At 42.5% G+C, this 119,168-nt stretch overlaps 3 protein-coding genes and 1 long non-coding RNA gene across 24 annotated transcripts in view; 3 read left to right on the top strand and 1 right to left on the bottom strand.

Annotated features, from left to right (window-relative positions):
- Positions 1-26,768: 26,768 nt before the first annotated feature.
- On the bottom strand, positions 26,769-56,243 carry ube3d (ubiquitin protein ligase E3D). Its single transcript, XM_031322791.1, has 11 exons — positions 56,177-56,243; positions 55,901-56,001; positions 52,356-52,567; positions 51,423-51,513; positions 49,786-50,008; positions 48,630-48,702; positions 48,472-48,550; positions 47,326-47,434; positions 44,496-44,638; positions 39,287-39,425; positions 26,769-27,616 (listed from the first exon to the last, which is right to left on the bottom strand). The coding sequence occupies exons 2-11, from the start codon at positions 55,990-55,992 to the stop codon at positions 27,596-27,598; spliced, it is 1,182 nt and encodes a 393-aa protein (XP_031178651.1). The 5' UTR covers positions 55,993-56,001; positions 56,177-56,243; the 3' UTR covers positions 26,769-27,595.
- On the top strand, positions 44,863-55,850 carry LOC118495996. The gene is made up of 3 exons (XR_004898455.1): positions 44,863-45,213; positions 54,920-54,922; positions 55,839-55,850. It is a non-coding gene; the product is annotated as an uncharacterized LOC118495996 (long non-coding RNA).
- A 1,218-nt stretch (positions 56,244-57,461) lies between the features above and the next one.
- dop1a (DOP1 leucine zipper like protein A) lies at positions 57,462-99,847 on the top strand. Of its 7 annotated transcripts, none has more exons than XM_036005874.1 (38): positions 57,462-57,681; positions 61,603-61,798; positions 62,670-62,851; positions 63,770-63,940; positions 68,701-68,890; positions 69,229-69,327; positions 70,250-70,349; positions 72,766-72,875; positions 73,749-73,863; positions 74,016-74,136; positions 74,433-74,552; positions 74,917-75,034; positions 76,258-76,287; positions 78,214-78,468; positions 81,168-81,693; positions 82,414-82,697; positions 83,145-83,297; positions 83,426-83,526; positions 83,639-83,904; positions 84,042-86,172; positions 86,454-86,565; positions 86,806-86,988; positions 88,443-88,568; positions 89,623-89,757; positions 90,428-90,483; positions 90,823-90,927; positions 91,619-91,685; positions 91,915-92,059; positions 92,941-93,020; positions 93,645-93,754; positions 94,567-94,716; positions 95,060-95,121; positions 96,069-96,221; positions 97,773-97,909; positions 98,079-98,134; positions 98,243-98,407; positions 98,936-99,065; positions 99,250-99,558. In XM_036005874.1, the coding sequence occupies exons 2-38, from the start codon at positions 61,661-61,663 to the stop codon at positions 99,556-99,558; spliced, it is 7,491 nt and encodes a 2,496-aa protein (XP_035861767.1). In that variant the 5' UTR covers positions 57,462-57,681; positions 61,603-61,660. The 7 variants fall into 7 exon arrangements, 6 of the variants coding, with proteins under 6 accessions (XP_035861767.1, XP_031178611.1, XP_031178613.1 ...); XM_031322751.2 differs by having other exon boundaries at positions 57,491-57,872; positions 99,250-99,847; XM_031322753.2 differs by having other exon boundaries at positions 57,491-57,872; positions 72,793-72,875.
- A 2,057-nt stretch (positions 99,848-101,904) lies between these two features.
- Positions 101,905-119,168, top strand: part of snap91a (synaptosome associated protein 91a) — a 67,911-nt gene continuing 50,647 nt past the window's right edge. For 14 of the 15 annotated variants that reach the window (XM_031322762.2, XM_036005876.1, XM_031322771.2 and 11 more), the window contains exon 1: positions 101,906-102,756. In XM_031322762.2, the coding sequence (XP_031178622.1) occupies positions 102,627-102,756 (130 nt within the window). In that variant the 5' untranslated portion in view covers positions 101,906-102,626. Of the gene's footprint in view, positions 102,757-119,168 lie in introns of all 15 variants that reach the window. The other variant, XM_036005879.1, reaches the window with a different exon arrangement.

The following is a 119,168-nucleotide window of genomic DNA, read 5'->3' as shown; positions in this document are numbered from 1 at the left end:
TTGACCCAGTGGTTTATGTCAAAATATTCAGTAACAATAAAATAGAAGATCAGAAGAACTCTCAGTATGGGTGTCCGCCCGGTGTTTATCATCCTTATCCTATAGAGCAGGGTTTTTCAACGTTTTGTAAGCCAAGGACCCCTTAAAGGACAATTCTGGCGTAAAATGAACCTAGGGGTTAATAACATATGTGTAGCAACTATTAACAATAATTTGGATGCCCCCCTTGCAGTGACTCTGAGGACCCCCTAAAAGGTCCCGGACCCCCTGTTGGAGCTCTCTGCTATAGACTGATGCCTAATGAAGAATGTTAAAGATCAAACTACCACTTGCTCCTCGGAATTATACCAATTAACAACAATAGTGCACTGTTTGTGCAGAGACAACAATGCGGTACAAGAGAAAGGAAGCTACATTTAAATTATTAGATAATCTACTATTGTCTGGATTCGGGAGTTTGGAAACCAGATCTGGACCAGATAAACCTTCAACCCTGAGTTCATGGGAACATGTCACTGCTCAGTTATACCATCTTTGTGTTTACACTCGGTCATGATCCAATCCACACAAGACTGAGTGAGCTGCTATTTCCAATGTCTGATCATAGATTACTTACCTTTAAAGGTCCTATGACATGCTGCTTTTTGGATGCTTTATATAGGCCTTAGTGGTCCCCTAATACTGTATCTGAAGTCTCTTTTATAATAGACCTTAGTGGTCCCCTAATACTGTATCTGAAGTCTCTTTTATATAGGCCTTAGTGGTCCCCTAATACTGTATCTGAAGTCTCTTTTATATAGACCTTAGTGGTCCCCTAATACTGGATCTGAAGTCTCTTTTATATAGACCTTAGTGGTCCCCTAATACTGTATCTGAAGTCTCTTTTATATAGACCTTAGTGGTCCCCTAATACTGTATCTGAAGTCTCTTTCCCCAAATTCAGCCTTGGTGCAGAATTACAGCCACTAGAGCCAGTCCCACAATGAGCTTTCCTTAGGATGTACCATTTCTGTGTCTGTAGCTTTAAATGCTATTGAGAAGGAGAGAGGGGGGGCAAGGTGGAGGGTGGGGGTGTGGCCTTGACCAACTGCCATGCTTCGCTGGTTTGAAAGCCACGATGTCGCTCTCTTTCTCATGGGCGGTACAAATTCTCTGGGCGGGCAAAGCAGAGAAAGGGGAGGTAACCTTCCTCCTTATGACATCATAAAGAGAAGATTCCAGATCGGCCCATCTGAGCTTTCATTTTCTCAAAGGCAGAGCAGGATACCCAGGGCTCAGTTTACACCTATCACCATTTCTAGCCACTGGGGGACCATAGGCAGGCTGGGGGAACTCATATTAATGTTAAAAAACCTCATAAAGTGAAATGTTCATGCCATGGGACCTTTAATCACTTTTATACTCCAGGATGCCTACAGCCCTTCAATCGCTGCATACTTACTATCTTAGCTAAGTAATGGGCGTTTTATCAATGCAACAGATCTATAAAGGAATGTACAACTATGCATGTCTGCCTGCGTTTAATTTTTTTATGCTTGACATAGTGTACTGTATTTACAAATGTTATTAAATATACTGGCAGCTATTTCTTTCCTCTATTGTCTTCACTGATAAATGTAAAACTGTTTATTTCAAATGCGACTGAAGTGATACATGTCACTAGTGTGAAGAATAAAATAGTTTTGGCATTGGATTTTCTGGTTTGATATTGGTTTATTTACCTTGTGAGTCATTTTATTACTTAACTTTTTTCCGTCGTTGTAAAATATTCCTAATATATTGTTATGATATACATATACAGTGCATGATGTTTTCTTCTTAGCTGTAGAGAACATAGTCCTAAATGAGGTGATGTACTGTAAGAACAACCTTAGTCTAGGTGGTGGTATTGCCACACGCCATAAAACGAAGAAAAAAAAGCAAGAACGACATCAGTGCACTTGTCAACCGGTCAGACAGCACAGATGGCAGAGAGTGATTGGTGGATTGCAAGGTGGGGGAGAAATATAGGCCAGAAACTGACAGGACTGTAATAACAAAATGTAAATTGCTCTGATATTCTGAAAATGTTTCGCTTCTACAAAATGACACTATAACTTTGATTAGCGTTTTAGTGTTCAGAGCAGAGGGCTTTCTCCCCTTGTTATATGTTTATATTAGGGCTGTCAAACGATTAATTTCTTTTAATCGCGATTAATCGCTGAATTTCTATAGTTAATCGCAATTAATCGCATATTTTATCACATGATTAAAATTCTATTATTTTGCATTTCAGAACAGTTTTTAAGTACATATTAACAATCGAAAGCCATTTTTACCAGTGGATCTTGATTGGGAATCAAATGAATGCAAAGAAAGTTACTTTATGAACTTGATTTTAAGATTTGTAATTTAATTTTAATTTTAATTTTAACAATTTATTTACTGTAAACAAAAGAAAAATGTGTGAATCTGTCATTATCGCACAATTCCTCCAAGTATTTAACTAAAAAACTAAAAATCCCTATCCTTACTAGAGTCAGTGTTTAGTAACTCCTAAATAATGTTGATTACTCACTGACGTCCAGTGATCACCGGTTAATGAGACAGACTTTGCATCACTTTGCAGCTGTTCCAGTGTGGCTGCTTTCTCCGTGTCTTACAGGCTGTGTATCCGTGAAAACTACTGTCCACCTCGACGGCAACGAGACAGGTCAGAACATGCCAACCGTAGTACGTCTTTAAGACCCGAGTCCTCTACGATGCTGACAGGTCTGCAGTTAGTTGTCACCTGTTTCACAAGAGCTGTAGTAATTTTTTGGGATTTGGTTTCATCCACGTCGGCAAGTAGCACACTCCAAAATAGTGCTTTGCCTGAGTGGGTAGCATGCAAGCGGGTAGCATCACGTTAACTGAACTACTATGCTTAGCTCCGTAGGTGGTAGCTCAAACTTGACGTGCTTCTGTGATATTTTAATTCGGCTTTACACAATGTGCATATGGCTTTCGACTTGTCTACGAGCCGTCCGGGAGTTTTGGAAAATAAAAAGCGCCATTCAGGATTTCATTACTGCTGTCTTTCTCCATCATGCCTGCAGCCTGCAGCAGCAGGATGTGTTACAAGGAAGTGGCAGCTTGATGATACGTAACGGTGCTGCAAAGGGTCAAAATAGTAGCCTTTTAGGCATGACGCAAAGCCAAGTGAAGTGTAAAATAAATTAATAAATGCCGGCATGCGATTAATGCGATTAAAAAAAATGTATCGCATCGCGTCAACCTTTAATCGCATCGCGATTAACGCGTTAACGCTGACAGCCCTAGTTTATATTCACAGTATTTTTCGAATCATTTCAATCAGATTGAGTAGTCTAAGCCAACATGGAGGAAAGGTCCTTGCTCCGAAATGTTAACATCTACAATCTCTTCAAAACTAGGCAAACTCCATCTGTAATCAAGATCATGCCACATGATCAAAACCTCCAAAATGGCTACTAAATGGATCTGATGAGGCATTTATTGCAGGTTTTTATCTGAACTTCTGGTGGGGACTAATAGGAAACTGTCATTCTTTCATAGGGGATTTACGGAAGCCCTGACAGGCAAATAAAAAAAAAAGTAATTTGGTCATCCATTTTCTTAGTCTGATCTAAATAGTTTTCTCTTACTTCAGACTTAAGAATAGGTGAGAAAAAAAGGTTTTGCCAGGAGAATCGTTCTAAGTTCCTCAAACAAATGTCCTAGTTTTGCCAAAAAGTTTTGACAAGTGAAAAAAAAAGTTTTGCAAGGATAATTTACTTTACTTTTTTTTTATCTTTCATCTGTGAAAAAAAAAGTTCTATTATTTTTATTTACATTTCACAGATGGAAAATGTGTAAGGAACTTTATCAAACCTTTTTTTTCACCTGTTAAGTCATAAACACAGGAGAGAAAACAACTTAGACCAGACTAAGAAAATAGACCAGAATAATTTTCTCACTGGCCTCTCAGGGCTTCCATAGGAATAGATGACAAATGGCTATATAGGAGAGACAATGAAGGTTAACCATTGTCACTGACATACATTTTTGTCCCTCATAATAACATTAGCAAACAGACTATAAATCCCTTCATCTCATCCAATTATTATTGTTTGTTATATATATGATACATATTTGGATGTGTCGCCTGCCTTCCTACTTGGCATGGCATTGGTAAATCCTCTCTGCAACAAACACTTCCAATTAAACATGTTAAGATTTCCAGGTGGACACGCTCCAACCTGAACACCACATGAGGTGTGTGTGTCTGTGTAGTCTCGCTTTGTCGGACCTGCCTCCACAGCGCTGCGGAGGAAGGTCTGGCGAGTCCACACAGCATTCCGGGATGGGAGAAAAACCTGCTCTGGTTTATTGGCATTTCTTTAAACCAATCACAATCGTCATGGGCGGCACTAAGCGCCGGACAGAGACACCATGCCTCTGGAAGGAACTTGTTTTGGTGGAACATGTGTAGGTTCAAAAGTAGTTTTAGTCGTGCAACAGAAAACTCAGATTGGAGTTTAGCTAGCTATCTCGTTTTACCCTGCAGAAGTGGAACGTAGTAGATATAAACTAGTGTCTGTACATTTTTTCTCGGATTTCTAAACATTTAAGAGGTAGCCATTACCAATAGCTAATACGTGTTGATGTATATACATGTATATTAAAGCAACACTAGAGAACTTTTTCCACTTCGGTCCCCCTACAGGTTGTCTCATTGGAACTACAGCTCGTGCTACCCGATCTGGCAAACTTGCATAATGTAATGTAATGGACAATTCCGCTTCCAGGAGACCGAAGACCGAAGCGGGAAAAGTTCTCTAGTGTTGCTTTAAAGGCATACTATGCAAGATTTGTACCTTAATATAACAGCTTCGAAGTCATTTCGATGGTGAACAAACTCGTCGTAGGGTGAATCATCCCGATAGCAAAGCAGGGGAGGGACGCCTCTGAGAAAACCAGCAATGCAAGTTTGGCAGGTGGCGCCCCGCTAAATCTCGTGAAAATCACGAATTGCTTTACGACTGTCGGTTCTGCAAACATCTGCTACAGCCGCCAGAGCCTTTTGGACATTGGTGACCAGCACCAGATATCTATTTCGAGTGTCTTTCATTATACGCACAACATCCCAGACGACATGGCGAGACCGCCGGGCTCTTCGTGGATTGTTGTCGGGTCTAGGAGGCGGCGCAGACGGAGGAGGGAGAGTAATAGCGGGGCCGCAGGTCCGGTGTTCCGAGTCTGTATCTCTCCAATGCCAGATCCCTGGTGCATAAAACGGATGACTTGGAATTACAACTCACTGGAAATCGCTATGTTCGTGACTAGCATGCAGCTAGCAGGTCGCACTCTGCTCCGCTGGGACAGGACTGAGGAAGAGAAGAGGAGGGGGGCTCTGTATGTACGTGCATGAGAACTGGTGTAATAATGGGACAATTATACATAAACACTATTCCCCTGACCTTGATTACATGTCTGTAAGATGCCAGCCTTTTTTTCTACCGAGAAAGCTAACAGTAATGATTGCAGCGGGCCCACCCCAACGGTGTTCACATAATCGCAGGAGACTTTAATAAGGCCAACTTGAAGACTGTACTCCCGACATTTTATCAACATGTCAAGTAAACTTGCTTGCGTTCTATGTTGTACGTTGTTGCGCTTGCTTGTTGTATGTCAGTTTTTACCACCACCTTTGTATCACATTGCACTTTTCTGCTTTTTTTGCACTTCTGGTTAGACGCAAACTGCATTTCGTTGTCTTTGTACTTGTACTCTGCACAATGACAATAAAGTTGAATCTAATCTGATCTAATTTACGAAGTTGTTGATTCATCCATTGTTGATAATAAGACCAGTCCTACAGGGGGGAGGGGATCAGGCCGTGAGTGCAGAGACAGCTCTGCGTGAGTGGTATTTACAACAGTAACGTTAAATACAAGTACTCCACCGCGACTCTAGGGGTAGCTGTTTGACAAAAAAACGGAAACTGCATAGTATGCCTTTAAGGTTATAAACCGTGAACCGTTTTTTTTGCCATCTGAGCTAGAATGGTTCTTATATAATCTGAGGTGTGTAGAACTGTACCTCAGAGAGAGAGATGACACTGAATCAAAAAGTATAACTGTAGGAGAATACAGTAGCCTCAGGCCTGTACAGAAAATCCTCTTGGTTTCTTTCTGTTCTTTAGTGAGCACTTTCTTTCCAATTCTGTAGTGTGAAGTGTACAGAATAATTGAAGACTATACTGCCACCCAGTATTGTTTGTCACAATGAGTTCAGAGCACTTCACACCTCAGGAGGGGAAAATATAAATAGTTTGTTCGCATAGCGTGTGCTTTTTTTTCTCTCAAAGTACTTCAGCGGACATGATCAATAACTAATCAACCAGCATGTCAAACAAAGTTGCAAAGCAAAAACAAAACAAAAAAGTTTTCCCAAAGATGTACAGCAGTGTGAGGGATTTGCTGAGGGAAGCACTTTAACACTCATGATGATGCATTTAATTCAGTCTGTTAGCAGTGTTGTAATGTAACAAAGTACAAATACTTCACTACCGTACTTAAGTAGAATTTTCACGTATCTGTACTTTACTTCGTTATTTATATTTCCGGATACTTTTACTTTTACTCCACTACATTTCCTAAATAAACTGTATACTTTTACTCCACTACACTTCCCCTCTATATGCATCTTAGTTACTCGTTACTACAAAATAAAATCAAAGAAATTTGTTACAATGGAAAAAAGCAGGTTTGGCGAATCATTGCTCCTAAATTGCCAAGATACTGCACACTCCATTCGCCAAGCGGCAAAAACAACCCCACCATAGGCCAAAAGTAAAGAAGAAGAGGAGGAAGCGTAATGACTGATATTGTCATGGAAGCACCTGGTGCAGGCTCTGGCGCCATGGTAACAGACGATGACCACCCCGAACACAACGGTGATGAAGATAACGTTACATACCTTTGGTCATGAAGTTCATAATCAAAGTTTTTTTTACTTTTACTTTTACTTGTAATACTTAAGTACATTTAATATCAGAATATTACTTTTGATACTTCAGTATAGTAAATATCAGATACTTTAAGACTTTTACTCAAGTAATATTCTAAAAGGAGACTTTAACTTCTACCAAAGTCATTTTCTGGTAAGATACTTGTACTTTTACTCAAGTATGGCTTTCAAGTACTTTATACAAGACAGCCTGTTAGTCCTGTTGGTGGTTGTTTTGCAAGGCCATACGGTCAGCAGGGAACAACATTAAACGCTCGGTGATAGGATGTACATCAGCGGAGGGTGTCACAGTGAGTAATGGCCTCAGCAACACAGCAGCAAGGCACCGGGAGCCGAGACAGCCAGGAGCTCCATCACGCCATCCTGCAATGCATTTACAAGGTCATGTGGTGCAAAAATCCTTTTTAAAACATTTCGTTTTCTCCCCCACCAAATTAGAATGCTCAGCAGGCCTTAAAGAAATTGTGTAACATGGTCAACACATATTATAGAAGCTGTGTTCCTGCCATTAATCTGTTGGTGCAAGAGATGTTAAAATGGACACTGATTCAAATAATCTGGCTACAACACTTAACAGAGGAAATATGAATTTGTTATGTTGCCTTCTTTCACAAGGCAGTCAGATAAGAAAACATGCACCTCTCTGGTCTTGTTCATTTATGTTGAAATTCCTCATCTCTTCATTATTATGTTAGGGTTAGGGATTATTCCATCCAAGGAAAAGCTTCAGAAGGAACGCTATTGAAACAACATACCCCCACCCTGTTATGGGGCCCCCAACTGACAACATGTTAGTCTGTCTTACCGGATATACAGTGCGGGTATAAAGCCTGACATCCGGCGCCGGATATCAGCCATTCTCTTCCCCTTCTGCGATCTTTGCTGTGTATTTTGCTATCTATTTTGCTGTGTATTTTGCAGGGGCACCTCTGCTGCTTCCGGGGCTTACAGTGCAGATCCATTTGGCCGTGTGACGCTTCTGTCGTGCCGTGCTCCACTTTATTCCTATGGGTGACGTCAAGCAACTTTAAGGCGCCCGCAAAGCATCCCGGGAAGGCAGCACTGCATTTAAAAAAAATGCTGCGCGTCAAAAAAGCTGGCCGATGCCCATCTTTATGCAAATTAATCTGTTGAACGCGACGTGACTATCCAGTAGAAGTAGACGAAAATCTTCCAAACTGACCTTTGTCAATCTGAAATGAAGACAGATTCAGTAACTGCATGGCCTATTTCTCGCTTAAAATGTTTCCCAAAACACATTTCGGTGAACTATCTTCGTAAAATACGAGATCGTACTCTCATGAGCCGCCATTGAAAACCTTCGAGCAGCCAGACCCACGTCAAGCGTTCATCCAATCAGCTGCCGGTCAAGAGCGTGGAGTATCAACCATGGATGTATGACGTTGTGACACCACGCTTCAGTCGTGTCGCAAAAATGGATCTGTACCGTTAGTGTCACCTAAGACAATTGTGATTGGTTTAAAAATAAATTACAAACAACCCCCTATTTTCGTCTATACCAGAATGTTAACTCATGCAGCCAGACCCATACTCCAGCGCTGACACAGCACTGTGGAGGACCTGTCTGTCAGGTTGGCAATGAGAGACTAAGAAAATGTAGTATGTAGTGCATAGTCTCGCATTGCCAAGACCTTCCTCCACTGCGCTGCGGAGGAGGGTCTGGCTAGTCCACACAGCATTCCGGGATGGGAGAAAAACCTGCTCTGGTTTATTGGCATTTCTTCAAAATAGCCTCAGGAAGGAACAAGTTTTGGTGGAACATGTGTACGTTCAAAAGTAGTTTTAGTCGTGCGACAGAAAACTCAGATTGGACAGATAGTCTAGCTAGCTGTCTGGATTTACCCTGCAGAGATCTGAGGAGCAGTTAACCATAGTCCTCACAAATCCACCAGAGTTTAGAACGCCAACACAAAGGAAGAGGAAGGTGTGGGACACCCGGCCTAAATGAGGGACATCCGGCAGAATTTCCGACAGCACCTGAACAATCCCAAATGACAAATGGCTTAAAACAATTACACTGTCTATTTACACAAAACCATACCCACACTGCTGCGGGAGGCCACCTTTTGTCCCTTATTTCATAATGACAAAGTTGGCAACCCTAGGTGTCGGTAAACCAAAGGATTGTTAGCTAGCTAGCTTTGCTTGTGTTAGCTTGCAGGCTAATACTGTATACTGTGTGTTAGCTACTGTTATAAGAGTTTATACAGTGATGCTACAGCAGAATGCCATGCAGTGTATAAATAACATTATGTGTTGTCTTCCCGTCGACCAACAAGCAACTTTTTCTGGGTCAAAATGTACTTTTTTTTTTTTGTTAACGGTAGTCGTCTTTTTCGACACTTCTTTCGCTTTTCCCCAAAGTTTTTTCTACGTTTTTTTGTCACTTCTTACCGATGTTTTTGTCACATTTTTTCCTGAGCTTTTTTTGACATTTTTTTGTTGTTTCTTTCCCCCCGCGTTTTTGAAGCTATTTCCAACATTTTTGTCACTCTTTTCAACGTTCTTTTGTCATTTTTTTTTCTCCAAATGCTATAAAATTTAATAAAACACCCACATTCAATGAAAGTACTGAGCTGATCTTTTACTTTACTTGTGAAGAGTAATGGTTGTACGGAACCGTCCACGTTATTTTTTGACAATTTGGTTAAAAGAAACCCAAATTTCTGATATAGAAATGTTTTGAATATGGGTCAAATTTGACCCGAGGACAACAGGAGGGTTAACTGTGAAGGGTGACTGGAAGGCCAACCGATCATTGCCCTGGATATGCTTGGACATGGACACGGAAAAGAAAAACTGAGAAATGTGGTGAGGAAAATGAAAATGTTCCTATGTATTTAAAGGAAGTAAATGATAAATGTAAAAAATAAATAGGCTATTCATTTCTTCACCTGGATGTCAGAGAAAAAGTTTAACGCTTTACATTTATTTTTACACAGCATTTTAATTATGTATCTAACAATATTATTTATTGATGTATGCAGTTACACTTGGACTTGTCTGATAACCTTTTACAACATGTTGTCACTTTCAGGGCTCTATATCTGGTCAGCTTCCCATATGTGTGTGTGAATTACCCAAGACATCGACTAGAGCCCTCTCTCCTGGGAGCTTCAGTGAATGTGAAAATACATACATTCTCATTTCTCCAGTTACAATCTCGGCCCCCAGTTGTCAAGTATGTCGTTCCGCCCTTTTGCTCTCCATCTTGTCAACTTCTATTCTCTGTATGAAAGGAGACGAGCCTGGATGCCAGTAAAGCTGCCTGGCAGCAGCTCTGGAGAATAATGAAATGGGCTTCAGATACTGTACAGGCTCAGACAGCCTCCCGACAGATGAAATGCAATATTCTGAAAGTGCTGTGTAACGTGAGCTTCATATGTAGATATCAGATTGTACTTGACGATACCTCTATTACCATCCACAAGCCGGCGCTTTGGGCAATTAGGATCTCTCCAGTTACCCCTCTGTACATAAGCCAATCCGAGATGAGAGGGATTAAAACTCAATTAGCTTTTGTAAGGTGATGTCCACTCTACATACTGGCTCACATGTTCCATATTTTTCTTCGTAGCATCAAACACCATGGCTTAAGACCTTTCTTTTTGGTTCGCCATAACTTGGTATTTTGAGTTAAAAATCCACTTTCTCCTGATGAAAACCAAATTCTTGCAATTCACTGGAGTATACAAAAAAGTGCAGCTCAGGAGGGATTAATCTCTCACGCTCTTTCACAAATCCCTTAAACAGAGGGAGGATAAACATGGGCAGAAGGCTTGATCTGACAACTGGCCCTGTGGTTTCAGGGGTCCATGTGTGGGCAGCACAAAATGGGTGTCAATTCAGTAACCACAAAGGTTTGTGGTGAAGTCACTGCATTTTGAGACAAAATGTGCCATATCTCTTGATACTTTCTCCCTCCTTTAAACTTTTTCTCAACTTTTTTTTTTTTTTCTTCTATCTTGCCTCAGAGACACCATTTGTCAAATATTCATTTATTTCAAAATGAATCCTATAAAACGATGTCTGTGGGGCATTGATACTCTACATATATCTCCTTGATTTGATGAAGAATATGTAGATAGAAAGCAATGAGGTGAGCTCTGTGTTAATGTTCCTTTCTACTTAATCCCAGCCAGGTTTTTTTCTTTTCTTCAGTTTGACCCAGCGGTGTGACCCGCTAGAATCCGCAGTCATCTGATAAAGATCTCATGGCTGTCTCAAAAATCCATTTTTTGGGGCCTTTGTATTTGCGTGCTATGAAGCTATGAGCGCGCTCGGTCACTAATGTGTGTTTAACCCCAGAACTTTTCTCCCAGTCTTGTCTTCACATAATCGTCAATCAATTTAAATGTTTCATTGTCACATAATGAAGCAATTCAGACTTCTAGAGTTCACGATGTATTCGGACAGACTCGGGTATCTGACTGCCGAAAGTTCTGCCTGTGCTGTATTTTCTTTGGATTTGAGTAAAGTACGATTTAAATGTAGAGATCACTGATTTATCCCACAGACTTTGAATTTCACTTTGGTCTTTCTACACATTATAGATGCACTATTGGTAGCATTGGTGGAAAGTAAATGAGTACATTTGCTTATGAATACACTTAGTACAGTTTTGAGGTACTTGTACTTTACTTGAGTATTTCCATTTTTCATTTATAGTTTCATTTATAACTCTACTACACTTAAAAAGTATGATTTTTACATCCAAAACATTACAGCGGCTTTTAAAATATGACCCACTGCTATGTCAGATAATACCCAATACTTAAAGATGCAGTAGGTTAAAAATAACTTTCTGTCATATTTGCTGAAACTGACCCTATGTTTGAGTAGAACTACATGAAGCAGGCTCCTCTGGCACCACCTACAGCCTGTAGTAAGATATGCAAAAATCCACCGCTCCCTGTTCAGATGCACCAATCAGGGCCAGGGGGAGGTTTCTAACTCAATTCATTCTCCATTGTGGGGGGAGGGGCTTATGAGACCGTTTTGGGCTTTAGCAGAAAGTTGTTGATGTTCAAATTTTTTGGCTAAGTCCTGGATCTTCGCAATCCTACCTACGGCACCTTTAAAGCAGGTAGAGAAGGAAACATGGGGAGAGAGAAAGGGGACATACACAGTATACAAAATACATACAGTATACCTCCCTTGATGCCTTAATACATAACCTGACTAAATATATCAAGTGGTGCGTGTTGTGTGTAGGCTACAGTATGTATTATAATAATATGACGGTGTTTCAATCTTAGGGCAACAGTTGGTTGTTATGAAATATGCTTTATAAAGAAACTTTTTGAAAATCAAGAACTGCAGATTGCAAGCTAATTTAGCTTCAAGGACATCAGGGAAACGGCAACTTTAATTAGTCGGGAGGAGACTATAAAGATGTGTGTGTGTGTGTGTGTGTGTGTGTGTGTGTGTGAGGGTGTACAAAGTCAAGCAGACAGCTGCTGTGGAAAAATGAAACGCTTCCTCCTTGCTGTGCCCATTACCAGAGTTTTCTAACATCCTCCGTTCATCAGCAGTGATCCTGAACAAGACTGGCAGGGTTGCAGGCAGGCCAAGGCCCCGGGCAATAATACTGCGGCCCACTGATGTTACAAAGAGGAGTGTAAAATGTTAATGACAACAGATCGGCTGTGCATGCACACACACTGTAATCACATCACCGTCCCTACTGGCCAGTTAGTCGCTCTCTCTCAGACGGAGCTGTGTTTTCCCCCATCAGCGTTGATGAGGTGTATATATACATATATATGCATCCTATAAGCAACACGACACACAATCACATTGGGGACATTAGCCCAGCCTTCACGGCCTGCTGCTCTCTTCTCTTCAGCAGTGATGATGGAGCTGTTTGAGTAATAAAGGAGCTATTGGATAACAAGAAGAGACGGAGGAAGATCACAGGAAGGAGGCTGCTGTAATAACATCGTCTGCTGAGACGCTGACAGCCCTGAGAGGCATCATTTAGTGGTATGAAACAACAACAGAGGGCTGTCAGCTCACAGACTATATGGCTACACATTACACTGGAGTTCCGCTTGCTCTTCTGAAATGTTTGGTGACTCGAAACTCCAAAACAGCTGATTACATGTTGAAGAAAGAAATCATGTAAAACATACTTTTATTCACTAAAAAAATGTTTTTCAAATGTGCGCAGATCAGTTTATTAGGTCTTTTTTTATACTGTCTATGATGAGGTCATGGGAGCCTCTGTGGCCATAAGTGGCAATTATGGGAGGACTGTTCATCTTAAAAATGTACTGTAACAATATATTTGTGAGCTGCTTTTAGAGAGGTGTGTCTTTGGTAGGAACCAATGTGCTTGGAGCTGAGAGCCACATACAGTAGGGAAGTCAGAAAGTATTGAAAGACTGAATTTGAAAAAACATATATGAAGAAGAACGTTTCCAATCATAAATGACTATTTACTTTGTTTCATGTCGAACCTTTTGATTTATGGAAATTCCTATTTTCCCTCTTATTAGTGCTAAATTACATAGTTCTTTCCAGGAGACTTTCTAGGAAATGATCATATTCATATCTGCCCCTGAGATTTATCTTGTGACCACTTGGGAGGGCTTCCAACCCGCAGGTTGGGAACTACCAGATGTTTCCCACCCCCAAAAAAATCTTAAAATGTACTGTAATGTAAATGTTAAATGCCCTAATACCTGTTGATACTACAACAATGCAAAGTATAGGCTCTTAACCTTGCAGTTCAGCACATATCATGTAAGACTCGATTTCTCCATTTCTTTGCAGAAAACTCTCCAGAAAGTGCCATTTAATGATTTATTTTTCAAAAAACATTCCCGGGGGGGCATACCCCCGGATTCCCCTAGGGAGAGCCCCCCCACATAACAAATCCCAATTTAACCCCTGCCTATGAGTAATGTAGCTACTTCAGACCAACCCATTTTAGATTTGCGTCGAGCGCAAGAGGCATTTATCCCGCCGGTATAATTGCAACAGCGGCCGAGATCTGCCCACAAAGCTACTTGCGTTTGGCGTTTGATACTTTGCGTTTCAGATCGTTAAAATAGGAACCCTTAGTGACCTAGCAACGTCTGAAACACAAACAGTACATATTCTTCACTGTCTGTTGCAATTCGCCTACACATGCTAACTCATAAGACAAATTGTTGTGTTTGTATGTGGCGCTAAAGTCAAGTGACGACGCTATAAAGACCGTTGCCGTGCTTGCGTCACTCCCTTACCCCTCCTACCAGGCCACTTGGCCAGTGTGAATGCAAATGGAAAACCGGTTTTGGGGGAGAGTAGTTAGTAGAACTGTTTAGAAGTGGACTGTTCCTATAACTACGTTCCTGTCACTACTTGGTCGGAAAGAGACTATAGTGGATGTTTGTATAAATGAATCCTGGTCATCAGAGTCAAAGGAAAATATAACATTTACTTCACTATTTCCATATGAAATGTTTGCCTATATTCTATTTCAAGTAAGTGTTTGTAGGTGGGGAAACACATTTCTCCCACTTCCTGTCTATGGCACTTTTAGTCAATGTGTTCTAATGATCATTTTACATGTACGGAAGCCACAGTATGGTACTGCAAAGAGTGACATTTAAAACTTGTGTATTGCAATTACAAAGACATCAGTGGTGGAAACGTCCCCACTAACTCCTGCACATAATAACGTGCACTGCAATTAAAGCGAAGAGAGAAAAAAAAAAAAAAACTGCCTGTCTCCGTCTACCTCTTTCCCCTGCAAAAATCACATTAAAGCTTCATATCATGGCCATGATTTATTCTCCACGTACAGTACAGCACAGTTCAACACATGAAGCTCTCAGAAAATTACAGTGAATCATTTCTTAACTTTGTTACAGAAGCTATTAAAGTCAACGCAACGCGTTGCCAGATACGCAGCCGGAGGCATCGTGAGGATTGACGCTGTCATAGACGAGAGGCAGTAGAGACAGGCAGGTCCAATATTTAGGCTTTAACTCCTGAATATCCCAGCCTTGTTTCCAGACTTTTGGTAAAATAACACAGAGATAATGCAAAGACATGCACCGTGCACAAAATGTGGGATTAGTTAAAGGAACACGCCGACTTATTGGGACTTTGTCTTATTCACCGTAACCCCCAGAGTTAGATAAGTCCATACATACCCTTCTCATCTCCGTGCGTGTCCTAACTCTGTCTGACGCACCCAGAGCTAGCTTAGCCTAGCAGAGATCCTGGAGGTAACCGGTTCCAACTAGCCTACTGCTCCGAATAAGTACAGGGAAAAAAATATAGTCGTTTTTTCTCTCTGAGCTGTAGAAGACATTGTAGCAGAAAAGAGAAGGGGCACTTCGACAAGAAAGTAGATGAGATGATGCTCTAAACTTGTCAAAACGTCCTCCCCTCCACCTGTCGCCTCTGTGGGACAGCGGCAGGCTTTGTTCTGTCTCGGCGACAGACCCTCCCCTGAATAAAAGCTTCTGTCTAATACAACGAGCTGCCATAGGAGACCTGTGTGCCAAGGGAACTATAATTTAGGAGCTGCTCCAGGAAAATTGGGACTCTCGCACTTCAGAACATTAATGCCTCAGAGACTCACAATGTGCACAGTGCTGGAACCATTCAGAAATCTGGACTCATCACATTGAATCCCATCTAAATATAGATTCATGGAAATGTGATGGAACAGAAAAAGGCCTCTCTTTGGCAAGAGGCAATGGGTAACACACAAACTGGCACTCATGCACACACAGAGACAGTGGAAACCATTCCTGGCTGGCCAGTGGGAATATGTCTCTGCCCATTATTTGCTTTGGTTCCAGGTTTTCACTTCTCTTGGGTTTATCAGGAGTAGGATGTGTTGCTTTAGGGTTCTAGGGGTCAGTTCTGCTACACAAACAGAAGGACTCTTTAACCCTGGGGGCTGCAATCAGCTGAAAGTCCTGGAGAAGCGAAGGGGAGGACAGGAGAGAAATGTGCTGAGTTATTTTGTGCCCTAGTTGCTTTTCTCTCCCTGGCTACAGTTTTTTCTTGTAATCTAAAAATGCTGAAAAGATGGAGCCTCTAATTTATATATATTTTTTTTTACATTTGGGGAAACAAATTGGCTATGTATTGTCACAGATAGCGGCGTGGCTCTGGGGATGGTAGTGTTGGCATGTTGAACCAGACTAAAATATCTCAGAAACTATAGAATGGTTTATTGTTGTTAATTGGAAAATGTCAGCATGCTAAATTATAAACAATAAACATTAGAAAATGTTTCAACTTGTGCAAAAGATTTTAGTCTTATTCTGGGGCTTTATGGATCTGCCTCATATGTACAGAGGACAGAGACTGGAGTAAGATTACAGAAAAAGCAGGAGTTTTGGTCAGGTCTGAGGCTGAGCTGAACACATGCATAAGAACAAGCACACTCCCATACACATGGTCGGTGCATCTGTTTCTAGCTAGCTTACAGCTAACGTCTGTTTCGGGCGAATTAATACAGACACTAAAAATTCACTTCAGTTTCTGCCTGAAAGCACTTTTAGTCTTGTTCTGATCTCGGCATTTCAAACCCAATACTCAGGTCATTGTAGTTGTAGCCTAATTCTGAACAACTGCCAGAGATTTCTGACAATGTACCTTTGTCAAGATCTACGTAACCTCTACTGCTACAATGGCAGTAGCCTACAGCTTATCTGTTGCCTGATATTACCACAAGATCAATTCCCGTTTATGTACTTTGCTCTTCATTCAAAGGTCCAAAGCGGCAATAGCCACACCACAGCTGCAGTGGGTGCCCCCATGAGGCATGCAGAGGAGACATGAGTCTGTGGAGATTGGATCATTCGTCTTAGCCGTGAGTGCTGACAGATTGTCCTGCTGTTAACATCCGTCCCTCTCTCCGTGCCTTCCTGTTCCCAGTTCTATCCATCCCTCATTTAGATCCTCCCCGAAGCAGCAGCAGTACAGCAGTCCATATAGCTGTCATCTCATTCATGGGACACAGCTGAATGATCTATCTTTGCTTGTTAGAAGATCTCAATTTTGGAACGAAAGTCTGCAATGCACCAGATGTGGTCTATTGCATTGTGTCAAAAGCCACCTCTTAAAAAGCCATATTTAATTTTTTTCATTCGTTTTTGGTTCTATCGTTCAAAGTTTTAGTTGTCATTTGCACAACAATAAAGAAGTAGGCGAGGCAATGGAAATCTTAGGCCTCCAACAATGCTCATTAAATAACTAAAAAAAACACAAAACACACAAGTAAAAGCAAAATCTGAATCTGAATGCCCAGATCCTACCTGTAAAAATAATTTTGTTCATTTTGAATCAACGTGTTCTTGACTCCAAACCACACACTATGCATCTCCCCCAGGAGTGCGGATTAGCAGCAACAGGAAACGTAACTGCTTATTTTTCTATAATACATGGCAAACATAACCGCTGATAAGCATTTTGCCCCCCGACAGTGATGCAAAAGCTCCCGCGTGCATCTCCAGACTCAGAAGCAGCAGCCGATTCATCTTCCCTGGGGCTGGAGGAGATATAAAGCTGCAGCAGCGGCAGAAACAGCTTTCTCACACCCCACTTCCAGCAGGGCTTCCATCTCCTCTGTCAGCTGTCAGCTCAAAATGTCTCCTGCCTGTCAGACCAGAGCTTTCAACTCAGTCCGTGTCTGTTTGCCCAACTACCACCACGCTTTCTTTCCAATTTTAGGAATGAGCTTTTGCATCACGTTTGAAAATCAAAAGCTGATGTGTATTCTGCAACCTAACCAACAGAAATATTGCCGATCCATTTGACAAGTTTCATTCTCACGGACTGTATTCTCACATTGCATCAGCCACTCATAAGCAGTTTTCTCTCTGTCATTGAGTTGTCACAAACATTCTAAGTTCCACATGTGCTTTATGGATATCTGTTTTGAGTTGTTGTTTTTTTTTGGCCTTGTGCTTGCTGAGGCAGCTGTCATTCTTCCCCAGGAGCAGGTTGACTCTGTGGTCTGCGCCTGCTGGAAGGCTCGGCATGGGTTTCCTCCGAGGTTGCTGCTGAGGCTGGTTGGGACCAATGGACAAACTAATGAGCCCCTGAAGGCCAAACTGATATGCCCAATGGCAAGATGGGGGAGTTGCAGAGGGAGAGACAGGATGATATATGGGTGTAGGAGGTGGGGTGGTTGTTAAAGTCATGGGGCAATTGGGCGAAGCTATAAAGAAGGGAAGACAGTACGACTTAAGGCCCGGACACACAGAGCCGACGGCCAAACATCGGCAGAAAAGGCAGTTGGACTGATCAGTTTACCCAAGTTGGTCAAAAAAGTGCCTCGGAACACACCAAAGAGACGAGACGTAATACGTCTCCATAACAGCAGACGGCGCTAATCTGTATTGTCGCCCAAAAATGAAAGCCGGCAGCTGATTGGATGAACGCATCACATGGGTCTTGTTTCTCCGGAAATTCAAAGACATCTGTCATGGCGGCTTGTTCAGAATACGATCTCATATTGGACTAAAATAGTTCACCGAAACGTGTTTCTGAAAACATTTTAAGCGAGAAATAGGCCGTGCAGTTGCTGAATCTGTCTTCATTTCAGATCAACAAAGGTCAGTTTAAAAGATTTTCGTCAGATTTTGAGATACTCTAGTCACGCTTATCCCGATCCCTGTTTCCGGGTTAGCTCTCCACCAATCAGATGGGTCATTTGAGACTGCCAGCAGTGCCCGCCCCGCCGATTATACATGTCAAACCGGCCAAAATGAAGGACGACGGCCCCTCGGATGGACGACGGCACGGAACACACCGAACAGACTTGAGTCACTGACCTCACCAGACTGTCCAACGGCCGATTATCGGCTCTGGGTGTCCGGGCCTTTAAGATAACTTAAAGTCAACAACCATGCATCTTTGAGGCAGTCCTTTCTGTACCTGCACGCAAAACGTTACCCACTAAGTTCGATCCCAAGGGACTTAACAGCTAATTACCGCCACCTACCAACATAACGAGGTCGTAACATGACATGAGACAGACGGTTTTGGTTTGTCCTTGAAAGTAAAAATCCTATTTATCTACACTGATTTCATAAACAGCCTCTCCAATTGACTGAAATCAGTCGTAGCGATGGATAACTTTAATCTCTGCAGTGGGATACATCAGAAAAATAAATGTCGGTACAAACTTTTGTGTCAATCCATCCAGACATTTTAAGAAATTTTACTAAAAACTAAGAATGTCAACCTCATGATGGAAGCAGAAGAAAATTGGATGAGATCACCAAAGTCATTAGAATTCATCCTCTAGAGATCTTGAATGTCTGTACAAAATTTCACGTCCATCCATCCAATATTTGTTGAGAAAATTTAGCGTGGAACAAAGGGTCCAACAAAGACGCTTTTAACTAAAGGATGCATTTTCTTTGCATGGCACTTCATATCTGACAACAATGATATGTACATACAGTTTTATAATGGAAAGTAGCACAGGGACAACTTAGAAGGTAATATTCTTTCATTCCGTAGTCCCATTAAACCCTTTTTTTGGAGGTATTTGGCAAAAGCAATAAATTAAATGGGTACATTAAACGGACAAATTGGATGATCCAGAGAGCATGGTGGGGCCATAGTGCAGTATTCTCAAATCCAGAAACAGACCATAATACCTGTGCAACCCTAAGAAAACTATGGATATAACAAAGTTGACTTTAATAGATATATCATGTATCTTTACTTTTCACCTTAGTGACTCGGGAAAAAGAAGAAAAGAGCAAAGATTCTGTGATCCCTGTTTCGCAGAACGACTCCAAGATTCTCAGGATAGATGACCCATTAGGATTGGGTGACTAAAACAGGAACTCAATCTAATGCCTCATTTCCTCTCTGAGATGAGACAAGCTTTATGGCTTGACCTCTCCCTAAAGGATCTCTTTCTTTCTACAGTGGCCACGTTGTAATCTCACACATCGCTGTCTCGCTTAATCTGAAAATATCAAACACATTAGCAAAGGCAAAGGCCTGGAAAATCCAATTTGAAATTCATACTGTGGCGCCCGTAGACTTGATCACTCCATATGCGTGATGTCACATGTGGTTTTAATGGACATTAATCTCCAATGGGAGAGAAGTTATAGAGGAAGCGGGGAGTTCTGGGTAAGGAGTTGCACTGTTTAGTACCAGTCTACGTACTGGAGAATACAAACGTTTCTCAGATTTTACTTCTGCCTTGCCAAGTAAAATATACTACATATATTTGCTGTCAGGTGAAAACCTCAACTTTTTAGGAACCTAAATATCATTGTTCTTGATAGCTGTACATGTTTCATCTTTTAATTGTGAGGTTTTTAACCCTGCTAGCTGAACAGCTCCAGGGATGGCAATGTTAGTGGGTCTACCATTTAGTTCCTGATTGAAATATCTCAACTGTCGAATGGCTTGCCATGAAATTTGGTGACGTTGGACCCAAAGATGAAGCCTACGGACTTTGGTGGGTCCTAGACTTTTCCTGTAGCACCACCAACAGGTTGACATTTTTGTTTATTGGTGAAACAACTATTTCAACTATGGGATGGATCGCCATGAAATTTGGTACAGGCATTCTCAGTTCCCATTTTTGGTAGACTTTGGTTACCGCTAGACTTTTTCATCTAGTGGCACCAGCAGGTCAAAGTTTTCACTTATCCAGTGAATTATCTGAACATTGAGCATTACCAAAAATATGGTACAGACATTGTTTCCCAGATGAGGAATCTGAGGCTATGTTAGACGGAAACGATCTGAAGAGAAAACGCAAAAGTGGCATTGCATTCTCACTTTTTATTTCGCGTTTAGACGAGCGTTATGGGGGGGGGGGGGGAATCTGCGTGCATATGGTGACGCAAAAGTGTGTGAAATGCGATCCACCAAGTCTGCGTGCCTGCGTAGAACCTTCCTTCTACTTCTCTTCCTCTCCTCTCTCCTCCCTAGTAGCACGAAGCGAACAACAAAAGCTGACAATTTTGTCTGGACAGACGAGGAGGTGGAGTTATTGCTCCAAACAATGCACACACAGAGACACACGTGGCGTGCGCACACGCATGCACACACACACACACACACAGTGCGTTTTTACCCTTTGGACGGGAACGCGACGGTGGAGCGTTTTTAAGATTTCCACTCAGGAGGGTGGTTTCACTTTTTGCCGTTTTTAAGCCCCAAATAAAAACGGCAAAAAGTGACACATCTGATAAAATATTTTTGTTGTTTTCACCTGCTAGCGTATTCGTGTAAACAGGGCCTTAATGGTTTTGGTGATCCCCTGATTTTTCCTCAAACGCCACCATGAGGTAGACATTTGTGGTTTTGAGTAAACACTACTGTAGGAATTGCCATGAAGCTTATAGACATTTATGTGCCCCTCAGAATGAATTGGGTCAGCTTTGGTGAAACCTTTTCTTCTAGGAACATCAACAGGTTAACATTTGTATTTTATTTTATGACCAAATACCTGCAAAACCGATGCACTACTTATCAGCCTCAGCTATACACGCAAACACGCTAAACTGAGATGTTGAACATGGTAAACATTACCAGCATGTTAGCATTGTCATTGTGAGCATAGTTACCATACTCTACAGTTTAGCTCAAAGCACCTCTGTGCCTAAGTACGGCAGTTGGATATCATTTCCCTTTTTTCCTTACATCTACTGCACACGTGTATAAGAAGAGAGCAAGCAAAAACTGTCCTCCAACCAAGGACAAGTAATTACTGAGGCTGAATATGGAGTAGACCTTTGTTCAGATTTTTCATGAGACAACTGTCTGAAAAGGCTAATGAGCTGCACGGTGTCAACAGAAAGCGGTGTACTGGCCAAAAAACTTTTAATTTGACACTTCCATTGTCCATCAAGGGTAGAAAGACAAAGAGTGCCTGCAACTCCTCAAGGCTCCTGGGTGACTGTGTCTGTCGGTGTGTTTAAAACAGGAGCTCCTTCTGCTCAGCGGGCTTGAAATAAATGGGTTATTTAGAGCCTACTTCATTTGCACTTGTGGAGACAGGGCAGAAAGGAAATGAGAACCCCAGGACGGTTCAGCGTTGGATGTATTTAATTAGCCAATTCACTCTCTGCTTTTCCGCCTCAGTGGGCACAATACTTCTTTGTATTTTTAAAAGTAATTGTCACTTGCCGCATCAGCATTCAGCAGATCCAGGCATGCAGTCAGGAGCAGGAAAAAAAATAGTCCCCCCGTTTCTACTAAGAGCTTGTAAAAATAGACATTCAGGTACATATTATGCTGCATTGTCAGAGATAACCTACGGAGACTGGATGTCGTGTTCACAAACCATGAAGCAGAGCTGTGGGAATGGTAAGCTCCAGCAGTAATGGTCCATTTTGCTTTACTCAACTGACTGAGCTCTGCAGGCAGTTTAGCTGGTTAACACAGTCAAAATGGTCCAATCTTGAGCTTTCAAATGACACTGATCCACACATCATCAACTAAATTCAGAAATGTATATCAAAAAAATATTACATGATTAAAACATCTATCTTACAAAGAAACAAAACTAAGAGTCTACACCCATGCTAGCGGCTCCCAGGCTGTACTGTACAGCGGGGCTTTAAGCTAACTGACAATGTCAGCATGCTAACATGCTCACAATAACAATGCTAACATGCTAATGTGCCGATGTTTAGAAGGTTTAATGTCCATCATGTTCACCATCTTAGTTTAGCATGTTGGTATGCTAACATTTGCTAATCGACACTGAGCACAAAGTACAGCTGATGCTGATGGGAATGGCATTCGTTTTGCAGGTATTTGGTAATAAACTAAAGAAAAAGAAGTTATTAAAATCCATCTTTAGAGGAACATGAATGTGTGTACAAAATATCATGCCAATTCATTCAATAGTTGTCGAGACATGGTGGCTCTAGAGGAACAATTCAGTAGGATAAATCATCTGGGAACCATGAATGTTTGTACAAAATGTTGTGCCAATGCACCTGGTTGATATTAAGAAATGTCCCTGGATAAGTGAAAACTTTGACCTAATGGTGACACTAGATAAAAAGGCAGGGGATCATCTAAATTAATAGAATTCAACCTTTGAGGACCATGAGTGTGTTGCAAATTTCATGGCAAATCCATCTGATAGTTATGGAGCCATTTCAATCTGAACTAAACATTTTCACTTCATGGTGGCGCTACAGAAAAAGTCTGTGGATCACAAGTCTTGCATTGCCAGACCTTCCTCCACAGCGCTGCGGAGGAGGGTCTGGCTAGTCCACACAGCCTTCCGGAATAGGAGAAAAACGTGCTCTGGTTTATTGGCATTTCTTTAAACCAATCACAATCACCACCTGCTACCTGTCACAAGATACAAGATGGCGCCAGTGTGTGTGGCAAGCTGTCTGGTGCAGGGCAAATTGTTTGTGATTTTACTGTTTGTGTCACTGTTTATACAATGTATTGACTCGGCTGGTTTATGATCGCCAAACGCTGCTTGATTACCGTCTCGCATTGGAAAAGTCGCCCAAGTCTGATTGGGGTGGTCAACAAACTTTTCTCCCTCCCTTCCTGCTGAACATACCTGCTCACTTTGTATGCAATCCGGCTTCCCTTGTCCGGAGAAGACGCACTAGACGCCGTGGGAAACGCCAGCTGGTGAAGCTGAAAGCTCACTTAGCGGATTATTCTGCATTTGGAACCCGCCATCACCTCTGTTCGCTTCAAGATCGCTGTTTCCTGGCGAGCCTTGGATCCGGCCGGCACCTGGCTGGTACCGATTCTCGGGTCGGATATGGAGTATCCTTGCCAACGTTCACCCCGCCCTCGTAGAGGTGGCGTTAACCATGGACATCTTTGGTCGTTGAGTCATGTAACCCGTACGGCCAGTTCCCCTGCTCCTGTCAGAGCTGCCCTGGTCAATGCTAGATCGCTGGCAAATAAGACCTTTATTTTGAAGGATCTCTTTTCCCGGAACAATTTGGATTCCTATTTGTGACTGAAACTTGGTTGAATGTTGGTGAGTCCATCTCTTTTTCTGAACTTTTACCGCTTGACTGCACATATTTTAACTGCCCGAGGACTACTGGTCGAGGAGGAGGACTTGCCGTTATTTTTAAGGATAAGTACAACTGCAGGCAGCTGCCAATGACTACATTCTCTAGTTTTGAATTAACAATGTTCGAATTGGGCAAATTTCACTTCCAGCCTTTGACCCTTCCATTTCCAAAGTGTGTGCAGCAGTTCTCATTAAGTTTGAGCCTTTATCCCTCTCAGCCCTTACTGATATTGTTACACATTTAAAACCTTCAATTTGTCCTATTGATATTGTACCACCTACTTGTTTTAAAGAGGTGTGGCTCACTATTGGACCAAACATCCAAGCAATTATTAACAGTAGTCTTACTTCTGGTCATGTGCCACTTTGTTTTAAAGAGGCAGTGGTGCAGCCTCTTATCAAAAAGCCAAATCTGGACACCTTAGTTCTTGCAAACTATCGTCCGATCTCTAAACTTCCTTTTATGTCCAACATTTTAGAAAAGGCAGTTCTCGTGCAGCTACAATCTTTTTTAGATCTGCATGGTATCCTTGAGGTGTTCCTGTCTGGCTTTAAAGCATTTCATAGCACAGAGTCCGCACTTACAAAAGTTTTTAATGATCTTTTAATCTCAACAGACTCTGGAGATTCTGCAATCCTTATGCTTTTAGACCTCACAGCAGCATTCGACACTGTTGACCACAGCGTTCTTATCTCTCGTCTCGAGCACAGTGTGGGGATTAAAGGCACGGCACTCGAATGGTTTAGATCATTTTTATCAGAGAGTGTTCAAAGTTAGCTTTGGTGGCTCTACTTCACCCGCAGCACCGCTGACATGTGGAGTTCCTCAGGGTTCTATTGTGGCACAGATTCTCTTCTCCCTGTATTTGCTTCCCCTTGGTTCCATATTAAAGACGCATAACATCAGCTTCCATTTCTATGCAGATGACTCACAGATCTACTTGCCTATAAAAAGTAAGGGTGATAATTCCCTAAAAAGACTGCTCGATTGTTTTTCTGACATAAAAGCCTGGATGGCTTTAAACATTTTACATTTTAATGAAAGTAAAACCGAAGTCATGATATTTAGACCCAGTAGTGCTCTTGGTGCCTCCCAACTGGACCTGGGTCCTCTGACACCCTATGTCAAGTCCATGGTAACTAACCTTGGTGTTAAAATGGACAGTGAGTTTCAACTAGAGAAACACATCAATTCTGTTGTAAAAGCTAGTTTCTTTCAACTCAGGCTGCTTACCAAACTGAAGCCATTTTTATCTTTCACTGATTTTGAGAGGGTTATACATGCTTTTATCACAACTCGCCTAGATTACTGTAATGCTTTATATGTAGGTGTTAGCCAGGCCTCCCTCTCAAGATTACAAATGGTTCAAAATGCTGCCGCTCGGCTCCTTACCGGAACTCGTAAACGAGATCCCATTACACCTGTTCTTGTATCGGTTTGCTTTAGAATACATTTTAAGATTCTGTGGTTTGTTTTTAAATCTCTTTATGGTCAAGCCCCAGCGTATATCGTTGAACTATTAAAGCCGAACGCTCCTCTGAGGTCGTTAAGGTCTGCTGACCAGCTACTCCTTGTTGTCCCTAGAACGCGGCTCAAAAATAGGGGAGATCGAGCGTTCTCAGTCGTGGCCCCAAGGCTTTGGAATGAATTGCCTCTGAATGTCAGATTGGCCCCCAGCCTTTACATTTTTAAATCACGACTTAAAACTCACTGGTATTCATTGGCCATTGACCTGCTTGAGAGTTGTATTCTGTATTCTGCATTTTATTTTTCTAGTCTGTAATTTGTTTTAAATGTTTGTTTTCTTACTCACGTGTTTATAATCATGTCAATGTTCAGCACTTTGGTCAACCTGGTTGTCTTAAATGTGCTTTACAAATAAAGTTGGATTGGATTGGATCATGGGCAGAGCTAAGAGCCGGACAGAGCAACGACGCCTCTGCAAAATAGCCTCAGGAAGGAACTTGTTTTGGTGGAACATGTGTACGTTCAAAAGTAGTTTTAGTCGTGCAACAGAAAACTCAGATTGGACAGATAGTCTAGCTAGCTGTCTGGATTTACCCTGCAGAGATCTGAGGAGCAGTTAACCATAGTCCTCAGAAATCCACCAGAGTTTAGAACGCCAAAACAAAGGAGGCCCAAGGCAACGGACATCTGGCCTAAATCAGGGACATCCGGTGGAATTTCCGGCAGCACTGGAGCAATCCCGGAAGTGGAACGTTGTGTATATAACCTAGTGGATCACCAACGTCAATAGGAGTCATCTTCCGGGAACCATGAATGTCTGTATAAAAGTTTAATAGCAGCACATCCAAAAGTTGAGATATTTTAGTCTAAACCAAAGTGTTGGACCGACCAAATGACAGACCCACATTGCCATCCCTAGATTCAGACCACTGTGTAAAAAGTACTTTGACATACAGTAAGAGCTACTTGACCAACCCATATCGTGATGAACGTTAAAAGGTGAAGTGTTTGCATTCCCGTAATAATTCTCGCTACCGCTCATGTTACATAAATACCATCAATCTTTAGAGAGACGCACACACACAAAAATCACCTGGCTCCACAAGCTGTAATTACGCTCAAGTGGAGGATGTACTGCTGTATCCTGGGGTTGAAGTGCCTCTATAATAAGTTTTCATCAAAAGCCGACTGAAGAACAATGTCCCACATATCAACCAGCAGTGCTCTCCAGTAGGTAGAAAAAAAAAAAGGAAGCGGTGATACTTTCAAAAACACAACAGTTTCATCTGTTTTTGTTGAGAATGGTAATACAAATACAAAATAAAGATTAGGAATGGGCAGACAAACAATGTTCACATACAGGCTTTTCAACCACTCTGATACTTTTTGATATAATTATACATTAGGATCATAGAAATAAAATCCATTTTATTTCTATGATTAGGATTAAAAGTTTAAAGAACTACAACAAGATGTAACTATCTATTCTATAAAAAAAATAAAATAAAGTTGATGTCATTCTCTTCCACTTTTGCATTTACTGGATATGCGTTAACATTTAGAAGCCTGGCTACAACCTGTTTCAACATGAAATCTGTTTCAAGAGGTGATGACACACTACCAAACATGTCGACAGAAGCAACCAGAAACCACAACTTGACTTGACTTGACTAAACAAGCCATTCCATGCCCGCTGCATTTCCTTCTGCAGTGTTCTCTATTCTCATACATACTGGAAAGCTGGGCAGGATGTCACCGTGACATGTACAAACATACAGTACATGTTAACAAAAGGTTCCTCTCGGGGCGCCCTGGTAGCTCACCTGGTAGAGCGTGCTCCCCATGTACCACGGCTCAGTCCTTAACGCAGCGGCCCAAGGTTCGATTCCGACCTGCGGCCCTTTGCTGCATGTCTTCCCTCTCTCTCTCGGCCTCTCACCTCCCTTCCTGTCTACAACTGTCCTATCAATTAAAGGCCAAAATGCCCCAAAAATTATCTTAAAAACAAAACCGGTTCCTCTCAGCTGTCCCAGGTCCTTATCCAAGACTGACGAGTGGAGCAATGACCTCCTGGCACCGGACCTTCGGCCTCACAGTCTCAGGTACGCCACCTTAGAAGAGAGAAAGAAGAAACTTGTATTATTCGTCACATACAATCATACAGCACATTGTAGCGAAATTCAATCTGTGAATTGAACCCATCGTTAAGTACTAGGAGCAGTGGACAGCCATGTGCAGCGTCCGGGGAAGAAAAAAAGAAGAAGGAAAAAGTCAAGAAAAAGGTTCAATTCTATGTGGATGCTTAAGGTAAAAATAGACTGACTTTAGTGTTTTGGAAAACTACAGTTTGTACTGTACAAAAAAAAGAGGATTTTTGTTCCCCAAAGCACGGATATACTGGATCTCCACGGTCTGCTGATCGGCACTGAAACACATTATCTGCAATTACTGTCTTCAAACAAGAAAAACACCACAGGTGGTAGGGGTTTAATCATCTTCAAAAACACACATACACACGCAGACAAACAAAGCACAGAAAACAAATCAGCTCAGCTCAGCCCTCTCCTCCCTCTCTCTCTCTCTCTCTCTCTCTCTCCATCCATCTGCTATTCCTGGGTGTCTGCCTGCTGCAGACAATGGCTGCGCTCCACTGAGGGCTCTATATTGGGATGATGGATGAGGGCATTTGCCTCACTCAAGGCCCTGTCTTCTCCGTCCCCGTGCCAATGTCTGCTCACCACTCGAGCGTGTCAACGGTAATTCATACAAATGATAACAAACGGCAACTAGAGGTGAACTCCTGTGAGTCCTAGAGCAAGAAAACAAAGTGTGATAAGGAACCAGAGCAACGGGAGTCTAGATGGAGGAGAGCAGCTGGCTTGTGATTGGAGGGTTGCTAGGTTGGAGTTTTTTTCTGAGTTGCCGCTGTGCAAGGCACAAAACCCACAACTCCTCCTGTGGAGCTGTATACGGCTAACACTAGAGCTGTGGCTGCACTGGGCAGCCCCAAAGTGTGAATATGTAACTTGAGTAGATAGATGCTGGAATATTATGGAGCCAGGACAGTTTAATTGGCATTAAAAACAAAATGTGGCATTGAAAACAAAACAAGAACTGAAAAGGGAAACATTGGCATTGAAACACTTGTATTGGAAAGTTACATTGGCACTGAAAAAAGTTCCACAGAAAAATAAAACACAGGCAGTAAAAAAATATTTTTTTCTATTTTTATAGTGTTTGCATTTTGATGTGTTTTTCAATGACAATGTTCAGATTTTTTTCTTTGTCTTCTGTCTTTTTCATGAGTGTTTTTTTTACGCTGATAGTGTTTTTCAGTTTCAACTTCCTGTCTGTCTTTCTGTTTTTTTGTTTTTCCCCTCCGCCACTAGCCTTCTAAACAAGGCTCGGAATCCATCCTGACTCTCTCCACACCCCACCTCTGGCTCCTCATGCCACTGTACCTACTCTGCTGTAGCGTCCCTTTTCACTACTGTTTAACTTATTTTACTATTTAAATTTATTTTATCGTTATTAATACGTACTGTGTGTATATGTTTATACTTATATTGTTTATATCTTTTTATCCTTCTTATATTTGTATGTGTGACATGCTCCAACAACACCATGACAAATTCCTCGTATGTGCAACGTACTTGGCAATAAAGCCCTTTCTGATTCTGATTGGAGTTGAGGGGGGGCAAGGAGAGCGTGCTTTCCATATAATCTGAACGCTAAGGAGACCGCCTCTCTTTTAGACCCACAGTCCGCTCCGAAACGTCCTGTATGACCACGCACCCACGGCAACGGCTTTCCCCGCGTTCACCTCAAACTCCCACATCCTGGGCTTAAGTTAACCTTTAACTGGTGCTGAGCTGGTTTGGCAGAGGTCCGGGACAGCTAGCCAACGTTTGGCTCTATGTGTAAAAACATCAGCAGGGAGAAACAGACTTACTTGCGATTTGGGAGATGGAAGTTATTAATTGAGAATTGAAAAACTAGTTTTCAGGGCCTTTAAAAGGTCCTATGACATGCTGCTTTTTGGATGCTTTATATAGACCTTAGTGGTCCCATAATACTGTATCTGAAGTCTCTTTTATATAGACCTTAGTGGTCCCCTAATACTGTATCTGAAGTCTCTTTTATATAGGCCTTAGTGGTCCCCTAATACTGTATCTGAAGTCTCTTTTATATAGGCCTTAGTGGTCCCCTAATACTGTATCTGAAGTCTCTTTTATATAGGCCTTAGTGGTCCCCTAATACTGTATCTGAAGTCTCTTTCCCCAAATTCAGCCTTGGTGCAGAATTACAGCCACTAGAGCCAGTCCCACAATGAGCTTTCCTTAGTATGTGCCATTTCTGTGTCTGTAGCTTTAAATGCTATTGAGAAGGAGAGAAGGGGGGCAAGGTGGAGGGTGGGGGTGTGGCCTTGACCAACTGCCATGCTACGTTTGTTTGAAAGCCATGATGTCTCTCTCTTTCTCATGGGTGGGCCAAATTCTCTGGGCGGGCAAAGCAGAGAAAGGGGAGGTAACCTTTCCCCTTATGACATCATAAAGGGAAGATTCCAGATTGGCCCATCTGAGCTTTCATTTTCTCAAAGGCAGAGCAGGATACCCAGGGCTCGGTTTACACCTATCACCATTTCTAGCCACTGGGGGACCATAGGCAGGCTGGGGGAACTCATATTAATGTTAAAAAAAAACTCAAAGTGAAATGTTCATGCCATGGGACCTTTAAAGCTGTCTACAACTTGAAAATGTAAAGTCCAAGAAGCATACCAGCGGGTCTGAGAGCCTGACAGACAAGACGAATCACAAGCACAGCTATCAGAAGACTGATCTAACTTTTTAGGACTCCACTGTTTAGGTTATGAGAAGCCACACAAAAAAAAGGTTCCCAGGTAACCTCACTACTTTAAACTGGTAGTGATGCTGACAGTGGGTCTTCCCTTGATGATAATATGCTTAAGGGTGTTACACTTCTTTGATCTCACTGAAAAGCGCAGCGGAATATGAAACCTCACTGCAAAGCCTTAAGAGTAATACATCTAGCTGTAACCAGAGATAACCTTTGCTTTTATTTTCCATCTCTATGCAACAGCTCTTCAGTTGAAGATGGGACTTGACAGAACAGGGGTTAATGTCTGGGTATTAAAAAGGTTCTGAGACAACGACAAGAGGAGAGAATGCATGAGGAAGTCTTTCGAGCAGAAGCATGCTCTTTGATGCTCTATGCCAGGAACTGTTAATAACACTAAGCACTTGGCAAGCAGCACAGACCATGTTTCTTCATATGAAGTGAAGAGACTGACAGAAAGAGGGGTGCAAAAGTAGAATGCGACAAAAGAAACAAGTTGCTGCGAGTACTACACTCAAAAGTCCTACAGTTAAAGCAGATGACAGACATGGGCAAGGATACAGTCCTGTCAAAATGAACAAAGCCACTGACCCATATAATGATGCATTTCTATTATCATCCTTGGGTGTGTCAAGGACATGATCCAAATTTAAAACAAAAGAACCGAACAACTGCTTCCAAATCAGGGATGCTTGAAAAAACTATTTAGCAAGCTAGCATAGCAGTTGAAAGTTAGTTAAAAGTAATGCATAAATAGTTGAAGTAATTAGCTGTAGAGAAACAGTTGAAATAGTTAGCTAAAAGTAATAGATAAACGTATTCAGGTTCTGCCACTCCAAGTGGTAGTAGCAGGAATGCAAACTTGACTAAACATTCTTAAAAACAGTGACAATTAAATTGTAACATAACATCGATAAAATTGAACACATTTGGAATATAACGGGTGGTGTCGGTAACGGGTAACTTGAGCTCATCACATACAGTAGGGATGTGAGGGTATGCAAGACAAAACAGGCTGGTTACCACAGCTTTAGAGACGAATACACGTCTTTTACAAATGTCGCAGCAACCGTAGGCTCGGGGCATCCCATACACAACCGATGCAGTATTAATCCATCATACACTAAAGATCATATGCAACTAACTAAGTCATTTCCGTGGCCGGGTTAGCTCAGTTGGTAGAGCAGGTGCACATATATAGAGGTTTATGCCTCGACGCAGAAGGTCCAGGGTTCGAGTCCGACCTAGATGATTATCCTGTGTGTCTTCCCCCCCCTCTCTCCCCTTTCGTATCTGGCTGTCCTTTCCATTAAAGGCTGAAATGCCCCCAAAAAGTCATTTCCATTCCATTACACTAGAGGTAAACAACACTGACTTACCATTACATTGTTATTTTTTTAATTAAAGAGCAATAGTAGCCTCATTTATATTGTTAAGCGGACATATCCCGATGTACACACTGATGAAGAACAGCGTCACACAGAGCCCCTGCTCTGTTGATTAATTCCTCTTCTCATCCATTGGTCTACGTGCAATGAATCGAGACGTGAGCCCCTTGGGGGGGAGGGGGGGGGTCGGGAGTAATTTATCTGGACAAAGTGCAGAAAGACTGATGTGATGTATGATCGATTCATGTCCTCAGTTCTTCATTGTAAAACACATTGAAGCCGGGGTTTTTTTTTTTGGATCAGTTTCTGTCTAACCTACATGCTGTCTCTGTGGGAGTGAGTAGGAGTTTAATGAGCTGGGGGGGGAGGTGTTGTCTGATCCCAGGCTAGAAAAGAGTGACAGAGCTTGAGCAACTTTACAGCCCATTACACTGGCAGGCCCAGGGACGGAGGGCGGGGAACACAGCGGCCCAGACAACAGTAGACATTCCATGTGCAGAATAATAACAGGCTGGCTCATGATGCAGCCTTTGATCTACTCGCACGGCTGAAATTACACAAAAAACACACACATACACACCCAATTCAAAACCGTTAACTGCAAACTTTGGGTTAGTGCCGTTATAGCTGGGGTGGGCTGTTGGGATTGATACTATACTATATGAATGATATCTTTATTTTGAACAATCGAAAGATACCACACACACACACTTATTAAAAATTAACAAAAAAACAAATAATTCAACATAACACTAGACCACTCCGTTCGAAAAGGGATAGGTGGCAACCCTAGGCTTTTCGAGTCCTACCCCCCAGTCTTTACCATAAACAAATCACAATCAAAAAGATAAACCAAACAGACCACTCCAAACAATACAAAAATATCACTATAAATCACATCCTACTCCATCAAGACCCAACATTAACGATGGCTCTGTTCTATTCAAGTGTCCCAATAAGCCATGACAGTGTGAGCCAGCATGCATAATAACAGGAGCCTGAAACTGGAGCAGCTAAATGGAATTCTGCCATCATTAATCTTTGCACACCTGTGCTTTCCCTACTATGACAAGTCAAAATGTAGGAGCAGTTAAACCCAATTATCTCCAGTTACCAGTAGCTTTGTGAAATACAACTTTACATTTTACATCTAGCAGAGTTGAGTGATCACTTGAAGTCCGTAAACAGCCATAGTACAGAGATGTCTGCCTTCTCTAGAAGGCAATAGAACTAGATGGCACATGGCTTGTGGTGCTCAAAGTGCCAAGAAATACATTTAAAAAACTCAACAGCAATGTCTCTTTCCAGAAACCTTGACCCGTATACTCAATAGAGTGCGGATCGGGCCGCATTTTTCTGTCCGAGCCCGGCCCGCGTCCTACAGAGGAGTAACCGAGCAGGTTGCGGGGCAACAAGCACACGTTACCACAGGTGCGCACCTACATAATAAGCTTTTTTAAATTTAAAATGTTCAATGCCTTATCGCGCTGATGTGATCGAGCCCGACCCGAACCCGAACATCATTTCTAAATATCTGTCCGAACCCGGCCCGGCGGGTACCGGCGGGTCCCGACGGGCTTGGTTCGTGTATCCATCCTCTAATACTCAAGACAATAACTACACCCGCCAACCGTATCACTGGGCAGAAGGAAGTGTACTCATGGAAGAGAGGCTCATGCTGCATGCTGCGGCGCCTTCCTTGGCTGAGCTGTAGCATTAGCTAGCTCAGATGATTATCGGTTAGCTACAGTTACAGTTGCCATCTAGTTCCATTATATTGGAGAGAAGGCAGACATTTCTGTGGCCGATCATCTCCAACACTGGACAACTCACACCAACACAACCTTGACTGATACATGGCACTACAGGTAAGAGGAAAAATATGTATTTTGGATTTTTTGGGTGAGCTGTCTCCATGACGGTGAGCCAGCATGTACAATACCAGGAACTAGCTCACCTAAATGTAATCCAGTTGTTATTAATGTTATCACACTTGTGCTTATACTGCTATGACATTTTAGAATGTGTGCAATGAAAAAAGGTCCATTAGTGCATGTAGTTTGGTGATCTCTCAGAGCTCTCAGCATAGCTCCACTTCAACCTGAGCAGAGGTTTAATCAGCCAGAATAAGTATAAACACCAGTGTGGGTGTGCTGGGCCTTTAATATCCCTTCATTCTCTCTTCCAAATAAGTGATTTAGAATTGTGTTGGGTTAAGTTAGTTAAATCCCGTCTCACGCCAGACTGATCTCAATAAGTGGCGTATGTATGACACGCCAATTCGTATGCCATTTTGGTGTGTTATGAAGACGCATAATCGCTGTTTAGCGCGTTTATCAACGCCGTTTGGCCTCCATTGACTTACATTACCTTGCGATTGCGTGTCAATTTATGCCGTAGCGATAGGGCTGGGCGATATGAAGAAAATCAAATATCACGATATTTTTGACCAAATACCTCGATATTGATACCGCAACGATATTGTAGTGTTGACTATTGGTGCTTTCACAAAATATTTACACAATGAGATTTTTGATAAATAATCATCAGTAATGTGGATATAATGACTAAGTGGGTAAAGGCAAATAATAGAACAGTTACAACAGTCTGGTAAGTTCAGAAAATGACATCACTTTACTGTAATGCAGCCTTTAAAACCAGGAAAAGACAACACTTATGCCATATTACGATATCCAAAATCTAAGACGATATCTAGTCTCATATCACGATAACGATATAATATCCATATATTGCCCAGCTCTACGTAGCGAGTAGTATGAAAGCCTGAAAATCTGCATAGGGAGGTTGGCTGGGGTGGTGGATGGGTCAAACAACACAGAACTTTCACCCAGGAGACCGGGGATCGTGCCACGTTTCCTAAACCCAACCCTGTAATTGTTTTCCTAAACCCAACCCCGTTCTTCTTTTCCTAAACCCAACCCTGTTATTGTTTTCATAAACCCAACCCCGTTCTTCTTTTCCTAAACCCAACCCTGTTATTGTTTTCCTAAACCCAACCCCGTTATTGTTTTCCTAAACCCAACCCTGTTATTGTTTTCCTAAACCCAACTGTCTGAAGCGATTATGCGTCTTGATAACACACCAAAATGGCATACAAATTGGCGTGTCATAGATACGCCACTTATTGAGATCAGTCTGCAACCCGTCCGCTGGATACGGTGTAGACATAACACGCCTTAGAAAGTGGCGTGTATGTTTACGCAAAGTCATGTCACGTTGCTCACGCCCACTCATGTTGCTTTCCCTGATGGACTTTAAGACCCTAAGAGATATTGTTGCGTCCTTACAACACTGAAGTTGGGGGTTAAAATGTTATCATAGCCATTGAAAATATTGACCAAAAGCATAAACACAATACCGTTTTTATTTTTCCAAAGCCAACAGTAGGAAAACCATAGCATACAACACCCACCCACCCACACTGTTCCCCTTTCTCTCTCAAATGTTGATCTCGTCTGTAGCAGATGCAACTCTTCAGATCATCATAAGCTTCCATAATGCCATCCCACTACATGCTGGTCCTCTTCTGACACTCTGGGTGCCTGAGTTTTTTTTTTTTTAAACTGTCTTTAAAACAGATACTCTCAGACGCTCTCAGACCATCTCCGGTAACTCTAGATGGCCCGATGATCACATTACCTTCCTGTCCTCTGCCGCCTATAGCACACGCTTCTACTCTCAGGAAGTGTTCAAGTGTGTCCATTTATCACACTCCTTTTACTGCTGTAACCGCTTCCACCACCAGACAGATACTATGTCATTTGTCTGGGTCGCTCTATCTGTAGCCTTCTCTATTTCAGCAAAGCCTAATTTCACCCCCCCCCACCTCTCTCATGTTGTTACCTCAAAAAACAACAATACAGTTTATCATTGTAGCACAGTGTGTAAGACACAGAAGACAAACAGCTCTGAATTCTAATCAGTTTGTCATCCTCAGGGCTCGTGGTGTGAGAGCGAAAATACAGTATTTAAAGGTGTGAGGCACATAACTTTATAACAAGACAGGGACGTACTGTAGGTGTAATAATTAAAATGGCAATCTGCCGTAAGTGAGCCCTCTATTTCAAATTCCATGTCTTCTAAGGTGACCAGAAAGTTCTTTTCATTCATTGTTGTTAGAATACACCGAAATCCTTTCCTTAGCCGTACGGCTAGAATAATTGCAAACACATTGCCCCCTTTCTCAGGCCTGGTATAGCATGCTTTAGCGGCATGGTGGCATGCTAAACCGTGATCCCGCTGCAGTATGTACAGGTGCTGTGTTCAGCCATTTGAAAGATCAACACATCATTATCAAACCAACTGCAGAACCTTGGTACTATTAAGGGCCCTGTCACACCAACCAGACGGCCGACCGTCGGCAGAAAAGCCAGTTGGACTGATCAGTCGGGTCCCGAGGTCCAAAAAATGCCTCAGAACACACTGAGGCGACGCCGACTTGAGCGTACGCTCTGCGCGTGCGCGAAACGTAATACGTCTCCATAGCAGCAGGCGGCGCTGCTCTGTATTGTTTCCATTAACAGTCTGATTATTTCCCAGAAAATGAAAACCGGCAGCAGATAGGACGAACGCGCCACGTGGTTCTTTTTTCTCCGGAAATTCACAGCCAGACTGTCATGGCGGCTTGTTCAGAATACGATCTCATGTTGTACTAAAATAGTTCACCGAAACATGTTTCTGAAAACATTTTAAGCGAGAAATAGGCCATGCAGTTGCTGAATCTGTCTTCATTTCAGATTGACAAAGGTCAGTTTAAAAGATTTTCGTCAGATTTTGAGCGGCTCATCCGGGTGAGTCCCGACTGCCCTGTCCCCGACTGAACATGTCGGGTCGGCCCAAATGAATGCCGACGGCTCCTCGGACGGCCGACGGCACGGGACACACTGAACAGACTCGAGTCACGGACCTCGCCAGACGGCCTGACGCCCGATTATCTATATATTATATACAGCACTAATGCAATTTACAAGGATAAGGATGGCAGATTTAACACTCAAAATTTGAAGCACTTTTTGAAATTGGTTCTTCCTTTCAGACAGGGAGACAAAAGAAGCTTTTCATTTCTAGCTTACGACTGGTGATTTTGCTGCCTGAAATAGCAACTGCTGGCAGATTGTATTAGCTGTAGCTAGCTAACCAAGCTAACATTAGTTGCCTTTGCTGTTTGAAAACACAGGCTTGTGGCTGATTTTTTTTAACTTATCCAGTTGACTTGTATTGAAACGAGAACCTTGTAAAATGTGTCCTGAATATGTACTTGATGGCTGCATACATAACATCATGCTAAAAGTAGTGTTGTTTTCGTCAACGAAAATTATGACTAAATATCGTCGCCAACGAACCTTTATCACATGACGAAAACGAGACGAGACGCAATGTAAATGCTGGTCATGACTATAATTAAATGTATAATGCAATATTGTTGACAAATAAAAACGAGACTAAATGTGGTTTGCAAAATAAAAACTATGCTAAAATGTCTCTTCATTTTCGCTGACCAAAACGAGACAAAATGTTATAACGTTATTTCGTCTTGTTTAGTCGCGTTATTATTATTATTTTGCAGTATTTCTGTCCCGTGTCTTCAGGGGCTGCATCGGGTCACACTGCGCAGACGCAGGCAACGTTACTTCCTCAAGCCCTGACGTGGCATTATTTAATTTAGAAGATGCAGCGGTGTGTTAGAGAGTGAGACGAGTGTAAACGACAACAAACTAAATGAAGTCTGACACAGAGAAAGCTGGGACCGTGGCCGGCCAGCTGGAGTTCGTTCTATTACATAGAAGTGGAAAAGAAAACGGAATGTGTTGTGGAAAAAGATGGGGAGACATGCGGCCACAAAAATCACAGGAAAAAAACACCACCAACTTTAAGAGACATCTCAAGCCATTCCATAATGAAATTGAGGTAAGTCAAGAAATTAACGTAACGTTACTTTCCATTTTAGAAAGCTAATGCCAACTCATGAGGCTGTGGTTAATGTGTCTCATTCTAACGTTAGCTTTAGACATTAGCCACTGGAGCTGAAAACGACTGAGACAAACGTACGTTTGTTTGTGTGTGTGTGTGTGTGTGTGTGTGTGTGTGTGTGTGTGTGTGTGTGTGTGTGTGAGAGAGTGTGTGGGTTCTTGGCCAACATTTTGGTTTCGTCTATACTACTAGATACTTTTTAGCATTACTAAAAAGAGACTAAAATACAATTCTCACTGACTAAAACTAGACTAAATGTCATCAGTTTTCGTCGACTAAAACTAGACTAAAATAGTCATGGATAATTCTGACTAAAATAAGACTAAAATGCTCAGACTTTTAGTGGACTGAAACTTGACTAGACTAAAAAGAGTATGAACGTGACTAAAACTAATAAAAACTAAAATGACAGCTTGACACAAAGACTACACTAAAACTAAAATTAAAACAGGCCGCCAAAAACAACACTAGCTAAAGGACTGAGGCTAAGGCAAAGAAAATCCACACCCATACAACGTGATGATCCATGTATGAGACATGACAATAAAAGAGGAGCATTATTCTTAGAGTGCAGATCCAGTTGTCCTTATAGTAGCATTTGAAGTATGATAAGGAAAAATGTACGATCCGTAGTGAAGATGTCCCATCAAAATTAAGACCACATTTCCTTTAATGTTTTGCTCCCTCTTGCGCACAGAGGGGTCGTATCTTTTTTTGAGCTATTAATGTGAAGTCTTTACACAAAAGATATACTTGAATTGGTTATTTTTTCATTGCAAGGAAGTATTCCTTCTTCAATGCATTACTCCCGTTTAGATTAAGAAAGACTCCGAGTCTTGAAGTGAAGCCTCCCCCCCCACCCCCCCCGCGCCTAGGCTAACATCAAAACAGGCTTCACATGATCAACAGCAGCAGACGTCCTTCTCAAAGGTTTGCTCACCGCATATTATTCCAGCTCCCGTTTGTTTTTAGCAGATGGGAAACTTGTTTAAGTGGTTGGAGTCACCTCCGAAACTTTCTGAGCAGAAAGTGGAGGATAATGGTGCTAATTACCCCTGTCACTATGTTTAAAAGGGCTAGGAGAATAGAGTTGTCAGCAGAGTTAACACCTCCTATTTTCTAGTCAAAGGGTTTTCCTCGGCAACTTCGAGCTAAATATACACATTTTGCACAACTGCAGGTGTATAGAAGCTGGAATAAGGCTGACGTAAGTAAAACCTTACATTTTGATCAACATAATCCCTAAAGCGAAGCAGTTAACTGAAAGCTCTGAATCATGAAATTAATTAGGGCGGGATAAAAGCACAAGTCAAGCAATACTGAATAATGGATAAACAAGGTGCTGTAAGTAAGAACTAAGTGAAATAAGTGACCGCTGTCAGCTAAAAGAGCCCCTGCCGTTTTTACAAAAGATGGGGATAAATTAGAAGACGTTCAGCGTCTCTCTGCTTAGATTACACAGTATCATGGGAAGCATTTCACAAATGTTAAAAGATATGTGGCTATGCCGAGGATCATGCCTTAATCATCATCATAGTAACTTACCTCATAGGACCTCATGCTACGCATAGAGGCAGGAAGTGCAGAGTTGCTGTCATGTATCACTTGCAGCAGCTCCTCGCACACCTCCAGCGGCAGCACCACGGGATGTCCGATGGCATTGGCCTCCCAACTAGATACAATGCTGAACACACACACACACACACACACACACACACACACACACACACACACACACACACACAGTAGAGCAGGAGTGATTTATAGTGACTGCCGTGGCATTACACAACCACGATGATGCCCAGAATAGCTGTTGTAAATCCCATGATGAAGCATTTGTCCCAATGTTTTAATGAAGTGCTTTTTAACTGTAAACTGAACTAGATTACTAGGGATAAATAAAAGTGGATTGATGGTGAGTGTGAGTGTGTGTGTGTGTGTGTGTGTGACGAATAGAAGAGGGGACTGAAAGGAGAGGAGGAAGAGTGATTGAGAGAGGAAAGATTGATGCTCTGTCAGTGTATGGCGCCGATCCAGTTTGTTTGGGTGACATTTGGCCATCTGTGCAGTTCCTGAGAGGGAAAAGTCTTCTCAAAGTTTTTGCGGTACAACTTAAGACATCCCACTGAAGAAACACTGCTACTATTACATTGACATGCATGTAGAGCTGCACAGATTAATCGAGTAATGCATTAGTTGTTAACTGCCAGCTATTTTGATAATCGATTAATCGGTTTGAGTCCTTTTTTATTAGAGAAAATAAAAAAGGTAAAAATTCTCTGATTCCAACTTGTTAAATGTGAATATTGTTCTAGTGTCTTCTCTCCTCTGTGACAGTAAACTGAATATCTTTGAGTTGGGGACAAAACAAGACATTTGAGGACGTCATCTTGGGCTTTGGGAAACGGCACTTCAACATTTTATGGATCAAACAACTAATCGATGAAATAATCAACAGATTAATCGACAATGAAAATAGTCGTTAGTTGCAACCCCACATGCATGGAAAATCTGCTATTAGCCACTCCAAAACTAGTGTCTTCATTAGGTTTATTAGGTCTATCTGCTAATCTGCTGTATACATATTGACCCAAACCAGTCTACATCATAATTCTTTGTGCATGGAAATGTAGTTAATGTTATCCACAGTTAGATTAGACATATCAGAATGGATTTTTATAGGAAAGGAGTAACCCTTACAATTTCTACTGGACTCAATTTCCATATCCATGAGGCCTCATTCACATTGTACTGGACTGCGATGGTGCCTGCGACTTTCAACTCATAATCAAGTCACTGCCATTAGTGACAAGAGTAATCCACTTAGGCATTGGCTCACCGGTTCTCCAACCAATTATTGGCAGTTTTAACAACACCTACTGCAACCTCCAGCTGCAGTCAACTGTAACCGACTGTATCCTGAATAAGAGGGCCACCATCCAGGGAATTCAGCTCCCAGGGCATAACATTTAATTTAAAAAATGTCAGAGATGAGTGATGAAGGATGAATGGTAAATTATGTAGGGGGAAATGGAAGTGTGAGTAACACCAGCATTTAGCTTTGCAAGACTTCAGAGAAATGTCAAAAATAGGTGAAAAAACAAAACAAAACCGCAGTTCAAATGTGAAAAGATTTTCAAGGAAAATAATGAATAGAGGGAGTATGAGAAATTGGTCAGGCAGATGAATCGGACGATATTAGCGTATCGCAGATATATTAAAATCAGCATTGATGTCGCCTGATTAAAAAAAACAAGAAATTGCAGTACAGAAATGTGATGTGTTTGGGATCATTTAGAAACAGTGTCACCAGTACGTAGCTTGTCCACCAGAGAACACTGACGAGTTATTTAGCATGTAAAATGCTCAGCACATTATCTTCGTAACGATTCTTAAAAAATAATGCTCAAAAATGTTGTTGGATTTTTCTAACACTCAAATATCAATTCTGTATTGCTTAAACATGTTGGGCTGTAACAATAAACAGCTCTTAGGTCTAAAATAAATGTGTTTGTTTTTCCATTTCTGGCAGGGGCAGTATAAAATAATTCATAAAATAAATGAAAAGCGGAAATTCAGAGGCGTTAATTCTTATTCTGGCTTGACAAAAACAGCAGTAGTAGCAGTCTTGTTTTAATCGGGATAATGTCTCTTGGTACCCAGCATGCACCTTTGGTGCTACTAGGTATGCTAATTTAGGTTGTTTTCTTACTGACCGATAGCCGAACCTTGTTAACTGATCATTAAGCCCTAACCGACAAGCAGGCATCGGAGTCCCAGTTCACCGGTCCAGGACACTCGGACACACTTTTCGTGCTCGGCGTCCGTGGACAGCTGCCAACTTGTACCGGCCGTGCAGCCACGATGTTCTGTGCATTGTCGTGGACACATGCCGCCACTTTCCTGGAACAGCTTACGTGTCCAGTGTTGCCAACTTGGCGACTTCCTTGCAATATTTAGTAGGGGTGTGAATCTTTACTGGTCTCACGATTCGATTACGATTATCCTGTCAACGATTTGAATCAATTCGATATCCCGATTAGGGCTGAAACGATTCCTCGAGTAACTCGAATAATTCGATTACTACAAATCCTCGATGCAAAATGATTTGCCTCGAAGCTTCGTTTAATTAATGTTACCAACGTTGTATCGCTCACGGTGTTTCCGCACAGATGATTATTACTAGCTAAGTTTCCATCCATGTGTCAATCGAATTATCTGAAGTTCGGTAAAAAAAACTCATGCGAATAAAGCTGGTGAAAGTGTGTTTCCATCCAACGGCTTTAAAGTGAATAAAAACCTGTGCATAATGACGTCACATGCTGTTTTGCGGTCAAATTGGTATATCAAATTGATTTGAGACATTTTAAGGTTTCCATTCATTTACGCACTGAATCGCACAACGTTCAAGCTACCTTTTGCGAACAAAGTTGTGCTAGACAAAATGGATCGTGCCATCTAACAACAAATGATCAATATTGCACCAGTTGTAATAGTGCTTATGTGCCAGCTGATAGCGACATATCAAGCTATAATAAGAAAACAACGACGCTATCAACACATTGCTATGATGATGCAGATGTAAATGCCCGACGACAACGGAGGCGGCCTGTGGTGTGGGAACGACAAAAAAAAGTTGTATGGACGATAAAAGTACACCAAACACAACTACCAAAGACAAGAAAATACGTACTGGTGACCACAATTTCATCTAAAGAGCCGACTTGTTGACTATCCCTTCGGAAAAACAGCTGATTGTTGCGCACCATTTTCTCTCTCTCTCTCTCTCTCTTCACGGAGAAACAGCTGATCAACGATCTACCTGCATAAGCGTAACAGAGCTGTGTGACACTGTAACTAAATATATAAATGAAAATAGGTTGAGTATAACTAATATTTACATATAGGCCTATATATAGATCAGTCTCAGGTTGAAACGTGTAGTTCTGAAAGTTGCACAACTTAAGGTCATGTTTATGTATGTTTAATGTATGCCTTAGTTTGAGGTTGTTATTGCATTTCAGAAAATGTTTTCTTTAAAAACAATGTAATATGGCACTTCAATGCACTTAATATGTTTAATTTTTTGAGAGATGATATTGTAAGCAATGCGGGCAATAAAAATTTAGCTTTTTCCGAAAATTAAACCTAAAAATTAAACCATCATTGCTCTTCGTCCAGGTCCGCATCGCGATGCATCGACGCAATGATTAATTTCAACACCCCTGATATTTAGCTACCTTTCAGACCCTCTTAGTGACTTTATTTCTAAAAGGTGACTAGCGACAAATTTAGCGACTTAAGATCATCGGGAAAAGCGAGATATATATTATATTATAATTCATTCCCATGCATGCTGCTCAGAGTAATCACAGTCCACCACTCTTCTGCCAACAGCACGGGTTCTCTCTCTCGCTCTTCTTCCGCGGCTTTATGCAAATGATACATAATGACATCACCAATATGCAAATGAGTTTTAGTGACTTTTGGAGCTAGTGCTAGCTACTTTCATTGATTCTACTTCCATTGATTCTTCTTTGATTTTACATTGATTCTACTTTCATTGATTCTTCTTTGATTCTACTTTCATTGATTCTTCTTTGATTCTACATTGATTCTACTTTCATTGATTCTACTTCCATTGATTCTTCTTTGATTCTACTTTCATTGATTCTTCTTTGATTCTACATTGATTCTACTTTCACTGATTCATTCATGCCTGCAACCGACACAGGTCGGGCAGCTCTCCGAGCCCGTCTCCAACGCATCCACCCGTGAGGCTGTCAGCTGTGTGTCTGCCTGGCATACTCAGTGTGTGGAGGATGGTCGATTTAACCCGCCAGTCCTCATCGATATGATGGCATGTGTTGCGTACCGTCAGCAGAGAGCCAGGAGCTTAAAATGCGTCACGCTCGTGCAAAGTGTGCACAATAACCAGCAGTTAAAAAAATGGATTGAATAGTCCTTTTTTGTATTTAGAAGTCCAACTTTTTTTTTCTAATATTGGTTTTAATAATATTGTTTTTAACCGTTAACTGATAGTATTAATCACTTAATAACATCCCGTCCATCCAGCTCGTACAGATCATCATTTCATTGAAATGCACTCTTACTGCTTTGACTGTGAACATAAAGCTTTCTCCTTTCATACAAGTTTTACCTCTAATTACCCTTTCTCAGTCAGTCACCCCGTGGGCTTGTCAAAATGGTAGAAACAACAAAACTTCTCTGTTCTGCCTTCACTCTATGTGGCCTGCCAGGGAGATGGAGGGGAGGGGGAGGCTGAGTGCTGATTCAGTTGAAAATAATGAGGGTGGAAGGCTTATCCAGTGGTGTCCTGCTGTACTGAACATGGAGAACCACATGCAGCACATCCACCTACACCTCTCTAATGCATCACAGCAAGGTACACAGAGCCTCGCTCCAGTCAAAACAACGTGCTGTATGTGCAACAAACACAAGCGTGGCTTATGCAACTGACAACATGGCGATGATAAACACCTTTGATGGCAATCTCGCTCACAATAATAGACAATTACCGCATGTCTGAGCAGCGACCCTTAGCGCAAAAGTGTTCTAAAACGGAAAATCTGTTCACCAACAAAGTCGTCTTTCATCCCTCGCAGCGAGCCGAGGCAGGTGGTGATTGAGAGGGTGCGTTGGAAAGATGAAAGGATGAGATTAAGAAGAGGAAAACAAAGATTGGTGGGGGTGGGGGGGGGGTTGGAGGATGTTGTAAATAGTCCTGGCTTACTCTGTGTGTTGGATGCCTGTGTCAGAGCGGGCGGTGTAGAGGAGTTTCAGGACTCTGGCTGATGGACTGTGAAGAGAGCTGTCCCCCCCGACACGCGTCTGTGGGACCGACGCTGTGATGGAGTCGCTGTTCAGCAGCCAGAGCTGCAGGGGGAGCACACAGGTCACTAACCACATGCCGGACGTCACATTTAGAGCGTCTTATATATTAGAGTGTTCCCCATGTGCAAACATGGTAAATGTTGCTGACTCTCCCTTAGCTGTTACTCTGAGCTTTAAACTAATGTTTACTGTGAAGGAGAACCAGTACACACACTGTTGTTTCTTGCGTGTTCATGCATAATTCACAGTACATTTGGTGCAATAACAATGCTTAATGCTCATTTCTGTATTTTGTTACCTTCTTCAACTGTGCAAGTGCAGTTTGTGGCTGTGGGGTTACCAATTCAATACGTTTCTACGTATTGGGCTTTAATAACGTCAACAGAAAAGAAAAAAATATTTGAAGAAAAAAAAAAAAGATGCTTGATTTTGCAATTATTACTATTATTGTTTTCTCATACAACAATAAGGAAGTAAGGCTGTCCAGTGTTTCCCACAGAATTAGATTCTATTTGTGGTGGTAGCTGACCCATGGAAAGAGGTGCAGACTTCTTATATTAATTGTACTGCAAATATTTTTATACTAAATTCTGTAGGTAACAATTCAAAATTTTAAAGTGCTCATATTATGCTTTTTGTTTTTTTTCCCTTTCCTTTATTGTGTTATATATATTTTCTGCACGTTATAGGTTTCCAAAGTGAAAAAGCCCAAAGTCCACCCCAAAGGGACTTACCATCTCCAACAGAAAACACTGTTCACAAACTGCTCCAAACAGCTCTATTGTAGTCCAGCCTTTACTTCAGAGACAAACGTGGTCACTTTGGAACATACGTTATAATGCTCGCCTAGCTGCTAGCGTGGCACGCCTTCATACTCATACTGCTTCTGACTGGCTAGTAGTCCTTACCTAGCTACTGAGCATGTGCGACTCCCAACAAAGATGGAACAGAAGTGAGATGTCTCACTCTGTAGCTAAAACAGAAAGCTCAACACACAGGGTGAAAAGAGGAGCTGCAGCAATGTGCAAACAAAATATGGTGTTTTTTTGTATTAAACCATGTAAACATATTCTGATATAACCTCTAAATACAATTATGAACCTGAAAATGAGCATAATATGAGCACTTTAAATATGCAGTAGGGGACTTTCACATCTGACTACACTTAACAAAGTCAGGTTCATTTGATTAGTATGAACAGGGAACAACCGTATCTTTTTCCCAAGGAGCATGTTTTGTGTCTTATACAAGGTAACTGCTATTACTGTTGTAGCTAATTTGTATAATAATACAATACTGTTATGAATACAAACCATTATGAAGTGTAATGTTTTCTATTTTGAAATATTGAAAAATAAATTGTCCGTGATGTAGAGTAACAGTGAACCGCAGATTGTTGCAAATGGAACCATCATAGTGTGAAATACAGTTTAACTGCTGCAGTTACGTGAACGGGCCTCAGCAGAGAGGCGGAGTGAGACGACGTCTCTGCATATTCAGGGAGTCAGGTCAATGCCGCTAAAGCACTCAAAACTTTGACTTTCATCCGTAGGCTACTCCCATATGGCTCGCATCAGGTGTTAAAATGAACTGTACCAAAACACGGGGGGAAAGTATTTAACGCGACATACGAGAAGTTTTTATTTTTAAGGTTATGAAACTGTCTCAATTTAATACTGATAGACGGCACAGACAGACAGCAGTCGGAGCTCCGGCAGGTGGAGGGCTCTGCGTCCGTCAGCAGCGGCTTCTCGCTGCGCTGCCGGTCCCCAGAGCAGCATGGTCACCTGGAGAGTCCGGTACTCTGCAAACGCTGGCAGCTGAAAATCAGACGTTTTGGCGCTCGCGATATTCCTCTGGCGCTGGCTAAAACCTCTTTAGGGGGCGCCAAACTTTCTCTTTGCAGTATAAACCCAGAATAAATACCGGTAATAACTTCATAATACTAACCACTAAACTCCGGATCGACTCTAGCCGTCTTCTCTGCATTAATCTGCATGGAGGAGTAGGGTCTGTTGTGTTTGTGTGTGTGTGTGTGTGTGTGAGAGAGTGAGTGAGTGAGTGAGTGAGTGAGTCAGTGAGAGAGTGAGTGAGTGAGTGACAGAGAGAGAGACACAGAGAGAGACAGAGAGAGAGACACAGAGAGAGAGACAGAGAGAGAGAGACAGAGAGAGAGAGAGAGAGACAGAGAGAGAGACAGAGACAGAGAGAGAGAATGTGGCGGTCAATATTGATTGTGTGTCGGGCCGCCACAAATATAATCAATGTATGGGAAACACTGCTGTCAACTAAACACAAGGGTTAAACAGCATGGCATGCACCTCTGATATGATGCAGGTTACTTTTTTTTGTTTTGTATTCTTTAAATTATTAAGAAGTCAGTCAATTGCACACAGGAAAATAACACTTTGTAAAAAATAAAATGTGTCAAATATCACCTGGCTTCAGTCCAAATAAAAACAATATTGGAATATAAATGCTAGAGCACACACTTTTACACTCAAAAGTACTGTCGCTGTTGTTCTACAAAAAGCCACTTGTATTAATCCACTTGTCGCTGATTTTAAATGAGCTAAGAGCCTGGCAGTATGAGCAACAAATCACAATCAATCAGTGATTCACATCACTCCTGAGAACCTGCCATATCATCATTTTTCCATTTATCAAATAAATGAGTATTTTTTACTCAATTTCCATGTGCTTCTCTGATTGTGCCAGCTTGTTCTTACCAATAAGAAGGGCTTTCCATCAGGAGTCTGGACAGAGAAGTGGAAGGTACTCATTGAGGTGGACAGCCCCAACAGCCTGGCTGCTAACGTCTGCTCCAGATAGAGGGATCTGTCCACAAGAGACAATGGTTCATTATTTACATATTTTGTCTTTATAGAGCATATTAACTAAACCTTCTTGGTCATGCACTCACAGTAAAACAGAATGGAGGTATTTTTTATATTTATATATATATATATATATATATATATATATATATATATATATATATATAGTGTTCATGTTTTTCTTACTCATTAAACGCCTTGAAGATTACATTATGGAAAATGTTAAATTTTATAGTCATGTGTAGTTCTATCTAAAATGGTAGTAAAATAATGCAGCCAATCATTGAGTTTATGTACAGTAGCTTTAAATGGTTGCAGGATTATTAAAATGTTTAATTCATACTTACAATCATAATTTTTTTTTTAAAGCCTGAACACAGTGCTGATATGGGTTATTTCCCTAAATTTCAGCAAAATCCAGTCAGTAGTGTGTGTCAGATATTGGATGAGATGAAGTGATTTATAGTCTATTTGCTAATGTTATTATGAGGGACAAAAATGTATGTCAGTGACAATGGTTAACCTTCATTGTCTCTCCTATATAGCCATTTGTCATCTATTCTATGGAAGCCCTGAGAGGCCAGTGAGAAAATTATTCTGGTCTATTTTCTTAGTCTGGTCTAAGTTGTTTTCTCTCCTGTGTTTATGACTTAACAGGTGAAAAAAAAGGTTTGATAAAGTTCCTTACATATTTTCCATCTGTGAAATGTAAATGAAAATAATATAACTTTTTTTTTTTTCAGATGAAAGATAAAAAAGTAGTCGAAATTATCCTTACAAAACTTTTTCTTTCACTTGGCAAAACTAGGACATTTGTTTGAGGAACTTAGAACGATTCTCCTGGCAAAACCTTTTTTTCTCACCTATTCTTAAGTCTGAAGTAAGAGAAAACTATTTAGATCAGACCAAGAAAATGGATGACCAAATTGTTTTTTTTTATTTGCCTCTCAGGGCTTCCGTAAATCCCCTATGAAAGAATGTCTTTTAACAGCTACAGTTTCCTATTAGTCCCCACCAGAAGTTCAGATAAAAACCTGCCTGTTAAGTGAAGCCTCTGGCATCCTGTCTCCCACAGCGGGTTCCACCACCACCTGTGTGATGTACAGTTTCAGGCTCTCTGTAAGACACAAGAAAGAAAGGCTCATAAACACAGTTAAAAATGATGATTATAATCTACAGTATAGAGTGACGTATACCTGGTGCGACGGCCTCTCCCAGCACTAACGAACAGCTCTTGCAGGAGACGAGTGCCAGTCGGCGGCACGTTTTCTGTACGTGACAGGTAAAAAAAAAAAAAAATCATTAAAATATACCCATCTTTGCCTTGGTGCTTTTAAAACCACAATCAATAGCCACTATGACCAGGATGGAAAGCAGAAGAGCAGGGGAAACAGAGAGAGAGAGAGAGAGAGAGAGAGAGAGAGAGAGAGAGAGAGAGAGAGAGAGAGAGAGAGAGAGAGAGAGAGAGAGAGAGATATGGCATGCAGATTGTTACAGTTTTTGTCTCCAGCTCTTTCTATCTGCCTCTCTTTCTATTTTTCTCACTTTCAGTCTTGCACTCGTGCAAAGAATGGCTAATAAAAGAGTAGGGAGATCAATCATCTGCAGAGGGCTAGAATTCGACTTCGCTGATGCAGCCGTCTGACGTGTGTGTGTGTAGGGCCGGGTACCGAATTCGATACTTTTTAGGCACCGACCGAATTGCCTCTAAAGTATCGAGTATGGAAATTCAATACCCAATTTCAATATCTAAGGAGTAAATCTCATCAGTGTCAGTGAGCCAACAAGCACGTGGCATGCCTCTACCGAGATCTAATACTGCTTGTGATTGGCTGTCTAGCGTTACACGTCGCAGAGGCACGCAGGAAAATCTCTACGTTACACACAGAGACTGGGCTAACATAGTAGGAGCTGAAAAATAGATACAAAGATTTGTGTCGTAATGTATAATGTTGTAATCTATTTTTGTTTTATAAAATTGCTTTGGAAAAAAGTATCATTTAGGAACCAGTTGGCAAATTTTTTTGATTTTTTAGATACCCAGCCCTGTGTGCGTGTGTGTGTGTGTGTGTGTGTATGATATGAATATGGATCCAATTTGTGCCTTTTATCAAAACAAAGTGAGTGCTTTCCTCACTTCCTCCCTCAGTGCAGTTGAGAGGATGCTTGTTTATTGACATCATTCTTATAATCGGACGGCCAACCATAGCAACCATTCTTCTATCTTCAACACCTCTCAAAAACCCCTGGTTTTCCAGGCATTCCAAAACTATGGAACGCAGGTTTAAATGATTTGTCTTGCGTCTTTCTAAAAAGGAGCAAACTGGTCGTTTTCCTCTGCAGGTCCCTCACCTTTGGGTCCTGGCTGTCCTCTGAGCCAATGGAGCTCACTTCCTCAGCGAGAGTCTGCTCACAGCCGCCGTCTCTGGCTAGGAGGAGGAAGGTGTCGCCCAGCAAACAATCCTCGGCTCGGGGCAGCAGCTTCTTGTTAGCGAACGGATCGGGGTGGCAACACCAGTCGTCCACGATGGCGTTCCAGTTGCCGTTCGGGAGAGGGAGAACTCGCTTAAACACTCTGAAGAAGACAAAAGGAAAAAAACTAAAAACACAATTACAGGCTTTCCTTCTAGCATTGTCCACCATAGCGCTGTTCATCGATTGGTTCTTGCTGCAGTGAGAGCTGTTGTCTGTCAATAAGCACAGAGGGCCAGAGAATACAAACCATTAGAGGTGTGAATCTTCCCTGATTGGATTCGATATCTCGATGCGTCACGATGCATCACGATGCGTCAAATACATTTTTCTATTAAAGCCATATAGGATATTTAATTCATAGCTTTTCAAGCTTCAAAAACATAACATCCTGCAGTGCTCTAATACTAAATCAATTGGATACATAAAACTACAGCACTGAGCACATGGCACTTCCTGAATGTGCAAAACATAACAGAATATATGTAAACAGAAAGGTTGTCAGGCCTACATTAAATTGTAAACAGAAATAATCGATTATGGCCCGGCCGATTATCGATGCAGCATCGTCCATGTCCACGATTCGATGCATCGATTATTTGATTAATTTCAGCACCTCTACAAACCATACAAGTATTTAAAAATAAGTGTATTAGTTTTCTTAACTGAAACAAGGCTGATGAGAGCCATGAGACTGAACTAAAACAGTGTGGGCCCTAAACCCAAAACAATGAGCTGATATATGCTCAAAAGCTCAGCAGAACAGAGGGGAACTGCAGAGTTTAGCAATTATTGGCTGCGGAGCCCACTATGGGTAGTCATTTGACCCATTGTTAATATAAAAATATTGATTAGTGCAGCTTTAATACAAACGCTTGTTTGATCTATTCCAGTAAAGCACTTAGTATGCACTCAAAGAAAACTTTCAGAGGGTACTTTGTGATGGTTGCAGTCACCGGCAGCATTAATATCTCTGATCAGCCACATAATGGAACATATTGCTACAAAGCATAATGAGGCATAATGTTGTTGAAATCATAACTTTCACCCTGCTCCAAGCACTTCTCCTGACATTTTTTACTTTCCCCAGCCCTCGTTGAAAGCAAGAAATGAGTTTTTGGCAACTTTTAGTGGGTTCGTTGCTGAGAAAACACCGCCAGAGGCCAACGGTCTCGGTAATGCAGCTATTGCAATTTTCGGCGTGTCACATTGCTGACCAGAGAAAGCTACAAGCTGAGAATACCACAGTCCGGCTCAACCCCCTCAAGGTAAGAAACTAAATTGTTTTTGAATGGGTAGCGCGGACCTTTTTACGTCACACTGGCTCTATAACTCTAATCCAGTCAGGCTGACAACTGTGGACTCCGCTCTGGCACCATCCATCAACTTTTCTTCTTTCACAGACGGATCGCTTCAACCGCTGGGTCACGCCATCAATAAACACCTGCTCCTCTTCCTGCGGAGGAGGGTGTAAATAAAAACCTATTTCCAGTGATGCTGGTCCGTCTGCTCCTCACCTGTCCTCCAGCAGTCGGGTCATGCAGCCCTGGCAGTGGAAGCAATACGTCTCTTTAGTCCGGAGCGTCTCCACCGTGCTGTCGGAGGCCTCTAAGGAGGGCAAAAAAAGGCAAAGAAATAAATGAGCCCAATTTGGTGAAAGGGTGGAAACCTTGTACAACAGAGTAGGGCTGCACGTGCAATTCATCTCATTTTGATCGCGATTTCGGCTCCTAACGATCACAAAAGCGATGCAATCGAGAAAAACACGATTATTTTGCACATTACATTTTGCAGGTTATTTTGTCTTGTGTTCTGAAGGGGGATTGGAAAAGTTCAAACGGAAAAGTATTTAGGGAAATTTCACAGTTCAAGGTGTTTTCACCGTTGATTTGTTTCACTGTTGTTGTTTTGTGCAAGTTCAATAAATGCGACATCTTTCCAGAAGTCCATGAGTAATCCTGTTTGACCAAAATAATTGTCAATATGATTTTTTTCCGTAATCGAGCAGCCCTACAACAGAGCACAGAGTCGGAAGAAATACTGGGTGGTGAATGTGGCTTGGACAGGAAGAGAGCAATTAATCTGATTAACACTGGATTTGTTGAGGACTGTCCTTAGCTATAACTTCTTGTTGCGCTGGTAGTGACATAAAAAAATGCCAAAAGATGGGAGTTTGGGGATATTATGCAATGACTCTGGGGTACACTTTTGATGAGATCAAACCAAAACTTAAAAAGGGACTACTCTCATGGCTCTGATGATCATTTTCTAGTGGGCCATTAGGGACCCTGTGAAGCAAATTCTCAGTCCAATGAATTCAGAATAGACAGCAAGCTCTAAATAGCTACCGAAAAAAGACTTTGTTCTTGCCTTGGCAAAAAGGAGTCCAACAAAGCAGAGGGGGGGTTGCACGTGTCTGGATGCGTTTCCGTAGCTGTCCTGGACATTACCTTCGTCTGCGCTTGGTGTGACACTGATGCGCAGCCTGAAATGCAGCTCCTCTCCACAGGACTCCCCCGCAGGTGTCGGAACACAGGATCCCGGCTCCAAGGTGACTCCTGCCGGCAGAGTCAGGCTCAGCTCGCCTCGGGGAGTCCGGACGTGGAGAGAGGAATCTCCCCCTGTCACGACCACATCGGCCGGGCTACTGGCCACAGCTTTCCTGGAGAGCAGATGCGAGAACACGCTTTACACACACAGGTTTAAAAAAGGTACACACACAGGAAATAGCAATAGCACAAATAGGTTTCATTTGTTTCCTAGCCGAGATTTAGGTAAGAAGATCAATACCTCTCATTAGAGCTGGGCGTTATGGAGAAAATCAAATATCACCATATTTTTGACCAAATACCTCGATGTTGATATTGTGGCGATATTGTAGGGTTGACAATCCGTGCTTTCACAAAATATGCACACAATGAGATTTTTGATAAATAGTCATCAGTTATGTTGATATAATAACTGTGTAGGTAAAGGCAAATAATAGAACAGCTAGAACAGTCTGGTGTGTTCAGAAAATGACATCACTCTACTGTAATACAGCCTTTAAAACCAGGAAAAGACACCACTTACACACACTTAGGATATTACGATATCCAAAATCTGAGACGATATCTAGCCTCATATATCGGTATCGATATAATATTGATATATTGCCCAGCCCTACCTCTCATGTCTGTAGGGTAGATGTGAAACTAGAGCGAGGAGACAATTAGCGTATCTTAGCTTATCTCAAAGACTGGAAACTGGGAAACACCTATCCAGCCACATGTAGTCTGTTGTCAAAAATATTTGATTTGATTTTCTCCATATCGCCCAGCTCTACATAGTCTTCACATAATACATATCTCTTTTAGCCCTTGGTTTGTGTACAACATGTAGTAATATGTAGTAAGAATTAGGATTCTCCCACTTGGCAGTAGTGGTGTACAGAGTCAAATCTCATTAACTCCATCTAGTGATGCTGTACGTGTACTACATCCACATCCACTCTGGCTCAGGTCTTTGCCGCTGTACTGTATATTATACATGTATAGTTAATGAAGTGGCAACAATCATATGAACAAAACTGTATTCATATAGCACTTTTTAGGTTTACAAAGTGCTTTACAAACCGAAACTATGCATTATGAGTACAAACTCATAATGCTTAAAGAAGCATTTACATCGTACGGCTATGTGTAAGTAAAGGTAGCAATATCACACTATAAAAATACATCTTTACAAGTAAAAGTCCTGCAAACAAAATTTTACAAGTATATAAGTATCAGCAACAAAGTGTACCTAATGTATCAAAAGTACTCAGACAGAATTCTTACAGAATTGACCATGTCAGTGTTATATCATTATAGGATCATTAGTATGAAGGTGTACTTTACTGTTGTAGTTTGTAAGGGAGGAGGAAATGCAAGAACTTAAACTGCCTGGTTTGTAGTTTAATCTATAACAATGCATCACATTTTAGAAATTAACAAATCTAAAGTGTTGAATGTAAAACCTCAATATGAAAAGTAACTAGTAACTATGGTCATAATAGCTGTCATATACAAATGGACGAAAAAGTGCAATTTCCCTTTGAAATGCAGGAGTAGAAGTATAAAGTAGCATTCAACGGAAATACTAAAGTACACATGCCTCAAAAACGTACTTACGTACAGTAACGTTACTATATATATAAGTTTGTTTGGTGTCTGTAGGTGAAAGTACAAAGGAGCTGAATCTATATCTATATATATATATATATATATATATATATATATATATATATATATATATATATATATCTATCTATATATATATCTATCTATCTATCTATCTATCTATCTATCTATATATATATATATGTTAAGGCTGTTACTACGAATAAGCTCCAATTTACACTCACCTAAATGATTATTAGGAACACCTGTTACATTTCTCGTTAATTCAATTATCTAATCAACCAATCACATGGCAGCTGCTTCAATGCATTTAGGGGTGTGGTCCTGGTCTAGACAATCTCCTGAACTCCAAACTGAATGTCAGAATGAGAAAGAAAGGTGATCTAAGCAACTTTGAGCGTGGCATGATTGTTGGTGCCAGACGGGCTGGTCTGAGTATTTCACAATCTGCTCAGTTACTGGGATTTTCACACACAACCATTTCTAGGGTTTACAAAGAATGGTCTGAAAAAGGAAACATCCAGTATGCTGCAGTTCTGGGGGGCGAAAATGCCTTGTTGATGCTAGAGGTCAGAGGAGAATGGGCCGACTGATTCAAGCTGATAGAAGATCAACTTTGACTCAAATAACCACTCGTTACAACCGAGGTATGCAGCAAAGCATTTGTGAAGCCACAACACGAACAACCTTGAGGTGGATGGGCTACACCAGCAGAAGACCCCACCGGGTACCACTCATCTCCACTAAAAATAGGAAAATGAGGCTACAATTTACATGAGCTCACCAAAATTGGACAGTTAAAGACTGGAAAAATGTTGCCTGGTCTGAGTCTCGATTTCTGTTGAGACATTCAGATGGTAGAGTCAGAATTTGGTGTAAACAGAATGAGAACATGGATCCGTCATGCCTTGTTACCACTGGGCAGGCTGCTGGTGGTGGTGTAATGGTGTGGGGGATGTTTTCTTGGCACACTTTAGGCTCCTTAGTACCAATTGGGCATCGTTTAATTGCCACAGCCTACCTGAGCATTGTTCTGACCATGTCCATCCCTTTATGACCACCATGTACCCATCCTCTGATGGCTACTTCCAGCAGGATAATGTACCATGTCACAAAGCTCAAATCATTTCAAATTGTTTTTTTGAACATGACAATGAGTTCCCCGTACTAAAATGGCTCCCACAGTCACCAGATCTCAACCCAATAGAACATCTTTGGGATGTGGTGGAACGGGAGCTTCGTGCCCTGGATGTGCATCCCACAAATCTCCATCAACTGCAAGATGCTATCCTCTCAATATGGGCCAACATTTCTAGAGAATGCTTCCAGCACCTTGTTGAATCAATGCCACGAAGAATTGAGGCAGTTCTGAAGGCGAAACGGGGTCAAACACGGTATTAGTAGGGTGTTCCTAATAATCCTTTAGGTGAGTGTATTCAGACCAGAGAAGCAGCCAGTGTTGATGAAATGACTAGCGGGGGCTTGTGGGACTCATTTTCTAACATATCTTTGTTATTGCTAACTACTGCAGTGTTAAACAAACGTGTCATGAAACTAAGTGGCGAACAGTTAGCTAACTTCAGTTTGGACTGTGTCACTGTAACACCATATAACGTTACACATAACATAAACAAATGTTAGGCTACTCATCTCTGTGTTGTAACGTTAGCTTGCTAAGTGCGTTATAAAGTGCAGCATTAGCTAGTTCACATTCATTGGGCTAAGTTAGCTTATGCTCTTAGCTAGCCTAGCTTGCATTGTAAACTTGCCAAGAAATGGAATAATGTTACCCAAATAACTGTTTAGCTCGCTAGCTTTCTATCAAAAATAATTACCCGACAATAAGCAGTCCAGTCTGAAGCCTTTTTCTCAGCTCTAAGAAGACTCCAACTCCATGTGTTTTGGCTGGCATCTCCAAGTCTGCCATTAAGTCAGCTCACTATTCAAAAATTATATTAAAAAAAGAAAGAAAGCATGGACTAATCAAAACTCAGTGTGGCTAGGTGACACTGGATAGCAGCATAACATCTAAAGTAAGACAAACATAAAAGCACATCTATCTGAATTAGCTAACGTTAGCTAGCTAGTAGAATCCAGAGGTTGGAACTTGTCTGCAGCCATGCAGCATGACGATACCGCTGAGGTCAAGTATGCCATAGTAAGAGAAGAGCATCCGGTCAGGCATTTCAAAATAAAAAAGGGGTTAAACATCCGTTTTTTACATTATCAATGGAAAAGGACTGATACATGTTTTGTGTTCGAGCCTTTGCGCACTTGACCTCCATAATATTTTAATTCTACTGTGTAGAAGAAAGGGTAATCATCAGTTTATGGTTTAATTGGATGTCACTATGATGTAATGTTTTTTTTTTGCATTTTGCATTTTTCAACATATAAATGAGGGGGTGATGATAAAGTGACATTTGCAAAAAAAAAATAGTATTACAGGAGTATTTCATGAGAAGGGTATTTATGATGGACCCCACTGACAATCGGACCTTTTGCTCATAAATTGTTATCTCATAAATGTTCTACTAGTAGTCTTGATTCTTGGTCAATTCCACAAGTGACCAACTTAATTATCTGATTCATTATATTATTATATTACATTATCATATTTATCTGGCGTAAAAAATGTTTATGTTCACTTTCAGTCATAATGCGGCAGCATTATCAGAGAAACTCATTGTACCAACAATGAGTTTCTCTGCGCACCATGTGAGCACAACTGAAATAGGCCTAATAAATGATATTATATATATATATAGATATATAAATAGATATTTTCCCACGGCCCCTCTACAAAACATAACCCCAAGATTAGCCATCAACACAGGACCTGCCTTAGTTGATTATTTGACTTTAGTTGTGCAAATTAACAAGCATTTTAAATAAACAACTGACATTCAGTGAACTAGAGAGTTTTGGGCCTCTGCTGGGCTGGGTTCTAGGGCCGTTGTTGCCAAGGAGTGACTGCAACAAAATTAGTGTAAAAGTACTTTGTTGCAGGGTTATTATTATAATTATAATTATTTTTAATATTATTATTATTATTATTATTTGGTGTTATAATTTTGACCAAAACCATTTGAATGTGTAATGTAGGCTATAAGAATGTATGTCCTTAGAGATTGGAGGCAAGAGTATAGGCTACTTGCTACAGCTGAACAGTTAAATCCTAGGTAACTTATTATAATACAAAACAATAAAATATACTCAAATACTAAACAATAACATATACTAAAATATAGGGACGCAAATTGCTAAAGTCAAAGTTGAATTTGATAAAATGTGGATTAATATTCATCTTTTATTTGGAAGAAAAGCACATCATTTCCGAGACTAATTCGTGTGACTGTGGGTGACTTGACACAGCCGAGGCCGAGAGGCGGAAGACGTCCATGCGGAAGAAGACCGGAGCGGTTGGGGTTGGACGCTGGACGTACAGCTAATCTGCAGTGCAGTCTGGGAGCTGTCAATCCTTTCGCTTTGTATCTTTGGCACTGGAAGCTACTGATGCGCTCATCACAATTTATTTACACACTGAGGGACAACACTCAGAGGAATAATACTATGTAGAATAGAATTACCTATTGTCTGCTTCCAAAGCCTTCTTGTTAAGGGACCTGACTTATATGAACGGGTGACATCGGAGCCGGGCCCTTCATCTCTAACGATATCATTTAAACAACCTGCTAACGTTACTAACGTTAGCTAGCTGGTCATATTATTGACGTTGTCATCCGTTTTTACTCAGCAAACCGAACACATGATTGAATGACAGTTGCTGGCCTATATCCTATAACGGTAAGCTTTTATATCAGCTTTTTTTTTTAACACTATAAGTGCCATGTACGTTAGCTGAAACCAACCTCACCTAGCTAGGTAACGTGAGCTATAGCGTAGTTCCCCTCTCTCACACACTTAAATTATAACGGCAGTAACGCGTTTACAATTGTGCAGATATTCCTTAGCTAAATGTGGGTTTATATACATTTTTATTATGTTTATTTTCCACCACTGACGTTACCTATAGCTCCAACTGCTGCTGTAGTTTGTACGACAGGACCTGCTCTAACGTTACTGTAACTACAGTATGTTGTTGGTAGTTTACACAGCTATGATAGCGTTAACGTTACTAAAGTCTGTCAGCTCTGCCAGATGCCACTAACTAACGCTAGTCTCTTAACACACAACGTTACATTTCCTCTCAGCTAGCTATGTTACAAGACTGCATCAGCCACTCTGTTGTTGAATACAGGCTACTCAGGGGCGATTCTAGGATCAGACCTTTAGGGGGGGCTCAGCCCCTAATGAGAATGTGACATGGATGCTCGATGGTGTTTTTTGCCCCCAACTGCTCCTTCCAGGCAGTGCTGCGACCGCTGCCTTCAAGGCACCTAACCTTAACCTTAACCCTAACCCTAACCATAACCAGTTCCTAATCCTAGCGCCTGGAAGGAGACATTGGGGGAAAAAAACACAGATAAACGACACGGATACAGTGCCTTAACCTGACTCCGCCAGATGGATTGCTTCGCATTTGCTCGGTATATCCATCTGGGGACTTTCCGTTGGAGAACTTTTGGGAAGGGGCGAAAATACGACGGGCCAAATCAACCAATCAGATCGATATATCAAACTCTTGCCGAAACCAGTCGGGAGAAGAGCAAAAAACTAGCCTGGCTCCGCCCTCCTACTTACTTCCGCTCAATTTTCATTTCCCTTCAGTACTCCGTCTGGGTTTGCGGTATATTATTGGGTTTTCTCCGGTCAAATATTTCGCGGTCCAATCGGTGAACAGAGGGAGTGGCTGAGAACGATGACGTTGAGGACGTGCATTAGAAAGATGCGAGCGAAGCCATTCGGTCCGTTGTGACAACGCTGCCGAATATCCAGAAGTTAAAGGCCGAGCAAGAACAATCTTTGCTGAGTTGTGTTGGTGGCCATGATGTTGTGGCCCTCCTCCCCACGGGGTTCGGGAACAGTTAGATTTTCCAGCTCGCTCCGTTAGTGGTGAAGGAGTTGGCTAAGGCTAACGCTAGCGATGCTAATGCTAAATATAAGCAGATAGTTGTTGTCGGTCTCCCCTCTTGTTGCACATGCGCATGACATACGTCACGACCAAACGTTAGCGATTGGTTATGGCAGATTCTGAGTGGCTCTGGGCAGATCCAATAGTTTTAAACTTCAACAGAGTACCCACCTTCAAGGAAATTAACACTTGTCAATGGAGAGAGGCCAGACTCTCTGTACACATGAAATGGACCAGAGTCTGGTAGGACCAGGATAGCAAAAAACATCTTTTCCTCCTAGAAAAGCCTCCAGTGCTGTTTTTTTGCTCTTCTTTCAATGAAGGAATACTTTCTAATTTGGATAAAACTTGCGCGATAGCTACACTCATCTCATCCGTGGAAGCCGCCATGCTGTTTAGACTGAACAGTCGCTTCTGGTTGCGTCACACCTAAACCCGCCTCAAAACCAACGCTGATTGGTCGGTCGTTTAGCGAACGGCTCCAAATTTTCTCTATCTCAAGATGCCAGACTGATCTGCGATTGGAAAACTGGAGCTCGTGAGATCAGGACGCTCTCACGAGGCTAGCTGTGCCTTGCCCCCCCCATGCTAAATCAGTAATTTCATTAGCCGATAATCTCTGAGCTAGCTACGGAACAACAATGTCAGCTAACGTTTTTAACTAAACCTGACATTTTATAAGTCACAGTAATAACGACCAGTTTGACACAATGTTCTAACATTCAGCAATTTTAGTTGCTTACGTTTCAATGTGGGTTCTAATCTGCACCATGAAATGACCAACTTCTTCTCTGAGGACTACCGACTTAGAGCTGGGCAAAATATCAATATTATATCGATATCGTGATATGAGACTAGATATCGTCTTAGATTTTGGATATCGTAATATCGTGATATGTGATAAGTGTTGTCTTTTCCTGGTTTTAAAGGCTGCATTACAGTAAAGTGATGTACTTTTCTGGACTTACCAGACTGTTGTAGCTGTTCTGTTATTTGCCTTTACCCACTTAGACATTGTGTCCACATTACTGATTATCTAAAATCTAAGTGTGAAGATATTTTGTTAAAGCACCAATTGTCATCTCTAGAATATTGCCGCGATATCGAGGTATTTGGTCAAGAATATTGTGATATCTGATTTTTTTCCCTATCGCCCAGTCCTACTACCGACGTTAAACTTCACAACCACACTCCTGCTCTCCCTCTGACAGATTAGATAGAGACTCAGCCAAAGGCAGGAGTCTGGCACAACCTTGACCCCCCCCTGATAAGGGTCTAAAATCGCCAATGAGGCTACTTCTCAAACTTTTCTACAAAAACTTGTCAGACCCCGTTCAGTTCTCTATCACGGCAGACATTTTGACATGTCACAGCAAGAAAAGCACAGGTCTGAGTAATAACATGCATTAGTAATAGCCTAGCTAATGCTCACTGATATGGTTACCTGGGACGCTAATGGTGCTGAGTCATTGTTATTGTTATTGGTTCCACCTTTACTGCTGTGACAAGTTCAAATGTCCACCATGAAATGCAACATGCCTTTTCTAAATCAGTTTGAGCCCGTCATAAATGTGATACCCATGCCTTTAAAATATGTATATGTAGCTTGTCTAACAGTACACTGTAAACCTGGATGCTCAAATTCATTAATTGGAAGAAGTACTGTAAACTTAACATTACTTAAAATACTGAGTTTTTATACTTAAAATTATTCAGTTATGGTCATTTAATATTTTTGAGTTGCATATACTGATAATATTTGAGTTGGCTTAATTAGTATTTTAATTTAACGGTAATCAAAAAATGCAAGTTCATGTTACTCCTAATATTTAAGCTCTAAGAACCTCAGACTTTTGAGTTTATAAACTCAAAAAATGGTGGCAACTGATTGCCTCAAATGTTTTTGAATACTGCTTACTTATTCGGGTTTACAGTGTATTTATGTTTTTAATCGTAGCTTATCAGCCTGGATGCTACTGTGTGTATGTAGCATGGACTTAACAACACTCTATGCACTAACAAGAGCCCGTTTCATGGCGAGGCTGTTAGGTTGTAATGTGAAATATCAGTCAGACTCGTCCCTCTCCCTGTTGACCAGCTGCAGAAATATGTAATCTGGAGCGCCATTCCTTTATAATAAATGTGTTCCTGAAAGATTGCATTGTAGGAGCGGCAGTAGACCGCATTGTGTGAAAGTTGATGACTCCTCTTCTTCCTCTTTTTTTGAAAGTCGTTCTGTGATTTAGTACGTCGCTCGTATTTCTTCATTTCCAAACATGTTGGTAATGGCTGCTCATGTCAGACTTTGCTCCTCTGGATGTATATGACTCTGGTCTTTTAAATTGGCCCCAGCAACGCCTTGGCATAGTTTGGACCATGTACTGATTGCTATACTCAGGCTTTTTTTCTTCATGGTCAAGTATGTAGACGACTAAACTTGAACTCAAAATCAGTTTGCGTTTTTGATCTTTTTGTTCTCCTCTTTTTTGTTTTTCATTGCAGGTGTGATGCACTTATGCCTGCCTAGTGTCTCACATTAGCATAACAACCACCCAGGAGAATGAATACAGAGGAAGTGGAGCTGCTCAGTGACTCCAAGTACCGGAACTATGTGGCAGCAGTGGACAAAGCCCTCAAGAACTTTGAGTACTCCAGTGAGTGGGCAGACCTCATCTCTGCACTGGGCAAACTCAACAAGGTAATCTCAGGCTGCTTGACATACACTGCACTAGATTACAAGTTGTAAAGAATGCAAAGACATACAGTATATGCATACAATATACAAACACATGTAGATTGTACAAACATACATACAACTAAATTGTTAAATTATTGGTATCACAGTTGTGAACCAGTGTAGCAGGTGAGCCTCACTTTGAGACTTTGTTGGTATTCAATTAGGCTATATCGGCGACATTTCATTTATGGGATAGTTCAGGTGGCGCTGGAGGTTCCGTCGGATGTCCCGCATTTTCGTCCGGATGTCCGTCCCCTTCCTCTTTCTTTGTGTTGGCGTTCTAAACTCTGGTGGATTTCTGAGGACTATGGTTAACTGCTCCTCAGATCTCTGCAGGGTAAATCCAGACAGCTAGCTAGACTATCTGTCCAATCTGAGTTTTCTGTTGCACGACTAAAACTACTTTTGAACGTACACATGTTCCACCAAAACAAGTTCCTTCCCGAGGCTATTTTGCAGAGGCACCGTGGCTCCGTCCGGCGCTTAGCTCCACCCATGACGATTGTGATTGGTTTAAAGAAATGCCAATAAACCAGAGCACGTTTTTCTCCTGAATGTTGTGTGGGACCCTCCTCCGCAGCGCTGTGGAGGAGGGTCTGGCAATGCGAGACTATTATTTAGGCTACTGTAACCGCATGGGTTGAAAAATAAATATGTACAATTTGCATTACTGCATATGCCAAAAAGCCACCACATCATGACAAGAGACCTACAAGTATCTGAAAACACATCTGCTCTTGTGTGAATTGGACAGATACAGTACACATAGTGGTTGTTACACTGTTGTCTACATGCATGACTAATATCTACTATTGTTTACATCCTGTCTCAGGTTCTGCAGAACAATGCAAAATACCAAGTGGTTCCCAAGAAGCTGACAATAGGCAAAAGGCTGGCCCAATGCCTCCACCCCGCCCTGCCCAGCGGGGTCCACCGCAAGGCCTTGGAGACGTACGAGATCATCTTCAAGATCATTGGACCCAAGAGGCTGGCCAAAGACCTCTTTCTTTACAGGTAATACTGTAGTACCACCAGAGAATGTCTAATAAGGGGAGAACTTTGCAGTTCCACTCTGGTTCCATATGAGGGTGCTCACGGGCGAGTGAAGAATGAATGGGACTCTATGGAGCTATACCCCTCAAAATCCACTTTTCTCAGGATATAATTTTGTGTCTAGTAATTTGAATGTTGCATTCGAAAGGGGAGGCTAAGAAAATACACACTGCTGGGTGTTAAAGTGGCTTTTTTGTTCTAAAAAGCCTTTTAAAATGTCAATGACATCATACACATATACGGCCAGAGATACTGCTTTACAGCAAGCTCTGAGTCACTTCCTTTGTTCTCTGGAGGCATCGACAACACAGCTGACAGGTTAGGCTCTCCCTGTCAATACACGTGCTAGAAAGAGGTTTGCTAATGTTTTAAAGACCACACCGAAATGTTCACTCTGACATTCTGGTTCTGCTTCGGATGCCGTCAAGCAGGATCTCTGGTCGTAATCAGTCCTTCACTGACCAATCAGCATCCATTAGCAGAATGCTAGCGTGTTATGGGCAACAACGACTCAACCTGTAACAAATCAAAAGGACAAAAGTACTCGTTCATTCAACTTTTGACCTATAATCCATGTTGAACTTGTAAAAACAACAATCAAATCTGAGATTTCTCAACGACAATCAGGCGAAAGAGACAAATTTAGCCGTCTAGCTCCATAGACTTCCATTCATTTTGCACTGGACCGTGATCACCCCCAGTGGAACTCTGGTGGAACTGCAACCAAATTCGGTACAATGGGGCTAAATAGGGAGTGGACAGGCTCTCCGTAGACCGGCTCTGGTACCACTCACAGTGGCCAATAAAATTAGCTGGGAATCAACTTTTCAGCTAAGTCTCAGGAACTTCACGTCACTCATATCTTTTTCATCACTGCAGCTCTGGGCTCTTCCCTTTACTCTCCAATGCCGCGATGTCTGTGAAGCCTGTGCTGCTGGGGCTCTATGAGACCTACTACCTGCCCCTGGGAAAGACTCTGAAACCAGGCCTACAGGGACTACTGACCGGGGTACTGCCTGGTCTGGAGGAGGGCTCGGAGTATTACGACAGGTGAGAAAGAAAAACACTTTTTCATTTCAATTTCAATTTCAATTTTTAATGTGGGCATTGGAACAGGCCATTAGGAGAAAGCATTTTATAGCATAATGTGGAAGGGGATTGATTTCCGATTGTATGAATGATGCATGAGTTGTGTGAGTCATTGCAAGATTAAGGTTCCAAACTCAAGACACAGCCCAAGACTTCTGTCTCTTAGACGGAACCAGTTGAAAACATGTTCATGGTTTGACACTAAGAATTCCCTGCAGACGTGTGCTCTCGAGAAATTCCATATTTACACTACTTTCTTCATATCTAAAGCTTTTATTTTCAGTTGTCGTATATTGATTTAATTGTTTATTGTATTCATATTATTGTTCGCATAGTTGTGAATGATGATCTCAGATATTACAAAAGCAGATAAATGATTAAAGGAACATGCCGACTTATTGGGACTTTAGCTTATTCACCATACCCCCCAGAGTTAGATAAGTCCATACATACCCTTCTCATCTCTGTGCGTGTCGTAACTCTGTTTGACGTACCCACCTCTAGCCTAGCTTAGCACAGATCCTGGAGGTAACTGGCTCCATCTAGCCTACTGCTCCCAATAAGTGACAAAATAACGCCAACATGTTCCTGTTTACATGTTGTGATTTGTATAGTCACAGGGTGTTCAAATAACAAGGTCACATGAGACACAGCCATCTTCTAACCGTATACAGTGAGGAAAATAAGTATTTGAACACCCTGCTATTTTGCAAGTTCTCCCACTTAGAAATCATGGAGGGGTCTGAAATTGTCATCGTAGGTGCATGTCCACTGTGAGAGACATAATCTAAAAAAAAAAATCCAGAAATCACAATATATGATTTTTTAACTATTTATTTGTATGATACAGCTGCAAATAAGTATTTGAACACCTGTCTATCAGCTAGAATTCTGACCCTCAAAGACCTGTTAGTCTGCCTTTAAAATGTCCACCTCCACTCCATTTATTATCCTAAATTAGATGCCCCTGTTTGAGGTCGTTAGCTGCATAAAGACACCTGTCCACCCCATACAATCAGTAAGAATCCAACTACTAACATGGCCAAGACCAAAGAGCTGTCCAAAGACACTAGAGACAAAATTGTACACCTCCACAAGGCTGGAAAGGGCTACGGGGAAACTGCCAAGCAGCTTGGTGAAAAAAGGTCCACTGTTGGAGCAATCATTAGAAAATGGAAGAAGCTAAACATGACTGTCAATCTCCCTCGGACTGGGGCTCCATGCAAGATCTCACCTCGTGGGGTCCCAATGATCCTAAGAAAGGTGAGAAATCAGCCCAGAACTACACGGGAGGAGCTGGTCAATGACCTGAAAAGAGCTGGGACCACCGTTTCCAAGGTTACTGTTGGTAATACACTAAGACGTCATGGTTTGAAATCATGCATGGCACGGAAGGTTCCCCTGCTTAAACCAGCACATGTCAAGGCCCGTCTTAAGTTTGCCAATGACCATTTGGATGATCCAGAGGAGTCATGGGAGAAAGTCATGTGGTCAGATGAGACCAAAATAGAACTTTTTGGTCATAATTCCACTAACCGTGTTTGGAGGAAGAAGAATGATGAGTACCATCCCAAGAACACCATCCCTACTGTGAAGCATGGGGGTGGTAGCATCATGCTTTGGGGGTGTTTTTCTGCACATGGGACAGGGCGACTGCACTGTATTAAGGAGAGGATGACCGGGGCCATGTATTGCGAGATTTTGGGGAACAACCTCCTTCCCTCTGTTAGAGCATTGAAGATGGGTCGAGGCTGGGTCTTCCAACATGACAATGACCCGAAGCACACAGCCAGGATAACCAAGGAGTGGCTCTGTAAGAAGCATATCAAGGTTCTGGCGTGGCCTAGCCAGTCTCCAGACCTAAACCCAATAGAGAATCTTTGGAGGGAGCTCAAACTCCGTGTTTCTCAGCGACAGCCCAGAAACCTGACTGATCTAGAGAAGATCTGTGTGGAGGAGTGGGCCAAAATCCCTCCTGCAGTGTGTGCAAACCTGGTGAAAAACTACAGGAAACGTTTGACCTCTGTAATTGCGAACAAAGGCTACTGTACCAAATATTAACATTGATTTTCTCAGGTGTTCAAATACTTATTTGCAGCTGTATCATACAAATAAATAGTTAAAAAATCATATATTGTGATTTCTGGATTTTTTTTTTAGATTATGTCTCTCACAGTGGACATGCACCTACGATGATAATTTCAGACCCCTCCATGATTTCTAAGTGGGAGAACTTGCAAAATAGCAGGGTGTTCAAATACTTATTTTCCTCACTGTACATACTGGGAAATATATTCTCCGAAGCATAGACTGTGTATATATAATGGACCAACAGATCCCGTTGCTCTGGACGGAGATCAGTGAAGGATATTAGAAGTCACTTTCACGGTGATGGCTGAGCGTTACTGAGCAGCCTCCAACTGAGCTTGAAGACGTAAATGTGCCGTGAGCAACCTGTCTGAAAGTTGGAAGAGTTCTGGTAGCTGTGCCAAGAGAAATCTCAATCATTCCGAGTCTTGCAGAGACGGAGAGCCTAGGTATATGTAAGGAGATAACATAGACACAGGCTAATTATTGATCACTAAAATGATAGTTAACATTAGTAATTACACTTAAACAGCTAATGGAAGTCCAAACTGCCTGAGAGCTTCTCCTGTACTGTACTGTAATTCCTCTACTATGAGACAGTAAGTCCCGTGGTTATGACACAATCGTTAGCCTATTTTTATAAAAACGTCTGCTACGGAGTCATAACCAGGCTTCAAAATTAACTTTTTCGTCCACCAGCCAAATGGCTAGTGAACGTTCAAATATTACCAGCCACTCAATAGATTAACATCAGGTTTTTTGGCTGGTGAGTGAAGCAAATCTACCAGCCACTTGCATTTTTCACCAGCATTTGGCTGGTAAACGGTGCTAATTTTGAGCCCTGGTCATAACGTGAGGTACAAGGTAATGGAGCCTTTTATACATTGTCGTGTTTCTTTAGAAATAAACAATGGACAAATAAAGTCTTTAAACGCTTCAGATGTAAAGTTATTCGCTGTCAAAGTGACGCCAAAATGAATGGCAGTCAATGGGATGCTAACGGGAGGTGATGGCTTGTTAGCATCAAAATGGCGCCATAGGATCTACGGGTTGTTGACAGACGCTTACCCCCTTGCTCAGAAGGCGAAGCATTGCTACTCTCTGCTCGGGGCTTCTCAGGTGCTGCAAGCATATCACTCTGCCCAAGTAGCAGAAGTACTCATATGCAGGATTTTACATTCCTTTTTTTTTAACAAGGTCTTTATTGATTTTTTTACACACAGTATTTTACATTCTTCCGTTGAGTTTCTTTTGCTTCTGTTAAATTGCGAAGGTTAACAGGAGGTTGCATTATTTCTACTACCTCCTGTTGCCATTTCCTGTTACTGTTTCAATAATTCAGTTTCCACACAGAGGGAATTTGAGTTTCTTAATGTCTTAAAGCTGTGCTAGGATCGCAAAAATAATTCCCCGTCTTATCAGCCTAAATCACAATAGGGCCCCATCTGTTCTACCTGAGATTTCAAAGATGTACCTTATTTTCCCAAATTAAATGAAGTATTATGTATAAATACTGGCAAGATACCCAACTCAGTTAGTGGAAATTAAAGCTTCACAGTGAGATTCCAAATGGCCTTATACACAGCAGTGAGTGCTCTGTTCAGAGAAAGCTCACCAATATCGAATGATGTATCTCTCCCTCTCTCACTCTGGTGCTTTTGATATCGTTTGTGATTGTGCATTTACACCTACGAGACCCCAACATAACCAGCATGTAGTTGTGCTTACTTCATTGCTCAACAATTGCCCAACAATGCCATCACATGAGGGCCTAAGTACTGACTGCCTCCATCTGGGCAGGGCAGAAGCAACATGTATTTTCACTTCTGGGGGGAGAGGGGGACAAGCCTCGACGTTTCTGCTGTCAGCCTCTATGCCCCTTAGACTTAAGGAAAGCAATCCCCTCATGTTCCACCGAGAATAAGTCCTCCTCATTGTGTTCCTCTCCACACGCCAGTGCCGCGGCCCGAGCACATGTCTTGGGTTTGGTTTCCAATCCTGAGACAATGATATCATTCATCCGTCTACAACTGTCCCAAATTATCCCCACATTTCTCCAAAATGGCAATCTTATGGGTCAGTCCCTGCCCTGTAACTGCAAGCGTCTCATGCTTATACATCCCTTAGTACATTCATGTGGATTTGCTTTTTTATCATCCTGTTTATGATGTATGTGAATGTTGTGTGTGATGTCTTAAGCTACTGGGACCTTGAATTTCCCCTTGGGGATCAATAAAGTATCTATCTATCTATCTTTTTGTCTTTTTCTGCGTTTTGTAGCCTCAAGGCTTTGACCACACCTACTAAGGCCAAAAATCATTTTCTGTTGCTGTCTTACCGTTGTGACTTCTCCTGACAGAAAGTCGAGTGATTTTCTGATTTCCTCAACTTCCTTAAAAGAGAAATATTTGTTTGGCCCCGTTTTCAGCCTTTTGTTATCTGTGCAGCTAGAGCATTAGACTGGCCTGGTGTTAGCCAGACTTCTACCCTTCCCCCCCCTCCCCACCCCTCCCATTTCTGAGTACCAGCTTTGCTTTATGGACTGCATTGCTCTGCAGTGCCACTGTGGTAGGAGGTCAGTGTGGGTGTGTACGTAATAAGCATGTTCACTGTGTCCTCTGTGTTTTTCATAGAACCAACACCCTGTTGGAGAAGGTGGCTGCAGCCGTGGAGCAGTCGGCCTTCTACAGTGCCTTGTGGGGCAGCATCCTGACCAGCCCAGCTGTGCGTCTCCCTGGGGTGACCTTTGTTCTGCTGCACCTCAATCGCAAGCTCTCCATGGAGGACCAGCTCTATGTCATGGGCAGTGACATTGAGCTCATGGTACAAGACCGCACACGACAATACAAACATCCCTTGTTGACGATACTTTAAATAAAATTTGCACACCTGATGGTTCCACAGATGGCTCTGAGGGACAACATTTACTAAGCCACCCTCCAGTTCATCAGATGAAATATTTAAATGTCAACATCATAAAAGGATATTAAGCAGGATAATGTGTTGGCTCTTTCAGATCGATTGCAATTGCAGGTTTAACTTGAATCACTGTGTCGGTTCAAATGGGTTAACAACAGTGTAATGTTGTTGTATAATGTTCTACATGTTTTTTTAAATGTGCATAGGTAGGTTGAATAACAGTGTGTCTCTGTTGTCACCAGGTGGAGGCGGTCAGTACCTCAGTCCAGGACTCCAGTGTGTTGGTGCAGAGGAGCACCCTGGACCTGATCCTCTTCTGCTTCCCCTTCCACATGAGCCAGGTAAGGACAGCTGCGTGACTGAACTCTGCTCCAACGATGCGAGCATCCACACTGCTGAACGATAACGTTTTGTAAACAGTGGCGTCAGACAAGCACACCCTGCACGCTCCAGCTGATAATAATACATAGTATACAGCAGACGTTGCAACGTAAGATTACAGGAATGTCTGTAGTAATATCCTATAGCCTTTATTTGTGGATTGTCCCTGTGGCGCAGGTACACCGCTGCCTTCTCCAGGCTACAGTGGCGCTCAGAGCTCCAGATAGCCGGGGATCAGAGCAGGCGGTCAGATCTGTGCACAGCACCGCAACAAAAACGCAGACAGTATGATAACACCCTAAACACAAGATTCACTCACAGTGAATCTGAGTTCACAGTGGTTTCTGTGATGAGACATAGTTTGTTTATAATACACAGAGTTGAAGGATCGTAGCCCCGTAGCGATTGGTCACGCCACTACCTGTGTGAAACATATCTCTCCGCCGTGCTGTGTTGTAAATTCAGATGGATTTTGATTTGCTGTCAGTGTTTCTCTGAAAGTGATCCCAGCGATATCGTTCGCCACTGCTGTTGTTGTTATAGTTGTGGTGTGAGACTCCGCTATCCACTTGAGTTAGAACGATTTTTAGAACTATCTATATTTATAGTTATCATTACAGTTATCGTTCTTGGTGTGGACGGCCCTTTACAGTTAGAATTAGACCAAAGTAGTATTAGTACTAGTATTGGCATTGTTGTGTTATGCCAGATGTGTGTCTTTTTCTCTCTGTGCATTTGCATGTGTGAGTGTGTGGTCATGATGTGACCACTCAGATGGTGGTGACTCATGCTGGCTGCTTGTAAAATCTGTGTGTGTGTGTGTGTGTGTGTGTGAGTGTGAGAAACAGTCACATGTCAAATGTTCTGTTCTGTTGTGTTCAGGCGACTCGCCCTGACATGATCCGGATCCTGTCAGCAGCTTTGCATGTGGTTTTGAGAAGAGACATGTCCCTCAACCGCCGACTCTATGCCTGGCTGCTGGGTGCGAAATACACACACAGACACAGAACACTGACATTCAGATTTACCAGGGTAACCCTGGTAGAATTTAGAGAGCTACTTTATAAGATACAGTGCCTTGCGAAAGTATTCGGCCCCCTTGAACTTTTCGACCTTTTGCCACATTTCAGGCTTCAAACATAAAGATATAAAAATTAAATTTTTTGTGAAGAATCAACAACAAGTGGGACACAATCATGAAGTGGAACGAAATTTATTGGATATTTCAAACTTTTTTAACAAATAAAAAACTGAAAAATTGGGCGTGCAAAATTATTCAGCCCCTTTACTTTCAGTGCAGCAAACACTCTCCAGAAGTTCAGTGAGGATCTCTGAATGATCCAATGTTGACCTAAATGACTAATGATGATAAATAGAATCCACCTTTGTGTAATCAAGTCTCCGTATAAATGCACCTGCTCTGTGATAGTCTCAGAGGTCCGTTTAAAGCGCAGAGAGCATCATGAAGAACAAGGAACACACCAGGCAGGTCAGAGATACTGTTGTGGAGAAGTTTAAAGCCGGATTTGGATACAAAAAGATTTCCCAAGCTTTAAACATCCCAAGGAGCACTGTGCAAGCGATAATATTGAAATGGAAGGAGTATCAGACCACTGCAAATCTACGAAGACCCGGCCGTCCCTCTAAACTTTCAGCTCATACAAGGAGAAGACTGATCAGAGATGCAGCCAAGAGGCCCATGATCACTCTGGATGAACTGCAGAGATCTACAGCTGAGGTGGGAGACTCTGTCCATAGGACAACAATCAGTCGTATACTGCACAAATCTGGCCTTTATGGAAGAGTGGCAAGAAGAAAGCCATTTCTTAAAGATATCCATAAAAAGTGTTGTTTAAAGTTTGCCACAAGCCACCTGGGAGACACACCAAACATGTGGAAGAAGGTGCTCTGGTCAGATGAAACCAAAATCAAACTTTTTGGCAACAATGCAAAACGTTATGTTTGGCGTAAAAGCAACACAGCTCATCACCCTGAACACACCATCCCCACTGTCAAACATGGTGGTGGCAGCATCATGGTTTGGGCCTGCTTTTCTTCAGCAGGGACAGGGAAGATGGTTAGAATTGATGGGAAGATGGATGGAGCCAAATACAGGACCATTCTGGAAGAAAACCTGATGGAGTCTGCAAAAGACCTGAGACTGGGATGGAGATTTGTCTTCCAACAAGACAATGATCCAAAACATAAAGCAAAATCTACAATGGAATGGTTCACAAATAAACATATCCAGGTGTTAGAATGGCCAAGTCAAAGTCCAGACCTGAATCCAATCGAGAATCTGTGGAAAGAGCTGAAAACTGCTGTTCACAAACGCTCTCCATCCAACCTCACTAAGCTCGAGCTGTTTTGCAAGAAGGAATGGGCAAAAATTTCAGTCTCTCGATGTGCAAAACTGATAGAGACATACCCCAAGCGACTTACAGCTGTAATCGCAGCAAACGGTGGCGCTACAAAGTATTAACTTAAGGGGGCCGAATAATTTTGCACGCCCAATTTTTCAGTTTTTTTATTTGTTAAAAAAGTTTGAAATATCCAATAAATTTCGTTCCGCTTCATGATTGTGTCCCACTTGTTGTTGATTCTTCACAAAAAATTACATTTTTATATCTTTATGTTTGAAGCCTGAAATGTGGCAAAAGGTCGAAAATTTCAAGGGGGCCGAATACTTTCGCAAAGGCACTGTAAGAGGACTTTCATTTGGGGAAGTCCAATCATGTCTGGTAGTACTTGTGTAGAACATACAGTAGGCTTGTATCTGCTGTGCCATTGTCTTACTTCATTTTCTCTTGTTTGCAACTCACGGCGGATGAACATGCTGGTAAGTGTTCACGAGGCTTAGGATGGGCACTGACTGTATCAAACTTACTCCTCACCAAAGCATTGGAACAATTGATTATGGCAGATTAGTATGTGATTAGGAACCAATAAAAAGTGGATTGCAGGTCAGGGTTTTGAGTTAGGATGTACAGTACATTGTGACTCTAATTCCAGTTGTAAGCCAGATTCTGAGCCAGTGAGAGGGTTTATTTCGTCCAATGAATGGAATAGAGTAAATTATCTCGTGGCCAGCTCCAGCTATATGGCTGGCACACTGATATTGATGATTGACAGGCCCTACCACTCTGAATCTGGCTAGGGTTCTTCTTATAGTGTGAGGTAGTCCAATATGTGCTTTATGTACCATGGCTGAAATCAAAGTGATGTTAGCAACACCCATTAGGACATTACAAAGAAGAAACAAGAAGAAGAGGATTAACAGGAACATACAGACAGATTATCTCAATAAGGATACAATCTCCATTTGAAGTGCTTCGCCTCTGCATGTATGCATCTGCGTTTCTACGCGATTGTTAACTCCACGTCTTTGTTTTTTGAAGGCTTTGACAACAATGGGGTGGTGATAGGCCCCCGCAGCACTCGGCAGAGCAACCCAGAGGAGCACGCCAGCCACTACTTCAACACTTTCTCTAAAGACATGCTGGTCCAGGTGAGGTGCCATGGCTAATTGCAAAAAGGTCACCAGAGAAAAATGGTTTTATATGTATAAAATTAGCTTCCAAAAAAAAAAAATCCCCAAATCAGATGTCTCCTGAGATGTAAGACGTGTAGGGTGGGGAAGTGTGTGTGTGTGTGTGTGGGTGTGGGTGTGGGTGTGTGTTTTGGCAGATGTGGCCCTCTTTTGTCTGCTATACAATTTATCCACTCCCTTTAATCCTTCTCCTCCCAAACCTCCCACATCCTCTCTGGGGTTTGCGTATGTCCCGCTCACTTCTTTTACTCCCAGTAGCCTGTCCTTTTGAAGACAGTTCCCAGTTCTACCAAAGACTTTTACACACACACACACACACACACACACACACACACACACACACACACACACACACATGCTTGTGTAATCTGTCCTGTCACGCTCCAAACAGCCTCTGCCCTCCTGGAATGTGATGAGCTCTGGTACTCCAGGGGTTGGAACAGAGCGACCAGGAGATGTAGTTGTGTTTTTTGGAAGTGTTTTTGTTGTATTTTGTCTTTGCTCTCCTGCCATCTGCTCTGAGCTAGTTATTGGAGCTCCCTCCATTGGGAGAAGGTTGGTACTACAGAGACCGTCTGTTCCTGGCTTCACACCATTATGTGGCAGACGAAGCGTGAAACGCACACAAAAAAGAAAAAAATGGAAGGGGGTTCAGTGCAAATATGAAATTGGTTCTGCCAAATATTATAGGCAATTGTTTTTAAATGAAGATAGAAAAAACATATAAATGTGTCCTCTGCTGTGTTACAAATTGGCTCTGGAGTTTGCAGATATTTTCTGATATTTTACTCTAATAGAGGTGTGTGTCTCTGTGTGTTTGTGTGTTTTCAGGCAATGGTGGGAATCTTGCAGGGCAAGGCCCGAGGCGGGGAAGAGGAGAGCATCCTCATGCACGACCTCAAGCCGTTTCGCATCCTCATCAGTCTGCTCGACAAACCGGAACTTGGTAACCAGTCTATCAATATGTACCAACAGTCTAGGTAGTGTTGTGAATGCGCAAATAATGATGAGCGTCACACAAGCAGCCTGTCATACAAACTAAATGTGGTTCACCCACTGTGAATATCACCTCTCGGATCTGTATGGGTGTCTCTACAGGTCCAGCAATCCTCGAGGATGTTCTGATCGAGGTGTTTCGGACTCTACACACACAGTGCCGAACAGAGCTGGACCTCCAAAACCAGAGTCCATTCAGTAAAGACCACACACACCTCAGCAGGTCAGTCCGTCCACCACTTGCCCATCTGCGCTATATAGACAATATATATAATAAAACCCCATGATGGCCAAATACAGTAGTTTGAATTTTTGTGTCAAATATGCACTCATAAGACATGGAATGTCAATTTTTTACATTTTACATTCAAGTGTTGTAAATGTTGCCTTGTAAATTACAAAACATTTTGATATTTTTACATTATAAATAACTTCAATCGTGGCTTGCATTTTAATGGATGGTTTTGTGCATCCATACAAACCATGAATAGCATGATGCTAATTGACCTTCTTTCTTAGTAAACTACGAGAGAACAAGAAGACGGCAGAACTGATTAAAACAGCCAATCTCCTGTTCAACTCGTTTGAGCCGTACTACATGTGGGACTACATTGCCCGTTGGTTTGAGGAGTGCTGCAGGTTTGTATGTTAAAATCCATGTGTGCATAAACGAAAGTCGCCACCGTATGAGGATAGCTCGTATCAGAGACACGGCGAGTTAAGGGTGAAATACCAGAGGGTGAAATCTGGGGGAAACTAAAGTTGCTGTCATGTTTCTGGAGCCATTTTGAGATAGTCAATCATTTTCCTGCTGAGCTTTTGTTTTTAGAAAGAGCCAAAGGAGGCTGCTGGTCTGATACTCTTGTTACAGTATGCTGTTGTGTTGACACATTGCTCAGCTGGTACCAGGGGCCTAATGTGTGTCCCTCCACCATTACACCTATAGCTTACTGCCAACCATCATACATCACTCAAAATAATCTACGCTGCGGCTCTGTTGCAGGAGGACCGGGAACAGCAGCACACGCGCACCACGGCATGCTGGGAGCTTAGAGCATCCAGGGCTCTCATTGGTGGAGTTCTGTCAGCTGGTGGATTTCCTGCTGGATATTGTTTCCCTGGTGAGACTCTTCTTTCTTTCTTTCTTTCTTTCTTTCTTTCTTTCTTTCTTTCTTTCTCTGTCTCTCTGTCTCTCTGTCTGTCTGTCTCTTTCTTTCTCTGTCTGTCTGTCTGTCTGTCTCTCTCTTTCTTTGTCTGTCTGTCTCTTTCTTTCTTTGTCTGTCTGTCTATCTGTCTCTGTCTGTCTGTCTCTCTCTGTCTCTGTCTGTCTATCTGTGTGTCTGTCTGTTTGTCTCTTTCTTTGTCTGTCTGTCTCTGTCTGTCTCTTTTCTCTCTTTGTCTGTCTCTTTCTCTGTCTGTCTGTCTGTGTGTGTGTGTGTGTGTGTGTGTGTGTCTGTCTGTTTGTCTCTTTCTTTGTCTGTCTCTTTCTTTGTCTGTCTCTCTCTTTCTCTGTCTGTCTCTCTCTGTCTCTGTCTGTTTCTTTCTGTCTTTTTCTGTCTGTCTGTCTGTCTTTCTTTCTTTGTCTGTCTGTCTCTGTCTGTCTGTCTGTGTGTCTGTCTGTTTGTCTCTTTCTTTGTCTGTCTCTGTCTGTGTGTGTCTGTCTGTCTGTCTCTTTTCTTTCTTTGTCTGTCTCTTTCTTTCTGTCTGTCTCTCTCTCTCTCTCTCTGTCTGTCTGTCTGTTTCTGCCTTTGTCTTTGGTTTTCTATGTCTATTGCCCATTTTCTCTTTCTTCCACTTTCTGTCTTTCCTTTTACTCCGCTATCACTTTCTTTCTGTCATGTTTTCATTTTGTTTATATATCTCTTCGCCACATTCTTTCTCTTCCCTCGTCTACAGTCCCTTGTGTCCTGCCCCTGCTTGGGCTTTCCATGTTGTTCTCGGTTTCTCCCTCTCCCTCTTGGCTCACACACCTTAAAAATCCAGTTCTGGGATGTTACGGCCACCAGTAGGGGGTGTGTGTTTGCTCCTCCTCTCTCTTCTGTGTCTTTGTGTGTATGTGTGCAGTCTATACAGGTTAAAAAATGTCTGTGCTTAGTTTCCCTGCCAACATATTGTTTGCATCCTCATAGAAATATGCTTGTTTGTACAGAATTTCCAATCTGAATAGTTTGGAAATCCCTCAATATTGTATTACCCTGTGTGTGTGTGTGTGTGTGTGTGTGTGTGTGTGTGTGTGTGTGTGCGTGAATCTTGTGTTCTGTGAGTTTGTAGCCAAACCAAGCGTTGTGTGGCCTGTGGTGTGCTTGCTCCTGTCTGTTCAAACTATCTGCTCTTTCTCCTTAAGCCTACTAGAAGCATGAGGGTAATCTGCCAGGTAAAGTACTGCTCTTTCCTGCTTTTTCACCTCACCCTGCTTCACTGAGGCTACGATAACATTTCTGCAACGTTCTGCCAACACCCCTCAGGCCATCTTTGTTCCCACCCCTGCTTTGAGTGATCATTTCAGAATGGCTGGCTGGCTGTCATATTTTATTGCCAAAAATGATCCAGAGGAAGAAGTGGGATTCTAACATTACATTACATTACATTACATGTGGTGAACAACTTACCCTGGCTGTTTGGTGTGGATCTTGTGAAAATGAAATCTCCGCCCAGTGTGTATGTGCTTTTTGTAAAGCACTCATGTCGTTATATGCTTTTGCACTGCTCACATATTTGTATGAAATATGACTCTTCTAATATACCTCATGGTATAATGCTCATTTTATAATTTGGTTGTTCTCTTTTTTGCTCATCCATAAAAATGTGTTTTGCTTGTTGAGTCAAAATACTTGTTCCACACATACTAAAAAAACAAAAAAAAATGATGAGAAGATCACCATGCTCACGACACAAGGCTAAGATGTAGAGAAAGGTGTGTACATTTAGGTCCATAGGTCCAATATATTTAAAGTGGCTATACAGTTAGTAACTTTCAGTTTGTGTTGATTCCAGCGGCCGCTTTGGACAAAAGCGGTAGTGTTTTTACCACACCAACAAGGTCTTTTCTTTACAGTGCTGTATCACTGAGTTAGCGTTACCGGGAGGTCATATAGTTGCAATGAATGTTTTGCTCAGACAGAAAATCATTCATTTACAATAGGAGAATACGTTACAGATGCATCGTTGCATTTCAAGTGTAGCATACGGTAACTCAGCCTACTTTGGATGTCTTGTGAGCTAAACCGGGTAACGTTATCACTGTCACTGGGTCACGAGTCAAAGCATTAAGAGTTTGTTGTAGCAACCAACGTAATAATAACTTAGATTAATATAGCGCATTTCATAAAACCCAAGGACGCTTTACACAAGTACAGGGGGATAAGGGGAAAGAAAATAGTAGGCCAACACAAACACGGGCTGAAAATAAATAAATAAATGGCGGTTAATGGAAGGCGGACGTAATTTAATGTCGGCTACTGACGTACAAACCCCATCACGCATTGGAAAGTTATTTTATGAATGAACGTTTAATTTCCTTTTTTCCTGTGATGGCCCTGCCCCAGTATCAGCCATGACTAAAAGATAACATCCGAAATAACAATACAAATAGGCCTGTATAAAGAAATCTCCTGCTACCTTTTACCTGACTGGATCAAATAACACGAAATCTGTGACCCGCTCTGGAGCGCAGTCTACCTGCCCTAAATCATTTTTATGACTTTGTGGGAAAAACTGGACCTGGGCAGAGGCATTTAATAAAAACTATATAAACATAGCGTTTTCACTGTTTGTCTCGTTTGCTGTTACAGGCCATTTATGGTCATCGGATGAAAAATGGCACCGTTTCAAAAACATTTAAATATATACTATATATAAATATAGTTACTTAAATACTTGAATTGGATCTAAGTGTGCAGAGCCTTCATTTTTTATTCAAGGAAAAACAAGATAAAACTATATCTTTTTTAGTTTGCTTAAATTAAATAGGAAACAGCCAACATACAACAAGAAAACAGAAGATGGAAGGGATTCTTTGGATAAATGGTCTCACACAGGCCTTTTAAATATTGATATTTTTAGTATTCAGTATCTTTAGATTTTACTACCGCCATGTCACTTGTTAAATAATCATACACTGGTTACAACCAGGGGGATAAGACAGAGATAAGAAGATAATTCTAACATTTAATCAAGCAAACTGTATCACATCCATCATTTTGAAAACATCAGGTTCACCTCCTTCCAGATACCCAGTATCGCACCCCTCTTCACCTCAAGTCTTCACTTCACTTCATTTTTTCCCCCCCAACATTTCCAGGAGACCTACATAGAGATCCAGACAGAGCATCTTCCTCAGCTGCTGTTGCGCATGGTGGCGGCTCTGACCTGTCACCTGCAGGCCCTGGGGCTCGGGGAGCTCACCCACTGCCTTCGTCTCTGCTCCAAGATCCTCAGCAAAGTGCAGCCCCCGCTGGTGTCCCCTCTGGCCCTGCCACCGGGCCCCCAGGCTCAGGGCCGCTCCAACTCCAACGGCAATCGCTCAAACCCAGCAAGGGACAAGGAGGACAAATGGGTGAGGGAAACGGTTAAAAAGTTCCGTCAAATTTAAAGGGGATTGCTCTTCTCTATCGGAAACAGATATCAGTTGGGAAGTGTTAAATATCACGTTTTTCCTGCCACTTCATTTACAAAAAGATCAGAGTATCTGTTCGCTTTGGTGGTCAGTTAGAAATTAAAATTGTTTACGAGCACCAAAACAAAAGTGAAGCCACTGCTATGCCAATCTCTGGCTTTGAAAAACACTGGCAGCTGCTAATTCTCTTCTGTCTCTGATCCTTTGAAAGTCTTTGGATAAAAGCATAGGCCCTGTTGCTGCCCCAGTCAGAGCAAATCCCAGTTTGACCCACTTGACCCACTTCCCCTACAAGTTACTGCCCAAATGTCCATCGGTTCAGGCTCTGATGGTGTGCCCTGGTCCCTGAACAGGGCCCCTTCCGGCTCTAGTTGGCTCCAGCCATCCCCTGCCCTGTGCTGCAGTTGGCTGGGAGGGCCAACGACTGGCCCCGCCATCCCCCCCCCCCGACACAAGGCATTTGAAGACTTCAGAACACATGCTTCGTTTGGCTGTCCTGTTCCTCCTGGTCCCTGTCCAGCAACCTGGTTGTTTAAGTGTTTGAGAGCTCAGTGAGGCATGATTCAAAGTTCACTCAATCAGTCCCACGCCCGGAGATGGATAGCTAGATAGACCGAGGTAGACCCATGAGGGGCAGAAGAGAGGAAAGTAGAAAGACAGAAGATGGTTAACCTACAGCTGAGCCCAGCTCGCCTTTTCTCTCTGAGGGAGAAGAGGAGTAGACTAGCCTCCGATGCCTCCTGGGTGAGCCATATCCATCAGAGTGGAAAAATTCCACATACTGTACATCCACTGAATACTTCAACCCCCCACCCCACCCCACCCCACCCTGAGGGACATATAGCGAAAGTGCTATCTAACGTGCCATCTGAGCCAGGCTCCAGAATGTGCATACTGATTCGATGAAAATGCATCCCAGGAAGCCCTCAGGCTCCCAAAGGCTGACTGTTACAAACAGTTGTAAGAAGCTACATCTCTCAGCCTGGTGTACAGCTCAGTCTACACACGTCCCTCAGGTCAAACCCAACAGCTGTGTAAACAGCCTCAATATATATTGACCAGTGTACAGAACAGTGCAGTGATGAGGTTACTGTGTGTTTAGAGACCTCTACTAGTTAGGCACACATTTACTGGATAGCTTACACAGTTTGGCTGAATAAATTTAAGGTATATCAAGATTAAATTCTAAATGTGAATTTCTGTTTTTGACAGAATTAAATCATCACATGTTAAGGAAGCTGGAAAATCCTGTAAATAAAGGGATAGATTTGACGGTACAAACAGTAAGGCAAAATCTCTGGCGGTAGACAAATTTATATTTTCTCACATTAGATACTGTCGTTTGCCCGACCCATCTATGGTCATACACAGCACATATAAATGTAGAGTTTAAGTATAAATGTTAAAGTTTATAATTGCATCAGAACACGTTAATAAATGAGATATAGTTATCTAGTGCATGTCCCTCTTTAAATGGATCTGTACATCATATTCGGAGTGTCGGCAGGTTGCAATCCTGTGATTTAGATCTTGTTGGCTAGCTGTATTGTTAGATCATTTGACCTTTTTCACAGCAGACATGTTGATATGATATTTCAGAAAAAGCCCAGGTGTAGTGTGTTAAAGGTGCTGTAGGTAGGATTGTGAAGATCCAGGACTTAGCCAAAAAATTTGAACATCGACAACTTCTCAGTCCCTCCCCCCCTTTCTGCTAAAGCCCAAAACGGTCTCCTAAGACCCTCCTAAGAATTAATGTGTGCATGAGCAGTGATTGACACGCAGTTAGACACCCCCCCGGTCCTGATTGGTCATCTGAACAGGGAGAGGTGGATTTTTGCTAATCTCACTACAGGCTGTAGGTGGAGCCAGAGGAGCTGGATTTATTTTTAAATGACCTGCTTCATGTAGTTCTACTGGAACATAGGGTCAGTTTGACAAATATGACAGAAAGTTAGTTTTATTAGTCTTACCTACTGCATCTCAATAAAGACTGCATTCCTTTTTAGTGAATAGTTAAAGGTCCCCCGATATTGTGCATGCTGGCTCACTGGAATGACTTACTGGGACACCTAATTGAACTGATATAGCCGTCATTAGGGTTATTAGTTACACATGTGCTTTATGAAGTCAAAATGCTTTCTGTAAAAATGTCTTTGATTGGGCATTGAAAGTTATTTTTTCTTTTTCTTTTTATCCGCCCACACAGGTGTCTCACTTGTATTTCCCCTACACAGAGCTGTGTGGGTTGTTGCACCTTTGTCATTGTTATTAGTAAATAGAGTTTGGCAGCCTAATGTGATTCCCGGTATAGCTCCCCCACCTTTAACCTCACTAAAGGTCTAATCAGCCGGGGTAATTGAGAACACCTGTGTGGGTGGAAGGAAACCAGACATTAAATCATGCACAACAGGGATACATTTATCCAACATAACGCTTATCTCCAGACTGCTAGAAAAAAAGAGATGAGGTCACAGTCATAAAACTATTTACAAAACAAAGATCAGTAGAGAGTATTCTGGTCACAAATGCTCTGTGGGAATAAACAGGATCTGCACTTGGAATTTTCCTAGCTTGCTGTATTTTCAGCGTACTGATCAGCACACACCTTTTCTCTTCCTTCATCCTTCTCTGTCCTCCAGCAGGCTTTGCCAGCTACTCTGGAGTTACCTGGCGGTGGGGAGGTGTTTGAGGACGGGGAAAACCCTCCCAGCAGTCGCTCCTCAGAAAGTGGCTTTACAGACTTCGTCCAGTACCAGGGAGATGGCCCGGACGACTCTGAGCAAACCCCTCATCCCCTTCCAGCGGTCAAAACAGGCCGCCGCTCCTCAGGCCCATCTCAGACCAAGCCTCTGGACAAACCAGTCATGCAGTGCTGCCTAGAGCATTTCCAGCAGTTTCTCTCCCGACTTATCACCTTGTACATTATCCCTGGGCAAGTGGACAAAGCTGAGGGTGAAAGAGGCGAGGTTATGCACTCGGGGCCAGTTTCAGAGGGCTCCCAGCACACTGATTACATGGAGTCATGCTCAGGATCAGGGCTGGTCAAGAAGGAATGTGTTGCAGCTTTCACTGCTGCCTGTCAGCTCTTCCTAGAATGCTCCAGTTTCCCTGTCTACATCGCAGAGGGCAACCTAAAGTCCTCACCCACACAGGAAGAGCAGTTTGGTAATGGCCAAAAACACTATGTTATCAACTTTTTATTTTTATATTTTATTTAGTCAGTACTTACTCTTTCAAAAAACAGTTTGGGAACAAGGGGAATAAAAACCAGTGAGTACAAGATAAAAGATCTTGTATTTAATGTGTTGTCAGGTTCAGTGGGAAGGGACAGAAACGGTTAACTGTAATAATGACTTTCATTCGAGTATGTGCCCTCTATATACCTATAGAATAAAATAGTCATTATTGTCATTGTACATGTACAACAGAGTTGGATGCAGTCCTGTCAGTGCAAACATGAGCAAAACCGGTGAATAAATAAATATATAAGAGCTTCTAAAAGTCCCTATAAAAACACATGAAAAGAGACAGAAATTGTAATTGTAAAGACACCAAAATACACAAAATAAAAAACATGCCACACATGCAAGACATTCACTGCACCATTCATCATTAATAATAAACACCTCAATTAGCATTAAGTTTAGTTATGGCTTTTGGATAAAAAGTGTTTCTGTGTGTTTGTCTGTGTTTTAATTGTCCTAAAACTTATGCCCTAGGGCAGAAGTTCAAACAGAGAGTTGTTTTTGGATTAAAACTCTAAAAACAACAGCCAGAAATAAAGGATACCCAATGCTAGGGAGAGTAATAGAGTACTTAGATCTAGAGCTGATTTATAACATTTACTGTAAATACTCCCCCCCCCCCCCCCCTGCTTTATTACAGACAGCGAGCAGGTCCGTCTGCCAGCATGGCTGCAGACGCTGATGGACGCCTGCTGCCTAGCCAGTGACTTCAGCCTGCAGGGCGTGGCCATTTCCTTGCTCATGGACCTCGTGGGACTCACCCAGTCTGTTGCCATGGTGACCGCCGAGAGCGTGGCATCTGGTGACGCCGCCGAGCCCGCCCAGCCCATGAGCCCCAGCCAGGGTCGAGTGGCAGTCGTCATCAGGCCACCACTCACTCAGGGAATCCTAAAGTACATCGCTGACAAGACAAACTTCTTCAAGGTAGAGAGAGCTCTCGTTTTAGGTTACAGTTAGCCTGGTTGACACCAGACCCACTCTCAGTTGTAACAGCCTATTTCCAAAGGGGCGTCACCAACGGACACCGCTCAAATGCCTCTGGGCGCAATTGGATAGTCCTTCAACCAATCAGACCAACGATCCAGGTGACGTAGCAGCCGTCATGTTGAATGTCAACAAAAAGCTGCTTGCCGTTGCTGCGCTATCGTCATCGTGTAAAGCCCGCCTCAACGGTTGTGATTGGTGCCTCGATTTGGAAAAATTGGAAATGGGCTTGAATGGGCTCTTGGCCAGACGGACTTGCAGAGCAAATCTCAAATTTGCCGGAAGTTCGTCAGGGTTTTCCCAGGCTAGGTGACAGTGGAACTATTGGTGGACTTTGTTTTTTTGATGGTCTTCTTGACCCTGTTTAATCTCCAACCTTTTTCCCAGAGTGTGGCTCTGATCCTATGGGACCAGTTGAGTGAAGGAACACCCCAGCACCATCAACGCAGCGTAGAGCTCTTCTACCAGCTCCACAACCTGGTGCCTTCCTCCAGCATCTGTGAGGACGTCATCAGCCAACAACTCATGCACAGAGACAAGGTCAGTACAGTAGACACTTTACATCCCAGGAAACGCACCCAAAGTAACCGCACACACTCCATCACTCAGTCTGCAGACACACGCGGTTTGTCGATGAAATCCATGCTGAAGCACCTTTTCGCTTTCAGAGAATTCGGCTGGAGGCCCACGTGAAGTTCTCTGTGCTGTGGCATTTAACACGAGATTTGAACATCACCAAATCCTCTCCTTTTAATCGCACATTTGACAGGTATGTTGGCCACATAGACATAGTGCTTCATTTATTTAGAGGGATTTTTCCTTTAAAACTAACTTTGCATAAAGTGTCTTTCCTGTGATTTCCTTTTCACTTTGTCCTTCAGATCTCTTTTCATCATGCTCGACAGCCTGAGTTATTGGGATCCGTGTACTAGCGCTGTTGGTCGGGCTTGGCTCAGTCAGGTCCTTCAGAGACATGACATTGCTCGGGTTTTAGAGCCTCTCCTCCTCCTTCTGCTCCACCCCAAGACCCACCGAGTATCCATTCAGAGGGTACAGGCCCAGCGCCACTGGGCCCAGGTCTTCCCTGAACCGCCTGAACAGGGGCCATCAGAACCCATTTACACCAGGGACTCTGGCTTCTCAGACAGTAAGCAATGGCCATTAATACTACGTCCTTTTGTATCCAAATTGTTTCCACACATTGCGATAGAAACATCTTAAAGCGGTTGCCTCTTTATGTAAAAAAAAAAAAAAAAAATCCTTTTCTCCTCTTTCTTTCCTTAGACTTCGGTCAGATCCAAGGGGAGAGGGTGGCACAAGACGAGTTCCGAAGCCTGGTGATGGGTGACATGGAGCCGTTCTGTCTGACTGTTAACCCCTTGAGTGACAGTCTGTCCTTACTGAGCCTGAGCAGTGAGAACTTGCAACTAGCTGGTGAATATGCGCCTGTTGACCAACAGGGGGACCTCCAGAGCTCTGAGTCCAGTGGTTCTCATTCATCTACAGTGGAAAATGGCAGCTTCGAGGAACCAGAGGTTGTCAGCAGTCCAGTCAATGGCTCAGACCGACAGCCTGTTTCCTCATATGACGTGTCTGAGGACTCTATAGAAGAGGTTGTGTCCTCGGTTATAAAAGAGCTGATAGACAGGGTTTTGAGTTTAGTAGATGAGGGATCTTTTGAAGTCTCATCTCAGCCTGAAAACTGGCCCCAGACAGACACAGACAGCACTTACTCAGATAATTCCACTAGTCCCCGTTTTGACTCTGGCCCTCCTCCAGGCTCCAACCACCAGACTGTGCCTGAGATGCTGGCCGGAGGCACGCTGGACTTCCTCTCTGTTACGCGGGCAGATATATCTGCAGAGGGGGATCACAGAGAGGGCATCACCCGCCATAGTTCATCACCTTCCATTGTCACGTTGCCAGATAGTTCCGTCCCTGCTACCCCCGACCACAACCTGCAGGTGGACGACCCTCAGGCCCGTAAACGTAGCCATAGCAGCACCCAGCTCAGCCTTAAAGGGAAGATCATGGAGAGGCTTGCAGACAAATCTCCGGGGGCCAAGCCCAAGATCAAGAGGTCCAAGAGGAAAGAGGAGGAGAGGCAGAGAAAGATAGCCATTCAAGCTGAAAAACTGCGGCCAACCAGTATTTTCTTTGGGGACAGCCTGGATCTAGAGAACTGGTACAGCTGTGGTGAAGGCGAGGTGTCAGAGATTGAGAGTGACACCGGCTCCCCAAGCGGGGGCTCTGGGGAGACTGGCGGGGGGGTCAGTGTCACAGGACGCAGATCGTCCTCTTCCCCACCTCGTTTTAACATCCATCCTCTCTACCAGCACGTTCTGCTCTACCTCCAGCTGTACGACTCCTCCCGGACCCTCCATGCCCTGTCAGCCATTGCAGCCATGCTAAGAGCCGCTCCCTCAGGGTTCGTGAGTGCCATCTCCACCACCAGCATCAACAACACCTACACTCCGCAGCTCTCTTTGCTCCAGAACCTCCTAGCCCGTCACAGGGTCTCCGTCATGGGCAAAGACTTCTACTGCCCCATCCCCCAGGACTCCCACTCGCACTCCTTCCGCAGCGCCATGTACCTGGAGATCATCATCTCGCTCTGTCTCTACTTCCTGAGAAGCTATTACTCTGCCCACCTGGCAGCAGGCCCTCAGGACTTGGCAGGGAACCGGGCCATGCAGTTGACCAGCGTGGAGGTCCTAACTCTCCTCTTCAGCGAGCTAGCCAAAGCCACAGGTGGCTCGGCTAAGGGCTTTGCTAGTTTCATCAGCGACGTCCTCTCTAAGTGCAAAGTTCAGAAAGTGGTTCTCCACTGCCTGCTCTCCTCCATCTTCAGTGCCCAGAAGTGGCATGAGCAGCGGGCGGCAGGGGTGAACGTGGCCACTGTGGAGGAAGGTCTGTCCGAGGACAGTGTCATCAACCTGTCGGAGGACCAGATAGACAGCTGCAGCGCCGTCCAGTCCCAGCTGCTCAGACTGCTGCAGAGCCTAGTTGTACTTGAGCACAGAGTCCTAGTGCCAGCTGAAGAAGGAGGAGAAGGGGGACCTGTGGGAGGCGGGGCAGGAGGCGTAGGAACGGGAGGCGGCGCCGGGGCCGCGTTTGAGATCCTGGGTGGGGAAGTGGAGCACGTCAACCCTCAGCAGCCAATGACATCACTGCAGTACCTCCACGGACAGCCTATAACGGCGCAGGGTATGTTCCTGTGTGCGGTGATCAGGGCGCTGCATCAGCACCACGCATGCAAAATGCATCCCCAGTGGATAGGACTCATCACGGCCACCCTGCCGTACATGGGGAGGGTGCTGAGGCGGGTGGTGGCCTCAGTCACTCTGCAGCTGTGCAGGAACCTGGACAATCTTCTTCAGCAGTACCGCTACGAGACCGGAATAACTGACACCAGGTATTAACATCTACAGGAGTCGTGCTTATGAGCTATTCTTTTATGATAAGCCATTCTTCATCTACATACACCATACAGTCAGTGCAATGCAATAAAATGGCTTAGCAAGGGTTTAGTCACCAGATGGCACTCTTGACCACAAGATGCCATAGCTTTCTTATACATCATGCATCTCTCTGATGTACTAGTTGAGATGAAAATGCTTGGCTTTTTAGGTTTTATGTATAGCAATACATTCATTTAAAAATATGTGTTGATTAAACTGCATATTCTTCCTCTAGACCCCAGTGGATGGCTCTCTGCATCCCTCCTGACCTGATTCTGACAGTGCTGGAGGGGGTGACAGCCATCATCCATTACTGCCTGCTGGATCCCACTTCCCAGTACCACCAGGTGAGGGCGCCGAGCACCTGTGTTGTTGCAAGTTGCTCCTTCATTTCTCAGTGAATGTTTACAACACACTTGTAAATATATATAGCAATTCTGAATGCAGGCCTCCTTTGCTGCAGTTTATACATTCATCTGTTACATTTATAAGTATGATTTGTATCAAGATATGCTTGATATTTTCTATTTCTTTGCATAATGGTATTGGATAAGTACCGACTGTCTGTTGCATATTCTGCCTCTCAGTTGCAAGTGAGTGTTGACCAGAAGCACCTGGCTGAAGCTCGTTCAGGCATCCTATCCATCCTCCACACCATCATGTCTTCTGTCACCCTGCTGTGGAGTGTCCTCCACCAGGCTGACAACTCCGACAAGCCAGCTGCTGCCTCCGCTGCCTCTACGTCCAACATCAACCTGGGCTCCACTAAGGTACACCAGGCAACATGTATTCAGAGTGTTTCCATCAAAAACTCAATAACACATTTTAATGCAGATCTTGGCCAGTCCAGTAAAGTGATAACTAGTCCTTCTCGTCATAATTTAGTCTCGCTTTGCAAGACCTTCCTCCACAGCGCTGCGGAGGAGGGTCTGGCTAGTCGACACAGCATTCTGGGATGGGAGAAAAACGTGCTCTGGTTTATTGGCATTTCTTTAAACCAATCACAATGGTCTTGGGCGGGGCTAAGCGCCGTATGGAACCATGGTGCCTCTGCAAAATAGCCTCATGAAGGAACTTGTTTTGGTGGAACATGTGTACGTTCAAAAGTAGTTTTAGTCGTGCAACAGAAAACTCAGATTGGACAGATAGTCTAGCTAGCTGTCTGGATTTACCCTGCAGAGATCTGAGGAGCAGTTAACCATAGTCCTCAGAAATCCACCGGAGTTTAGAACGCCAACACAAAGAAAGCCCAAGGCAACAGATATCCGGCCTCAATGAGTGAAATCCGGTGGAATTTCCGTCGGCAACGGAGCCATCCCAGAAGTGGAACGTCGAGGATATAGACTAGTCTTAATTGAACATGACTGGAGAATGTCTGAATGAATATGATGAATATAGTACCACACTTACAGTATACTGTATAGTTCTGTATTGTATTGTATTAAACCTTACCCAAGTAGAATACATACAAAGATAGCTCACATTTGTTTTGTAGATTACCTAAAACTTCTCCTTCAGCACTTAACAGAGGCCAGGTATAAAACAGGAAACTGAAGTGTGATGTGTGATGTGTGATGTTGGCATCCCTGCCTAAAATATTCTACAGAGAAAGTATTCTAACTCCATACATACAACTTGGATTACTGGTCTCAACAGGAAGAACTGAATCTTATTACTGGCACTGAAGGACTTTTCTTTCAGCAATTACAGCTCTGTATTTTTATGCAAGTAGTCATTACCCTTGTCGTACCAGATGTAGGTTGGTAATGTAATTTTCACCGAGATAATGCAGTGATTTTTTTTTTTATCCTGCACAGAACATCATTTGTTATCATTACAGGGCCTGTGTCCCTGCAGGAGGAATAATGAAAACCAGCTTACTTAAACTTACTTTTGCTACTAACTCAGTTTGAGCATTTCACATTGGGCAGAGTGCAGAGACATTAACAGCAGCTCAACTTTGATGTAGATAATGTTGTTTGACAATTCATGTTGTCCAAGTTCACCTTGTGATACATATCTGAAAATGAAATGTTTAGTCATTTGAGGAAATAGCACTGTGTTTGATTTATTTATTGCGTTCGGTTGTGGGGTTTTTGCCTAACACAATATACTGCAAGATACGCAGAAAGATATTGTATGTATTGTAACTGAAATTGTTTGCATAGTAAGTAATCAGCTTTTTAGGTCCAACCTAACTTCCTTGCTTACTTCTGTTCCACAGAACCTCCGGCAGCAAATCCTGGAGCTGCTGGGTCCAATCTCCATGAACCATGGAGCTCACTTCATGGCAGCAATTGCCTACGTTTGGAATGAGAGGAAGCAAGTCAAGACTCCAGTCAGAAATAAGGTGGGTGTTCTGTAAACCGGTGGGTAAAAGAAGTACGCACACCCTTTAGATTGTATTGTCTTGAGGCCTGCATTGAAAATCATTTACATCAGACTTAATTTACTTACTGGTCAATACAGTAAGCGGCAAAGTGTATTCATTTCTGTTTACATGTTAAAGTAAAATGTATTTGAATATTGAATTACCACCAAGCTAAAGAGCAGTGTTTTGCTGCCCTTTCTGGTAAAGAGTTTCGAGCCTGTTTTACCAGTTTTGTCCCAGTATGTCCCTTATTGAGTGGGCCTAAAAACGTACAGCTATACAGTCTATGGCTAGTAAACTAGCTGACGCGCTCTCTTCTACCTTACACCGCTCAGTAGCCTGCTGTTGAAATCACAGACTCCAATAGTCTTTGTTGCGTTTTGATGGACATTTATTGATCACAATGTTCTTCGAATGAACGTGCAAAAATCCATGTTACGTTAAAGGTGCTCTAAGCGATGTGACGTGTTTTTTAGGCTACAACTTCACATACAGCAAACATCTCCTCACTATCTGCTAGCTGCCTGTCCCCTGAACACACCGTAAAAAGACGCGGTCTCTGTAGACAGCCCAGGCTCCACAAACGCCAACAAAAACAAACTGCGCCAACCTGCACCACCAAACATAACAAACAGTGTTCCAGCCAATAACCGACAAGAAGGATTTGGGGGTGGGGGTTGGGGGGGTTAGTGCGCGGAAGTACGAGGGGGAGGGGACGGGATGAGGATGAGGGAGGGGCGAGCTAGCCTCCGTTTTGTTTGACAATACTTCAAACGTCAACAAGAAGTAACGTCACCCAACATCACTTAGAGCACCTTTAAGCTCCATCAACAAACATCTACACATCCACACGAGCGTTGCGGTGTGTAGCGATTTGATGCGGTCAACAACTATTTGTGCTCCTCTGATTAACAGCACCCCCTGTTACCTGTTGAAAGGTTCACTCAAAAGCACACTAGTGACAACAGTGGACAATTTGTGTCCTACACCCAAAACAAATTTTAAATCCTTGTATTTACACCATGTGTTTCAGGTGATTCCTTTAGCCAGCGAAGAGCAGCTGCTGCTGGTCGAGCTGGTTCGCTCAGTGAGTGCCATGCGCACTGAGACGGTCATGCAGACGGTCAAAGAGGTCTTGAAGCAGCCGCCTGCCATGGCAAAGGACAAGGTTGGTTTTTTAAGTTTTTATTGCTATAGTCCATTAGCTTAAATACGAGGATGGATACCCGAACCGAGCTAGTCGGGACCCGACAGGACCCGACGGGCCGGGCCGGGTTCGGACAGATATTTAGAAATGATGTTCAGGTCGGGCTCAGTCACATCAGCGCGATAAGGCATTGAACATTTAAAATTTAAAAAAGCTTATTATGTAGGTGCGCGCCTGTGTTAACGTGTGCTTGTTGCCCCGTGTGCACTGACGCGCTCATCTGTTGACCTTTCCGAATGCCTTCCTACAGTTGCTTAATAAAAGCGGGCTTTCCACACAAACAAACGTACATGTGTCATTAATATGAGATAAAAACGAGATTTTAGCTGTATCGGGCTCGGGCCGAGCTTGGACAGAAAAATGCGGCCCGATCAGCACTTTAGCTTAAATGCTTTCGTCCCTATCTTCTTTTACCTCAGCATAAAGCTATGAGACAGTGGAGAGCTGTACAAGTTTCTGCCTGCATAACATATTTATTTTAAATATGTGTACATTTTTGGCATGCTTTTATGCAATACGTGCATTCTAATTTTTTTAAGCCAGTCTTTAGATTTTAGTATTTTCACAAGGACTTTGGCTCTGTTCATAGTCATTCATTACATTAATACTATTTCTTCACCATTCCCCACAGAAGCACCTCTCCTTGGAGGTCTGCATGCTGCAGTTCTTCTATGCCTATGTCCAGAGGTGAGTCCACTGCTTCCCAACAGCAGTGTACAGTACATACTGTATGTACTGTATACTATACATCTATTAGTATTTAATGTAAATGATGCCATTGTAACGCGAGGGTTTGATATGTGGCGGTTGGGTCACTCTTAATGAGAAGAAACAGCCAGATGGAGACGGAAAATTTTCTTAAGCAGCACTTTACTGTTCTCCACACTTCATCAGCTCCACAACAACAACACTTCCTTGTTTCTCACTCACATGTAGCTGAACTAACCAATCAGATGTTAGCAGCACTTAGACTCCTGTAAAACCTTTTTAATTTGCATTCATGATTGTGGCCTGTTTGTGTCCTAGGATCCCTGTGTCCAGTTTAGTTGATAGCTGGCCATCTCTGCTGGCACTGCTGAAGGACTCCGTACCGTTAGGCCTGCCTGCCCCCGGACAGTTTCTCATACTAGGGTAGGTTTCTCTTCCTTCTCTTCTTTTAAGTGTGGTACAGCTGCCCCTATTTCCTCACAACTGGGAATTAGTTGTGCAATTATACTTAAATGTAACAGTTTTGTGGATGTAGATGTTAAATATTCCCAATGTGGATCTGAATGGATCACAGTGATTAGTGATAGTCATTTAATAGTGTTAAACACATAATTTAAAAATGTAAATATCCGTCGAACATACACTGTACTGTCAGATCCATCTACATAAGCAACCTGTTGTATTAATACTTCTTAATTTATTCTAGCACCATTTGCATTACACTATTGTCTTAATAATAATAATAATTTATACTTTATTAATCCCGCAAGGTGAAATTACAATGTTTTCACTTTGTTGTTATTACACACATTACACACAGGTCTGAATTACACACACATGCTCAGTACCTATACATGCGCTAATGGAGAGATGTCAGAGTGGGGGGGCTGCCCATGGAAAGGCGACCCAAGCAATGGGGGTTGTCTATTTCTGTGTATGTACATTGAGAGCAACAAAAAGCCAGAGTCAAAATATCCTGTATGTGTTTACACTTACTTGGCCATTGAAGCTGATTCTGATTTAGAATCAGTCTGGGACTATGCCTTCTTCCACTTCCACATTATATTCTTTAACTTGTTTAACATGGCGCTCCCTTTCTCTTTGTCTTTTCTAGAGTTCTGAATGAGTTCATTTTGAAGAATCCCAATCTGGAGAGCAAGAAGGACCAACGGGAGCTGCAGGTAATTGCTGTAGCCACCTCGGCTACTATTCAACTCTCCGTTGTTTCCATATTGTTTCATATTTAGGTTATACTTCTGTCCTTTTACTTCAATACCATCACAGCTATTGCAGATTGATTTTACATCATCTTAATGACAAGTTTTACTTTTATTTCATGCGGTATAGTAATACAGGCCGCAGTCAAAATGCCATTGAACACAAGTAACTGAATATAACCTGCGTATTCAGGATGTGACCCATAAGGTGGTGGAGGCCATCGGGACGATAGCAGGCTCCTCTCTGGAGCAAACCACGTGGCTGAGGAGGAACCTGGAGGTGAAGGCCTCTCCTCAGATAGTTGTGGATGGAGCCAACCTGGAAGCCGACGTAGAAGGTGTGCTGCTGATGCTGCTACTGCTGCTTACAACCACTAACTGCTCTGGAGAAAGTGCATATGAAGACTGTCTGTTTATCTTTGTCACTGGATATTGCTACAGTATATAACAGCTAGTTTTACACTAAACCTACTGAAACTAAACAAGTTTTAGGCCCTACGTCTAATGTGAATGTGAGGAAAAATAGGTTTAAAATATTTTGTGTTATTGAGCAGTAATCAGATGACGCACAAACATGCAATTCAAGTTGACATGTACCTCATGTAGGCTAGGTCAGCTGTGGATGTTTACAGAAGCCTATAGTAGAGAAGAGGCTATGGTTAAAAGCATTTTACATCCATTCCAAACATAAATATGTGTACAGAAATACATCTTGCTGTCTGATAACACAATGAAGTCCCAACAAACTCAGCAGGTTGAGATTGTTTCACTGAAATGTCTATATATATATATATATTTTGGATCTTACTGGGTGAGCTAGAGGATGCCCCGAAATGCAGCCTTTTAAACCAGGTAAAGACAACACTTACCATATAACGATATTATGATATCCTAAATCTAAGACAATATGTAGTCTCATGTCACGATACCTCTATAATATTGATATATTGCCCAGCCCTAGGGTTAATACCAAAGATGTATTTTAATGTGAGGGATTAATTTAATCCAGCTAAAAAAAAAGTGTAAAAGATAATCTGAATGTAAGACACTCAAACTATGTGAGGGGTCAAAACGGAGCACTTAGTTGCTTCTGTTCGCATGCGCTACTAACAGCGTTTGCCATGTATATTTTGCAGACTGTCTGCATGCTTCAGCCTGGCAGTATTAATATGTTTCCGCTATGTAGCTGCTGCTAATGTTTGGTATGTGTGTTTTGTAGATTTAATGCTCACCGTGATGGAGGCCTCCAGCTTCACTCCGTCCGTGTACAGCGTTCACGCCCTCACACTGTTGGCCGAGGTAAAAACACTCATGTCTGTCTCTGTGACTCAGCGAAACCCCTCCCTGCCCAACTGTTGTTTCAGTCAGCGGCCCGGCCAGTTATTTCCATTGTTCATCTCGATTATGTCTCAAGCTGCTCTCACTCACATTTACCAGCAATGTTTAGGCCCGATGCTCTCCGGCACAGCCCTACAGTACACTAACACACTCCACCTGAGCTCCTTAGAGCTGAATTACGACCACCTCCCCACCTCTACCTCAATTATTATTAGTGAACCAATCCACTGGACTTCATGTGGTGCTGTGAATGAGCTGAGCTGGACAACTGAAATCACTGGCCACTAACCATCTTGGCTATTTTAGCTCAATGTGGAGCTAATGATTGAGATTCTGCCTGTGCTTTACTGCTGTTGGCAGCTTATAGATTAAGGCGTTTACTGAAAGCAATACATCAGCTTAACGCTGCAGTGCAGTTTGTTATACTGTTGGTTGGTCCAGCCAAGGAATCAAAGTAGCTCAATATTCTGAGATGAATGCTGACTTTCTACTGTTGATTTGGAAGAACGTCACTCAATGTTGCCATGCCTACTGAAAGTGTATGGTGTAAGACTGACATGAGTAAATGCTGAATTCATTTGTCAGGTGCTGGCTCATCTGTTGGACATGGTGTTCTACAGTGACGAGAAGGAGAGGGTGATCCCACTGCTGGTTAATATCATGCACTACGTAGTGCCTTACCTCCGCAACCACAGGTGGGGATCAGCTGCTTACTTCATTTAAATGTTGTCAAACTTTGTTGTCACTGAGGTTTCCTCAGAATTTCTGGCAAAAAGTTTAGAAGTTAACATCTTAAGTTCACATTTTAAAGGAGAATTCCGGCGCAAAATGAACCTAGGGGTTAATAACACGTGTACCGAGTCGACCGTTCTCTGGGAGTCGACCGTTCTCTGGGATAAGTTTTCATGCTAATCTAATGTGACCAGTTTTAGTGCAAACCGCTAATTAGCTTATAAAGCTAGTCGTCGGGGCACGGGTAAAGTTAAAAAGAACTCGAAACCAGTCATGACTGGTCGTGACTGTTTTCCCAAGATGGCGCCTGCCTGTATACGTGAACGCTACTGTCTTTATAATCTATCTTTTTAATAAACTGTCTGTACACTTACAAAGTTCTCAATGCTTCGGTTTACATGTAGGGACCATCATTATGTTACCGTGGAAGTGTCGTGCTATTTTGAGCCTTGTTAGTGGTATAGAAATATACTAAATTTCTTTTTACTTTAGCATGCCCCGACGACTAGCGTTATAAGCTAATTAGCGGTTTGCGCTAAAACTGGTCACATTCGATTAGCATGAAAACATAGCCCAGAGAATGGTCGACTCGGTACACATGTGTTATTAACCCCTAGGTTCATTTTGCGCCGGATTTCTTCTTTAACTATGGTATGGCTTTAAACATTATACACTATGAACCTTTTTTACATTATAAAATATTGACGTACGAAGGTGAAACGGATGAAATGTCAGTGTTGTATGAAAGCGTACTGTTTCCTGTTTCCACTGGCAGTGCTCACAACGCCCCCAGCTACCGGGCCTGCATCCAACTGTTGAGCAGCCTAAGTGGGTACCAGTACACCCGCCGTGCCTGGAAGAAGGAGGCCTTCGACCTCTTCATGGACCACACCTTCTTCCAGATGGACTGCTCCTGCGTCAGCCAGTGAGTAGGAGAGGAAACTTGTGTCCGTGTGTGGGTCTACAAAATCCACCCACAAAGTGTAATGAAACAAAAGGATATTGACCGATTTGTTCAAAAATGGATAATTAAATCTGTGCACAGGGGGAAAAGCATGACCATGTGTTTCCTGTCAGTTTTAAGGGACATACAGTATACATGTAGATTTGCTTCATTGAAGACTTAGTTTTAGCAGCCTCAACATACCTTTGGAATGGTATATATATATACACACGTTATTGCCAGATGTAAGGGGGCGGTGCTTGTTAATTTGTCAATGTTTCTGGAATATTGGTCTAACATCAACATCATTTTCCAAATTTTTCAGCTGGAGAGCCATCATTGACCACTTGATGACTCATGACAAGACCACATTCAGAGACCTCATGAGTAAGCGTTCCGATTCTTTAGTAGACTATAAGTTATTGCCACTGTGTGTGAGTTACAGGCCATTTAGCAGATCATCTGTTTCTTTCTGACATTTGCAGGGCAATGAATGTTTAGCCCTTTCCGTGTCTCATCACAGGCAGAATTAAACGTGCATCCTGCAGAGTGTCTCGATCAAAAACACACACTTTCATTTCTACTCCTATTAAGTCTGTAGCCCATTCAGCTGCAAAAAAAATATGCTCATGTGATATAGTTAAACAAGTCGATTTTATTCATAAAGCCCACTATCACAAATCACACATTTTCCTCACAGCGCTTTACAATCTGTACAGCATACAACACCCAGTATCCTTAGACCCTTGAAGGAAAACCTCCCCGAAAAACCCTTTAGTTAGAGCATTTTTACATGTTGCCCCACCTTACCTCTCGGAACTGCTGCACCCCTACACTCCCAGCCGATCTCTCAGGTCAGCTGACCAGCTGCTCCTGATGGTGCCTAAAGCTAGGCTTAAGCTCAGAGGGGACCGAGCGTTTGCCGTTGCAGCTCCAAAAACTTTGGAATGGACTGCCTCTGCACATTAGACAGGCCTCCGCGCTGTCTAATTTTAAAAATCTTCTTAAAACCCACCTCTTTTCTTTGGCTTTTAACACCAGGTAGAGTGTTGATCTTATGTGTATACTTGCATATTTTTATTGTGTGCGGCCAGTGCATTTTAGTTTTTTTTAGTTCTACTTATTTCTGTTTTATCTTTTTGTGCAGCACTTTGGAAACCTTGTGTTTGTTAAAACCGTGCTATATAAATAAAGTGGATTGGATGTTAAAGACTGGCAGATAGACTAATATTGACTGTGTGTGTGTGTGTGTGTGTGTGTGTGTGTGTGTGTGTGTGTGTGTGTGTGTGTGTGTGTGTGTGTGTGTGTGTGTGTGTGTGTGTGTTTCCCTTTAGCCCGGGTGGCTGTAGCCCAGAGCAGCTCTCTGAGTCTGTTCACCAACAGAGACGCTGAGCTGGAGCAGAGAGCCATGCTGCTCAAGCGCCTGGCTTTCACCATCTACAGCAGTGAAGTGGACCAGTACCAGAAGTACCTGCCAGACATACAGGGTAAACAATACGCCCATATACTATGCATGTACTTGTGTTGTATACAGATACTGGATGCAGCAGCGGGTAACGCCCTCACTTTGAGAGGTTATTTCCTACGATAAACAGAATACAAATGAATCTTAAAATGTCGGTAGATTTGGCGTATTTCCCCTAAATGTGTCCATTGTGAGTTTATTGGTCATGCTAACTGCGCTCGCCACCTCCGTTGTAGAAATTCAGGGATTGTAGCAAACTCCAAGTACAACGGCGTATTAGGACCATTGTTGGTAGAACATAATCATTTATGGAGGAGTAATGTTTTAAGAATAAATATCCGAGATTATAGTTGTAAATTTACGAGGAAAAAAGTTTTTTTTGTTGTCAAGGAACCCCGTGGTTTCCCGCAGCACTTTGCAGCTTGGGCGGCCGCCTAAGCTGGGGAACCCTACCGCCTTAACTAGGTCGTCAAAAAAAAAAAAGGCAATCTCGGACAATAGCGCGGACGCGCTTCACACCGCGAGCGGGCACGCGCGCCACACGGCCAAAATGAGAGAAAGAAAAAGAGACGTGGTCCGTCGCTGTCTGGAGGATAACTAGCCAGTTGATATCGCGCGTGTGTGTCCGTGAGAACAATCGCCAATTCACCGTCGCGTGTGCGTCGGAGTTTGTCAACAAATGTGCGGCAGCTGGGGCATTTATATATGTTTCTCTGTCCTGTTCTTCACATCAGTGAGGCTTTCTTCTCTTGTTTCAACCAAGTGAATACATGACGAAGTGACTGGAACTATCATCACCTCTCGCGCGTGGTTTCGCAATGTCCCGGCTGTTGCCCGGTCTTTGAGACACAGCTGTTGTCCATTTACTACACACGGTTCACAATACAGTTAGTTAGCGTAGTTACACACAGTGAAATGACGTGTCCTGTTTTTATTTCACGCATACTATCTGCTGGAGTGTGTGAAGCGATGGGCTGAGCTCTGTTATCTCAGAGCAGTTTTGGAGAAGAGTTGTCGGGCGAAGTGGAAGAGAGCGTGTCACGGAGGATAATGGGAGCAATGCCAGTAAAATTGTTATAGCACTTTTTTTGAAAATAGTTTAATGAGCTTAAAATTGCACATTGCAACTGTTATTTTGAAAAGCTGGTTATTTATTAATTATTTGTTATTATTTAAATGTAATATTTAGTGTAGTGTGTAGTACAGAGTCTACACTACAGAGATGTATTAATTATATATTACTGATGTAATATATATATATATATATATATACATACATATATATACATACATACATATATACTGATGTACTACTACCCCCCCCCCCTCCCCCTCGAAATAATACCAGCTCTGTAGTTGTATATATAATATATATTTGTACCTACATGGCCCTAATACATAGTGCGAGCCCTCTGAAATGGACATTAGTCTAACTGCTTAGGAATCTACAGCTGGGTTTATTAACCTGTGTGTGTGTGTGTGTGTGTGTGTGTGTGTGTGTGTGTGTGTGTGTGTGTGTGTGTGTGTGTGTGTGTGTGTGTGTGTGTGTGTGTGTGTGTGTGTGTGTGTTCAGAGCGTCTGGTGGAGAGCCTGCGTCTGCCTCAGGTGCCCATCCTTCACGCTCAGGTCTTCCTGTTCTTCAGAGTGCTGCTGCTGCGCATGTCACCTCAACATCTCACCTCCCTGTGGCCCACCATGATCACTGAACTGGTGAGAATTGCCGGAGACATCGCTGACTGCAGGCTCTCTCTTTCTCTTTCGCTCACTCACCGTATCTTCATGTGTTTATTTCCTTTAGTCCTCTACACATATTGAGCCACTCACACAAAAACTCACTCACACACACTCATTCACACATTCTACATCTGTTTCCCTGCAGGTCCAGGTGTTTCTTCTGATGGAGCAGGAGCTAACAGCAGATGAAGACATATCAAGGTACATTATCTGTTGATAATACCAACTGGATTGTAGCAGCAAATGAACATCATAAAGGATTTCTTCCCGTGTTCCCTTGATGATACATCCCCTCCTGTCCATCTCTAGGACCTCAGGGCCGTCAGTGGCTGGGTTGGAGACCACCTATTCTGGTGGCAACGGCTTCTCCACCTCCTACAACAGCCAGCGCTGGCTCAACCTCTATCTGTCTGCCTGCAAGCTCCTGGACCTGGCTTTGGCCCTGCCTCCTGAGAGCCTGCCTCAGTTCCAGATGTCAGTACAGACAAGCCTGGGTCATAAAAGGCTTTGTAATTGGGTTGGGTTAGGGCAGTGGTTCCCAAACGCGGGCACGGCGACGCTAAATATCAATAAATAATGCCTGGTTCTGCTGCACAACTAGCAAAGCATAGACAAGTTTGTGAAAGGACGGCCAGGTGAATGTAAAAGCAGACAATGACGCTAAACCAAACACCACAACTACCAAAACAAAGGCAAGAAAATATGTACCACGTATTGTAGGTGACCACAATTCAATCTAAGGAGCCGAACATATTTGTATCTACAAAAGGGGGGCCCTGCAGAACAGGTTTGGGAACCACTGGGTCTGGGGATCGGTCACAGAGATAATTGGTTAAAAGTGCGTGTCTGTCACAATAGAAGAATTGCCCAATGTCAGTATGCGGATAGAAAATGAATAAACGTATGAATGAGACATTCGGATATCGCCATTTTTAAAGCTCTGGTGACTTGTTAAATAGATGAAAATTGTATTATTTCTGAGTGAGTTCCGCATCATTACAGGTACCGCTGGGCCTTCATCCCAGAGGCTTCAGACGACTCAGGATTGGAAGTGAGACGCCAAGGCACTCACCAGAGAGAGTTTAAACCCTACGTGGTCCGACTGGCCAAGCTGCTGAGAAAACGAGCCAAGGTATATTCCCTCGGTCTATAAAAAGTTATTAAATGATGGAGACAAATGAATGTGCAGGGGAATGCTCATTAAATGACCCTTTTTTTTAACAAGTTGTAGCCCATTTCATTGTCCCCTCTGCTTGCAGGATGGCACGTGAATTTCTCTGCTTGAGTAATTTGTCATCCATTACACCCTCCCATAGAAAAACCCAGAGGAGGACTGCTCCATCCGAACCCTGTCCTGGGAGCCAGGTCACTTGATGCTGACCCTCTACGTGATTCGCAGCATGGAGCAGCTGCTACCTTTCTTCAACCTGCTCAGCCAGGTGTTCAACAGCAAGGCCAGCAGCCGCACAAGTCCCGCCTACAACCACAACCCAGCAGGCGCCTGCTTCCCCGGCCACAAGGAGGGCCACAAGCTGGAGAGCCAGAAGGTGTTCTGGAGTCGAGCGCGACAGAACATCGAGGAGATGGTGGAAAAAGACTTTCTCGAGGGCCTTATCAAGACGTGAGAACACAGCAAGGGGAGAGAGGGGGGGATTAACACACAACTACTGATCAACACTAGTGAAAAACCTCAACTTGTACATTAAAGGACAAGAGAATACAAATGGGGGGGAAATAGTTTGTACATTTTTTTGTATTTATAATGATTATTTTACTTTTCAAAAGCTATTGTATTTCATTTTAATTATTTGTATATATGTAGCAGTTTTAAAGACTTTTAACATTTTATGTGAAGATGCTGTGCCATTCCATATCGATGTGACTTAATAAAAAATTTCTAATGGGAGGGTTAAATGCGCTCTGTCGCTGTCGTCATGCCATATAAAATGTCCCTGGCACAATTGGGGATTGTGTGTGTGTGTGTGTGTGTGTGTGTGTGATATATATATATATATATATATATATATATATATATATATATATATATATATATATATATATATATAACTGGTAACTAGGCAGTCAAGTATCAGTCAAATAGGCCTTTTTTCCACAGCAGATATTGTGACTTGTCATAGCAGGAAAAGCACAGGTGTTACTAATATCATTAACAATGGCTCTGTTGTATTCAAGTGTCCCAGTGAGACGTCACAGTGAGCATCATTCATGTTCTCATTTACACTGTGACACGTTGAGTCCTCTGTGATAAAGACCTATTGAGTTGCAGGTTTTGTTGCTATCCATGGCACCGTAGTACTGACCTGCTTTGCATCCAATTTTCTGCACAAGGTGGTATGAAGAAATGTTTCAGTGGCAGTGGTGATAAGTTACTAAGTACATTCAGTGATGCACTTAAGTACATGGAACTTACTGTAAGTACAGTTTTGAGCTGCTTGTTTACTTCCAGTACATCTATTTCATGTAAGAGGGTTTTACTCTGTTTACAGCTAATGGTTACGAGATTATAAAATACAATGTATTGTTAAAGATTAAGCCAATGGTTCCCACCCTATTTGCCCTTACAAAAAACAGCGTAGTAGTAGTAGTAGTAGTAGTAGTAGTAAGCAGATGGTGTCATTTAAAGGTTGTTGAGAACCACAGTTTCAAATGTTTTACAAAAACAAGCAAAGTTCAGAGAAAAGTCCCAAAATGAATACAAATTAGTGAGGAAGAATTTAGTTTTTTCTTCTTTCCAACCCCACTAATCATTTCATAACCCCTCCGATTTATGTTGTGGCAGTTTGGAGGAGCCCCAACCCCTGGGTGGGAAACCACTGGACTTAACTACAATAGCAAACTTCATATAAAGTAGATAAACTAATTCTATCTCGACCAGCTACAATAATTACATTCTACTTACACATTGTTGAAACAGTATAAACAGTATAATAATGTCATACACTCAGTAACTCGTTTATTAGGTACACTTAGCTAAAGATAATGTCTCATACAACAGTACGGCAATAAATTCTACCTTCATTAAGGTTATAATGTTGCGTTTTTTTGAAAACTGTTAAAGAGAGGTGTTGATTCCACTGTATGATAATGTTGGAGTAAGTATAATATTCACAGGGGCCTTTTTTCTGCAAAACTGTTTGATACTAAGGTACATTCAGCTGATAATACCTCTATATGTTTGCTTAAGTAGGATTTTGAATGCAGAACGTTTACCTGTAATGGAGTATAGAGGTGTGAATCTTCACTGATCTTCCGATTGGATTACGATTATCATGTCAGCGATTCGATATCACGATGCATCACAATGCGTCAGATACATTTTTCTGTTAAAGCCATATAGGATATTTAATTCATAGCTTTTCAAGCTTCAAAAACAAAACATTCTGCAGTGCTCTAATACTAAATCAATTGGATGCATAAAACTACAGCACTGAGCAACAGAATATGTAAACAGAAAGGTTGTTAGGCCTACATTAAATTGTAAACAGAAATAATCGATTATGGCCAGGCCGATTATCGATGCAGCATCGTCCATGTCCATGATTCGATGCATCGATTATTTGATTAATTTCAACACCTCTAATGGAGTATTTTCTTACACTACTAGCGAACCAGTGAATGTGTGCTCTCCGAAGCAGAGCACAGCAGCACCATGGACAGCGACATGTGGCTGCTTCCAGCTTCTCATGATCAGAGACTATAGTGTGAACTGAGGCAGCAGCTTCATATGACCTTCATACGGTACAGTGGTGTGGTAGCAGCATGACAGGAACCAAGCTTTATTAACCCTTCATATCCCTTACCCATCCACAACCTCCATCTAGCTCATCTAGCTCTCGTCAGCTCCCAGCTCTCGCGATGAGAGAGGCAGGAGCAGGGTTGGTAATACTGCGTCACTTGTGACTCAAAGAAGGGGGCGGGGCGGGGTGAGACATCTAAATACATGAATAAAGAAAATTTTAAATCCACTAGGAACAACGCCATCCAACGACCCGGGTTGAAGTGCGCATCGCCGGGGTTTGCAGGCTGACGGTTGGCCGCAGCAGAGAGGAAGCACCCAGCAGGGGAGAAGGAGGAGGAAGAACCGCTGTACTAGGTGGTGGGGGGGGGGCCATCCATCCAGGACCTGATGTTCCCCTGCACGCCCCGCTGAAACACAAGGACCTGTCGGACTGGTGGTGGTGAGGATTATCCAGGAGGCTGGAGGAAGGAAGACAGGGAGGGGGGAGGCAGCGACGAGCATCATCCGGAGGGGAGCGTTTTGTCAGGGAGGGCTAACCAACATAAGGCGGAACAGTAATAAACTGATAGAAAATAAAAGGAAAAGCCCAAAAACCTGGAGTAGGATTTTGCAGCCTATAGACTGTAATGTTTAAAGGATACTGGTCTCCAGGGAGGCAAGTCAGTTCATGATTGTTATAGAAACGCATGCCGAGCCAACACAACTGACTGGGGATCAGCCGATTCCAGTATTGTTATGCAACTCAAATCATTTGCAATTCTATAGAAAGTGTCCTATATCTTTGCCAGCGCTGTGTTTCTGTGGTGCTTTCGAGGGCAGCTGGGATTACTGAAGCGGGTCGTTCGTTTCGGTGCGTGAGTGTGTGTAGGGGGGGTGGGGGGGTAGGACCATAGTGGACGCTTGATAGTCGAGGTTGGACTCCACGGAGAGAAGATGTCGGGTCAGACGCTGACGGATCGCATCGCCGCGGCGCAGTACAGCCTGACGGGATCCGAGGTCGCCCGAGCTGTGTGTAAAGCCACCACACATGAACAGACAGCTCCAAAGAAAAAGCACCTGGAATGTGAGTTATCTATCTATCTATCTATCTATCTATCTATCTATCTATCTATCTATCTATGTATGTATGTGTCCTTTCGACCCTCCATCCATCCTCTTCATGTACAACTAGGCCAAGCACAATGATGGTTGCCTCCCCCATCCATTCCTCCAGTGTGTGTTATATGTGCTGGCGGGGCATCAGCCACAGTACATGTTCACATGTACACACACACACACACACTGCTTGAGGCAATGCACTACTTTAATTTAGACCTTAACTGAGCAAACCAAACCTATTATCTAATTACAGCAGGGCTTCTTCCCACATTGTGTCGTCAGATGAGCACCAGGATAGAACCAGAAGGAAGCCACAGAGCCTTAAACCAGGCACTTAAGCCCTACTGACTAGGGACTGTCTCCACCATGTTGCTCCAGTGCTTGCATTGCCAGCTCTATCTCCACAGGGCTGTGGAGTAAGGTCTGGCTACACCACAGATACATTCTAGGATAGGAGGAAAAAACAAAACGCTCTGGGTTGTTTCTTTAAACCAATCACAATCGACTTGGTTCCGCAGCGACGGTGGCTCTGCAAAATAGTCTCGCCGGTGTTCTTAGTGGAACATTTGCACCCCGCTAAAGAAAACGCCACATACAATCTTAAATACAATACAGTAACGTGATGTATTTAAATTAGCTTGATACATGGTTAAACCTGATTTGTTATTACCAGTGTATCTCTGTGTGTACTTCGTCCACAGCAATCTCCCCCCAATGGGTCCCTAAGTGTCCCAGTTAGAGAGGAAATGCCGTAAACATATTCTTTGTAAATCTTTACAATTGTTCAATTTTCTTTTAAACTTTTCAGCGTGTAGCTTGCTAGCTCGTTGTTTTCCGTAGGGAAGGGTTTTCGATAACGGCACAAGAGAAAGAGCAGAAACGGAGGGGCAAAGCCTGACATCATGATAAAATGTACTTCCGTTGATCCAGACTACTCCAGTGCTGATAAATGCATAATTGAAAAGTGGTGTTGATACTGCTGAACACACAGGCCTTTGCTCAGGCTCTTGTCCCCTAAGATAGCACAAAGAGGTGTGTGGCACTGCAGCATATATCACTGAGTTTTTTTCCTAGTGCAATCTGTTGATTTGTTGGCATATTGCTTAGTATAAACAAGGGAGGGAAAAGATGGATGTAGGGTGCCAATTCAATTTCAAACACAGAAAAGAAATGTGGAGGACTATAAAGCATTTGGAAAAGGCTTAATGCAAACATAAAGCGTAGATATGCAGCATTTCGTATTGCAGTCATTATCCCCAGTGAACCTCCATATATAAACTTGATTCAGATGTGAAAAGAATGATGCGCAAACCTACAAATTACTGTATATGACAGTGGACACAATGAAAGTGATGTTTAGGAAGATGAATAGCACCAGGGGCCTCAACAGTGTCTGGGTGTTAGGAGGGGCTAGAGGCACATGAACGCAGCATCCCACCAAATGCTTCTGGATCTGGGATTTAGATTTTCTAATAGCTTTTTGGTGTATGCATAGATGTCCCTAGACATTTTAATTATGTTCCAGGCTGTACATTGGCCCCATACACTCAGTAAGACCCCACCACAACGTATCACTTTATTTGATGTTGATTTATATCTTGTAGGATTATACCAAGGACCTTTGGCAATCAATTTGTGAAAATCAGGCTAAAAAAGGCTAATGGGTAGCCCTCAACCTTAAAAAAACAGGAGAGTTAGCTTAGTTTATCGTAACTTTAAGCTAGCAGCATTTAGTCAGCTTAGTTAGAACATAAAAAAGTGAGAAACGATGGGATGGATTTGGATGATAACACTTAGGAGACTAGTAAAAAAAAAGGGTAGTGATAAAGGGGGCAAAATGAATTTATGGTGGCAACCATAGAAGAAATGAAGATGGAGAAACTCTGACATGTGAACCTTACAGACACACAGTGCACACATAGTGAGTTAGGAGGTCTTCCCAGTCAGGTAATAATATATATATGACATATTTTGTATATTAATATAATACAATATATCTATATCTATATCTATATCTATATATATATATATATATGTATAGATATATAGGTTACTGTCCAGGTGACTCTCTTACACCAGACATGCATTGTTACACCGCATGATAAGAGCCATCCTAGTGCCATACCATCCTAGTGCCACAAGTTCAAGTTGGCAAACTCAAAACCCAGCGGGAGAAATCAATCCGCCTGTCTGTGCGTGCCCAGACTAAAAAATAAAAGTGAATGATGAACGGTGTTAAATCATCGCACAACAAAGTGGAAAGCTCGCCCACTTGCCAAAGTTTGTGTCAGCACTTTGTTGTGGTGCAGAGGAAGCGCTGAAAGAAGTTTTTTTTGTTCTCTTTGTGAGAATGTGTAACTTTCAAATGATTAAACACAAACTAAATGTTACTAAGGGAAATGTTGAATGCATGCGCAAAAAGACACTCTGCTTCTGTAATTGCCACTTGTGGCCACCGTTCAACCAAAGTTTTCGCAGTCTTGCTTTAAACCTAAATACGGAGAGGAAACTCCAAAGTAAAACTATGAATTTTACACGATTACCATCTGATTCAAACCCGCTGGTCGGCTTGGTCTTCATCCCTTTTGATCGAAATTACTGTACCGTGTATGCAGTAGATTGTAAGACTTCAGAATTTGTTGGTCACATTTAGGTTTTAATGCCAAAACAGACAAAATCTTAGTTTAGTTAAACGTACAATATCAAACTTTCTGCTGCTAGGGGTCTCTCAACCAAAACAATGAATGGTAAACATGGACTTTTGATGACGTTGGGAAGTTTCGTGGAATTATGGGAGTTCTAGATTTTATTGTTAAACACCATCGCTGGTTAGAATGCATTCAAGTTTATTCACGTTACGTTTGGTAACGTTTATTCATGTCATTTTAATAAAATAGCTGCATTTTCCCCAACATAATTAAGTTTTTCTTGATTCGATCTGTATTGGTAGTTTGCTGACCAGTTAGCTAGTGAGCCAGCAAGCTAACATTAGCCAGCAGCTAAAACCACACTATCACAATATATTTCACATGTCAATGTCACCTTTTGGATGGTTTCAACACCGGGGCAGACGGGGTTTGTTGTAATGCTAGCTAGCTAGCTAGCTACTCAACCACGCTGAGAGACGGGTGTGGGTGGGATTGCCGGGGGGGAATCTCCGGGACGGCGAGGACGTTCGATGGCCGTTGTGCAGCAGCAGAACATCTCCAAGCTGCCAGGAATGAGCTCATCATCTGGATGCCCATGTTTTGACGGAAGTTACGAGTAACTAGAGGGTGAAAGGTTATATGACGCCACTGACGGGCGAAAACGTCCCGTGTCAGAAATAAAATTTGACATTTGGTGGAAACATTTGCGATAGTGTAAGTACACAACTCTAAAAAAATATATAACATAGGCATGGTCGTTTTTAGACATTTTAATGCAGAAATGTTACATATTGTACCTTTAAGCCAAAAATCCATGGACATCTTGAATTAAATGCATTTTTTGTTCTCAGGTTAAGCAGAGTAGAGGTTTGTTTGGTAAATTCATTGAACCACTTGGGCTTGCCCAAATATGTGAAAGGTGAATTAACGTCACAGTGGGCCAAGTGCCTCAGGGATATTGTCTGACGTTGTATTTAGATTTAGGTTCCTCCACAGCCGACATTTACCGTGAGTACAGTGAACACTAGCTATGGGTTCAGTGAAACCTGTTGCCATAGAACATTGTCAGGATCCTCGACAGTATCAACAACATCACTATCTTCCCCATGCCTGTCCTATCCTGTTACACATAGAGCAGATTTACATCCACCATTCCACCTTCAACAAAAAAGATCCTTACTAACTACATTATTCATTATAGCCATCGTGCTAACCATACATGTGTTCTTTTTCCTGACATTTCTTGTGTTACACAGTATCCATATTGATAACTCTGCATTTACAAATCATCATTTTTCCTTAACCAATCCACTGACATAATCAGTCATCTTTATAATTAGCCTCTTATTCCACTTCAAAGATCTTCACATCGCGCTAATGTCATCTTCTGTGAACATCTCAGCTGTTTGCACATAAACAGTATATCAACCTGGTATATTTAGCTCCTGCTCCTGGACATTCTGACTCCTATTAAAGTTATTTGCATATTTGTAATTATATTAAGATGTTGGAAAGATATTACCGATTGCCCTCTTACTTATTCAGTTCTTGTTTTATTCCATTTTTTCTGGGTTTCTGGCTGTAATCGAAACATGTGACAGTAGCAGATCAATTAAGATGGCTGAAAGATATATCTTATCGGCCTTTTTTTGGTCACTCCCCAAGGGTGCTCCACTGATCACTTTAGACATCCGTAAAATAATGTAGTATATCATGCATAAGACATCCATAAACCTAACTACATTTCCAAACACCACAACAATTAAGAGGATTCATTTTTTCCATTATTTTAATTCCTAAATCTAGGCAGGTCTTGACAGATATGTGTCCATGGTCTAAAAATAATCTCTTATGGATTGTTCCACTGACAACCAAATGTGTATTGGTCTGTTTCTCAGCCTAACTAGTGACATCCAGAGAGCAGCAGGGTTAGTAAGCTCATCATGCTGTGACCCCACAGTCCCAGACAGAGAAAGAGAGAAAAGCTGAGAAAATCAATGAGCTTTTTAGACTGATTAAGGTCCTTCAGCTTCCAAAGGCACCATAAATAGATATCAAAACAGTCTGGAGCAGGTATAAACAGACGCATTGTTTTTAACGTGTGCGGAATGTCTCAAGGCTTGTATTTATTTTGCAGGCAGCTCTAAGTTAGGTTAGTTTGTTTTATGAACCTATAACTGTAAAGCAGTTAGAGACGGTTTCCTTACGGTTCAAGATAGTGGACTGTGACCAAATGGTTTGTGTCTTCAGGCCACTAACAACTGACTTGTGAAGAAAAAGAAAGAAAGTAATTTCAGTGATAGCACAATAGTAGCTATGTGTTGCTAGAACACACACATTTGCCATTTATTTTAAGAGCGTGACAGATGCCTGCGATACAGATCGGAAGTCCTCTAAACTCTTAAAAGATTGGAGCTCAGGCAGCAGCTCAGATTGCCTGACACACCACATGGTCCGAGTGTGTCTTACAGAAGGCTCTTGATAGCTTACTGGCTGCATGTGTGTGCCTGTGTCTTGGTGTGTGTGTGTGTGTGTGTGTGTGTGTGTGTGTGTGTGTGTGTGTGTGTGTGTGTACGACTTCACATACACAGAGTTGCACGTGTATGCCACATGCTGTTGGCGGCTTTCCAGAAAAAGAGGGACTTGAATGAGGATGCAATTGAGTATCTTTTATGTTGGGATAGGAGCCGGGCGGTGCAGCTGTGAGTCAATGGGCTCAAGTTTTCAAGGCATTAGGATAATTACGGTGCACAAAGAAGACCGTTTTTGTCAGTGACACAAAATCTGAAAGCTTAAAGGGTAACTTCAGTATTTTCTAACCTGGTCCCTATTTTCCAGTTTTTTTTAATGTCTAAGTGACTAATGGGGAGCTTATTCCCCGGAGCCCTTATGTTTTTTGTTGTCCAGCAGTTTTCCTTGGATTAGGGTGGCACCTAAATCATGGTTGCAGCTGTCGCCGTGGTCCTGCTCCGCGCTCTGCTATGCCCTGCTACACCCTGCTACGCTCTGCACTGCCCTGCTACGTTCTGCTACGCCCTGTAACGCCCTGCTACATTAAGAACTAGTACAACTACTATTTCTAGTCACTGTTCCATTATCTTTATTGTGACTAGAGCCCGACCGATATATCGGCCGGCCGATATTATCGGCCGATATGAGCTAATTGCATTTAAATCGGCATCGGCGTTTATAACGGCCGATGAAACATGAGAAACAGAGTCTCATGCTTCACTCATGTTATGAGTGTTGCATAGTTTGCCCACCAGAGGGAGGTCTGCAACTCCCCAGTTGAAAACAGCGCCAGAAATCCACTACAGAAGAAAGCTATCAGCCAAGCCAGTGGCAGAGCATTACACCCGGCATGGAGATGTACTGTTTTGACGGTGAGTCTGTCATTCGTCATGTGAAATGATTGTAAATTTAGTTCATACACTGTATATAAAAACGGTGTGGTAGTTCTAGCTAACGGTCCTATCATTATCACTTCTAAATATTCTGTAACATCACTTACAGCCGCTAATGCATTGCTATATTAGATTAGCCACAAAGCTAACTAATACCATGTTTATCAGTGGAAGAGCGCGAACGTTAATAAGAGGTCAAACTATAACGTTAGCGTTTAACTTATTCTAAATATATCTGCAGTGTTTCCCACATAATGACCGCGTAACTGTGGCAGGGGGGCGCGTGTAGTCAATGACTAGAAGTTATGTACAGCGTGCCTCGAAAAAACAACAACTGTTACGTTATTCTAACGCTAACATAGCTTCCTTTTTAGCAGGCCCCTTAAATGCTTGCTATTAACTTGTTTGAAGGTGGTTCTTCCCAAAATTGACAGCGGTGTGTTCATGACACTAACGTTAACCATTCAACTTCGAATTGATTCCGTAATCTTCTCTGAGCTGAAAGCCGGTAGCAGTAGGCTAACTTTACGTTCGCCAGCGCATGACGATGTTTTGATTCAGACTGCACAAAGAGAAGAGGAGAAGATATACGGGACCGTTGTGAATGTGTCTGTGAGAGCAAATATAGTGTAGTTACAGTAACTACAGTAGATGTGTCAGAAATGATTAAACCAGAGGGGACATGTAAATAAATGTGAGCTGAACAAGCGCTTTTTTTTTTTTTTTTTTACAATACACATTGTTTCAAAGCAGCTTTACAGACATAACAGGAAAATGTTGTAATAATATTGTTAAATATAAATAGGTAATAGGTAATACCTATTGCTTGACAAATAAAAATAAAAAAAAATATTTCTCATTTTTGCCTATGTAGGAGATCCCTGTTTATTATTATTATAATTGTAATGATGACATGAGAAATGATACATGGTGATATTATTAATACACATGCTTATTCTTTCTCTGTCTCTCTTTCTGCCCTACAGATGGCTGAAAAAGGTGAACGCTGTAGCAGCAAAGTGTGGGACTACTTCTGCAAAGATTCCTCTAATGCAGTGTTCTGCAATATATGTGCAGCTAATGTAAGCCAGGGGTCTATCAAATTTTCAAATTATTTATTTATTTTATATTTTATATTTATTTATTTTATATGTAGCTATACATTTAACTTATTTTAATTTTATTTTCAATTAATTGACATGGTTTTGTGGAATGTTGAATTTGTTTGGTATAGCTCTTTTACTTTAACTTTAGTATTATAATTTATTTACAGTACACAGACTGTTAAAATCAGCTTCAACTGGAAGTAAGTAAAAGTGTTAAATGTTTAAAACCAGACTGTTTTTTGATCATTAAAAAATATATACTTTTGATGTGCAATTGTTTAGTCATTGAGACTGTAATCTAAGGCTTTTTTTTAACATAATCCCTTCCGGAAAATGGTTTATACAGCCCACATACATAGAACAGGCAGATATTTTGCTATTGAATGTTGTGTAAGTGCAGTTTATAGGAAATGGGTCTAATATCCAGTTTATTTTCAAAATCAAAATATCGGCTTATAAATCGGCTCTTTTCGAGTTAATATCGGCATCGGCATCGGCCCCGGCCCCCAAAAATCCATATCGGTCGGGCTCTAATTGTGACTATTATTGCCACTGTTCATCACACCCCCAACTGGCACCTTCAGACACCGCCTACCAAGACTCTGGGTCTGTCCCAGGTTTCTTCCTAAAAGGGAGTTTTTCCTCGCCACTGTCGCACTAAATGCTTGCTCTTGGGGGAATTACTGGAATTGTTGGGTCCTTGTAAATTATAGTGTGGTCTAGACCTACTCTATCTGTAAAGTCTCTTGAGATAACTCTTGTTATGATTTGATACTATAAATACAATTGATTTGAATTGAATTAATGGGAACAACATTTTTTTTTTATAAAACAAGACCACTGCAGTCGGCAGCGGCGAAAGAAGCTACAATGTAACATTGATGGGCAATTGCGTACTTTTAGTTTACATCCACTAAAAGTGCTTGTATTACCACTTATTGGCTCAGATTATTGATTTAAGTGTCAGCATTATAGAAAGGATCCCTACAGAGAAACAGCCCCCAAATCGCTAACGCCAAACCCACAACACTCCATTTCTGGAGTCTCCAGAAATGGGCACTCTTTAAATTGGGGATAGTCAGGAAAAATACTTCCCTTTTTCTAACTCAAGAGTTAGCTTTTGAATGATCTCGGTGCAGTAGTGTGGCGGACACAGTCGTATGGCTGGGTTCAAAATGGAGTGAGGAACACAAACCATGTTCACTGACAATGATTGATATGTGAAGAGTCAGACGCTACTGTTAGAAATATTACAAATTATACATTATAAAGTGATCACAGAGCAAGCTAACAAGGTAAATGCATAATTTTCTGGCGACAGAGATTGTAGCACAATATGTTATTCTAGCCTCCTTTACCCAGTTACATGTCACACACTCCATCTGGGCTGCGTTTAGGACACTGCAGTAGTTCTGTCCTTCTAGATAGATGGAACTAGGTGGATTACACAAATCTGGCAAATGCATCTAAAAGATGCCCACATTTTCCACTTAATTCTACTACTACTGCTGCTGCAGGACAGCAAAGCTATGTGCTGCTTGATTTCTAACCTAAAACAGCAGCTGCCAAATGATTATGTTTTGTTTTTACTTCCACCGTGAGGCAACTGAATGTGTGACAAGCACTGTTTCTGTTTGTTTCCTGACTCAGAAATAGGGGTTTAAAATGAATACTTGAAGGCATCATTTTTTTCTAGTTTGGTCAGGATAGCAACTGAGCTGCTTCTCAGTGTGAACCCAAAGGCCCAGAGCATGGATCAGCGGACATGTGGGGTATCTGCGGCCCAGAGGGACACAGCTAGAGAACTAGTGTAACAGAGTTTGAATGTCTACCAAATGAAGATGGCTCTGTTTCTTCTCCTGCTACTAATAGCCTCCATCTCCATCTACTGCTACTCATGTTGCCCTATCCTCTTAATACTCCTGCTGTTAAGAAAGTTAGGACAGATTTATTTATTAAGGTCTTCAAAAATGTATGCCATCGTTTTTCGTACTTTGCTCTTCTTTACATCCACTCAACGTTTACACCAAGACAATATTTATCACAATGACCTTGTTTCTGATTAGCCTTCATGGCTGAGATTCTATCCGTGCATGTTGCAGGAATTGAGCGTCACAGTGAGCGCAGTGGTTAGCACTGTCGCCTCACAGCAAGTTGGCACTGCTGAGTTTTTGCATGACTTTGAGAGTTTGCATGTTTGCGTCCTGTCTTTGCGTGGATTTCCTCTGGTATCCTCCCACAATGTACAGCATGTTAGGTAAGTCCTCCTGTCAGTGCCATGGATGTATAATAAGAACTTGATACAGCATTCAATGGTGGAGCCCCATTCATTCCTATAAAAGTTGCTCAGTGAAGCATGATCGAGCCAAATGTTACCCAGACGATCGGCACCGCTTCTGCACTGTGCGGCCCATAGACCATTAGAGACCTCCGCCGGACGAGACGGCTGCTTCTGGTTTAGCGCTCCGCTAGTCTAGCATTTTCAGACTTCTCTCCACAGCACTGTGGAGGAGGGTCTAGCTAGTCCACACAACATTCTGGGATAGGAGAAAAACGTGCTCTGGTTTATTGGCATTTTTTAAACCAATCACAATTGTCTTGGACGGTGCTAAGCGCCGTACGGAGCAATATCGCCTCTGCTAAATAGCCTCGGGAAGGAACTTGTTTTGGTGGAACATGTGTACATTCAAAAGTAGTTTTAGTCGTGCAACAGAAAACAGATTGGACAGATAGTCTAGCTAGCTGTCTGGATTTACCCTGCAGAGATCTGAGGAGCAGTTAACCATAGTCCTCAGAAATCCACCGGAGGATAGAACGCCAACACAAAGAAAGAGGAAGGGGACGGACATCCGGCCAAAAATGTGGGACATCCGGTGGAATTTCCGGCAGCGCCGGAACTATCCCGGAAGTGGACCGTCGTTGATATAGACTAGCACTTCTCTAACCTGAATGGGGATTAAATGATTTAAAAATTTAAATTTATGATAGTGAATAGAGTCATTTTGTAGAAAAAAAAATACACTCACTGATTTACAGACGTCTCTTTCGCCATGTAAGTCTATTGGAAAAAGTCTTTTTGGGCCAGAGGGCATTGCGTGAAGGGCCGCTATATTCACTCTGCTTCCTGGGGGCCTGGTCAGTGCGCCATGACCAAAAGGCTGTGGCAAAAGACGAGTTGGTCCTCAACTGATTTTTTTGTGAATGACAATAAAGTAACCTTTAACCTTTATAATTATCACCAGCTCTTCTGCCGCCCTTAGTCACTCCAATTAACAGTTTTTCTAACACAAAGATGCCATCATACTCAGGTGTGTGTGTGTGTGTGGGGATGGGGGGAGGAGGCAGGAGGGTAAGCAGTGAGAAACATACACAGCGTGTAGCGTAACAGTCCCTGCTGTACTGCTGCCCCAACATGAGTCACCATCAATGTGTTAGCACATTTGAGAGGCAGGCTGTCTCCCTCAAATGGGGTGAGGGGATAAGAGGGTGAGGGGGTCTGCAAAGTCCCATGTGTGTAAGCGCACATGTTAAGTGTATTAAGTCATTTTCCACAAATCTCTATCTGATATTTGTATTGTTTTGCATACTTCATAGCCTACACCTGCACAGTTTGCACTTCCAGTACATTGAAATCAGGAAAGCCAATCCAGTCCAAAGCAAGATGTGCTTGACAGGTACATAGCTCAACATCTTTCAGTGTAACCCCTGCAAACACTTGGCTTCCAGTTGCAGTAGCTGTTGCCATTCGAAATATCCACTATTCTTAGCATCTCTTTTGTCATAAATTTGCTTTGAGATTGTGTTTTTGCGTCAGGTATTAAACAGTCAGATATGTAGAAAGGATTTCATGTCTCCTGGCAACAGTAGCTGAAGCCGTCGTGTCCATTGACTGTCATTCTGGAAAATACTGTGGCAGAAATAGCATTTAGACAGCCTGTCTTCACTCCTAGCATGAACAGAATATCAAAGTTAAAATACAATTTTCACGTTTTCTTTGCATGCCTGAAATATGTCAGTAAAGGTGAGGCAAAGTTTTAAAGTGCTCATATTATGCTTTTTGGCTTTTTCCCTTTCCTTTGTTATGTTATATATATTTTTCTGCATGTTATAGGTTTACAAAGTGAAAAAGCTCAAAGTCCACCCCAAAGGGACTTACCATCTCCAACAGAAAACACTGTTCACAAACTGCTCCAAACAGCTCTATTGTAGTCCAGCCTTTACTTCAGAGACAAACGTGGTCACTTTGGAACACACGTTATAATGCTAGCCTAGCTGCTAGCGTGGCACGCCCTCATACTCTGCTTCTGACTGGCTAGTAGTCCTTACCTAGGTACTGTCAGGGCACGCCCTCATACTCTGCTTCTGACTGGCTAGTAGTCCTTACCTAGGTACTGTCAGGGCACGCCCTCATACTCTGCTTCTGACTGGCTAGTAGTCCTTACTTAGGTACTGTCAGGACACGCCCTCATACTCTGCTTCTGACTGGCTAGTAGTCCTTACCTAGGTACTGCCAGGGCACGCCCTCATACTCTGCTTCTGACTGGCTAGTAGTCCTTACCTAGGTACTGTCAGGGCACGCCCTCATACTCTGCTTCTGACTGGCTAGTAGTCCTTACCTAGGTACTGTCAGGGCATGCCTCTGCTTTTGACTGGCTAGTAGTCCTTACCTAGCTACTGTCAGGGCACGCCCTCATACTCTGCTTCTGACTGGCTAGTAGTCCTTACCTAGGTACTGAGCATGTGCGACTTCCAACAAAGATGGAACAGAAGTGAGAGGTCTCACTCTGTAGCTAAAACAGAGAGCTCAACACACAGGGTGAAAAGAGGAGCTGCAGCAATGTGCAGTACAACAAAATATGGTGTTTTTTGAAAATTAAACCATGTAAACCTATTCTGATATAACCTCTAAATACAATCATGAACCTAAAAATTAGCATAATATGAGCACTTTAAAAAAGTGTAAGCGCTTGCTGACCTAATGCTGTCAGTGTGAATATATTCATTGAAACCGCTGCTAGTTATTTTCCCTGCTGCTTCACAGTTACATTCCTGTGGGTTAGGACTCGTTTCCAGTGTTTTAACAGGCAGCGCTGGGACATCTTCAACACCTATATGACAGCTCGCTGCTGGATAAAACACCCATCTTGTAGATCGACTTTGAGCATATCTCTATTTAATACCATTTGTCTTGTGTAAGAACACACGCAATATCTTGTGTCATGCACATTGTAGCATGCAGCATAAAATCCAGTCCCTCCAGAGTTTTTGTTATAAAACCTAATTAAGTCTGAAATACAACATCACTGAGAAGCAATGTGTGTTTTCTGTAGCACTGAGTCATCCCTAAATTCTAAAGCATTCACAAAATCTTACAAATCTGTCCACAACTGCGCTGGAAAAAAAATAACAACGCATGTAGCACAGTTTAGTATGAGTCAATATTTAAGAAGAGGAGACATGTTCAAAAGCATCAGGCCTTTCTGTTCCTTCAATTGGTCCTCAAATGTTTCCCCTTTTCTGCCTCGCCCACTCTATCTTTTAACCACCACTCCCACTCTGTTTCTCTCTCTTCCTTACTATTTTATAATGATTCCATGCTTGCCTAATGGCGAGTTGCAGTGAACAGAGGAATGTGAGAGGCAGCTGGTAAGAGGGCTCAGCATGGACTGCAGTGCTGATCTCACAGCGGGTATCCGTGAAAAGCCCCAGAATGCCTCTCTAATGTCAAACACTGTGTGAGAGGTGGACGGTCCTACCGACAGTGTGTGTCCAGATTAATGAGCTGGGAACAGGATCCCCCACACAGCTGCTCTCAGACTATCTACGCAGACGTTTTATATGGATTTGCTTCTCTTTCTTTCGTTCTTTATACCTCCAACTTCCCAAAGACATTCATATTACAGGACAGGTGTATCTGTGGGGGGATTTTTTTGCACTTAAATTGGCAGAGTGTACACGCTGAGGCTTCCCACATATACCCAGAATAAAATGTAGGCAAACAGTACTTTGTTCTAGTAAGCAGCATCGCAGCCTTTTCAGCAGCTCAAACATTAAAGGGCCATGTGTACACCCAGGCCGCATATCAATAATGCAGAGAGGCTCGGGTGTCAAGTGTCACAAAAAAGGGTCCCCCCACTGACTGAATCACCAGATGCAAGGAACCCTGTGGGAACATTTGGATAGTTTTACAAAGTTTGGACTAGTTTTGAAAGTTATGCAGCTTCTCTGAGAAGGACTAATCAACCCCCTTATTGTGTTTGTGTACTATTCAATAACACAATTCTATTGGGGCCCCCCCCCCAATAGAATTGCGCCTGGTTAGCTCACCTGGTAGAGCGGGCGCCCATATATAGAGATTTACTCCTCAATGCAGCAGCCGCAGGTTCAACTCTGACCTGCGGCCCTTTGCTGCATGTCATTTCCCTTCTCTCTCCCCTTTCAAGTCTGTACTATACAAATGAAGGCCTGAAAAAGTGCCCAAAAAATAATCTTAAAAAATAAATAAATAATAATAATTCCATTGGGGATCTGTATAAGGTTCCAAACAAATATCTTTGTCATTAAACAAAAAGGGAGTCAAATTAGAAATTGAACGTTCGCTGTAAGGTTCAGGTAAGGCGTCTTGTTGTAAGGTCTCCTTTACTGTTCGTGTCTCGGTCAAGCTTTCCACTCTTGCACGATAGATAATAAATTTACAGTGATACCAGTGATATACATACATGTAGAAATCCAAAAACAGACTTGGACAGTTTTGTATTTAGCCAACAGTCAATTGGATTTTAGCAAACCTTTTGTTTTGATTTTCATGTAGCTTTATTGTCCTGCATCTGAAAATTCAAACAAGCAGGCAGGTGCTTTCTGACAAACTTCAGCTACTTATCCATGTGTTTCCCACACAGCACTGGTTCTGTGGTTGGCTACCCATGTCTTACAGTGTTACCTCTGTTTACTTTTTTGGGCTTTCTCCTGGGGCGGCCTGGCGCTAATGGTGACAGTGAAGTGCTTTTTTGACTTCCTAGATTATTTGATTACTCACTCATGCAAACACTAGACACCCCTGGGAATATCTCAGCTCAAGCTTTCTTCATCTGTGTACTGACTCTGCAGCTCTAACTCCAGATTTCCACTGGATGCGGAACGGCTGCGGACCGGCTCCGCTGCGTGTCGGCTCCATGCTCCGTCAATACCCACTAGCTCTGGATTTGTTGCGGCACGGCTGCACCCATGACTGACAGCTGTAGTCACGAGGCATCCGGCAAAAAATGGAAACTCTGCGTATCTGCTCCAGAGGGCTGGGACCGCCGGAGCTGGGACGGAGTCGGAACGCAGCCATCAGTGGAAATACACACATTGACTTTAATGGAAACCTAGCTAATGACTCCGCCGACGTTCTGGAGCGGATCCGCAGACGTTACGCATCCAGTGGAAATTGCCAGTAAGAATTTTTTTGGATTTCTTTCCCTTTTCAGTAGGTTCTCAGGAGTTTATTCCAATTTAGTCTATATCCACGATGTTCCACACAGGATTAGAGCCCTGCAAGCCGGGGCCCGACGGGCTAAGCCCATTCGGATGGACCCGGGCTCGGGTCGGACTCGGGCTTATTTTAGCTTCTCTCCTCATTGTGCCCATAATATACGTGCAGCAGAGCACACGTCACAAAGTGTGTATGAAATATTGTTATATTGATTATATTATAAATATTATACATCGCCTAAGAAAGTAACACAAACGCAACACGCATACACGTACGAGCAACGCGCGTCAGTCACGTGCATTAAACAGGTGACACTGACAGTTGATCAGGCCTATAATAAAAGTTTACCTCTTAGTAGCGTGTGACGTGTGTGTGTTTGCGTGTGTAGCAGAGACAGGGCGCATCAGAGAGCGCGCGTCAGAGAGAGAGAGAGCGCATCAAAGAGCCTGGCGAAAGAGAGAGCTTAAAAGTGATTGATGTTGGTCTCGGGTCGGGTTCGGGCTGAAAAAATTGCAGGCGTTGTCGGGCTGGGGTCGGGTAGGGCTTGAACACCACGGGCCAGGACCGGGTTAGGGCTGGAGTTTTTGGCCCGTGCAGGGCTCTACACAGGATTGTTGGCCTGATGTCTTTGGGCTTGTTGGCGTTCTAAACTCTGGTAGATTTCTGAGGACTATGGTTAACTGCTCCTCAGATCTCTGCAGGGTAAATCCAGACAGCTAGCTAGACTATCTGTCCAATCTGAGTTTTCTGTTGCACGACTAAAACAACTTTTGAACATACACATGTTCCACCAAAACAAGTTCCTTCCCGGAGCTCTTTTTCAGCGGCAATGTGGCTCCGTCCGGTGCTTAGAGACACCCAAAACTCGATCAATCAATTGTGATTGGTTTAAAGAAATGCCAATAAACCAGAGCACATTTTTCTCCCATCCCGGAATGCTATGTGGACTAGCCAGACCTTCCTCCGCAGCGCAGTGGAGGAAGGTCTGGCAATGCAAGACTTTTCCAATAACACTGTCAGATCCTACATACTTATTGCTTGGTTTAGATGTTTTGAGTCAACGTCGATCAGATTTCTACTGGCCAGAGCTTGTCCAGATCATGCTTGGATTACCCAAAGTGACAGCTCCAATGCCTTTATTTATTTATTTTTTTATTTAACCTTTATTTAACCAGGTAGGCCGTTGAGAACAGGTTCTCATTTGCAACAGCGACCTGGCCAAGAAAAGCATAAGCGTGCAAGACAACATACAGTTTCACATTCAATACAATACAGGAATACAGAATACAATAGGCTACATAAAGTGCAGATTAAGTAGGCATTACAAAGCTGGCGCAAAGTGAGGTGTAAGTAAGTCGATGGATATGCGAAAGTGATAAGGTAATAACACAATATACATGAATAGACAGTCTATAACACTGCTGAGATGTAGTAGAGTCAACATACAGTTAGTGCAAATAGTGGTCTAGTTAGTGATGTAGATCCGTTATAACACAGTAAACATGAATAGACAGTCTATATAGATGCTGAATGTAGTTTTAATGGGTTGAGTTAAATGGAGGGGGGAATGACCTTTTCCATATGCAACTATAATTCTCAGAAACATATGCTGCTGGAAATATGCAAAAAAAACACACACGCCCTCTCTTACTGTGCTTCTTTTCAGCCCAGGAATGACCAATTTTAGCACCAACACATGCAGATACACATACAGCCTAACAATCCATAAAAAGAAATTGTCTTGG

The sequence above is a fragment of the Sander lucioperca genome, chromosome 10 (genome assembly GCF_008315115.2).
Source record: "Sander lucioperca isolate FBNREF2018 chromosome 10, SLUC_FBN_1.2, whole genome shotgun sequence".
Lineage (NCBI taxonomy): Eukaryota > Metazoa > Chordata > Actinopteri > Perciformes > Percidae > Sander > Sander lucioperca.
The sequence above is the reverse complement of the archived record's forward strand: the minus strand, read 5'-3'. Positions and strand labels throughout refer to the sequence as shown.

What these genes read in the sequence shown, in the direction of transcription:
- dop1a (XM_031322751.2), top strand. Translation starts at nt 61,661, where the DNA reads ATGAATACAGAGGAAGTGGAGCTGCTCAGTGACTCCAAGTACCGGAAC. An exon ending in CCACTTCCCAGTACCACCAG is followed by an intron (nt 86,566 to 86,805) that starts GTGAGGGCGCCG and finishes TCTGCCTCTCAG; the next exon opens with TTGCAAGTGAGTGTTGACCA. An exon ending in GGACAGTTTCTCATACTAGG is followed by an intron (nt 90,928 to 91,618) that starts GTAGGTTTCTCT and finishes TGTCTTTTCTAG; the next exon opens with AGTTCTGAATGAGTTCATTT.
- ube3d (XM_031322791.1), bottom strand. Translation starts at nt 55,992, where the DNA reads ATGGCAGACTTGGAGATGCCAGCCAAAACACATGGAGTTGGAGTCTTC. An exon ending in ACCCGACTGCTGGAGGACAG is followed by an intron (nt 50,009 to 51,422) that starts GTGAGGAGCAGA and finishes TGTCTTCTTCAG; the next exon opens with AGTGTTTAAGCGAGTTCTCC. An exon ending in GGGAGAGGCCGTCGCACCAG is followed by an intron (nt 48,551 to 48,629) that starts GTATACGTCACT and finishes TGTGTCTTACAG; the next exon opens with AGAGCCTGAAACTGTACATC.